The sequence below is a fragment of the Rhinolophus sinicus genome, linkage group LG09 (genome assembly GCF_036562045.2).
Source record: "Rhinolophus sinicus isolate RSC01 linkage group LG09, ASM3656204v1, whole genome shotgun sequence".
Classification (NCBI taxonomy): Eukaryota; Metazoa; Chordata; class Mammalia; order Chiroptera; family Rhinolophidae; genus Rhinolophus; species Rhinolophus sinicus.
In genome coordinates, this window is record NC_133758.1 from 73,975,202 (window position 1) to 74,119,380 (window position 144,179).

Here is a 144,179-nt window from a genome sequence, read left to right on the forward strand (position 1 = left end):
CATAAAATTTCACTTTTTTGTTTCCTAGTGACTCCCCACCCTTAGTCTTTTTAATTCTAATCTAACCTCTGATTTAGCTTCCAACTTCTGATATTCACATATACATTTATTTTTAATGTGACGTCCTCGTTTCCCTTCTATTCATCAAGGCCTTTTGGACTGAATATCTAAATGTGACTTTCTGTCCAAATGGCAAAAAATTGATAAACATAATCTGGGGGATGGTTATACATATAAGATCATTATATCTTTATTTCCACTTATGGAAAGTCCAAAATACAAAGTCAAAAGATAAAGAAAACCATAATAAAAGTGATTTTCAGATATTGTCTGTGGACAAGATGAGTACAAAGTTGACTTTCGATTGTACAGAAGACAGTTTATAGGAAGACTGGAAGGACTAACTGCTTCTTCTGTCCATTGAAAAACACAAACATGTTCTTTAAAAAACACAAGTGTTTCCTGCTTTATGAATTTTGAGTGCAATTAAGTCTTTATATGAAAAACTGCCAGTGTCTTATGGTTTTTAAGTTTCCTTGATGGGGTGATGTCATATAACTCTTGATCAAGAGTTAGGCCTTAATCAAAGACTTAAGCATAAGACCTGACCCAATAAACTGCATAGAAGAAAACATAGGTACTAAACTTATGGACCTTGGGTTCAAAGAGCATTTTATGAATTTGACTCCAAAGGCAATGAAAGTAAAACCTAAAATAAACGAATGGGACTATATGAAACTTAAAAGCTTCTGCTCAGCAAAAGAAACCATCGACAAAATAAAGAGGCCACCAATGGAATGGGAGAAGATTTTTGCAAACAGTACCTCCAATAAGGGGCTAGTATCCAGAATATACAAGGAACTCATGCAACTCAACAGCAAAAAAACAAACAACCCAATTGAAAAATGGGCAGAGGACTTCAAGAGACATTTCTCCAAAGAGGACATACAAATGGCAAATAGACATATGAAAAAATGCTCAACATCACTAATCATCAGAGAAATGCAAATCAAAACCACAATGAGATATCACCTCACCCCAGTCAGAATGGCTATCATCAACAAGACAAATAGTAACAAGTGTTGGAGAGGCTGTGGAGAAAAAGGAACCCTCATACACTGTTGGTGGGAATGCAGACTGGTGCAGCCGTTATGGAAGGCAGTGTGGAGGTTCCTCAAAAATTACGAATAGAATTGCCATATGACCCAGCAATCCCTCTCCTGAGTATCTACCCAAAAAATCTGAAAACATTTAGAGATAAAGACACGTGTGCTCCAATGTTCATTGCAGCTTTGTTTATGGTGACCAAGACATGGAAACAACCAAAATGTCCTTCGATAGATGAATGGATGAAGAAGTTGTGGTATATATACACAATGGAATACTATTTGGTGGTAAGAAAAGATGATATAGGAACATTTGTGACAACATGGATGGATCTTGAGAGTGTAATGCTGAGCGAAATAAGTCAGACAGAAAAAGCAGAGAACCATGTGATTTCACTGATATGTGGTATATAAACCAAAAGCAACAAAAGAACAAGACAAACAAATGAGAAACAGAAACTCATAGACACAGACAATGGTTTGGTGGTTGCCAGAGGGTAAGGGGGGTGGGGGGTGGGGGGTGGGAGATGAGGGTAAAGGGGGATCGAATATATGGTGATGGAAGGAGAACTGACTCTGGGTGATGAACACACAATGGGATTTATAGATGATGTAATACAGAATTGTACACCTGAAATCTATGTAATTTTACTAACAATTGTCACCCCAATAAATTTAATAGAATAAAATTTAAAAAAAAAATAAATAAAGAGTTAGGCCTTAAAATCTTAACTGCTAATTTCACCCATTTCTGTGTTGTGGTCATTGCTGTTAATTTTAAAATTCCATAGGTCTGTTTCTTTTTTTAACATATCACTAATGTTAGGGACCAGATGTTTCCTTGAAATCAAGTTAGGGCTTCTTAGTTGCTTCCCTTTTTCTTTTATAATACATATCTACTAATATCTTCCATGTGGTTGTTTAAAGGACATTACAATGTAGAGACCTTGAGCTGGAAGCTTGGAATAATGTCTCCGGGACAGGGAAGGAAGTGCTAAGTTAAAAATGTGGAAAGTGGGGGAGAAAAAAAGGAAACAAACACAGTGTATAGATATATCAGATGAGGTTAACAAAAAAATATAATTCTCCAACTTGTTTAACTCTGATCTTAATGCAGACAGAAAAAAGTCTTATAGGGAAATGTTCCAATTTGCATTGTCGGTTTACTTTAATATTCAGATAAACTCATAATTATTGTCTTATAGGATATGACTATTTCCATGTTTTAATATTCTCATTGTATCATTAAGTTTTCTATTATGTGTCACTTAACAGGAAAAACAAAAATACTGACAATAACTTTTGCTCCATATGACCAATTAGAAAATATGCACCATCAAAAGACATTCAGGATTGTACTAGTAGTTACTATAAAACTCAAGTTAATCAGATCCTATTAATTTGTCATCTTTCTGCTGCATTTTACAAATGATAAAATTAAAGTTTAGAGAAGTTAAATGACCTCTAATCACTAGGAGAATCACCACTACTACTTATAAGCACTCCCAGATCTCCCCATTCAAAATTGTTTAATTTTTAAGTCTTCCAATTACATGAAAAACATATATTTTCTTTGACAATAAAAGAAAAATAGAATTTAAAAATATGTTCTTGGTTTGTTTTTGTTTTTTTAAGCTTTTCAAAAGTCTTCTACACAGGATTTAAATGAATCACAACCAGGTTGTCACTTAATTTTCAAACATATTGAATTGTTGAGTTCGGTATTTCATCTAAATCTTACTGCAAGTGTTTACATAATGTTTTTGCCTACAAAACTACATTTCTTGAAATCTCAAAAATGACAAAGCAATACCTTATTTTTCTTTAAGCAAATGTTGTACTTTAGGGATAAAGGCCAACTCTTCAAAGTCTCATCAAAATTATGATAAGCAATCATATGTCTCTAGGAAAAAGCAGTCAGTATATTTTGTTTGCTTTGCATGCACGCCAATTAACAACCCAGAAAAAACTGATTGAGTTTATTTCACTATCAAGTAACTTTATCTATAGACATACACATAGTATATAAATAAATTCTTAAAATACCTTTAAATACTCAAATGTCTCTTTTAAAATGTATTTTAACAGGTTATAAATGAGTTAAAGAGGCCTAAATAAATTTTATTTTAAACCCCAAACTATCAAACACAGCCTAGTTATTTGGGACACCATCTGAGTACAAACTAAGGAAAAAGATTGATTTTTCCAAGGTCTGAGACCTCACTGAAAACTTCCCACTAAAAATACTAAGAAGCCCTACTTTTTGATGGCATAAACCATAAGATAAAGCTGAGATCCATATTCCAGGTAAACAACCTATGAAAACCAAGTCCAGTGATGAAGCTTAAGGTTAAAACCAGAGAAGTGTTCAGAGCTAGGTGAGAGTTAGAAATGTCATCAACACATATTAGAAATAAGCAAGCAAGTCTGAAATAAGCAGGCTGTCTGAGTTGAACAGCAGAGTTCAGATGCCAGCTATGCAGACTAATTTCTCATATATTCTGAATGGAAACCTATGTCAATAAATAAATAAAATGATTTAGGAAAATTCTTTCCTTTCTGTTGGGCTTTTCTCCATCAGTAATAATAACTTATTTCTCAATGAGCGTACCCCCTAACCTCTCTGCCTCCCTCTGCTACCAACCCTCCCCCGCCACCACCACCACACACACACACACACACACACACACACACACACACACACACCAGGCTATTAAAACTGGAAGTAAGAGGAAAGAAATTACATTATTGCATGTTCAACAATTTCTTGGGATCTGCCTGCTGGCAGGTTTGTGGCACTTATACCAGGCATATCACTTAATGTTTATAATTTCTGCTGTCTTCCTTCACTGAAAAATGCACAGTAGGCCCCACTTCGGGTACATTGCCACTCCCCTTAACAGCTGTGGAAATATTTGAGGAAACAATAAAGAAAAAAATATCCTCATGTTCCACAATTGTGATATGTGTCCGAACAGAAAGTCTCCCAAGGATAGTTTGCTGGGATCCAGGGTAAAAATCATACCAATGACCCATCAAATTCACTGCTGAACTAGCAGTCATAGAAATTAATACATTAACAAAACTGGTGGGATCAGTAAAAAAAGAAGTTTCACAATTCCCTGGCTTAGGGTGGATCCATACAGTTTTCAGACCTTTAACTTTTGCTTAAATTATGACCTAGCTGTTCATCTATGCCGTGGCCTATATATGTTATCTGAGTCTTTTGGACTAACAGACACATAGTAACTCTACAGCCTTTCCTTAAAATGTCCCATATACGTCTGCGCACTTTCCAATAGGATTTGGTGTAGTCTCCATCAAATCAGAGAGATCACTGCCTGTTACGCCATTTTAACTACCAGTAGCAATAGTAGACAACAATGCCCTTTGGATACTCTGCATTGTGTGTGTGTGTGTGTGTGTGTGTGTGTGTGTGTGTGTGTGTCCGAAAAGGCAAAAATAAAAGAAAACAAAACATAACTTCTAGAAAAGGAATGTAAAATGGAAGATCATTGAGAATAAGGGATTGCAAAAGTTTCAGGTAATAGTAACATCAGGGCAAAAAGGCAAAGGATAGCACAGGTATCTTGAATATCATTCTAATGTTATTTCTTACAACCTTGAGAAACTTATAATTTTCAAGGAAAATAAGGAGAGTTGAAAATAGCAAAGCAAAGGGAAAGTATGAGACAAGATAATGCTGAGAATAAATTCCATCTACGTTTTTTGTAAATCTCCAATGTCTCCCCACTCTCTACTGAATGGATACCATGGCCAAGCATTCAACTACTTTTGTTATATTTTTCCTGTTTTCTGTTACTTTTATTTTCCCATTTAAAAATTATTTTCTACTTTTTGAGCTGGCAGAACTTCAGGCAAATCGATTGTCTATTTCCTGTACATATTCCACACATTTAAGGGCTGACGAGTCTTTCTTTACATTACTCACTCTATCTGTAAGTCATTTTTTTGCTTTCTGCTTGTTCAAGTTCTGTTGTTTTCAAAGCTTTACATAATATCTTGCATTCTCTACATTTTCTCATCTTTGTCTGAGGTCTCAAAGCAAATTATTTATGAATATCTTATGGTTTTATAACTAGCTACCTCCTGTTATAACTAGTGACATATTTATTATTGTAAAGCTGTCTTCTCAACCCCTGATGTAAATACTCAGAGAGTACCAATGATAAAGGTAGTACATTTATCTGTTTTGATTTCTTTTAAAAATCTATTCAAAACATCACTGCTTAAAAATGAAAAAAAAAAACAGGTTGTGCTATTGTGTCATCAAATGAGGACAGGCTCAGGTTATGAAAACTGAACACTGCCGGCTATAAGGAGAGCTTTGAAAGCTCTATTCAATTTTAAACTATGATTATTTTTATTTTAAAAGCTATTTTATAAATCATTGGTTAAAGATATCAAGAAACCAAAGGATATTGAAAACCATAGGTGAAAGTAGAGGGGAATCAAAATACATATATCTGTAAATTTGTACAAACATCATTTTATCAGATTTGAAAATTGCATTTAGTTGATTCCCACTACAATACAGCAGAAAGAATTATCCTTAGGAATTGTCTCAAGATCAATAACCAAAGAGAACATGTATTGTCATGTATATTGAATTGAATCAAATTTGTTTTTCGTTAGGTATAAAAACAAATCACACCCAAATGGTGCTGTTGGTGGATAAGGATTTTCATAAAGCAGCCTACAACCTTTTTCATCCCCTAATTAAAAACTTAAACAGTAGAGACATTTAAAAAAAAATGACACATTTTAAAACTGTGAAATTACAAAACTTCAAGTGTCAGAGAAGTAGTTGTCTATATTTGACAGAAAAAGTAGTTAAATTTCAGCTGACATTTCACCATATTAGTATATTTGGTACCAAAACACAATACATTAAACTTTTCCATTTATGCATTAACAAAATATGCTCTTTATTACTTATTTAAAGACAAAATATTCTTCTTAGTAGGAAATATTCAAATTTATTTCTCTGTCACAACTATATTAAATAACACAATTCTTAATAATTTACTAGTATAACTGAAAAAAACTAATTCTTCATCCCATGTTATTGAAAATGAGTAATTTTTTAAGCACTAGAGGATTTACATGTAACTATAAAAATAGGCAATGGGTCAGAAAAGTTTTAGAAATGTTAGTTGAAAAATAAAAATAATTAAAACTGAATATAATTACTTGACATTCACTCAGAAATTTTATGTATAAATAAATCAGTAGATGAGTAAATATATAAATTGGAAGGAGAAAATAACAAGATTGGATGGGGAAGAGATTGACTGTAAAGCCAGACAAGACCCTGTTTGAATTCTAACACTGCCACTGATTAGCTATAGGTCCTTAGAAAAGACATTTAACTGCAAAAGCTTTAGTCTTAGAGCACAAGGTAATTAAAAAATAATAAATATTATAATATCTCTAATATACCTAACTATGAGTAGTCCCTATGCAAAGTTAGTGGCCACTCTCATGTTCTACTCTGAATGGAGCTTAAGCTTATATGGGCCCATTACACTGAAGATATAAACTTTATCAGCTTCAGGACAATCTGCAGGCTTTTCTGGAACATCTGAGAGGGAGAAGATGAGCTTTGATCCAGAAAATTCAAAACCCAGGTAGCACCATAAGGTTAAGGGAGTTGTTTGTTTGGGTAAGAAACATGTTGTCCGGAAGTTATTTTTGAAAAGATATGTCTTAATGTCAGATTGTAATATAACATTCTAGAGAATTATGGAAAATGGAATTGTTTGCATATATATACCCATCCATACATAGATACACATACATATATTACATATATATGTATATAGATATACATATATATGTATATCAATGTGCTTATAAAAATGTATATTGGAAAACAAGTGAGCTTTGAATATGTTTTTAAAATTACGGTATGAATATTTTTTGAGAAAATTAAAACAACAATGTTATATAAATAGTATCCAGAAATTTGTACTTATTGTATTTTAGAGTTAAATTTGCTTTTTATTTTATTTATTTATTTATTTATTTATTTATTTATTTATTTATTTATTTATTTATTTTTGGTTTTGGTTTGTAAGTTTCCTATTTTTTTAAAAAAAGATTTTTATTAAAATATAGCTAGCATACCATATTATAGTAGTTTCAAGTGTAGATCATAGTTATTCAAAAGTACCCACCTGGCAATATACAGAGTTATTACCACATTACTGATTTTCAAATACGCACCCCCCCCAATAAATAAAGAAAGAAAGATATCTTTGCTTTGTGATTGAAAGAAGAAATGGAATTGGCCCTGATGGCAGTCTCCAGGTGGAAACTGTAAAAGCTTTGTTTACAAAAGTGATGTGGCGTTATTAGGAAGAAAAGGAGGCTTAGAATAAACCCAGAAAAATCACAAACTATATCTCACCAAGTTATAAAATAGAAACAATAAAAGTTTTAGGTTTTAAAGAGGAAACTATGTTGGAATAATCATGGTGATTCACTCTTTTCGGAAAGTTTGGAAAAAGACCGATTTTGTCTAATGTGACAGCAGTAGTAATATCACAAATACCTGTTCCCAGGATAAATGGCAGAAGGACAGAGCTGAGCTACATACATTGACTGCTCAGAGTCCATTAGTATGGCATTTAGCTGCGAGTAACAAAACACCTGAGAGAACTTATATAAGTAAGGGTTTTATTTGCCACATTTATTTGTCACATATCACAAAGGGTCAGGGGGTAGGAAAAGAAAGAGAAAGAGAGAGGAGAGAGAGAGAGGGAGAGAGAGAGAGGGAGAGAGAGGAGGGAGGAGGGAGGGAGGAGGAGGAGGAGGAGGAGGAAGGAAGGAAGGAAGGAAGGAAGGAAGGAAGGCAGGAAGGAAGGCAGGAAGGAAGGAAGGAAAAGAAAGAAAGAAAGAAAGAAAGAAAGAAAGAAAGAAAGAAAGAAAGAAAGAAAGAAAGAAAGAAAGAAAGAAAGAAAGAAAGAAAGAAAGAAAGAAAGAAAGAAAGAAAGAAAGAAAGAAAGAAAGAAAGAAAGAAACAAAAGAAAGAAAGAAGTGAGGTAAGCCTTTGTTGGATTCTGGGATTTTAGGGCACTTTTATTCCCCACCTGGCACAGTGCCTCCATCCTTTAAGACACTTCATAAAAAAAGGCACATATGGGACTGGGAAGCAACAAACCACCTTTGAAAAGACAAAAATACTAGTGATGCAAATGAAACTTGGGCATCTTGCGAGCAGGGCTACCATTCGAGTGAGATGTGTCTGACTCCGGAAGGTATGGGTTAGGCACGTTGGCAAAGATAACAGAAGGAGATAGCGCCCCTAGGATTTTGGTCCCAGCTCTAGAAGGGGACCAAAACATGATATACCCCACAGAGCAACAATTCCTAGCAGTGTATACAATGTTCCTCCAGGTGAAGCCTCTCAGAAGGGGATGAACCTCAGCAACCAGTGGGCTGAACTCAGAGTGGTTTGATTGGTGACCACTCACGAGCCCTGGCCATTAACCCTTTGCACTGTAAATTGGGTTGCTCTGAAGAGATGAACCCTATGGCTTGGAAAATGGGAAACCTAGGGGCGAATGATTCATGAGTTGGCCCTTACAGAGTCAGGGTGTGCAGAGTGACATTATATTCACCTGCAAGAGTCTGAGACAATCCTCACTGTCTTCCACATCTCGGTTCATAGGCATTAGGCATTGACAGCCCCTGGCACTCAAGAAGCTGATGCCCTAGCTCAGGTACAAGCCCTAGCAACTAACCCCTTAATAGATATAACATATTGGTTGCATAGAAAAAGTGGCCACCACACTATCCACATAGAATGGCATATTGCCAAGGATGCAGTATTGCCCTTAAAACACAGTCACTTGGTTGATGCAGTAATAGCACGTCATGTGTGTTAGATACAAGGCCCATGGCAACTGCCAAAGGAGTATGAGGCTGCTCACCAGAGTTTGTAAGGGAGGGCAAGTTGATTATATTGGCTTCCTCCCTCTGAGTAAGGGTTCCAAATATGCCCTGGTTTGTGTGGACACAGCATATGGCCTAACCCAAGATTTCCCTTGTTACTGTACAAACCAGGCTGCCACTACTACAGGACTATAGAAGCTGAGTACTATGTATGGATACCTTCATCAAATAGTTAATGACTAGGGGGGTCATATTTTAAAGGTCATGATATGCAAGACAGAGCAAAACAACATGACATTAAATGGATGCTCCATCTCCCCTATAACATATAAGCACCACGGTTGATATTAAGGAACTATAGTATATTAATGCAGCATATAAATTACTAACAGCTAAATCCACCTTGGCCAGCGGTACTAAAGTACCGCCCCAGGCTTTCATACATTTGAATGATCAACCAGTAGGGCCCGTTTTCCCACATGTCAGACTGGGACCCCTGCTGAGGCACCTACTAGAGTGACAGTATGAAAGTCCTGGGAAACAGCCATTTTCGCTACGCTGTTGAACCATAGATCAACAGGATATCTGCTGAGGACACCAAGCCCCATTATTCCTGGGAAAGGAATCATCTACTAGAAACTGCCATGGTACCATGGGGATGGGTGAGTTACTGCACAACCCTGGGTGAGGGACAACTACTCAGTCTCTACTAAAATCCCATTGTCGGCTACAAGCTGCATCTGTTGAAATGTGCTATACTTGGAATGGATCACACACCATTCAAAGGGGAGAAAGTGGGGATCCTGGTCTGGCAGATTCCACCTCCACGCCATCTCCTCACACCTGTTAGTGCTGCCTCGCCCAGCCAACATGTATGGTATGTACAACCAGTTAAATTCCTAATCTGCCAACCAAGTTCTGTTTTCCACTCGTACCATCATTTGGCTGCCATCTTTGTTCCCTCCATTGACCTGGAGGACATTATAGCATACATAGAAGCCCTGACTAAATTCATCCAGAAAACCTTGAGTAATAGCCAACAAAATCTGTCCTTACTGAATACTGAAATGTCTCTAATGAGAAGAGATGTCCTCCAAAACAGAATGGCCTTGGAGATTACTGCTTGGCAAAGAGGCACATATGCCATTATCCAAACAGAACGTTGTGTCTCCATACCTAATGAGTCTGTTAATATATCTTTTTAAAATCACTCAGGGACACAAAGAATGCCCTGAGTGATCGGACCCCCCCACATCCTAACAGACTTAGAAAAATCAATGGTTTGGGTCATGGGGTCCTTGGTGGAAAAAGTTGTCACGGGTTTGGGGAATTATTGTCTTAACTTGTGTTTTCACTCACATGTGCCTGTATTGTTGCTGTGGCATCTGCCTTCAATGAAGCCAGATTGCTGCCAGATGAACCATTTCCATGCTACTGAAACCCTTTGCTGACTGCTCAGGGCACATTGCTTGTGAGATTTTAAGAGCCACCTATGAAGGGTGAAATATTAGGGGTGGTCATTAAGAAGATGTGACCATTGGTTGACCTGCCAACTGGACCTGGGCAACTTGAGGCTCTCCATCTTCGCCTTGACTGTGGAATGTGCATTCTGCTTGCCCTGGCCAGTCTCAGAAGCTTCCCTAAGGATGCAGCTTTGAGATAGAAATGTGGTATTATACTGTCTGGATAGTATCTGTTACTGGTGATCAACCCAAGTAAGGCCTATGAATAAACTTAAACTTTTAAGATTTAGTAGGTGGTGCAGAAAACTACTCATCTTTCAACTGACTAAGCCTCATACAGAAGTTCCCTTGCTCATTACAACTACCACCTACCAATCTGGAGTCACTTGCCTCTTTCTTTGGTTTTGCCCTGCCCTCAGCACATGAGGACTGGTTTAAGATTACACTGGTAAACTCCTGAGGAGGCTGCAAAACAACAGTCTTCCATCTCCTCTATCTTTTACAATACATTACACCAAATTAAAAAAAGAAATACATCTTTATAAAATTCAATCTAATGAATAATCAATACACATTAAAAATTTATTTAATTAATGGAGAAAATTATATATTATTCCCAGATGTTTTTCCAAAGCTCAGAAAAATCTTCCTAATTTTCTTATACCTAAATCCCCAAATCACTGGCATCTTTTTGGTTTCTTCTATTATATTTCGCTAGCTGGATTGGGCAAGAGATTGCAGAGGTCTCAGTTCATTGTGCGCTTCCCCTCTATTTCTCACAAATGTCCCTGAATGCTGTTATGAAAAGAAGAAACGTGCTGGAATTACTTTTAGATATTGACTCTTAAATAATAAAATATATCTATAGTGACAGTGGAATTTGAGGATCGAAATTTCTATTAGAATGAGAACATATGTTTTAAAGTTATGCAGATTTCCTGACAAGTAACAGAAATTTTCAGTGCATGATTCCTGCTTTAGAAGTCCCATATACAAGAATGCATGTGTTTCAAATATAAAGAATAACTCTAAAATAAATTGCTTTGTTGGATTAGTAACAAGTTAAGTTTCAATATCCATAGCTAGCAGTTTCTAAGTTCAAATCAAATAATCAATTTAAATGGAAAGAATTAGCACAATAATTTTTAATACATGATAGATATTGGAATTTAAATAACACTAGTATCCTGTCTAGAGACAGACCAGGAAGCTGCCATACCTGTGCCAGTTCCATAGAGGTAAGCAGCCATTTATCAATCTGTTCTTCTGAATATAATTAGTAACAAGTCCAACCTTGGACTTGATTTGGAATAGTAGCATGTTAGGGATGGTAGATAGAATTCCATGATGGCCCCTAACATTCCTGCTCCTGCTCTTGAGTGTAAGTGGGACTATCGAATGAATGATAATTTTCACTCCAGTAATTATGGTCTGTTATGTTGCAAGATTGAAGAAAGTCAATCAGTTGGGTGGCCTTAAATGGGGATGGAGATTTCAAGTTTGAAAGATTCTCCTGCTGGTTTTCGAGAACTAAGCTGTCATGTTGTGAGAAGGTCACCTATAGCTAGGATCTGACAGTAGCTTCTAGAAGCTCAAGACAATCCCTGGTCAAGAACGAGCAAGAAAGCAAGAAATTTAGTTTTACAACCACAAGGAACTCACTTTGTCCAAAACACATGTGCACTTCGAAGATAAGACATCTCAAATGAGAATGGAGCCCAGCAGAAACGTTGACTTCAGCTTTCTAAGGCCCTAAGAAGAGAATTCAGCAACTTCATGCCCGGACTTATGACATACAGAACTGTGAGAAAATAAATGGGTTTTGCATTAAGCAACTACGTTTGTGGTAATTAGTTACAAAGCAATAGAAAACTAGTATGTTAGTGGTGGCTTTTTGTTTTTGTTTCACTTCTTCTATCATTTCCTGTATAAAGACAAATCATCTGAAAGCTATTCCTTGGACTATAGATATTCCATTCCCCACAGAAATTGTTTCATGGAATTAAGGTTCAGCATTAAATCTTAAACATTTTAGTTATGGATTAACACAATAAATAAATATATGAAAGATAATTTATTCCACTGGTGAACAAATATTTCTGGTGTGTTCTCTATGTGCTGGGTAATCTTTTAAGTAGTGTGAAATACGGCAGTGAACAAGAGAGTGAAAATGCCCTGGCTTCAGGGAACTTACGTTTTCATATGGATGGTAGCTATTAAAGATTTAAAAAATACCAAATATGTGATAAAATCAGGAAGCATAATAAATGAATTAAAGTGGGGTTAGAGTAAGATGAGAGATTATTCCTTTAAACATGTTGGCCCATAGAGAGAAAACACTTGAGCAGACCAGCTGAATGAAGAGAGGGAGCCCAACCAGCACAGAAATAATCTGGGAGAAGGTTTGAGGTAGAAGGAATAGCCAGTAGGAGGTCCGGAGGTGAGATGTAGTTTGGCATATTCCATTAAAACTCCATTTTAATGTTTATCTCTTTAAGGACCTAGATAATGAAGTTATCTTAGAGTTTGGTGTCTGAGGAAAATTGTTGTCTTCTGAGCGACTGCTAAATTTTCTTTACTGATGAGAGCTACAAAATACATCACAGTTCCCTTGTGGTCCTGGATGCCAGGAAACTCCAAGCTTGGGTGTGAGCAAACTAACATTCTTCAGCTAAGCTTTTGGGGTCATCCATCTCTCCTTCACCATTATTTTCTTTGTTATTTGTTTCATGTCTCCATTGATTTTATGCTGTTGTTTAAATACCTTTTGGAAATAGGTATACTTTTTAAATATCAACGAAACCCCTAAAAAAATGAGAGATTTTTTTTCTAGAACTATGATTCATATGAAATGTATTTATGAAACAATTGTTTAGTATCTAGAGACTGGATTAAATTAAATGCATAAGCCCTCAATTTTATCAAAAAGGCTAAATATGTATGTGAAGTAGGATAAAACAAGATTTAAATGTAAAGGGAAGTAAGGCATCATATAAATAATATGGGAGGTCAATGCAGGAAAATATTTTTCTGGCTAAGCTAAAATAAAGAAGAAATAGAGAGGAGATGATTTCACTGAATCTTAAAGTAAGACTATTGTGGGCTTCTGGATGTTGTAACACTTGTACACTGAATGATATTAAAGAATGCCATTCACATTGTATATGTGGTACTACTATGTATGTGATATATATAATACTTATATGTATATATGCGTATATATATCATGGCAATTTTCTTGCAGACTACAGCAAAGAGTCTTGAAGAAGTGGTGTCATTCATATGCATAAATCACTAATGGGCTATTAGTAGCACTAACAGTAATTTCTAAACATGGAAGTATCCATTCATTTTGATTCAATTTATCTGGGATCGGGATTGAACATGTTATGGTTTTTAAAGTCTTCAGTGTACACACCATGCTAAGGATCACTGAATTTGGAAAGTAAGAGGAACGTTTAGATGGAGAATTGAAAATTTACTTTTAATTATATTTGACATACAATACTATATTAGTTTGAGGTGTACCACACACTGATTCAACATTTATATACCTTACAAAGTGATTATCACAGTAACTTTGTCACTATACATAGTTATTGTAATATCATTGATTCTATTCCCTGTGATGTACATTACATCGCCATGACTTATTTTAAAACTGGGAGTTAGTACTTCTTAATCCCTTTCCCCTTTTCGGCCAACTCCTACCCACTTCCCTTTGGTAAGGATCTGTTTATTTTCAACCATCAGTTTTGCTAATATTTTATTGAGGATTTTTGAATATATGTTCATCAGGGGTATTGACCTGTAATTTCCTCCCTTCCTTTCCTTCCTTCCTTCCTTCCCTTTTTTTTTTTTTTTTGTAGTGTCTTTGGTTTCAGTTTCAGGGTAATGCTAGCCTTGTAGAATTAATTTGGAGTCATTCTATCCTCTTCATTTTTTTTTAATAATTTGAGAAGAAAAGTTATTGATTTTTCTTTGACTGCTTGGCAGAATTCACCTGTAAAGCTGTGTGGTCCTATCTTTCATTTGTTGGAAATTCTTTGATTACTGACACAACTTTGTTTCTACTAATCAATATGTGCAGATTTTCTGTTTCTTCCTGATTCTGTCTTGAAGATTATGTTTCTAGGAATGTATCCATTTTTTCTGGGTTACCCAATTTGTTGGCATATAATTCAGAGTATTCTTTATAATCATTTGTATTTCTGTGGTGGTGGTGGTGATTTCTCTTTCATTTCTGATTTTATTTGTTTGTGTCCTTTCTCATTTTCTCTTGGTGAGTCTGGATAAAAAGATTTATCTTTACAAAAGAACCAGCTCTTAGTTTTGCTGATCTTTTCTATAGTTTTTATAGTCTCTATTTCATTTATTTCTGTTCTGATCTTTATCATTTCTTTCTTTTTTATGCACTTTGGGCTTTGTTTTTTTTTTCTTTTTCTTCCTTTTCTAGTTCGTTTAGGTATAACTTTAGATTATTTATTTGAGATTTTTCGTTTCTTGAGGTAAGCTTGAATTGCTACGAATTTCTCTCTTAGAACTTCTTTTGGTGTGACCAAGGATTTTGGATTGTGTGTTTCCATCTTCATTTGTCTCAAAATATTTTTTTTGATTTCTTTATTGATTTCATTAACACGTTAATAGCTTAGTAGCATGTTATTTAAAACACACTTTTTGTGGGTTTCTTTTTTCCAATTTTCTTCTTGTGATTGATTTCTACTTTTGTACTCTTGTGATCAGAGAAGATGCTTGATATGATTTCAATCATCTTAAATTTACTGAGACTTTGACCTTCATCAGTGAAATCCTTTTTTTCATATTTTCTTATTTTCAGTTTTGTATTTTTTTTCATACTTAAAGAAGCCCCATTAACATATATTTTAATACCAGTTTAGTGGTGATCAACTCCTTTAGCTCTTGCTCGTTTGGGAAACTATTTCTCCTTCAATTCTGAATGACGACACTGCTGGGTAGCATATTCTTTAGTTGTCAGTTTTACCTCTCATCACTTTGAGTTGATCATGCCATTCCCATCTGGCCTGCAAAAATCAGCCTGTAGTCTTAAAGAGGATTCTCTCTTTATTGCTGGCACTTTAATTGTGGTGTGAGCCTCTTTTGGTTCATCTGGGTGGGGCTCTCTGTGCTTCCTGGACTTGGATGCCTGTTTCCTTCACTAGTTTGGGGACGTTTTCAGTGATTATTTCTTTAAACAGGTTTTGGTCCCTTTCTCTCTCTTTTTTCCTTCTCAGAATCCTATAATTCAAATGTTGGTACTCTTGATGTTATCCTAGAGGTCCCTCAGGCTATCCTTATTTTTAAAATTCTTGTTTTTTTCTTTCTTGCCACTCCACTCAGGTGATTTCCACTACCCTGTCCTCCAGCTTGTCGATTCCCTCTTCTTTGTCATATAATCCATTGTTGATTCCCTCTAGTGTATTTTTCGTTTCAGTTACTGTATTTTTCAATTCTGATTAGTTCTTTTTTTATGTTTTGTGTCTCTTTGTTGATATTCTCACTGAATTCATCTATTCTTCTCCTGAGTTCACTGAGCATGCTTATAACCACTGTTTTGAACTCTTTATCTCGTAGATTGTCTCTATTTCATTGAGTTATTTTTCTGTTCTTTTGTTTGGAATATATTTCTCTGTCTGCTCATTTTGGCTGTCTCTCTGTGTTTGTCTCTATGGATCAAGCAGAGCAGCAACCTTTCCTGGTGTTGTAAGGAATGGTCTTCTGTAGGAGCTTCCCTTTAGCAGACTGTGTATGCCATCAGTCTTTTTCAGCCAGCTGGACCTGGAGCTGGAGTCTGCATGAGCTGAAAGGAATCCTGGAGGCCGTACAGCACCAGGGCCACCCTGGCAGGCCAGTTGGAGCTGGAGCTGAAGTGGGTGGGGTCTATGGGGAGTCCAAGGGACAAGCTGCACCAGGGCCCAGAGTTGGAGCTGGGACAGGTGCAAGCCACACAGTGTCCCAGGGGAAGACCTTTCTGGGACCACTCAGGCCAAGGGGCACTCCAGGGTCAGACCTCACTGGAGTCACCTTGGTAGGCTGGCTGGACCTATAGTTGGAGCAGGCTTGGGCTGCAGGGGGTCCTGGGGACAAGCTGTACTGAGGGTTGGAGCTGTACAGGGGGTAGGCAAGGGCCACAGGGAGTCCTTGGAGCAATGTGCACCAGGGCCACCTTGAGGCCAGTTGGACTGGTAGCTGAAATGAATAAGGTCTGTGAAAAGTCCCAGGGATAAGCCACACTGGGCACTGTGGTCTGGAGCCAAAGCTGGAATGAGACTTGGGGAGTCCCAGGGGTAAGCTGAGCAGTGACCTAGAGATGTAGTTGGACTGGGTGTGGGGACAGAGCCCCAGAGAGCAGTCTCCGGGCTCTCGGCCTCACGTGGAGGGGTTCTGGCTCGGGTAGTAGATGGCTGTCAGCTGTCAGCTGTAACCATTGAGCCATTAGCCACTAGTATAACTGCCGAGGCTACATTGGGGAGTTGAGGAGAGTCGAGGGAAGTCAAAGAGTTAGTCGGTTGGCAGAGAAGCAGACAGCAGGTCGCATGTCGTGTGAATCCAGCCTCCAGTGAGACTATAGTGGTATGACTCCCCTACCTATGGCTCTGTGGGTGTTCCTTTTAAGGCCTCACCATATGCTGTGTTCTTGTGTGGGGAGCAGGAGCTGAGACCCCGCAGGCCGCCCCGCACGACAAATGGCTCAGCGAGCAGCGTATGGTGCCGGCCAAAACTCATCGAAGGATATTGGAGCAGTTTATGTGTACAAAAGTTCAGCTTCGGGAGGCCTGTGAGGAGCAATGCCAGGAGTGGGAGGCACGGTCTGCCTGGGAGACTCGAGCCTCCAGATGGCACACCACCCTCTTGTCCATGGAAGACGTTGTCCTCCTTTTGTTGATCTGCTTCAGTGGTGTCCGGTGGCCACTGTTCTCAGGAGTTGGACCCCCAAGGAGGGGTGGGAGGACCTGGACGGCTCCCCAGCCAGCGTGGAGAGGGCCCTGCAGGCTCTGGCTGAGCGGTTGCCGGGGGAGAGGAAGGCTACAGCCAGCCGCGTGGGCTGGATGTTCCTCACGGCCTTGAGTCTCAACATGGAAAATGCGCCTAATGAAATGGTCCAGGTGCTGGACCAGGTGTCCCGGTTGGAGGCGCTGGAAGCTCAGGTCTGCCTGTTGGAAGTGGGGCCCCACAGTGGAGACTCTGAGGCAAGGCAGAGGAAGCGAGTGGAGACAATGTAGCTCCCAACCCCCAAGCCCGGCCAATCTTGAAGCAAAGGGTAAAACGTGAGCAACCTTTGGGCCCTGGGGGCATTGCTGCCAGCAACCCAGCTGTGACTGAGTTCACAGCCTACACCCCATACACTCCCACTGAGTTGCAGGAACTGGGGAGGCATTATTGACAGCGTCCTGGAGAGCCAGTCTCAGCTTGGCTACTACATTTATGGGATGAGGGAGTAGACAACATTCTTTGCTCCCAGGCGAGATGGAAAAGCTAGCCTTTGTGACAGTGCATCCGTCCCTGCGACAAAAGTTACAGAACTGCCATAGGTTGGCCCACGACCAGGGCAACCATTCTCTAATAAAGTGGCTCACTGCTGTGGTACGCACAGTATGGAGACAGGCTGGCGAGCTGCCAGACACTGTGAGTCAATGGCAGTCATATACGGAACTTACTCAAATCATCCGTGAAATGGGTATGAGACATGTGATTTTTAACCTTAACATGCAGGGGCCGGATGACGAGCTTTTTACAGCCAGCATGAGAGATCTGGTTTTGGATACTGCACCTGCGAGTGCTTTTGGATCTTTGGTTGTTGTTCTTACACCCTATGTGGGGCGACGGATCCATGAAGTTACAACTGCCATGGCCACCCTAGGGGATGTTGAAAGCCGGAGGTGAAGGAAGTTAAGACAGGAGGTCCGCACAGTTGAGACCTGGAGCCCAAACCAAAGGTAAAGGGACAAGGTCGCGGGCCTCAGAGAGTAACACATGCACAGATGTGGCGTGATCTCGTGGCAGCAGGGGTCGATTGGAAGCAAATAGACTGACAACTCAATGCACTCCTGCTGGAACTTTGGAAAGAGTTGCATCCAGAATAGCAATTCCGGAGAAGCCTAAAGGAGAAGTCTGGGAAAGCGCGACCGTGTCCCTCCAGGACTTCATGCAGCCGCTTGAGGCCGACTCCTTTCAGCTTGATTAGGGGTGGGGTCAAGGTACCCAGTCAGAGGGCACGAGCAGGGACTGGAGGCCCCACGTGGAACTGTCCATACATTGGTCCCCTTCGAATGTACAGAGGGTTTTGGCTTTAGTTGACACTGGTGCTGACTGCAGTCTTGTTTATGGGCACCCAGAACTGTTCCCCGGACCAGCATTGATGGCTACATGGGAAAGATTGTGACTGTGAAAGTTGTTTCCTTACCACTGGGTATAGGAAGGCTTCCCCCTCATACCTACAAGGTTTATGTCTCCCCCATTCCGGAGTATATTCTAGGGGTGGACGTGCTATATGGCCTCAGCTTACAGACGTTGGTAGGAGAGTTCCGTCTCCGGATCCGGGTGGTGAAAGCGGTGACACGCGGGCATGCTCACAACCCTCCTCAAGTGTTTCCACAGCCCTGGCACGTGGTTACAGTGCTATAGTACTGCCTGCCAGGGGGGCAGGAGGAGATTGGTCGTACAGTATTGGAATTGGAGAAGGTACATATTGTGAGGCCAACACACAGTCCCTTTAACTCCCCAGTATGGCCTGTCAAGAAGCCAGATAGGACCTGGTGAATGACTGGACTATAGGGAGTTAAATAACGTGATGCCACCTTTGCACGTGGCAGTACCTTCAATACACGATTTGATGGATCGTCTGACTGTCCGCCTGGGAACATATCACTATGTAGTGGACTTGGCCAACGCTTTTTTCTCCATTGACATTGCACCCGAGTGTCAAGAGCAGTTTGCTTTTACTTGGGACGGGCGGCAGTGGACTTTTCAAGTCCTTCTGCAAGGATACTTGCACAGCCCCACTATCTGCCATGGGCTTGTGGCCCAGGATTTGGCACAGTGGGATCGCCCATCCTCTGTGGCCTTGTTTCATTATGTCAATGATATTTTATTAACATCAGATTCTCTTTCTGATTTAGAGCAAGCAGCTGCCTCTCTTCTCTGCCACCTGGAGTCACGCAGCTGGGCAGTGAATGAGGAACAGGTCCAAGGCCCTGGCTTATCCGTCAAGTTTTTGGGTGTTGTGTGGTTGGATAAGACAAAGGTTATACCTGAGGCAATTATTGATAAGATACAAGCCTTTTCACAGCCGACCAAGGTCTCCCAACTGCAGACGTATTTGGGACTGCTAGGATATTGGCGGGAGTTTATACCCCATTTGGCGCAAATGGCAAGGCCCTTGTATAATATGATTAAAAAAAGGGGGCCTCATGGGATTGGACAGAGGCTTTAGAGCAAGGCTTTGTTGCCACAAAACGGGCAGTGCAGCAGGCACAGGCTCTGTAAGTAGTGGACCCTGGCCGCCCATTTGAACTTGATGTTCACGTAACCCAAGAAGGGTACGGATGGGGCCTCTGGCAACGGCAGGAGCGTCTCTGGTTGCCAATGGGATTTTGGTCCCAATAATGGAAAGGAGCAGAGGTCCGCTACTCTCTAATAGAGAAACAACTGGCAGCTGTGTATGCAGCCTTAGTGGCCACAGAAGCCATCACAGGAATGGCACGCGTGTTGGTTCGAACAACATATCCCATCCAGGGGTGGGTCCGTACGTGGACCCAGGGACCCAAAACGGGGGTGGCACAGACGACCACCCTCGCCATGTGAGGTGCCTACATGGAGCAGCATAGCACCCTTAGTTCAAGCCCTTTGAACACAGAGCTACAATAGGTCCTGGGGCCTGTGGAGCTTGTAGCCCAGGCTGAGCCAAGCGCTCTGCCTTGAGGGGAGGACTTGGAGCCCTCGCCCCACAAAGAAGGACAGTCCCCAGTACCTGAGGATGCCTGGTTTACTGATGGTTCTAGCCGAGGGGCTGCAGCTGTTTGGATGACTATTGGTGTGCAGCCCAAAACAGACAACATTTGGATTGATACTGGGATGGGCCAGAGTAGCCAGTGGGTTGAATTACGGGCTGTGTGGATGATAATCAGCCACGAGCCCAGGCCCCTAGTTATTTGTACTGACAGCTGGGTGGTGTTCCGGGGCCTAATGTTGTGGCTCCCCACGTGGAAATACCAAAACTGTTTGGTAGGACACCGTCCACTGTGGGGTCAAGCCATGTGGCAAGACCTCTGAGACCTAGGGCAGAGAAATGAGCTGACCCTAATGCATGTCTCAGGTCATTCCCCCTTAGTGTCCCCAGGTAATGATGAATCAGATGCCCTAGCACAGGTCCGATGGTTAGAACGGGCTCCTGCCACTGATGTGGCCCATTGGCTGCATAGGAAATTGCAGCACGCTGGAAGCCGAACCATGTGGCAGGTGAGCAGATGCTGCGGTCTGCCTTTGAAATGGCAGGAGATAGCAGATGCCCGCTATGATTGTGTCATCTGTGCCCCGGACAGCCCCCAAAGGCGGAGGCTCCCCTGGGAGACACAGCAAATTACATGAGGGAGAGTGCCCCTCACTCACTGGCAAGTGGATTATATTGGACCCCTGCCTATGGCCCGCAATGCAATATATGCATTTACAGCAGTGGACACTGCTATAGGGTTGATGTTTGCTTGGCCATGTCTGGCTTGGATCAGCGGCATACAGTGGTTGCTCTTACACAGCTGTGTGCCCTCTATGGTCGCCCCCAAGTCATTGAAAGTGACAGGGGTATCCATTTTATGGGGCAAGAAGTGCAGCGCTGGGCTGCCAGGATGGACGTGCAATGGTTGTTTCATGCTCTGTAAAACCCACAAGCAGCTGGCATGATTGAACGCTATAATGACCTTTTGAAGCCAGGTCTCCGGCTGTCAAAACACCCTCCCACGATGCGTGACTAGTCCTCGCATCTATGGGACGTCCTGAGAGTCCAGAATGAGAAACCACGGAATGGAGGGCCTGCACCAGTAGAAGCTCTGCTACATCGAACGGCCGCTCCCATTCAATTACAAGTTACTACCAGTGAGACTCTGTTAAAGCCAGGCTATGGCAGAAATGGAAACATTTTGCTGCCAGCACCCACATGCTTGAAAGCAGGGGAACGGCAGCAATGGACTTGGCCCTGGCAGGTCAAAAGCCCCCACTGTCGGTGGTTGGGCCTGATTGCCCCATGGGGGGCTCGTTTGACTCATGATTTGCAAGTGACGCCAGGGGTGGTGGCTGAGTGACCACTGCAAGTGACTGTAGTATATGGAGGTCCCGATACCGGGATGATTTTGTGGGGAACCTATGTGCTCTCACTATGGCCTATTATGGGGTCCCCTGTTTTGTTCCATATTGACACTATGCAAGGGACCCTAAGCACTGCCATAAATGTCTGGTAACACAAACCGGGAAAGGTGCCAGTGGCAGCGACCCTCCTTTCCCAGGACAAAAAGCTGGCATGTATCCTCCCAGATGGCAGGGATTTGCCATTGTCGGTTCCTAAGACTACTGTTTCTTTTCGTCCGTAGGTGCTGATAGGCTAATATGGCACAGGGACCCTCGCAGAAGACGCTTGTCGCATAGATTGTGAGGCGAGACTCTGTAGGGGTGGAGAGTGGGGACAGAGCCCCAGAGAGGAGTTTCCAGGCTCTCGGTTTTATGTGGAGGGGTGCTGGCTCGAGTAGTAGATGGCCATCAGCTGTGGCTAGTCGGCTGTCAGCTGTAACCATTGAGCCACTGGCCACTAATATAACTGCCGAGGCTATATTCGGGAGTCGAGGAGAGTCGAGGGAAGTCAGAGAGTCGGTCGGTTGGCAGAAAAGCAGACAGCAGGTCGCAGGTCATGTGAACCCAGCCTCCAGTGAGACTATAGTGGTATGACTCCCCTACCTATGGCTCCGTGGGTGTTCCTTTTTGGCCTCACCATATCCTGTGTTCTTATGTGGAGAGCGGGAGCAGAGACCCCGCAGGCCGCCCCGCATGACACTGGGTGTGGGTGGTGGGGAGTCCTGGGATCAAGTGGCAGAGCTGGTATGGGCCTGGGACCTGGTGCACACTCCGACAGCCTTGGCTGGATGTCTAGAGTGCCTGGGTGTTGTTCTTCCTGCCTGTGTGGTCTAAGGTGGCGGGGGAGGACAACAAATGGCACTCACTGGTTCCTCTGACACCAGAGAATATTCTTGTAGTTCCCCTGCTATTTGGCAGATGCTTTCGGATTAGTGAATGGATTTTCTTCCCTACAGTTTTGGTACTCTTTAAATCATTATTTTTTCACTGTGCTCCAGGGTGGGTGAGTCAGCTCCCAGGTGCTTCAGTGAGCACTGCCTACTGAAGGTCGGTGTATTGGGGGAGGGGTTTTCATGGTGCTGAGTCTCCCTCTCCCCTACCCATTTTTCTGTGGTCTCTCTTTCATTCGTTCTGCAAAAGTAGTTCAGTCAGCCCTCAGTTCTTTTTCAGGAAGAATTGCTCTGTCTATAGGTGTCGATTAGATATGTTTGTGAAAAGAGGTGAGTTCAGGATTTTCTTATGCTGCCATCTTGGACCAGAAGCCCTGAAAATTTTAGATACAAATAGCTGAAGCAGTGGAAAATGTGAGGTGAGAATGCAAGGACCGTTTCATTGAAAAACAGACTTTATGCAGAAATAGAAATGATAGTTGAGGACCTCAGTAACAGTCTAAGTCCACATTCTAGACAATGGGTACTATTACTGTTTTATTTTAACTAAATAACATACAATATAATTTGCATTTTAGGAAGATTCATCTGAAAGCAGTGGAAAGGATAAACAAAAGGGGAGTAATTCTGTGTGTAGGAAAATCAATTAGGAGACTATGGTAATGGTGAAGGAAGATGTGATTGAAACCTACTTAGGTAGAGTCAGTGAAAATGAAGCACAAGAGATAAATGGAAAATATATGATGAAGCAGAGTTGTTCGGCATTGGAAGATAATTGGGTGTGTGGGGAATAGTTTTAGGCTGCGTAATAGAAGTATGGTGATATAATTTTACAAAGGTTGAGAACATAGAGATAGGGAAGGGGAGATATGTGTTTAAGGCAGCTGGGTAGAGATGCCCACATTAAAGGTTGACATGCAATCATAGCACAATGGAGTCAATCACAACACTTTCTAAGAGCTCAGGACCTAGAGCCATGGCGATGTGGGTCCATGTCAGGCTACTGGGAGCATTGTAAAGTGAAGTAAGTTACTTAACTTTACTAAACCTCCATTTAAACTTGTAAATTGTAAATGTTTTCTCTCCAGAGTTTTTAAAACATTAAATGAGATAATACAGACACTAGTGTAAATGTGCTAGTGTATAAAGAATTTTCAGGAATGCTAGCTAAATTTAACATTAGGATAGAGTTTAGGGGTAAAAATAGTTTTGGAGATTAACTGTGCAGAAGTACTAAATTTAACACATAGAGTATCCACATTGCCATGAAAGAGAAGATATAGGAAGAGAAGAGAAATAATGGGACTAGACCTTAGTGAATACCTACGGGGGAAACCCAAAACTGCATAGGGAAAAGATAGCCAAAAAGGTAGAGGTCTGATCTTTACATGAAAAATATATGCTGAAACAGCGGAATCATATGTAAAGTATAATCTAAGGGCTGGAGGTCTTAATTCTAGAGCTTTGTTAGAAACTTGATTTACCTCAGATTTGTCCTATTCAGCTTTCTGATTTCTCTTGAGGAAATGAGCATCGAGCTACAGTGCACTGGACACCGGTTTATACAATTGCTTACCAACAAAGTACACAAGAATTGTCTGTTTATTAGCTGATTATTATGTGATAACATCAAAACAAAATTTTATAAACAGAAGGTGCTACAGCACAGAAGTAATAATTATAACAAACCAAATCTCTGTCTGATTTAAAAACCAGTGGGACATCTGCTTGGCTGCTACTATAATTGGCTACCAGCCTGTTGTTTTGTTATGTTGGAAGCAGGACTTTATGTCCTGTGGATATTATTTGCTCTTGGTCCAGCGGGACCCAAGTTTCCATTAGATTACAAATTCTGTACACATAGCCAGATTTATGCAAGACTCTTGCAGAATTTCTCTAAGTCCCTTAATATTTTTTTCTTTTAATATTGGATTCATTCAGTTTCCTGTGGTCCTTCCTCTATGAGAATTAACTACCTCCCTCGACATCCAGTCTCTAAGGTGTTCCTCAGTGTGTTGTAACTCTCTCTGCCATAGCCTTGTGAAAGCTACCTATGATAACCCAAAAAAAAGATATATTGACGTGGCAGTAGAACTGTTCACTCCTGTTCACATTGTGCACAATTCCACTCTTTCACTCATTCATTTACATTAATATAATCTTTCATTCAAGAAATGTTGTTTTAGCACCAGCTCTGTGCCAATCACTGAGCTAGATGCATTCTCATGTGTTATCTGAAGAATGCATGTTCATGTTAGGGTGTAGAATGATTTCTATAATAGCTTCAGTTTAAAAACTTCCTCTCTTATTCTTCTTCCTCCTTCCTCATACACCAAGACCACTACCACCAAAACCTGTTTATTTTGCCTTTTGAACATTTCCTAAATCAACGTATTTTATGTTCGCTTTTCCCTGCATCCATTTTAGGTCAAGTTATCATTAAAATTAAAGTCAGTAATAGTTGTCTTACTGGTTTCCCCACATCCATTGTTGCCTCTCTCTAGTTCATTAGCCAAAAGAAAGTTTGCTTTTCAAACGTAATTCAGATCTAATCATGTAGCTCTCTTGATTACAATTCTTCAATATCTTCCCATTGCTCATAAGATAAATCCCTAGAAATTCCTATGACACCTGGCTCTTCCCTGACCCTTCTGCATCATCTCATATATCCCTACCCCATCCTCTCTCATCCAGCCACATTGGTCGGCTGCTGGCTTTCAGTTACTTGAGTCTACAACGTTCCTTCCTCTCTATGGCGGGCTCCTTACAGTTTCTGTTTTCTTACCTTTGAATGCTTTCCGAATTCTTTGCCATTTAAAATGTATTCATTTTTAGATATTTGTGTGTGTGTATATGTATGTGTGTGTGTGTGTGTGTGTGTGTATATATATATGTATATATATATATATATATATATATATATATATATATATATATATATATATATAATGAACTAAATGGCAAATAAATAGCCAAAGAGATCAAATATCTTACTGTTTAGTGAAAAGAGATAGGCATTAGTTAAGAAATCATAATGTATTATTATAAGCTGGGATAGATTGTGAAGGAATGGTACACTATGATTAGGTAAGCCGATAGGTCAGAGAGGCTTTCCTAATATATGTTTCCTTCTATAATACTATATATGTATATACACATATAAACACGTACACAAAATATCTATATAGTACATATATACACATATGTACATATATAAACAAATGCATACTATATATACACACATATATGAACACAATCTATATTATATATACACATATATATGTATATATATGTGTGTGTATATATATGTCTATATATATGTGTATATATATATGGGAAACTTCTCTGATCTTTCAACTTAGCTTATCACAATGAAATTGTCCTTCATTATTTATCCCAGTTTATGTTAATACATTATGATTTGTTAAATAGTGCTTGTCTTCCTTCACTAAACAAAAAGATACTTGAGAGCATAAATTTACCTCTTAGCATTTTCCCCCAAAGGAGTAGCACGATAACCATATACACAAATCGAATTTCAGTATATCTTAATGTTGACTTAATAAATGATTACATAATCACCCATCCACCTTAAAAGGGAAGGATGCTGCTTTGGGGTTATAAAATTTTATGCAAATTCTTCATAAGCCTTTTATATCTGATGAGATGACATTGGAAGCAAAAAAAAAAGGATATGAAATTTAGCAATAATTTTAGGTTCAGAGACTTAAGAGCTCTACTCCATTAGATTATTTTCAATAGAATACATTTCCATCAAACCTCATTACTTTGAATAACAAACATTTAGCAGCACTCTTCCCTAAAGTCAATTTTGAAAAGAAATGGCAATAAAAGCTTTACCTTAAGCTGATGTAAGAATAAAGGCATTTCACATATGTGTAGATTTGAGAAGAGCAAGTTAAGCAAAGAGAAGAATTAAGCCTTTGTCATGCATGACTCTCCAGGAGGAAAATCCTCCTTAGGAAGAATGTTTTTGGGGGAACTTATTCATTCCATGCTTCCATGGAACAGTAAAAAGATAACAATCTGGTAAAGAGAGTGTGCTAATAGAATCAGTTACAAGTAAGCTCCAAAATGTCTTTCGGATCCTGAATGTACACTTTGTGCAAACTGATAATAATCCAAGGGCGTTTTCCAAATGTGTTTTTCCTAAAAACACGTTAGTAGGTTAATGTGTTTAAATATCTTGTTGAATATTTTCATTGTTTTCAAGTGTGTACAGGGGTTTATGCCAAATTTTCCTGACAAGGCCACACACTATTCCTTCCCTTGTTGTGTTATGTTACAGAGCCAGGGATTCAAGGATAATATTGTTAACTCTTACACAGTGGACAGGAATATAAAATAAGGGGCAAATCTTTGATTTAAAATTTGAATTTCTCTAAAGGGAATTTTTTTAAAGCATCATATTATTTAAAGTCTTAAACATATTCGGCATGACATACTTGATGAAGTCAATGCATTACTACTAGGTAAAGTACACTGTATGATGCTGACTGAACAGAGAAGAAAGATACCTGAAAGAGGTATCGCACTCTGGAAATATCAGAGAAATAGGATTTGGGGAGGTGTTGGGAAGGAGAGAAAATATGAGTCCTGCTATTGCAACTGTATCAATGATGCTTTGCATATGTAAATTTAATTGCTTATTCTGAGAAAACATTTTCACCCAGAAGTGGGAAATTCTACAATAATATTAGGGTGGTGCAAAAATAATTGAGGTTTTTGCAATTATTTTTAACCGTTTAAGCCACAATTATTTTTGCACCATCCTAATATCTTATAAGGAACATTCTATTGACAGCTGACAACAGCTGCTATTAACAGCAGAATTGTTGGTTTAACTAAAGTGCTTTAAAGTTATGCCACTCTTGTGCAACAAAACACAGATGTGGTTTAAATTTTGTCTCATTAAAAACTAGGTTTATAAACACTTGAAAGGGAACCAATTTGGAGGAAAAAAGTTCTGGGTTTAATTGACATTCTGTGCCGAAATGTTTACTTTTAAAGATAAATTAAGAAGAAAATTTCTGATTACTTCTGGATAAAGGGGGTCAGAGATCTTGTTCTAGCTATTTACTCCAGAGCCATAGATTTTTTTGTTTGTTTTTTTTAGCTCATTCCATCACTATTCTTCCTCCTCCCTCACCACCTATCCCTCATAAGTTGATGCCCAGCAGGGAATGAACAATTTAATGACAATGAATACATAATTTATGGAAAGAAAATACAGGATTTCCTATTCTTATTTATAGGACATAATCCATATTTGAAGATGATGGTATTTAGAATGTTGGAGGCATGCTATGATATTTATTATGATTCATAGAAAATATATGTGAGCCTGCGTTCACTGAATTTTTAGTTTGTCTTATCACTTTTTTGATCAGACATTGTGTTGGACAAGTTTCTAGTTCAAGTCATAGAAAACCTTTTTACATATATAAACAACACTTGTTTTCCATAATCAAAAGGGTCACATTGTGTGATAGTTGAGTATGTGGCTCTCCTTCTCATGCAAAGATCTCCCTGGTATTGACCACCTGACCTCACACACTGACTCCTTGCCCCATAGATGTCCCTCCCACATGCCAGTTGTCCAACCTCTGCCTGCCCACCATGGTGTTGTGGCTGATAGGTGGCCATCAGAACTGGCCCTCCAGGTTCTCGTAGCTGAAACTCTGCTTGTAGAAACAGAGAAACACAACTTGGAATGTGTGAAGGCAACAGATGAGAACTATCACTGGCTAGAATTCTACCTTACAGATATTCTATCTTTTCCTCATGTTAGGGACTTATTATTTCTGGGGATTTCCGGTGTCATAGCAATATTCCATAGGGACCGTTTCTACACTTTCAGTCAAAATTATATGGGTTAGACTTTCATATGAACCCTTTACTAGTCATGTGTCCATTATCAATATTTAACCTTCTGGTTTCAGTTTTATTTTCTGTAAAATGGGTCCTAAAAATATTAACTTGATTTGAATGGGTATTTTGGGATTAAGAAAAGAGAATAAGATTATATGATATCCATCTAGCAAAGTACCAAGCACATAGATAATGTTCAATACATGGTACTTATTATTAAAATATAAAAATAATAGTTTTGGTAATTTGAAAAAAAAAAGTCTTTCTGTTTTCTGAAATGGTAGTTACTAGTGGTTGTACATCAGTTTCATTTAGAAAACAGTAACTCCAAAATCGATCCATTCTGTAAAAGATAGTATTAATTGAATTGCATTCTTCAAAATATAATATTAATGGAAACTATTTAATACCTGAAAATCTTGGGAGAGCAGTATGATTTTTCTAGTTCCTCTGCTCACTTTGTTTTAATATATAATTAGAGATTCTTAATACATGAATCTCAGAAAGTGTTTTAGTTTTAGAAAACTTGCCATTATATTTTCAGAGTAATAACTTTAATCATAATGTCTATTCAAGCTGAGGACAGAGCCTCAGTCATATGTTTACCAATTATACCAAGCAAAACTCAACCTAAATCACGTACATTATACTACTATACCAAAAGATTAAATTGAACCCTAGCACCCTGGCAATGCATAACACTTTCTGCCACATTAATTGAGGGAAACAAAAAAAGCCATTAGAACGATTACCACTGAAACCATATTAGCAGAAAACACACCAGAAAGTTTATCAAATAGATATTCACATTTCAGGGATTTATCCGCGAAAGTTACTAAAACAAAAAGTTTGTTGAATAAGTGATACTCGATATTCACTACTATCTTTCCTTTATACCTAATCAAGAAAAACAATTTTGAACTTGTCTCAATATTATCACAACAAGTGGTAATCACAGAGAGAAGCAAATTGATTATTAATGACTGATTATTTGAATTCCCATGTTTCATAAACACAGCAGCTTCCTGTGAAGGGACATAACAGGTTTTAACAGGAAAAGGATTAGGGGTTTTCTTTTCCTCAACTGAGGCACAAAATGAGTGAGATTTTTTTAAGTTAACTTTACTTTCATCTGGCTCAGGTGTCAGGGATCTATATTTATCTTGTGTTAGGCATGCGTCCCAAGTGCTAGAAATCTCAGGATGTCAATGGCTTTCAGATGTCAGGATAACCTTCAAGACAGATGAACTGTCAGGACCCCTTGCCTCATTTCTAAGTTCTCAGCTGCTGTGCTGTGGAAATCATGTGTTTATTTTCTGCGTCTCTTCCTACAACAGTCTCTCTGAAGCCACTCTTAAAATCCTACATCTGGACAAGCAAGAGCCTCTAAAAATTGGTGAGCGAATTATTTTGGTGAAAGCATGTGACTATGACTGTAGTTGATGGACTGTAATCTACTAAACAATAGTAATTACTACTTTTAACTCGTTAGCAAGATGAATATTCTCTGGTATCATAATTAAGTCTTTTAACAGATTTGGAAGCTTTCAACTAAATGGATTAGAAATGACATTTAACACTTCAATTTTACATTTCCATCTAGTCTTTAAATTCATCCTATGAAATTTCCACTTGCACATTTTCATGCCTTTTATTTAGAAGTATCAGAAAGCTTAAATTTCTAATTATTTCAAGAAGTATAATTTTAGTGGCATTTTTTATTTCTTTAGGTTCTCTAACTTGGTCTGGTATGTACTAATCTAGACTGATTTCATCTTTTATTTAAATGTGTGCTTACCTTTTTAATAGGTTTTTTAAAAATTACTCTTTTAAAATTAATACTCTCAAAATCTGACCAATTCGATTTTTGTCTTCCGAATTGGAAAAACACTTTTTTAATGAGACTGGAAGTTGAATGACCTTTGTTCATGAGACTGTGAAAATGTTTTTTTTGGCATGTTGTCAAGATTGACAAGTATATTTAAGAAATAATTTAAAAAAACCCAGTCCTCTTAACAAATTGACTCCTAGAAGGAAAGGGGAAAGAAATCTTTCTATACATAAAGTTATTGATCATTACTGATCATAGAAATTGTATTGACTGTGGGCACCAGAAATCTTATTTTGTGGGGGAGGGGATTTAGTTGCATAAGAGAAGTTTTGTAACATGGTGTGTTTCATAATATGGCTATATAAGATCAGGAAACTTTGCACGATAAAGTAATGAATGAATTATGCAGAAAGGAAACAAAGATATACTTATTTAGAGGCAAAATTAAATGCTAATACAAAAAAGCAGCAGTTCCCTCTGACTTCTCGAGCTACTCTACAAAGCCTGGGAATAAATTGGATGGGTTTCTTCACCTTTAAAAAAGTCACTTCCGTTTATTCTTTGGAAAAATGGTTGCTTGGAGCTGTGCTGAATTCAGGGGAAAGCACACTGGGCTGATACTTACAAATGTGCCAACTTCTTGTTCAATTCCTGTGAGAAAAATTCAGAACTCAGGTGGGTTCCAAACCAGATGAAGGGAAATAGGCAAACCTGTCTTGTTCTTGGGTCTACTTGACTAAATAATTAAAGTGGGAGTTGTTGGGCAGTATATGAGACTCCTTTAATCCTGACAAGCAGAAAGGGGAAATATTTTCCAATGATGTATAACACAAACACTAATTACTTGGAATCAGATCCTTTTGTAAAGTACAAGGGCAACTCTACAGTGAACTGTTCTGAGAGTTTAGGAAAGAAAGCAAACACCTGAGGAGAATAAAACAATTTTCACCTGGGAAGAAAGGTAAGCTCCTGAACTCACAAAAATCATTGTTAGGCAAAGAAAAAGGCTTTAAAGTGCTAACAAATCAGTGGCAAAGACCATAGAAGATTGCCCAGTGGGCCAACAAAATGGAAGACTACGTTTTTCTTAGAGCGGAGAAATACATAATAATACATTGCTGTTGATGTGACTCTGGCTAATTTTGCTTTAATCACAAATGCCCGATTAAGATTACTAATTAAGGAATTTAATATTCTTAGTATTTATAAACTAAGCTTCATCATTAAATTCTTTGAAAAAAATTCACAAAATTGATAAGAAATGCTTTGAAATGAATAAAAAAGGGGAAATTGTTTTTTTTTTTTTAATCGGTTACTTGTTTATGTGATTTTGATTGTTTTCTGAATGAAAATTGTAAAAGCATGTCAGCTCTTTACTACAACCTAAAAGGAGTGATTTGGAATGAGGAGCAGGGAGGAACTAGAGGAGGAGTGACTGTTTCCATATCAGGTTACTGGATACCTAAAAAAAAAATGCCTAATCCAAAGTGATTTTCTCAACTCACAAACCATGAATAATTCATCAGAAAAAGGAATTAGTCTAAAACTAACATAAGTGCATAGAGAATGTAAAACGAAATAGCGTTTAGTAAATAATTAGTTTTACTGTTCAGTGTGTTGTATGTCAAAGTACAGAAACTGGCTAAGCCACTGGAAATTTATTGCTTTTCCAAAGGGCAATTAGTATGCTGTTGCTTCAACAGTGATTTTCTCATCATTTCTTTATGGAGAAGGGTGAAGTGAATTCTGCTTTGTGTCTTCTGAAAAACTTAGTTTTGTGGGGCGATAAATAACACTTTTAAATAGGTGCTTGGTGGTACAATGTTAGTTTAAGATGTTTTGAAATATACTCAGAGAACTTTGTCACACAAACCCTATCATCTGAAGGAGGAAATGACAGAAAATTGGCAAGCATTGCAGAGGGGGACATAGCAGACAGCTTGGCTGCGTTCACCAAGGACTCCAGAGTGTACTCAAATAGAAAAGCATTGTTTGCCCTTCAGTGTTTGTGAAGTTTAAAAGTGGAATAAGGACAGATATTTTTAAAACATTAGTTTCATCTCTTAATTAAAGCTGTTTTTTTCTCATTAAATCTTCCAAATGTAAATCTTAAATTTCTCTCATTTGAAGTTTTAGGAAATCATAAAGGATATTTATAATCATGTCATGGTTTTAAAAATTAAGAACACAGTCTAATAGAAATTAATTTGGAGGCTCATTTTGTTTTATTCTGGGACTTCATTATTACTCTATTCAAAATATAACAGATGCCCATGTAAGGTGTCCTTGTGTCTCATTCTAGGAAGTTTCAGAAATGAAGTAATAAAAGTTATTTCATTCAGTCCAGTGGTCCCATAGTATGGCCCCTAAACACAATATATTTTTAGAGCAGTCATCGATTTTTAATAAGTGGGATCTATTCTTTCTTTAAGACTCAACGCTAGAAGAGCAAAATCATGTTTTTTTGATTCCATACATGATGGAGCCACTATCTTTCAGATTCATGTATTCATTGACACATTTGTTAAAAAATATTTATGAGCACTTACTCTTTGTTAAACACTGTTCTATTATTAGAAACCATATGCTGAGCGTTTATAGGAATCCAGGATCTTTTCACAGGTGGTGGTTCTAAATTTTATTTATATGGAATGAAACATTCTGATGAAAGTTTAAAAAAAAAAAATCTGTTAACTTTGTAAATGATGAAGACGTAGGTTGCATTTTGTGAACATTTTCCCCACCCTGCACTGAAACAGACCCCTTAATGAACCATCAATCTCCTGAAGAAATTAGGCCAAATAAGTGACTATTGTATTTACAGAAGGAAGATACTGGACAGAGTTTCTTCCCTTGCCCACCGTTAGTTTCTTGCCATTGCCTTTCCAAATGCCTACTCTTAAAAGACTAAGTAACTAACACAGAGCCATTGGAACCCTCCCAGAATAATAACTGGACAGCAATGTATACTCTAAGTCTTAGGTTTGATAGCTTGCTAAATGCATTTCCTGTTGAACTGTTTTTTCTGAAGTGGGGGACAAATACTAATCTAAATTTTAGCTTGGTCTCTTAAGGGAAACACCTGTGGTTTCTATGGAAGCCTCTAGTTTCTCTGAGCCCTATTCTTTTAAGAGCTGCCTGGTCAAAAGTTACATTGAAGCTGACATCTAGATGGGCAATTACAATGCAGGAGGACACAAACAGATAAGGGCCATACGAAGTGATAAGGGCACTGCTTACAGACCTTTGCTATTAAGAGCTGGCACTTCCCACTGGGCTGATAACTGAAGGCAGGGGTCATCTGTAACTTGTTATCAGCAATGTCCAGAGCCTGACACATAGTAAGCATTCAAAAGATAGATTTTATTCATTTATTCAAAATATTATACCTAAATCTTTTCTAACCTAAAACATTCACCTTCCACTAAGGATTATGACTAACATTTTAAGAGGTTTAGATGATTTAAAGAATTTAAAAATCTATTTCTTCCACCTTTTATGCTTAGCAATCCTTTTTAATATCCAAATGCACATATCTCTCCCATAAAGTAATAGAGTTGACCTTTGGAAAACACAAAGGTTGGGGTACCCAGCCCCTGTACAGTTGAAAATTTTCATATATTTTTGACTCCCCAAAACTTAAGTTGTCCCTCAGTATCTAAGGGGCATTGGTTCTAGGACCCCCACAGTTACCAAAATCCCCAGATGCTCACATCCCCTATATAAAATGGCAAAGATCAATGCCTATAGTCAGCCCTCCATACCTGTAGATTCCCAACTGTGGATTGAAAACAGTACAGGTATTTATTGAAAAAAGTCCACGTATAAGTGGACCCATGCAGTTCAACCCTGTGTTGTTCAAGGGTCAATTATCCATATGTTTGTGCAGTTTTTTGCATGACAAATCTTCAGATAGGTAGTTTTGTGGACTGTTACCACCCCAGCACCACCACTGCCCTTCCCAGCATGTCTGCTTTTTTTTTTTTGTAATATAGAGCAGATTATCTAATTTATATTAATAATGAAATTTAATAGAGAAATAGTCTATAATTCAACTTACAGTAAGTATATAAACTCATAGACATTGACAATTTCTCAGTCAACCCATGAAGCTCAATCATTTCACCTCATTCCACTGAAATCTTAATCGTTTCCCTCAATTTGCAGGCAAAGCTTAGGTGTGTTTGCTTCTGTGTTCAGTCTCTTAGGTATCTTCACTGTGTACCAAGTTTTGGATAAAGCTAGAGAAACACTCAGCTCAGTAAGCTCCTTTCCGGGTCCAGTGCTCACCTTGAGATGTGCTAAACTTGCCTCTAGGTGTGGATCTTGGTTTCTCCACTTCTCACTTTACGGGAAACCGTAGCATGTATAGTAGTCCTTGTTTGTTAGCCTAGTAGCAAATGCCCCCCAAACCTTCTCTGGCGTCGAGAAGGTCTCCAGCTGGTGATAGAGGTGCAGTCATTATCTGTTTTCTGCCTCCATCCCTTGGTCAGAGCCCCCTTCTAACCTCATCAACAGACTCTTAAAAGTTTCTTACCTTTAGTTTTTCAAACCTCTGTATTGCATCTGTGGTCCTAGTATGATAGTTCAATAAAATTCTATGTTTTATCAGATTAAGTCAGGAAAAACAGGATTAGGCAAGGAAAAAAGTAAATTTTATTATTAAGAGGCTGACTCAAACGAAGCTTACTATAATTGTTCACACTCCCTTCTCTACTCCATTCATATTCTTCTTGAGTGTCAAATATGCCATTTTGTTTTCTCTCTCAAATCTCCCATGCAGGACTTCTGTATGTAACATAGTAACAGCAAGAGCATTACTTAAGCTGAAATCCTATAGGTAAATAAAAGCAATTGAAACAATCTGACAGGTCTTTTGTGAAAACAAAACAAACAAATGAAAAAAAACAAAACAAAAAAAACACTCCTTAGTAATTGTTTGCCATAGCATAGAAACAGCAATGAAGCTTGGCTTTTTTTTTTTTTTTTTTTTCGTGAGGTTTAAGTCTGAAAGTCTACTTTCAGTTGCTCTCCCAATGTTCACATTTGTTCAGAGCAAAAGCTGTAAACAATAGATGTGGGAATCATTCTTAAACCAAGATCTATGGATTTTTACAAGTGACGACTGAGGCGCTTAGAAATTAAGTGACATTTTATACCGATGCTTCGCCATCGCATTGTCATCCCCCAGTTTCCCTTTCTGAAGTTTATCTAGGCTTCCCTCCCCATCGATATCTACTAAGGGATCTTATTGATTTTTATGTCTTAACCCGTAATCTATATGCTGAACAGACCCAAATCTCTATCTCATCATCCTAATTTCTTCCCTGTGCTTCATACTCATATGTTTATGTTCTGCTGGTCAAGCTCCCAGAGTGGATACTCCACATCTTGAATTGAAATTAATCTAAATTCTTTCAACACATAATCTTGTCATTGTGTTCTGATTCATGATGTACCTTTAATGTTCAAAATTAAATTATAAACAACCCCATGATAGGTATATCTCTTGCTATGCTTGAATCTATCCTAGTGTTCAGTAAAATGTATGCACACACATGTACTCTGTAAAAACTTTTTTAAATAAATGGATGAGTTAAATAATTATAATAGCTATTACCTGCTGGGTGCCTTCAAGGCATGCTGATAATAATTATGCAAAATGCCTAGTATTTAATAAGAGACATTGTAAATTATTGGTTAAGGTACGTTTTCTGTTGCCAAACTAAATAGGTTTGAAACTTGGATCTGACACTTCCCAGATCTGTGACCTTGGGCAAATAAGTTAACCTCTCTGTGCCTCTGCTTTATCATCTGTAAAATGGGGATAATAAAAGTATATACTTCATAGAGTAATTGTTCAAAATATGCAGGTCACTATATGTAAAATACTTACACAAGTGCCTCCATGTGACAAGTGCTATGGAAGGGTTAACTATTATTATTTAATTCTCACAAAAATTTTAAAGTGGATAGTGTTATTCTTTTTAAAGAATGAATGAACCAACTCAGAGGTTAAAAAAACTGACCGAGAATCTTACAGCTAGTTAGTGAAAATGCCAGTTAGAACTAACCCCACCTCACCCCCAAGTCTAGCCATATTTCCCTCGCCGTTCTTTTCTATTATTATTATTATTTATTGAGGTGATTGGTTAGTAAAATTATATAGGTTTCAGGTGTACAATTCTGCAATACATCATCCATATATTGCATTGTGTGTTCACCACTCAGAGTCAGATCTCCTTCCATCATCATATATTTGACCCCCTTAACCCTCCTCTACCATCCTCCCTCCCCCCTTACCCTCTGGTAACCACTAAACTGTTGTCTGTACCTGAGTTTTTCTTTGTTTGTCTTGTTCATTTGTTGCTTTCAGTTTTATATCCTGCACATGAGTGAAATCATATGGTTCTCAACTATTTCTGTCTGACTTATTTTACTCAGCATAATATCTCAAGATCCATCCGTGTTGTCACTAATGGTAGTACTTCATATTATGGCTGAGTAATAATCCATTGTATATATATGTACCACATTGTCTTTTCTTTTATCCTGTTAACTCCAGCCTGAAACCTAGAACTCATTCTTGATTTGTTTTACCCTCTACCTAGCAAATCATTCACCAAGACTTAGCTATTCATGCTACCTTCTAAATATCTTCCCCTTTCTACTAAATATTTCAGAAATTTTTCCCAACTTTTTGCTCCCCAGCCACAGCCTCAATTCAAACCATATAATTTCCTGCCTAGATTATTTGAGAAAACTTCCTTTGGCTTTTCCTCCAATCTTTTCTCCATGTGCCAGAGGCATCTTCCCAAACCCAATTTTTATCATGCTCTCCTTCCTTAAAATCTTTGAGTAGCTCCACTTTGCTTTCAAGATGAATTCTTGAAAAGAATTCCTAGGTATTCAGGCACAAACCTCAGTCTGGTATGTTATGCATTATATTAGAGCTTTATTAGGTCATTTGTACCTACCTCTCCGGTGTCCTGTCTTGTGGTTTCAAAACTCATACATCATACCAAAGCCTTACCAAACTATTTGTATTTCCCCAGTTGTATGTTTTCTTATGGATCTATATTTTGAGGGAATGCCTTTATTCCCTTTACCCAGACCTATATTCTATAACTCTCGGGTAAGGTACTTCCTCCACCAGCTGTCCTTTAACAGCTTTTCCTAACAAAACATTCATTCTCCACACATGGCTGTAGGTGTCACCATATATTATAATTGTCTGTTTATTAATCTGTTTTCCTAGCCATGCTGTGAGCTACTTGAGAGAAAGTATCAGGTTTTTGTTTTGTTGATTCTCTCATTTTACCCCAGTTAAAAGGCAGACTAAAAAAGCTTAAGGAATTTATTTTGTTTTACGCTTGCAAAGGCTACAGACTAGCTTTGCTAGTGTTATTGAGGGAATAAAAACATAAATAAATGAAAAACAAAGTTAATAATTCAAACTATGATTTTTAAAAAATGGCTCAAAAGTAATCTGAGAATTTCAAGAATGAAAAGAGTTTGCTTGGGAATATGATCCTGTATTAGAACCAGTAGCGTTTCTTCTGGGTTGTGATCCGTAGTGAAGGGAGCCAGATGAGAGCTGGGATCAGGTTGCAGGCGTGACCGCCCTGCAGTGCCTGCTATGTAGGCAAAGGGTTGAGGGCAAGATAAGATCAGGGAAGGACATGCACTGTGATGGATGAACCAAACTTGGTTTTAAAGCTTACTTTCTTTTGCAAAATAAGAACTGGTGAATGATTTCTTAAACTGGGAAGCGGGAAGTATTATCTCAGAGCACTCAGTTCCGTTTCAACAACTGTTTAAGTCTGACTAGATTTATCACAGTTCTCAAAAAATTGGTGTGCATGAGACTAACCCAAAAAGCTTAACTCAGTACTCATGATGCTTGTTTTTAGGAAGTAGATCATCATATTGTTATAATTCCCTCCTCCACCTCCTCCTCTTCTTCCTCTTCCTCCTTCTTTATCACCATCACCACTCTTACTGTTTTTCCTAATCTACATTCCTCCCTGAACTGCCCACCTCACTGATAACCTGTTATTTTAATCTCTTCTAAATACAGTGCTTGTCTTAATCCCTCCTAAGAAGTTATTAAAAACTCACCTACTATTACCTTGCTGGAAGCATCATTAGTTTTCTAATCATGCTCTTCTTCTATCCTCTTTTGTAGCTGTAATGTAGTGGTTGAGACTTCTTCCCCTTAATGATGTTTTGATGACACAGACTTAATATTCTCCTATAGCTTCTTTGAAAGAAGATTATAAAGCTCTTCAGTTTTTGATGACCCTTCAGCTGATGATATGCTTCTCCTTTTTCCCTGGCCTAAGCTCCTCATCTTGGCATGCTCGTCTTTTCCATATTGACACCGCTGCTATATCCTCAAAATGTTTGTCCAATGTCATTTTGCACACCTACAATAATCCCTCCCATTCCTATCACCATGGCATCTTCTAATTTTCCTTCTTTGAAGTTCCGTTTCTTCTTCTCCAAAATTCTGGGGATTATACTACGAAATATGTCAGAGCCTCCTGATAACACTGTAGAGGAGCCAAGCTTTTTCGATGCCTTGTGACTGTAAATGTCCTTCACCAAAGACCATCAGGAACACACACTGTTGACCAAGTTTAGTTCATTATTTATTGCATACAGGGAGCCATGCGTGATGCAGATGTAGAAAGAATCTCTTATAGAACGTGGACTTTGGTTGGGTGATTTGGGGAGAAGGTTTAAGGAAGCAGAGCTTTGTTCTGAATGGGATTGTTGTCAGGAAACCAGGGCATTTTACAACGGGGTGTTTTAATAAGTCTTATCTATAAGGAGGCAAGATGAGACTGAAATTGATAAAGAAGCAATGTGACTCATTAGCTGGGAAAAGGGGCAGTGTGGTATCTGTGGCTCAGACAATGTTTGTAATTGGTCTGCGTTCAGACGGGATTACAGAGCATCTTGTTTTTGTCTTGATCCATCATCATCATGTTGCCTTGCCTAAAGGTGATGCTCTGTGAAATGATTGATGTGCAACCAGAGGATGTCAAGGCCTGACTATGAATGCCAGGCCAGTGTCCAGAAACAAGACCTAGCAGATAGCACCAGGCCAGGTCCTGAGTGGCAGGGACTGTTTTCTCTATCTGATGACAAAAATGCTTTGTTATTTCAGCAATTAAACACATTTCTGTGAAATCACTTCTAACTATTTTGGGATTAAGATTTTAATAGAGTTTCTTTGTAATTTCCTCCCTAAGCCCTCAACACATTGAGTATTTTAACACAAAATTTCATTCTTCTTATGCTAGCAATTTGATGATAAATAAAAACCACAAGAGGAGATGAATCTGTATATAATAACTATAAAGTGTATAAATTGCTTAGGAAATTAATTAGCTTTTTTTTTGCACTTATACCATAAAAAACAATTTGTTACATAAATTAAAAAAATGTATACCATTGGTAGATATGAAATACATGGAATGAAATTTAATTTTACTTAGTGAAAGTTACTTGTGAATTAAGAGCTTTTTCCAATTACTACATAGACAAAGACCTTAAAAATCAGAGATTATTAAGAATCTTTTAACTGAGAATTATCATAAATGAACATATTTTTGGAACTATGCATCTAAGTTGAACATATATAAATGTAGTTAAAAAATACATATGCCAAACTTTCTACTTAGATATTCTAGATGCCTCTAAAATGGGATAATCTTTTTCTTTTACATAATAGACTATCATTATAAGTTGTACTTAAAGAAAAGAACATCTAGTAAGTGATTCAAGTTCATGATTGAATAATATTCAATATTTACGTATTTTATGAGTTTAAAATGATTAGAAACACTGACAATTATCCTACATTTATAATTTGTTTTGTAACTTGTTATTATAAGTCTATAAGGCAGTGTTATGGTGTTGAGGGTAGATGAGATAAGGCTATAAATTAGACTTGATTCCATAAATCACACATGGAAAAAATATCTTTCTATAATGTAATTTTTAAGACATTTGGAATATTGTTAAGTATACCTGCTTTTTGATTTATACATATATGCTTTTTAAACATAATTTGCATAATAAACTGAAGGTTTCAGGTCCATATGTAAATAAGATTAAGTTTCTCTGTCTTTGAGTTTCTTTGATAGGTCTTAAAATATAATTAAGGCAATACAAAAGATAGAGTGATTGGTTTTCCACCTCTGCTTTATCACATTATCTTGTTAATAAAGAGAAGCTATTTGGATGAACTTTATAGTTTGCTCTTTAGTAACCCTTGAAGATATGATCTAAACAAAGAAAGATGCTAATTTTTCACTTTCTTCTTAAGGTTTACCCTTTTGCTGTTTTCAAATTTTCCTGTTTTCAAGTAAAACATGTAGTTCTGTTTTATGTGAGCCAGAAATAATTATTTACTGAACAGGAAACTGAAATCGAGAAGTTAAAATTTCAGATAAACATTTTAACTTTTAATTAAACAAAAAGGCTTAAATCTTTTTACATTACAGATGCCTGTCATTGGTCTATGTGATGTGGTTTTATTCAACTCTTTACAACCAATGGCAGCACTTTGGATCCTTAACTCTGAATGATTCAAAGTGAAATTACAATAGGATCCTGAAAACTGACTTAATTCCTTATTATCAATAATATAAGGGGAACAATACCAATAGTATCCATTAGTTACTTGGTGAATTAGTATTTTTGAGTCCATTCTACATTTTATGCAGATCAAATTTGTATAATGTACTTTTGGATATGATATGCATATTCTTTACTATTACTGTCCGGAAGTTTGCTACAGATGAACATTTATTACTGCTTTTTGTGATGGTCAAAATAAGTATTTTGTGTGTCCAGTATAGTAGCAGGTACCTATGTGAAATGGAAATAAAAGAGGATTAGTGTCAATCAGTATTTTTACCTGAAATACTTCTGCACTTCGTGTGTTTCTGAAAACTCGCTGAACATCACAAATATTTTTTAAATAGTTGTTGTATGGCTTATGCTAGAATAAAATGGTGACTATCTCTTTTGCTTACATCGAATCCTTGTTTCTCTAGAGCATATCAGCTATGGGGGCAAATAGTGGTAATTATTTTTAATTACAAAAAATATCCAGATTGCTGCTTGGAGAGTCTCCTTGTTTTCCACTGGCTTTAGAGTCTCTTTTTCTCTTTATCCTATACCTCTTTAAACTGTCACAATGTATTTACATTTTATATACTCGCTGGTCAAACAAGATAAATTATAAATATGTTTACAAAAAAGCAGGTTCACAAAATCATTTTATTCATTGCTTCTTCCTGAGATGGTCTGTCTTTAAGTGAGTCCTCACTGACTCTAGACTCAGTACATCTAATGATCCCTGTCTTCCGCCTATTGGTCTGTAGCCCTTTTCAGTGGGACCCTGTCCTTGTCCCCTCCTCCCCCCCAATCTCTTTCATCTTACCTCCAACCCTGTGACCCTGAAATGCTGCCCTGATTCTGTACTCCCTTGGGAGCCAAACCCCAGCCTGGACTGTGAAGTGAGGAAAAGGAGAAATCAGGAGGTTAAATACTTCCTGGTATCATCTGAAGTCTCTGAGTGCCCTTGCTATCTGCTCTGCTCTTTGTTGGCTTTATACTAGAGTTGTCACTTCAACCAAAGCCAATATAAAAGAAGTCCTAAGTCTCCCAGTTCCTGGGATGGATGTTTCAGTTCTTATCCAGTTTTCATTACTTCTCCTTATTTTCACCCCTACTGTTATGCTTCAGAGTGGCATCAAAAAGTTTAGCAAGAGTATTTCTCTCACTCATGATAATGACTCTCAGGATTTTCTTCTCAATTATACAGCCCTTGTTGCCAAGGCTGCCACCATAAACTGCAAATACTTTTTCACTAATCCACACTCTATCTAGAATGAGTCCACCTTCTCTTCAATTTTTATTTCAGAACCTATGTCTTCCCAGTATTATTTTATTAGTCTTCTATGTAGACTCTCATCCCAATTTACTGCTTTTAATATGACCCTTTAAAGGTGAAAACTCTTATCCCATCGTCACTTCCCCTACTTATAATTACTTAGTGATTCTATTGTGCTTCCAAAATAAAGTTCAAGCTGGTTAAAATAGCATGCAAGAGGCTTCAAAATCTAATCTCTATCCATTTTCCTCACTCTTTGCTACTTCCCTAAAAACAAATATTTGTGATTTTCCAACTATAGCATTTGCTCCTGCCTGGGATTTATGCATATGTTCTTTCTGCTTATATCTCCCTCTGTGTGATTAGAAAGTATCCATTGAAGCCCTGCCATTATTTTATAGTCTATCTCCTCTGAACAAAATCACACTCTGTTAGAGACTATATTTTATTCATCTTTGTATCCTAGTGTCAAACTCAAAGTCTGGATATAGTCAATGGTTAGTAAGTGTTTAAGGAATTAAATGAGTTCCTGACCACTTTCCTTCCCTTTTAACCTAAAGCTTGGAATTGTCTTTACTTTTACTCTTTATAATTTCTCCCCCAAAAAAATTTAGGGAGGAAGCTTCATGACAGCTCTTGGAAGTTTCCCTGATGGAAGTTCCCAAGTGTAAAAATTATAGGCTATATGGCATTGGATAGAATTGAGGTCAAGTGCTACATATCAATTTTGTGACTTTGAATAAATTATGTAACTTCTCAGTGTCTCAGTTTTCCTATCTATAAAATGGGTGCAAAATTATCTTATGGTTAAGATCTTAAAAGCAAGCTGTCAATGAAAGAGTGTTCAGCCTAAGAAAAAGTCTTATAAGAATTTATTTGAGCCAAGCTAACGACAATTGCAGGGAGCAACAGACTGAGAAAGTGCTCTGGAAAATGACAGTTTTGCTGCTGATTTTATACATTAGAATCAATGGAGGAGATGGAATTCGTTGGTGATAGATTAGGGAAATGGGAGAAAGCAAAGAGGGCAGAAATTGCTGAGACCAAATAAAAAGCCAGCCGTAGAGACACATACTTCTTTTACATTGGTGGGTTACATGATAGTTAACATTTACAGCACAGAGAGATGGTATGTGGGCAACAAGATAATAATGTGGTCTCCAGCTCTGGTGGTATCTGCGATTATGCCTTCCAGGGGTTTGGAGAAGATTACTCTGACACTTCAAAGTCATGTTATCTTAGATGCACAAAGACAATAGACAGTTTCAAAGTTAAAGATTGACCTTTGGTAAGGGAGATACAGGCCTAAGACGTGACTATCCAGCATGACCCACTTTTAGTGAGGAATTTTTCATTCAGACTCTATGTAGTTACTTTGGTCTCTGGGATTGTAAGCCCCATCATGTGGGCCTCCCTTGAGCTTGTCAGGTTTAGCAGGTGGCCCCTGCTTTGTCTGCAAAGCCAAATTGTATATGAACAACTTTTTCCATCACATGGATATTGGAACCATTCTAGAAGCCTAGTGGATATATTCTTCATCTGAAATATATTAGTTATTTAGATTACGTAATTCTTAATGTCCCTCTCAGATTTCAGAATCAGGGGATGTGAACATGGTTCCTGTTCTCTAACTATTTGTGACATTGAGAAAGTAACTTTTAATGTCATCTCTGCTTCTTAACTAAAATGAGGGTTGTACCAGATAATTTACAAAGACTTCCAATCTACGTTTACTTGATCATCTATTATCTGAATCTATGATTCTATTTCCTTTCTTCTGTATATATGATAACACTAAAGTTCCCCAATTATATTTAAAAATTATTGACAAAGATAATTTCAACAGGGGAATGTGTTTTAGACTTACAGGGGAGGTGATTGGGAGATGGTAAGCAGCCGGTATTTATATCTTGGTCAAATTCCCAACAAAGATGTAAATTTTTGTGTTGATTTTCTGATGTACAGAATTATAGCAAGTGTTTATAAAGAATTAGATAAAATTTTTAGACTAAACAGGAATCATCTCAGCAAAATGGTAGTTATAGAAATTTCTAGTACCCATCTCCTCTTGGAAACATCAATGTGAACAGCTGTCCATGCACAAAAATACTTTCACAAGAGTTAAGGATCCTAGGTGAGTGATTATAGTACCCGAGTGCAGCAAGCATTATATTTTTGTAGAGATGTTGAGATTATACAGTAGATGGCCTCGATTTTTTCAGTAAAGTAGAAAATAAAGCTGTATGCTGAGAAGACAGGATTCCAGGGAAGTTCTTAAGAAAATGAAGATGGTTCAGCAGAACCAAAAGTCAATGTAAGAGTCACAAGATGGGGGGAAGAAACTAAAGGACTGGTAAACAGTTATTGAGCCAGCTCAATACAAATGTAACCTCGTTTAAAAATGTATTTGGTATCACTTCATGAGGGGTTAAAATGTCTAACTGTTACGTTGCTTTGTATACCTGAAACTAATAAAAAAAAAATGTATTTGGACAATAAAAGACTGTTTTTGAAAAAGTTAAATAATATCTTAAAATTTATTGGGGGAAAAAAAGACATTTGCCGTATTTTCCCCTTCTCCCATTCCCATGTCTCTTTCCAGAAGAAAACACTGTGAACTATTTCTAGATAACATACTTATAGTGCTATTCCTTGACTTTGTAAAACTGTTTTATTTCACACATTAGCCTTTCATTTCCTCCTGTGGAAGAAAAGTATCTAGGTTTTATGGTACCAAATTCAATACCACTTTACCCCTTCACTCACCATCTCCACATACATATTTTCTTCTTTCAACCCGATCATCGTAGCTCCATTTTTTATATTATTGACTGGTTACATTATCATTGTTATAAATGTACTGGAAAACAGAGCCAAGAAGTATGAGTGCTTTCTTTCTGGTACAATTTATTTTTTCCTGGTGGTGATAATTGCCTCCTTAAATCCTCTATCCTCCTGATCCAATACTAAATTGTTTGTTTCCTAGGTCTGTGACATGCCTGTTACTGTGAAACTTCCTTTCAACTTCTTCCTGGAAATTCCCTTTGTCTCATTGTCAGATCAGCTATTTCCTGGATCCTCTGTCTTCTGATATCTTGGTTTACTTCCTTGTTTTTGTGGAGATCATATCTGGGAGTTGCTCGAGCGTCCTAAGAAACAGTGAAATAGAAATAAACCTTGGGACCTATGTGTACTAAAATGTCTTTATCCTCATTCTTAAAATTTTGTTTGCATAGAGGATAACAAGTGAAAGTAATTTTCCCTGAGATTTCTGAAGAGATTGCTCATTTGACTTCTAAATTCGCAATGTTTCTATGAAAGTCTGTTGTCTTTCTTATTTGTATGTGACATTACTCCCAAGCACACCAGAGGCTTTGAAGATCTGTTTATCCTCGATACTCTTAAGGCAGTTGAAAACAGGCAGGTAGGCCTCTTTAATCCATTGGGCTGTGTCTGGGTGCCATCTTGCACTCTGGAGACATATCCTTCAGTTCTGAAAATATTAATGTATTCTATTCTTGTTTTCCCATTTTGTTTCTGGTTTTGTTTTCTCTGGAAATTCCATCACATGGATATTGGATCCATTCCAGTAGCCTAGTGTTGCTGTAATGGCTCCTTTGTACCCTAATGCTAACTCTAACTCTGATAGTCCAACTGCTTTGCTGACAGTGTTATTTCTACAATCATTGTTTAATTTTTTAAAATAATTTCATGGTTTTCTATGTCCCTACTTTCATGATGTAATATCTTCTCTTAGTTGTCTTAAGTAATTAATCACAAAAATATTTAGTGGTTTTCATTCTCTTTCCTTATATTCAACCTTATTATTTGCTTATTTGTTTGTAAAATGTGTCTTGCATGTCAGAGGTGTTCCTCAATGTCTGGTGATTGTCCATATCTACTTAAAATTGTGGCCGTTAAATATGATCTCATTTCAGCACTGCATTGTTTAATATGGGAGTCACTGGCCACAGGTATTGAGAACTTGAAATGGACATGGTCCACATTGAGATATGCTATAAAATAAAAAGCAGACTTCTGTGACTTTGTACCAAAAAACACAAAATATCTCATTAATAATTGTATATTGATTGCAATTATAGTATTTATGATACTGGACTAAATAACATATACTATTAAATTTAATGTCACTATTTATATTTTTAATGTGGCTACTGGACCTTCCAAAAGTATATATAAAATGAGGCTCATGTTATACCTCTGTTGGACAGTGCAGCTCTAGAATGATCGGATAAGATCCTGACAAATTTCATTGTTTTCCCTCACCATTCCACCTCTCTGAAAAAGTGGCATCAAGTCTTTTCTCTAACTCCAGTCAGTTCCCCCAGAAAGGAATCTGGTAATCTCTTACTTGCTAGAGTTCTGGAAGTGGCAGTAGAAAAGGAATCTGTATGAGCAATTTCAGGTAAACTTATTTCATCATGGAACTATCTACCTCATGTCCCAGGCTATCTCCTATTTTTATGTGCAGAGTTGTCTGGCTCAGTGATTCCAAAGAGGAAAACCCCACCTTTTGGCAAGTGAGAAAGGACAATGGGCAGGTGCTGCAGACTATATGAGAAGATCTAAGGATTAGTATTTCTAAAGATATTGTACAATTTAGACCCTGATTTCCATGGCACCCCTGCTGCTAGTCCATGGCCCTGAAATTATACAACAGATTATTTTTGCTTTTTGTTGTCTTTCTGCTCTAGGCTTAGATGTTTAGAATCTGACACTTTAGGGATTGCTAAGCAATTATTTTAATTGCATTTGCTTTCTAAATATTGACTTGTTTTTTGCCCTCTCTCATTTAAATCTTTGGTGTGTTCATGGTTTTATAAATTCTGTCTCACTTCAATGAGATTTCAGGTGCAAGTAAAAATGTATTTAATCTGCCACATTTAAGCAGAGGTCTTAGTCATGATTTTAAACCTTCAAATTATCTTGTCATTCTCTTCTTTAATGCTTTTGGCCAGATTATGCTCAGACATTTAAGTCTCCTATAACCTGGTCTAGAAAGACTTCCCTCTACCTGTAGATAGGACCTTCATGTCAAACCAGACTTAGGTTGGTCACATGCCTTTTTTCAGCCATACCAATTACAGTGCTAAATGCTTCATGTAATTGCTTAATTTGTCAAGAATCCCACTTCCTTCTACTTATTTATATTCCACTAATCTACGGAAGTTTAAGGATCTAAGAGTTCTGTGAACATATTCTTAAGATTTCATTCCCCATTGATCTCTCTCTCAGCTAAACTTCTTTCATGTGTTTGTTTCGACAGTTTGCAGTTTTTATAATATGATAAACTAACAGTGTGAGGTATTAATTCATATGGTTTTGTCCCTCCCACCGTTTTCATTCTCTTTTCTGACTGCAAGATATGAAGTTGCAAATTGAGGAAGGACTTTTAGTAGAGACAAGAAACAGACATTATGTCACTATCCAGGTTAAGATTTGAAAAGCAGTGATGACCAACCTGAAATAGTTGTTCTCAACATAATCCCAAAATAAATCAAAGGGCCATACACTTGGATAGAAGCGGGAACACAGGAGCTTAAATGCAAATAAATCCTAGAGAGCTACTGAATCGGCTGGCCTCAGACTCATTCCTGAAGGGAAACTTTCTCTACTTCCACCCTATGGGCAAGTATGAGGGTCTCATAGCAGAGGTGCTGCTCAGAGAGAACAAGCCCCAGAAAACACTGCTTCAATCATGGCAGCAGAGCAGTGGAGTATCATGGGCTGTGTGCGGTATGTAGGCAGCTATGTTTATAAGCAGATTCATGGAGCCCCTTGGACCCTCACACTGTGCTCAAAACACCAGACGGTTGTGATAATAAACTGAGAAAAAGGGAGGCATCATCTGGAAAGTGATCATGGCTAGGACTAGGGAAAGCCATAGTTACAAGTTTAGCAAGAGTTTGTTCTGTGATCTTATCTCCTCCTCTGAATGTAACACCTGCTCAGAAGAATATAATTGAGTTTTAACCTGAAATGACTGATAAATGTGAAAAATGGGACATTTCTTAAAAGTGACTATATAAAATATGCTGGATCAGAAACAATGGACGCTCGAGGTAAAAATAAAATTTAGAAAAACAAACTTTCATTTTTGCATTTCTGAGTTTGTGACTGTGAAACTCATTTTCAGTAATATTCAGCCATTCCCAAAGTTTTCAACTGTGATAGTTCCTTCTTGCCAAAATGACTGGACAATGCTTTCCAGGTTGTTCTAGATTAGTTAATTTTATATTTCACATGCCCTTTGTTGGCATAGACGATTCTGTTTGCTGGAGGGATGGAAACTTGGACTTGATTTGTATTTTGAACTTTCATTTGATTTTAAAGCCTTAACATGTACCATTTTCTCCCTTTAAAGAAATATCCACTTCTAGGTGATAAGAGATCCTAGAGCATTTCTATGGTCTTTATTTTCAGTTGATTATATATACATGCACACGCATATGCAATTTGAGCAAATAATTGTGTTATGAAGATAGTCTGACCCCCCAGTAGTTTTAAATGTCTGTTTTGGAGAAAAGCTAGCATTTTTGAAGCTTATATTTCTTAATATTTATTATTTGACAAATACATACATTTCCCCCCATATACTGAGCTACTTTTATTGGAGTATTCTGTTACTTGCAGACAAAAGCATTCCAATCGACTCACCCATAGCTCAGCACTCTTTGAGCAAGTTACTTAATCTCTCAGTCCTTATACCTCTTAGTGCTTTGCGACATTTGCCATTTGAAATATTGGGAAAACTATATTTCCCCAATATTTCAAATGGTTGTTTGAAATAACAACCACCTCAGATGGTTGTTATGAAGATTAAATAATTCACATAAAGTTCTTGAAATGATGTGTGTCCTGTAGTAAACACTCTCAGTGTTAATCATGCGTACGACACAATTTGAGTTTTTCAAAAGATGTGCTTGTGATAATGTTATCATTTCACAAATTAAGTACAAAGAGATATATTACATGGAATAAAAATGGTGATGCGACTATTTTAAAAGTCAGTCAACACACAACAAGCCTTTGTTTCCTGCCCTCCAATCAGATTCTGGAGATAATCTCAGTACATTTTAAAAATACTCACCAGAAATAGCTTTGATTGTACATAGCCTAAAGAAGGAAAGGCCATACGATACTGTTTTGGTAGTATTTATAATTAGATTTAAATAACTATTTGCCCAGTAGCCATTCTAGGAGGTTGCCCATATATCTGAACACTTATGTGCGGTTCAAATGTTGAAGTTCCCTGGAGTTCAGGAGAAGAGGAGTCCATTCCCTGCCCCGGGAACTTTGGGAGTTACCTATTTGACAGAGAAGAGCAAGGATCTGTTCTTATTACCTAATCCAGTTGAGCAATAGGAAAAAGGGAGAGACTCCAGGACAAACTGCCCGACAGAGGCCAGTGGAAGGAAGACAACTGAGTCTGCTGTCCTCACGTTGTCTCTGCATCTGATAAGGTTAGTAGAGCCTGGAAATGAATATGACCAGAAATCATTATGCTTGGGTGCACCTGTAGAGTAGATTTTAAAATAAGTGATCAGTAGGACTATCTAAAGACTTTGAAAGTGAAAGAAAGAAAGGCGGTTAGAGGAAAATCAATACTTCCAAAAAGCCGACTCCCATGACACAGTGCTATGATATAGGTTATCCAGATTTTAAGAATATTTTATGGTGAAAAATAGAAGAACCAATAAATTTTTATATAAAAATATTTTTCATCTAGGCTTTCAGATGGAAATAAATTTCACCTTGCTTTTATTTTATTTAAATAAGAATGCATTACTTAAGTCTCTGTCTTATTGTGAATTTGTATTTGTACAACTTCAGGTTTCATATTTCCTTAGGCCTCAATATGAATGTTTGCTTTCTTTAACTCCTAACATTTCACAGTAAGATGATATGCTTTATGCATAGTAAGAGACATGCAAACCCACTAATATCTGCTTAAAATTTATATTACTTAATAAGCAAAGAACTCTGTAGCTGTCATAAATACTTACCTTTGGATATATTTAGTCTAACTAGTTTAGATTTAGAAATCATTAAAATACTTACAAAGTTATATATATACTTTTACTTTTAGTCTTCATGATTTTCAAATTGGTATGTTTTATAATAGTCAACATAAAACCTCATTTTCTAAGTTTAAATGAACCTTTCTTTATCTATAAAAATACCAAATAACAAAACAAAGATATTTATAAAACATATCCAGTATGTTTTTCTTTTTTTCAGCATTAAGTAAAATTTTGTGCTTTAAAGCCAAATTTTTAGTTCTTACTTGTGCTTCTTTTTATAAGCAAAGTTATAATTTTTGGCAGTTTAATGTGAATTGCCATTAAATTCTAAAATGAAACTGCATTGTCCCCCCTCGCCCCCCTCAACAGTGCCTGAACATAGCAGGCACTCAAATAATTTACAATGAATTCTCTCTAATCTTATTTATTTTGACATTGCTGCAACAACTTTTTGTTTTCTTCCTTGAAGTCACTAGTTTCTGGTAGAAATCACTATATCTTTCTAAAGATGGAGAAATATCCTCTGCTTTTACCCCTTCTTTGTGTTGGCTAATACAAGGTGATTGATCTCGGACTTACGCTTGAGGAAGGAGCTGGACTATCGGTGTGTCCCTCTGTGAAGCTTGTCATCTCTCTTTCTAAAACCTCCCCCCTCTGTAGGTCCTTCACTGCACCATAAACCTTCCAATATAACACCTGTTGTCCTATTTTATAACAATTTTTCTATACGTCTGTCTAACCATCACACCATGAAGTTAGGTTTTTATTTATTGTATTTATTTTCATAATCTCTGGATCCAGAAATATTTGGTACCAAAGAAGAATAGTTTATTAAATAATTGTGTGAATAAATTTGTTGTTTTAACTATAATTTGTATATAAAAGTAATGGAAATAATTCTAAAACATCAAAATAGTATAGCAAATTGTTTCTGCTGAGAGGTTTACGTTGACCAAAGGTAAGGATTTAGATATGAGCAAGAAAATGCTTGTACTTAACCATGTATCCTTATGTCCTCTTACCATTATTTGATATTACTTATCTCCTGGATTCATAAACTCAAGGTCACCTATTTCATACTAACTCTGGAAATCTTATCATTTATCTAATTTTCCCTCTGTCAGTTATATCCTCCATAATAATGTGGTTGACAACACCTCACTCTAGAATTTTTTGCTGACTTAAATAATGACCCATGGTATTATGTTAAGAAATATTTGTCCTCTTCTTTCTCCTTTCCTAGAACTTTTCAAGTTGTTCCACATGACGAGGAAGTAATAGAATATATTAATAAAATAGAAATATTTTACTTTTATATGTAGTAATTTAAATAATTTACAACATCGGTAATATTTAAAATAAAATAAAATTTGAAAAGTCAAAAGAGCACTGGAACCAGATAGTTTTTAACAAATAACTTTAGTAACAGTATATGGAATCAAAAAGAGGTATAACTTATTCCAGTTATCTAGGAAATTAATATTAAACTGACTGGCATTGTTGAAGAGGAACAGAAGGTTAATGACTTACACAAGAAATTAAAACAGTGCTTCAGCAAATATTAGTCCTGAACCTGGGAAAAGATATGTGAAAAGAGGCAAAAAGTGGAGAAAATACAAATATAATGAGAAAAAGAAAGAAGTATTCTAGTTGAGGATTATTTGTTTCTGTTTTTTTAATAGCCATTAGAGCAATGTAGAACAAGAATTTCTAGCTCCCTGGATCTCTAAAGCCTCATCAGTTAAATGATCAGGACTTGCTGATTCCTAAGATTCCTTCAATTTCTGCAATATAAAGGTCATGAACAAGAGAGGAAAAAATGTATCATACATAAAAGTGGGTGAAAGGTCTTTGAACTAAGAGTCACAGCTATTTATATCTGAATAAATGTGGATGTCTTATGAGCCCAACTGACTTTCTGGTTTTCTACCTGGAATCTTTATGTGGAATTGTCCTGTGTGTGTGAGAGCTACGTCTCTAGTGTGTGAGCTCCTCAAAAGTAAATGTCGCTACACTGTCCAAGCCAATGCGGGCTCATACTGTTATTGGGTTATCTTAGTAAATATTGGTAGCCTTAGTAACTAACAATAGGCGAGTTACAGATCTTCTCCCCAGCATAGTTACAGTGAAAGCCCCCTCTGATTGGCATCTGACTGAAGCAGCTGAGTAGCAAACAGGACCCTAACCTGTTCCCTGAGTCCATGAAGTTTGGCTTCCTGTCCTTTTAGGTGTTTCAGTAGTTCTTGCCTGGAAGATTCATCAGAGGCACACAGAGAATGTGCTCACTGTAGAATTCAGCTAACCACACAGGCATTGCTGGGCAACCAGGGGGGCCCTGAAATCCAGAGCTACACGATGGGCCATTTCTGAACTAAGCCTTAGGCAACTGGGTTTGGTGGGTTTTTATAGCCTGATGTCAGGGTAAGGAGTTAGCCAGTAGTAGTTCTAGCCAATTCATAAATCTTTGCAAGCATTAATTTCACCAATGAAAACCTCATTGTTACATTTATTATGCAAATTTCTAGATTTTAGGAAATAAAGAGAACTAAATTATAGACTTTGATTACATTCTAAGTAAATAGCTCTCGAATGAGTGTTCACAACTAGGGTAGCTGCCCACTTTGAGAAGGTAGATTAAAAGTACTCAGTACTCATATATTTTATATGGAATTATTTGAAGTACATTTCAGAAAATGTCACAGTAGGGGTCATGCTTTCTTCCTCTTTGTGGTAGTTCTGAGAGCACAGTGACCACATACTCATAAGAAATCTTCATTAAATATGTGCGTGTATGAGGATGTATGTCATTAACATTCATCCCAAAGAATTACCGCCTTAAATGATATGGGGGAAAAAAAAAAAATAAATATATATATATATATATATATATATATATATAATATATACACACACACACATATATATATATACGTGTGTGTGTATATATATATTTTTTGTCTGATTTAGCATATACTGTAATGGCTTGATTTGTTTTTAGTGTTGGCTTTATTTTTGTTTTAATGCTTTTTATTCTTATGAGTTGCATATATAATAGTACATCTACCAAATACTGCTATTTTCTCTTATATGGTAAAAGAATGCTGTAGCTATTGTAAATCTGAACTTGTTCATCTTGCAAGGCCCTGCCCAAAGTTGTTCTCATCTCCAGCTTTGCACAGAGAATATTCACTGATGCATTTTGTTCCTTATCCTAAACACGGGTGTGCATGCGGTTATGTGGTTCCTGCGAGGACTGTAAAGTCCTATAACTAAGACACAGGATGAAAAAGTCAAGGGAATTGCTATGAGAAAATAACTAGGGATATCCCTGGAGAGGGAGCTGCTTCTGTGTTCTTTTAAACGTCACAGAATAATTGTTTTTTTTTTTGTTGTTTTTTTTTAAAGAAAGAACCAGAGTGAAGAACAGCTCACTTACAAGCTGGAGAGCTTGGCAAACACCGGCTGCAGGGTTTACTTTGGTTTAGAAATCCCACTGCCTCACTGGAGTGTCAATCAAAATTCCACAGCCATTCTTGGCTACTTGGAAGTGGGACTGACTGATGTACAACAGTGATTTGACCCAGCACTTGGGGCAAACAACCAGAGTCATCAGTATTAACCCCATTGTCTTCCAACCAGCATTTTGAAAGTGCGTTAACATTGGTGGCTTTACAGTTTTTCATCGGACTTCTAACTGGTAATTACACGTATGTAATCATTGTAAAGTTATCTGGCCTAGCAATGTAGGACTCAAGACCGATGCCTGCAATGCTAGAATCTTTTACTTTGATCTGATTTTTGCTTTGTTTCTGTTCAGTTTAAGCTGTACTTGCATTTTTCTCTTCTCTCAGGAAGTAGAGTATATGAGATATTATAGACATTCAGACACCCTGTCCTAAGCTTTTGGATAAAAACTTGTATCTAAAAGAAAGTGGAAGGAGTTGTTGGTCTGGTGTAATAACTTTATTATGATCTTATCAGTAATAACTACAATAGTGTTAAGAATACATTAACAAATACTTGAAATTATCTAAACTCATACATGCATTTATATACATTCAACAATAGAGGTAGGTGTATCTTAATAGAACTACATACTGAAAGTATAAATTCATGTGCAGTTATCTTTCATTCTTAAGAATGTATTTGCTCAGGAAGACTGCTAATTTGTAGATGGCCACTTTTTACCTGAAGATGCAATTATAGTAAATATCATTATGTAATTTTGGGGCTTTCTTATATTCAGATTGTAAAGCAGAGTGATTTTCTTCCCAATCTTGGAGAAAGAAGAGTCTACCTCGCCCACTTCTTACAGACAACAATAACCAGTAGCAGTCACAGGCAGTTTCTACTGCTGGCATTCCTGGAATGGCTCTAGTCAACAGGTCAACAGGTGGCTACTGTGACCTGTTTGAGAGGTTACTTTGCAACTTTATATTACATCAGGTTAGAGAATTCCGTCATCATATTGTATAGCTACTTTGAGTTCCTGAATCTTTGGTGCAATAGCTAACAGGATATAGGAAGCAACATTAAAAAATTAACCATTAAGTGAAAGCCAGTTTTCAGTTTGCAAATCATTCCTTGGGTGGTTTTCTTGGTAAGAACTAGCTATATAAAATAACAGGAGCACAGAAAATCAGGGGCTAGAATTAGGTAAAATTTGACTGATTCCAGACACTCACTTTACTGGTCACATATGACTATTTCTAGTAATGACATTTTATTACTGGACTGTAATAAATTTTATTACTGCACTGTGATACAATATTCTGTAGGAATAAACACTATTTATATGCCTTAACTTTATTTCATTGTGATTATCTTACATAGTTGGAAACTGAGCCTTGTGAATTAAAAGAGTATATTGGAGGCAATGGTTTGCCTCCTTGGGTATTGTGTGAAGATAGGAAAACAAAGAAAAAAATGCTTTTAACACAGACAGAGGCACTTGGAAATGTTAACACAAACTTATTCAAGGAATACTTCATAACCTTGCTTACACTTCAGATCTATATAATTCTATTTAATATTTGGGTGGTTAATGTAGCTATTTAAGCCTCTAGATAAGTCATAATTAAATATTTCAATACCATATCACAAACAATTACTGATTTACAATTATACATTATCTAATTATAAATACTTAGAAAAAAATTGAAATGACATGCTGTGTAGTAATGCTACTAAACATATATATTTATATATTAAAGGCAAGGGCTTTATGAATGCCAAAATTATGTAAATGACTTTGTCTTTAGTGAGTTGGATTATGTGTCGCATCTTGTTTATTCATTCAACAAAAATTTGTCTGCCCAACACATAGTAGATACTGACCATTTCTGCACCTAATTCCATCCACTTAGCACTTTGAGTAGTCAATTATTTCCCCAGTACAAATATTATTTAACAAATTAAATGGGTATCAAAACAGGACATTTCATAGGGGTCACTGCTCTATTGGGTAATCAGTAAATCCTCCTTTGAGTTTAGTACCACAGATTTTCATATTTCTCACTTAAAGATGATGAAAGACCAGTGGACTCCTAAGTATCTGAAGTCTGTGGAGTCTTAGGTTGCTTAGAAACTCAGTTACTGTGACTTACTATGGCAACCCAATTTATGAGTGAATACAAAACTCACTTAGCTGGCATTGTGCCAGATCTCCATATTTTTCTGGTAAGAATAGTCAGACCAGCTTTTATATCATATTAGTATTTTTATTATTTACACAAACTAAATAATATTATAATTTACCAGATTTTGAAAATTGTAATTTATAGTTTATAATAGATAGCAACTACGTGACAATTAAGCTTAAATTCACAATGTTATTTTAGTTATTTCAAATTTATTATGTTTTCTGTTTACTATCCCATTGTCCAAACACACACACACACACACACACACACACATATATATATATGGAGATATAAATATATATACATATATATGTATATATATTGCATTAAATTAAAAGCATAAGAAACCAAGACTAGTATTATATATAAAATCTATGTGGTAATACAAAGGATCTGTAAATTTGACTTCTATAAATAGTTCTAAACAAATAATCCATCCATATATGTATATGTAGTACATTTTAATGATATTTTCATCCTATATTAACTCCTTATTCACATATAAATATATTTAAAGGTATTACCATATTATTTCTCCTTAAAATCTTATGCCTTAAGTAATATACATCTAATCTGACACACACATATATTAAAAATCAATTTATTTGAAAAACTCATGTTTACAATAACGGAAAAGACATAAGGGGGACCTACCCTCATCCTCAATTTGAGTATTTCCTCCCTAAAGTACATTTTCAACTAGTTACATATTCCTCTCTATATAAACTGTAATCTGTTTACCACTTCAGAGGTAGGCATTGTATTTCTCTTATCTCCCTACTGCTTCCCACTCTTGTGTATGTTGATCACAGTCAGGAGCAGAGGCAGAGCCAGCAGCCTCTCCTGAGACAGGAATGCGCCATGGTTCTGGTTACTGTCCTTTTCTCCTGGGTTTTGGCATTGATGCATTTTGTTTTGATATTAAGAGTGCATCATATTCAAGTGTCTCTTGGGAGAAATGAAGAATCAGTCTGACTGAGGTTTTCATGGCACAGGAATATATTTAGTGAGATTTTCCATTTTTCTTTATATTTCATTCATTTCTATGGAATTCTCCAATTTTACAATTTTTTTTAATCCTCTAATATGTCAATTCAACTGAGCAATGCCCATGTTAATGAGGGTGTGTCTCATCTCACAAATGGAAACAAGTACAAAGACAGACCCTAAACCGGTTCTCTTGAATTAACGGCCACCAGGACAGAAACGCCAGTTCCCAGAGTCCTTGTGTAAGATCACACTGGCTTCCTTAACAGAGGTACATGTTGTAGCCAGATAAAGGCCCACTGTTTGTTAACAAAATAAATGAGCAGTACGGAACAAATCCACTAAACAACCCAAAGGGATCAAATTATTAGCAAGGGAATCACACATTATTGTCTATAAAGAGAGTAGTAGATTGATATAAAAAAATTAGACGGTAGAGTATAACATTCAAGATACTTGGAAAGAATTTTTAATAGGCAAAATAATTTTTTTGATGTATTTTATCTGGTAAACAGGATATATTTATTCCTGGCAAAGGACACATAAACACAATTGGTACATTAGATCATTTTAAATTTTTGGGAAAACTTATTTGCAGGAGTAGGTCATTCATCCTTGTATTGGATTTATTCAATAAATGTCAGTGGAATGAAAAGAGTCCTAAAGCCCTTTAAAAGAATATTTTCTAATGCAGAAGAATCAGATTACCTGTTTAATACCTTAAGATTTTTGCTTAAAGTAGACTACATCTGTTCTTTATTCCATTATGTTCCTGATGTCTACTAAACACTAAAAAAACAATGCACATCTAGAAAATAGCCAGTCTTTTAAACTTGGTAACAGATAACTTGGAAAAGTCAAGTTACTTCCTCCCCTAGCAAAGTATTTAACATATCCATGTCTCTTTTTTTTATGTGATCATACCTACCGTATAGATTCTTTAGCATCAATTCAATGAATATTTGGACTCCTATTATGTTTCAGCACTACTTTAAAATCTGGGATATGATAGTAAACAGTACCAATGCAATTCACAGTGAATACATTATAGGATATGTCATTGTAACTTACTCCTTTGCAACTGCTGAATGAACAAGTAAATGATGAAATGAGCTTTTATGTAACACTTTCCATGAGTAGGACTCTAAAGTATTCTGGAAATACATAGGTGAATAAAATATAGTCACATGGTATTTTTTATATGTGCTTAATATTCTATTAGTATCTCTGTTGTATATAGTGTAGAAAACCATATTGCAGGGATACGTTTTTTTTCTTTCCTTTTTTTAAAGAAGCCTACTGGTTATGTTTCATGATCACACTTAATGAGCTAGAACTTGGTTAGATGTTTGAGTTGTTTAAAATATATGTGATTTAAAATCCACATTTCCATAATCTCTCAGGGTAATAGTTTGGGTGCTTTCAACTTTAACTAAGTGGATCAATCCAGGATGTTTTGGGCCCACATAATTGAAAACTCCAGAGTTAGTACTCTTCAGGTACATTTGGACCAAACTGCTGGCACTTTCTTCTTAACTTTCTCTGCTCTTCCCTTTATTTGGGTGTTGGCTTTGACCCAGGTTGACGTTCCTTGTGGTTTTATGATGGCTCCCAGCAGCATGAGCACAAGTGTCCTTATGGGAATGGGGAAGAGATGATAATAGAAAGACTGATTCCCACCAATATTGAACAAAGAAGTATCACTTTTGTGAGTCCTCAGGGAACATGCATGTTCTTATAATATCATTCAATTAAATAAAGGAATACATTAGATAGAACGTTGGTATTTTTAAGAGGCAATAGCATATTGATGCCGCATTAATATATGTTTTATTAATCAAAATATGGAGGCAGCTTTTGAATCTTTCCTTCTGAACTCAATATTAAAGGGCATCGCTGAAAGTGATGCTTGGCTTCCGGAACACATATGGCTTCCGGAATACAAACTTCTCCTCTCTACACAGGGTGCACTAAGGATCTGAGGGTGTTAAATTCTTGAGTAAACATTACTATCTTTTTTCCCTCTGGGAAATTCTTAAGCATATTGAAGTATCTCATAAGGGTTATGATTTAGTCAACTGAAATGGCTGAATTTTGTCAGATTCATTCATTATTTTTCACCTTTAACTAAAAATTGAAGCCAATGCTCCCAAACACATCTTAACACACAATAATTGAAATTTTTCAAAACACAGACATTGCAGATTCTCAGTCTTAATTTTATTCACATAGGATTGGATGAAGAGTGTCTGAAAGTGACATATTCAAAGGTAGAATATTTTATCATAGAAAGAAGAGGTTTTCTAAGTAATTAATTTGTACCAAAACAAACTTAAAAGGAAAATCACTGCAATGTGTTTTCCCTAACCTAAATGACATGGCAGATAAGCCAGAGAAAATTTAGTAAATAGTACAAATTTAACTGAATCTTCATTTTTTGTTTCAGAGTTTAAAGAATTTAAATATTTTGTACTGCATAAATGGTATATATGAGGTTAAAAGAATAAGTGGCAGAGTAAGTTTAGTTTTGACTAAAATATTTTCGGTAACATCTGGAAATCCATGATTCTGTATTGAACTGCTATTGGAAGTTGGATGCCTTTAAAGACAGAATATATGTGTAAACATCCGGTGATAGTACGAGTATATCCATAAAGGAGTGAAGAACCAAAGGAACTCAAGATTTCTGCTGATTTAGGGATGGCTGTGCTGTTGTAAATGCAATTGAAGAAAGTTAATTTGGATGCAATTCCAAATTTACATACCTGAAGCCATATATTATTTTGAAAGAATATTAGAAAGATAAAAATGAGTTGTCAAATAAATGTCAACTATGACAGATAAATGTATGGTAACCAAGGGAGAACAGAAGGAAAAATGAAAACAAAGAAGCTTGTGAAAGAGAAAAAGTCTATACTGAAACTGATTATAAAAACAATATTTTGGGACATGCTTCTTTGTAACATGGGAAATGATTAATTGTTTTTAATTTTGAGTTGCATGAGATGATGTGGTTTCCATGTTTTTATGGACTTATTTCACCTCCAAATTTTATTCACTGTAGCCCTCCTTCCTGCAACCTACTGTGATTACCTAGTTTTCCCTGAGGAGTTGTAGAAAATGAGAGGAAAAACAGGCATAGCAACAATCTTGGATTGTCTCCAGAAAATGTTTTCAGTCCTTGGAATATATGGAGGATGCTGCTTCAAGCCTTGTACATGCAGCTTGGGAAAACAATGATAATCTGTGTATTCTCTCAGAACAGGAAAGAACTGTATTGTTAACACAAAGATTACTCAGACAACATAAGCATCTCAATTTACATTTGTATCTTTACCCATGAACTGGAGGCATTGTGGAGTAGGATAGTTTGCTTACCCAAATACCACCACTGAGAGACCTTGGGCTCCAAAAGCCAAGAAAACAGTTGTGTCCTAGCAGTCTCTCAGGATAGATGTACTACTAATCAAACAGTGCAAAACTAACAGGACTGACAGAGTCATTTAAGGGTGATATTCCGTACGTAGCAAGACCTACTTTTGTTTACTTAGGTCACAACTTCAAAATAAAGAGAAGAGTGACATTCAGGTGTCTGAAAGGGGATGCTCACAATAGACATGTTTTGATTCCTTGGTGCTTGTTGAAGATCAATGAGGATGACAGATATTCCCATATAGACAGGGTTGATGCTACCTAAACCTACCTAGCAGCGTTAGAAGGATGGATGATTTCTTTCTACTCAGCCACAAGGTAGATACCTTTATTAAGTCCATTGTCAATGCTCAATAATGTGAAGCAAACTTTAATGCTGCTACTAAAGTGTCAGGGCTAAAATGAAGTTTAATAGGTAAGTCAAACTTCTCTACTACTCAGAATTTAAGTGTGGAGATTCCAGAGCGGAGGCTTCACTCTGCCTCTGACAGGTGCTAATTTGTTTTATTCCAGCAGATAGCCAGCTATCACAGAGACACACTCAGGACAGTTGCAAGGTTTTGACATTTTATAATTATTCTGAATTTACATGATATCTCTCTTATGCATCATAGAGTAGTAGTCTGTCACCATTTGTTTGGTCTGGATTCGAATGTTTACATTTCTAGAATATACTCATGGAAATATGTAAAGAAAGCAATTTAAATGACCCATTACATTTCTAGGAAACCATTTGCTTCTGGAAGATATACCGTGTTTCCCCAAAAATAAGACCTGGCCAGACAATCAGCTCTAATGCATCTTTTGAAGCAAAAATTAATATAAGACCCAGTCTATAAGAAAAATAAGACCAGGTCTTATATTAATTTTTGCTCCATAAGATGCATTAGAGCTGATTGTCTGGCTAATTCTTATTTTCGGGGAAACACGGTATATATAATCTGTGTGTGTGTGTGTGTGTGTGTGTGTGTGTGTGTGTGTGTGTGTGATACCAAGTGGTGGGGTTTTTGTTTTGTTTTAACAAATAAACTATTCTATGAGGCTTTGTTCAAATTGAAAAATACATTTAGAATAAGATGTTCCTATTTTGAATCCTATAGACCGTTGGAAATCTTAAGAATATAGTTCAATTTCTTCCAAGGGTTTCTGAGAAGTAGCACTCTAAACTTACTGGTCTCTAAGACGGAAAACTCAGGCTTTTCCTAGAGCAAATCTTTCTTTAAAGCCCACTGAGGACCAACTTGGAAAATGATGGTTTGATTTTACTATAGGGTTTGTTAGACTGTTTTATATTTCTTTAAAACTTCTAACAGAATCTGCTGTGTCACCAAAACGCAGGGTTTATGCCAAATGGTTCTTTGAAGTGTCAGGTAGAAGGATCAAACTTACCCACTTCAAACAAACACAAAACAAACAGAAAAATAAGTAATTAGAAATGTATTATTTCCTTTGTGGTGAGTTTTAAAATAAATTACTGTTATATAATGTGCTTCTTAGAAACTACTTTTTATACAGCTTTAAAAAGGAATCCAATTAGGTATGCTTCCATGTCCCCAGAAAAGTGTGAATGTGTGTGAGTTGGTGTGTGTGTGTATGTGTTTAATTCTTTCAGGAATCTGATGCCCAAGTATTGAGTATCTTTAAAATTAAGGTAACAGATTGTCAGATGGCATAAATGTCAATATAATTTAATTTTTCAAAGACAGACTTGCCAGTGTGGTATGTTTCTTTATTTATTAAGTGGGCCAAAATCACTTTGTCTCATTATCCACATGATTTCTTTATGTAAATTTTCTGTTTTTATACATTCATCATGTTCTTCAACTTTCTAAATGTTGTTTAAACAGAGTAACACCTGATATTACTTCAGTATTTTAAAGTCCATCATTTTGATCAAGCCAAGAGCAAATGAGAATGTAAATTGATTTCTCTAACCCTTCTTAAAAGTATTTTATTTCATTTTTAAGACCCCACTGCAGGGAGTATCTCTAATCTAGATTACATTTCTCAACATTAAAATTTTTTGTACCCTCAGTTCTGTGAATTTTTTATATTTCTGCCCTGTGAAGTTTCAAATTAATTGATTGCAAAATTTTTTTCTCAACCTTTTTTTTATTTTATTTGGCATTCATTAAGTAAATGCTTGTTTTTGTATTGATTTTGTTTCCTACTATTTCACCACACTATGTTGTGAAGCTTAGTTATTCTTTTACCTGAATGTTTCTGTTTTCCCCCTAATAATTTTCCATCTACTGTATGAGTAAAAATTACCCTGGCAACTATGCTGATTATAATATTTCCTTACATTTCTTAGTATCATTTAAATGTTGACTTTTCCCCCTCTCCTTAGAAAGTAAAATGAGTGCTGTAAACTTTTCAAGTTAAGATTAGATCAGCCTACATTTTTAGATGGCCAATGAAATTTACATATTGATCTTACCCCACCCACATAAAAATTATTCACAGAAGTGCTCTCTCTTTAATCTCTCTTGTACACACATCTTCTACTGTAGCTTCTGTTAAACATATGGGTAAGTTTATTTTATACTTTTAATGAAGTATGTTTACTTTAATCCTGTGTTTTGATTCATTAGACCACATGGTTTAAGTATAAACTTTAATTACCCTGATATTCTTTATTTTATCTTTAATAATGTCTTTGAAATATTCTTTTAAAGGTGATATTAGAAACCTCCATTTTAGACTTTCAACCTTTCACTGGCATTACTTTATACCATTGTCTTGTGAATTTAACATTCTCTTTTTAAATTATGTTCAGATATATTTATTTTTATTTCTACATGTAAAGCCCCTCTTCATACAAAGTAGGTAGAACATGCCTTTGGTTTAATACATCTATAAATAAACAATACAGCAATTGAAAAAATAGATACATATTCATATATATGCACTCCCACATATATAATCATGGGGGTATATACATGCGCCTAAATATGTCTGTCTGTATGTATAAATCTTCATGGTTAGTTATCCCCAAGAATTAAAGTGATAAAACAAATTTTACCTTATAGCATTACACTGGTAATTAATGTTTTGAGATGGTTTACAAGGTCTTTAGAATGGATTTTATTTGTTTTATTTAATCTCAAAATAATTCTGTCATTTGCCACTTACAGAGTATGTTCACTGTTCATTCCTTGTTTGTTGTGTTTAGATATGATTTTCCTCTCAATACAATATCCAGTTATTTAAAGCTGTTATTCAATTTGGATAAATGTGTTGAAAAGAATGTGTAAAATTAGGTATTGATCAAGAACTCATCTTTTTTTTTTTTACTTTCAGAAAAATGTATAGGTTTTTCTGTCAGTCTACGTGGGTTTTAATCCTTGTTTTGGCATATTTAGCCGTGTGACCTCAGCTAGTTATCTAAAGAGCCCAGAAAGGGGGTATGAAAGGTCAATGGGCTAATACATGTGAACTACTTAGTTTGAGAACTAGCAGGTCACAAGCCCCCTTATGTGTCAACTCTGTTATTGTATCATCATCATAATTTATAAGTCTTTGCTTACCTACACAATCTAGAATTGCAATGCGTGTTTTACTAAACTTCTTCATTTGTGGAATTATAAAAACAGAAATTAATCATTTAAAAATCTTTACTTCATAGAACATGCATACAGCTTTACATTTTTAAATTTAAATCTCCCATCTGATTCGATCTTCAACTTGAGTGTGTAGACAGATTCCATAGTTACTCTCTTTGACAAGAAAGGAAATCAGGGATGTGATTACTGTGCGTTGCCCAGTTCACAAACCTATTTTTGTTAATAAAGCTGTGATAGCACTTGCGCCATGTGATCCCTCTCCTAGAATCCTTGTAATACATCTAGCATCTGCTTCTCAAATATGTTGCAATATTTATATTACTCAACGTACTTTACTCTTCCTCTTTTACTTCACAAGTGTTAAATTCCATGAATCAGCTTATCTAAAAGCACTGTTACAAAGATTTTTACGAACCATACAAATGCTAGAAAAAAATTTTGTTTAGTTTTATATTCTTGAAGTGGAGAAAGTTTCTCAAGGCATGACACAATACTTAAAAGAAAATTACTATGAAAGTTAATGGCATAAAAATTTAAAAATACAGTAAAATAAAGTTGAAAATTGTTAAAACATTTTTTTAAAATTGTCAAATGTCAGAAGACTGGCTATGTCCCTGCTAATTAATAAGAAAAGGACAAACCCATAACAAAAAGATGAACAAGGACATTATCACAAATATTTTAAAATATAAATAGCTAATATACTTAAGAAAATAGGTTAAATTTCATTCAATTAAATAGTTACCAATAAAAAGGGTCTTGTTTACAAATTTAAAGTTCTGTATAAACCAACATCAGTGATGTACAGAGATAGGCATTCTCACACATTGTGTATGCGTATGAACAGATATTTGGTACAACTCTCTTACTAAAAAAAGTACACACTTTTGACCCAGAAATTACATTTTCTAGCGCCAGTAAACAAAACTATATGTACATAAGATAAGTTTTTAGCATGTTTTTTGTAAGATCAAGAATTAGAAACAACAAAAAATGTCCATTAAATAGGAGACTTGTCATTTAAAAGACAATACATCATTTATTATGAAATATTTTTTTTAATAATGGGAAAGAGTTAACTCTATCCATGATATGAGGGTACCTCCAAGGCACATAATATGCTGCAGAAAGTATGACTCAATATATGTATTATCCCAAATACATACATGTATGTATATAAGTTTAAAATTCATAAGATTCCTGGGGTGGAGAGAACATATCTACCATTGGTTACTTCTGATGAATAGCATCAGGGGTGAAAAGATACTTCTTATTTTATACCTTTCTATGATTTTCAACATTTCTTTTCCATATTACTTTAATAAATTTCGTAAAATAAAAATTCGTTTAATAAACAATAATCACCATAGCATTTATTTATTAAACCAATACTATATGTCAGGCTCTGCACAAAGTCCTTCATATCAGTACTCTCAATCTTTACAATAATTCTAAGATGAAGGTATTTTCACTATGACTAGGAGAGATAAATTAGTTCGCAAGAAGTCAGTAAACCTCAGGAAGTGGTGGATGCCAAATTCAAACTTAGATCCATTCACTTTTACATCAAAGGCTCTTCATCCCAATCAAACCATTGTATATTCGTGGTATGAATGAGCAGACTCATAACCTCAGATTTCTGGTCATTCTCACTCCCTTCAAAATACAATTTTTGTTATTATGATCATTGTGTGAGTTCAGTCGTTCCACCAACAATGAGCCTGGTCTATGTTCTGAGGTTCAGCAGTGAACTAAACAGGTAAGTATCCTCTTCTCGTGAAGCCAACGTTCCAGCAGATGCAGAGATAGGACAAGAAAATAAGTCAAGTGTATGTCTCAGGGTGCTATGTAATCTGCAGAAAACAAAGCAGAGAAGGGAGAACAAGGGTAGGCGCCCAATGGGAAGGGAAGCACATTTGAATACCAGGTAATCAGGCCCCAGATTTAGTTTTTATTATCACCTTATTTAGCTTCCTCTGTTTTTTTTTTTTTTTTTTTTTTTTGGTTGATAAATCAGAGTAAGTAGTTGTTTAACTCCTCATTCCCCAGTCATTGTAATAACAGGATTCACTATGTCTGTCTGATTCCAAACCCTATGTGGTTTTGCACAAAAGAAAAGAGTTCCCAAAGAACTTGCCTAAGCTGACTTCAGTATGTTGAAAATTTTATCCTTCATTCTACTTAATTTATCTAGTGCTATAGTAGATTTACATAAGCCAAGGACATATTTTCATATAAAACAAATCCTTTCAAAATATTGTGGGTATGTGATCTTTTAAAAATTAAAACCTCAATATTCTTTACTGTAAAATGGGTGCAGCACTTTTCTGCCTTGTTATTCAAGGTGTATATTTTGCTCAAAATCTATAAAGTTGCAGCTTTTACTCAGCTGTACGCTTTCTGATTCTTGTGTGCTAAGCCACTCAGGAGCTGTTGTCTTTGGGACTGAACACTTAACAGCTGCTTCTGGGAATGTAAATTTGATTCTTTGAATTGCTCATGGGAGTGGGTGACATTTACCTCTCCAGAGACAGAGAATTTCAATGGCATTAAGCTACTGATTAAATAGTGATCCAAGTAAGTTAAATATCAATTTAGGCATCTATTTTGCATGTATTTTTTTCTGAAATACATTTTTCTAATACTGTTCAGATTTTCATTATAATTTATCCTTTGAATATATTTAAAATATCCTCTTTAAAAAAGATCCTACCTGAACTTCTGTGTTGGTGAGCTATTTCTGAATTGTCATATTAAGGTGTGTGTCAAAGTGTGTGTGTGTGTGTGTGAATTATGGTTTAGAAGAAAATATATCAAAGCAAAGCAGTTTAAATACAATAAAATTGATATTCTTAATCAAAATATTTTTAAATTAGCTTTTATACTACCTGTTTACTATAACAAAGATAAAATGTCACCATTATAAGGAAATCATCTTATTAAGTTACCTGACATCTCTGTAAGTTATTTTTTTTAAATGAAAAACATAAATTATAATGAGATTGCGCAAGGCCACTTCTTCTTTATCCTAATTACGTGGTCTAAAGTTTGAAAAACACAAAACAAAACCCCAGTATACCTAAAGTATTATTACTTTTTAAATAAACGTGTCAGTGTAATACCCTGGTAAAAGAAAGCAGTGCTGAAAGAGAAAAAGAGTGCTTTGGAGTCCTTTCTCCAGTTGTATTGCACTGCTAACTAATGATAGGCTTCACGACATGCCCAGAAGGAATAGCAGAAACAAGCCAATGATAAGGACTGGCTAAATGTGATGTAATGAACTAAATATATATCTGCCTATTACTGTTGCGTTGCTGTATTTCAAGGTTGACTTGGAGGTATTTATTCAGATGGCTTAATAGGTGACAGTTTAACCTTCTGATTTTTATTTTGTTTGTAAGGTTGTGAGAATTTCTTTGTAAGACTGGATTCTTAATATTGAGGGTTTTTCTTTTCCCAAAGTACAAGGACTTCTAGTGATTAGATTTAAAAATAATGACTTTCTTTTAAAGTAACTTATGCATATACTTTTTAAATATATAATAAAAGGTTATACTAAATAATAATTCTATTTAAATAGTATTTTATAGTTGTATTTTGGCTGAAGAAATTTAAGAGAAACTTAATGTGTTTTGTTTTGTAGAGGGATTTTGCTGTCTTCATGAAACTTTTATAAACCAACAGAAAATGATAAACAGTTAAGAACTTCCAGTTAGAACAATAGGCTATTTCCCTTTTTTAAGTTTGTTTGTCATTGCTGCTGATTGACAGTCTCTCCAACTGTTTTCAAACTTATTAGACTCAACAAACTTCAGATTAAGGCTGTATAGAAAAGTGGGTTTTATTTAAACTTCATGAAATGAGTTTGGCAAGCTAAATCATGACAGGGAATTGAAACTCTGATTAATTTTGCCAGTTTATGATTTCCACAGAGAACGCTCCACAGATAGTTCATCATTTGGGGTAATGATTGTGAGGTTTAAAAAAGTATATTAGAGCCAGCTCAGTAAGTTAGTTCTTTTTGTCTCTCTGGCCTCTGACTTACTTGCCTGGGAAAATGGCCAAAAAACAAAACAAAAATGCTACTGAGTATCTCAGATATAGGTAATGGGTCCTCAGCAGTAGTGTGATGTGTGTGGGTTTCTTTATTATTTTAGTTTTTTCCAAATTCCTTTGGCAACAAACCACTCACTGGGATTTGACGTTGTGATCCTTTTTTTTTTTTTTTAAAGTGTACTTAAACTCACACACTTTATGTAATGAGGATTTCGGTGTAGGGCTTTTCTGCAGAATACCACTTGGTCCTACTAAGAATTGTCTATTCAATGTTGGAGCATTTGACTAAAAATCCTTCTTAGCCTTTTGAAGGTAAGTCATATGATTTTTTTTTTAAATAAAAAAAGATTTATATTTCACAAATGATAGGAGATGACATTACTATACAAACACTCTTAAGAAGTTATATAATAACAAAACAGTAACTGTTTTCTTAAAGTCACTAGGCTCTATTTAAAAATTAGATTTGTGTTATTTTCTGAGTTATCAATCTTCCTACATTTTATGCTTACAAATATTAAAACTTTGTCCAATGGACAATGACATTTAACTTCTTGATGTTTAAAATCTTATGATTTCTGTAAACATTTATTTGTTAATATTTAAAATGATTTACAATCCAATTTAATTATTGTAAAACTTTCATTGTATACTTAGGCTGTTTATACATAAGTTCTAATTTCAATTATGAATGAAAATCAATGCAGTAAGATTAACTATTGTGAATGACTTGCCACTCTTATGTCAATGTGCTCTCTAATATGCAATTAACTACTTATTACTTTACAGAGTCATTAGCTTATTTAATTTTCTATCTGAATTGCACAATTTTGGGTGAACTTGACTGTCTGCATGGTTAAATGCAATGTGTATTTTTGATATTTTCTTATTATTTTTTTAAATGAACAAAGATACTGTAATTGCTACTGGGAATGGTAAATTACATTAATTCCAAATAATTATTCTAGATTTTATCACTGGCCTAAGTGCAAATTAATATACAATTTGATAGTAGAATTAAATAAACCAAAATTAATGTTTTGGGCTATATAAGAAGCTTAATACAAATACCCTGTTTCCCCCAAAATAAGACCTAGCCAGACAATCAGCTCTAATGCATCTTTTGGAGCAAAAATTAAGACATGTTAGAGCTGATTGTCCGGCTAGGTCTTATTTTGGGGAAAACACAGTATCAGCAAATTATCTTATTGAGTGATGATACCAAGTATAAATAAAGGATAAATCATTCTGAAAAAAAGTTAAGTTTCAATTTAATTACAGGAAATTAATTCATATATAACTATAAATGGCATAAATTCTCTAGATCAAATCTCAAATAGTTACTGGAATTATCAAGAGATATATTGAAAGATTTTTAAAAATGTTTGCATGTACTATTCAGTCCAAGCTCATGTTGTTTTAATAACAATGTCTTGTAACTCTAAAAGAAGCATTGTTTTTAATATTGGTTCACAAAATAACCAAAATGAAGTCTTAAAGAAGTTTTGTTATACAGAGAGTCCAATGGTCCATTCAATTTTATGAGAGAAAAAATATGAAGACTCTTTTTCATTTATAAGAATCATTATTAAACCAGAACAAATCAAATCAAATACATAGTCATCATATAATAGGTTAACCTGGGGGGGATATCATAATTAGAATTAGTAATGTGCTTAGACAAATTGTACTGAAAATTTTGGAATTTACCTTGGAAGTTGTAGTTGCTACCCTTATTTTTTATGAAAATGTTTGGCCATGTTTACTCAAGCACATTTGACTCAGGATATTTTGTTCCTGAGGAATTAATTCTGTAATTATTTTCTGACTTAATTGCAACATGTTTTAGTTCACTGTCCCAAGTCATAGCTAAAAGTTTCAGGTAGCATTGTTCTTAGTGACTACCTTTCCATTTGCATGACATTCTGAGTTTCTGTATGTAAAAAGAATAAATCATCTCAGATTATATTGTAATCTAAGTGTTTTGCAAATAATCATTCCTATTTGTATAAACTAGATACATTTATTATGTTTTTTTATAATAATACTTGGTCAATCTGAAATAACATTATGGTTCAAAATAGTTCATAATAATGTTTCAAAATAACAATAACATTTGCTATGAAAGGAATTTTTATACATTATCTAATTTAATTTTGACATTTGCAAACTTATTTAATGTCCGATATACCCATTTTAGAGAAAATTGAGTCACAGAGAAACTATAAAATTAAGACCCCAAATTGAACCTAAATTACTTGATTTGAAAGCCCAGAATCTTAACCATTGGAAATCATATAATATCTTATTGTTGATAGTAGAATTTGGGGTGGAAAAAGCATTCCTGTCTAAGGTTCAAAGATTAAAACTGGCTCCGGATAATCCTATTCAAAATTAAACATATATTACTCTAAATCATTTGAAACCTATAGTAATCCCTGTAATCAAGTACTCTAAAAAGTATTCCGAAAGATAGGATAGTTTCTACACGGATCCTTAATAAAATATCTGAAATCCAATCTACTTACGTAGTGTTTAAAATTTTTAAGGCTACCACTAAAACAACTTTTAAATTGTAATATTTTAAAAGTGTAATTTTGTGAAGTATATTTTTGTTTTATATTATAGGTATCTACATTTTTTTTCTATTATATGTATTTACCTCCATATATCTGATAGGATGGAAATGCACATATAAGTTAAAAGGACTGTGTTAACTTCAATAAGAAAAGATGTTGGAGATCTCCTAATCTACTTATTTAAAAAATGTTCTGCAGAGCCCTTGGGTTCTGTGGGGATGTCTCTGAGCCCAAGTGAAGTGTAACCAGAAGGAGAGAGGGTCAAAGTTCCTGCCCACTTTTACCAGAATTGATTTCTTTTAACTGATCTTTACATATTGGGGTTATATGTAAAATTTAATTTGAAAGGATAAATCTAAACAGAAATGTATAAAGTATTTTTCTAAGGATGTTCTCTTTCCACATGAAGAAACATAACCAGATTTAAATGAGTGTTGTAAGTCAGTCATTTCAAGTCCATTTCAACAGGCTTGAATTCTAATCTGAATCTTACTTGTGTCTAAGCAATCATGCCTTTGTAAACACACCTAGAAGTGGTGTAGGGTGAGTGTGAAAAGGGATTTAATTAATTTTGCAAGCTAACTTTCATCATTTTATTCAACCTGTTGTTGAATTAATTCCTCCACCTCCCCCAAACTCCAAAAATAAGTTTTGTGGGCAGATAGTGTGTTTACTAGGTGGGGAAGACTTGAATCAAAAGAATGATAGTATGTGTATAGTGGAAAACAGAGGTGTGTGGTCTGGTTTTCTATTCTAAGGAAATTGGAAGAAAGGCTTAAGGATAGAATAGGAAATTTGAGATACTACTCCCTCATATGTCATAATGTAATGGCATTCATTGATACAACTACTGTTATAATATGAAACTTTGTCAAGTTATATAGTTCACATCCCAGGAAACTCTACCTCTGGGCCATGCCTTTCCTGGGTGGAGTTTCCCAGGGAACACAGATTTATCCCCACATGGGCATAATTAAAGATTCTCTGGGAATTTTCTGATCTATTTATTGGGGAGGCTTCTTATAGCTCAGTCTCTCAGTTTGTCCTACCAGATTTCCAACATAGTGGAAAGGCATAATAATCATAAATTCTTACTAGAAATACTGTTGATCTGACAGCCAAAAAAGAAAAACAAACAAACAAAAAAAACTATTCTTCCTTCTTTCAAAGATAGCCCAAGGGGATAATGTACACTCATGAATTCTGCGAAAGGAATTGGATTTACAACCTATAAACTGAGAGGATACAGCTGATTTTCTTATAGACTCAAAAAAGATATATGATTAGTGATATTTTAAAACGTGCGTTTTTATTTTTTCTTTACTGAAGTCTCAATAATTAGTTTCCTTTCCTAGACCTGTAATTATTTTTTGTTTTCTAAAGTTAGGTACTTTAAGCAAGAAGTAAATTCTTACAGATATCAATGTCTTGTCTATTTCTTGTGAAAGAAAAATAATAATAAAGGATACAGTTTAATCCAAACTAGCAAATGAAATAAATTAGCTGTTTTAATATGTTAGAAGATATGTTATTAAGGAAACCAAGTGTGCAAGACACAAATTTTACATGCTTTAAATAACCTAAATTTCAAAGAAGAGTGGGGACAAACCGCACTTTTTTTTTTCTGAAGATAAACATGAGTGTAAAGCTGTAGAATAGAATGTGCTGTGTAGCCTGAACTTTTATGCACTCAGTTCACCTCTTACATAACATGTTTGGCTCTCGTTTGCCTCAGGTGAATAAAACTGATTGTCATTTTGTATTATGAAACGGAAGGTTAAAGTATAGTTTTACTAGCAATACTTAATTACTCATGATGACGTCAAGGCACTGAAGGGTCATAAATGATGGGTATTTCACATATCTTGCCTATTTTTAGGGGGAAAACAGTTGGAAACTTACATCAATTTAACAAAAATGAATCAATCAGAAAATTTGAAAAAATATATATAACTTAGTCTCTCTCTCTCTCTCTCTCTCTCTCTCTCTCTCTCTCTCTCTCTCAAACCTATTAGTCCATGTCAATGTAATGTTAGATTAATATTTGTAGCCTTGCTTAAACGTCATGTAGATGGGTGTTAGACTAATAACTGTCTAATTGTATGATTTTACAGAATGAATTATCTGATACTTCTGTTTTCCGATGAACTTGATTCAGCAGTCGTGGGGAATGTACACTGTTTTACTACAGTTTTAAATTCAAAGAAGACAGAGCCTATAGTGTACCCAGGCCTGCCCATTACTTGACATGTCTGGGCTCAGAGTACTTAGAAGTTGTAATAATGAGTTTTCAGATTTGGAGATGTAGGCAGTGGAGAACATGTGCTGCCCTCTGGGTCCTCCAGTGGACATTTCTGGGACTGTTTTCTCCTTGTAGAAACTCTTCCCTATAGCACATGAGGCTACTGGAATAAAGGATAAAAACTCTAGATAAGTCAGATAGATTCATGACTACAGTGTGGCATAGAAATGAAAAAGAGCAAATATACGCACATGTATCTATTTTAGCAACAATACAATTGTAATTTTTACATCATTTTAGAATTTTCTGTCAGAGAGATTTGCCAATGATACTGATACTGGATAATTTTTAGTGAAGTTTATATAGGAAAGTTATAACTTTCCAAAAGAGATAACTTAATCTTTGAGTTGTATTTTTAAAAATAGATTCATGATTTTATATAAACAAGTCTGGAATTTGACACTGTACATTTCCTGCCCCAATTGTTAAATGGGTTTGCAAGCCATAGGTTTCTACAAAGATTCTCCTAGAGCTTCCTAAAGGTGGGAAGGAGAGGGTCAGGTGGGAGTGGAGAGACCAAGTTAGAAATCAGCATCTCTGGGTTCCCACCACTCCTGGTATAGTTACTGTCTATTGGTCTTCCGTGTAAGAATTTGAGTGAAGCACCAGTTCAGCTGCTTAAATTAAAAACTGCTGATCTCATGTTAGCATCTTATTTTACATATGAGGAAATCGAGGTATAGAGAGATTGAAAGGTCTGCCCCAGTCACCTGGCAAGAAAGTGGCAAATCAGTGTTAGGTTTAATCTCTAGCCTACTAATCTCACTTACACCAGAGTGGATCCCTGTATTTTGATTGCTACCTTAGGTCATAACTTGCAAATGAGAGTTGGGGGATGGTCTATGAAATGGTATTTAGTAAAATATTACTTAAAAAGCTACACTGAATATGATTATTTGTTCATAGTATACAGAACAGCAGGGTGATATTCTGGCAATTCTTGGCAATGACTATGGTTGATTAAAAGATTATATTTCAAGAAAACTGTAAGGTGCTTGTACAATTATACTTTCTAAGGAAATTCTTCTTGATAATATCCAGTCCTTATTATCAGCTTTAAATAACTTGTTTCATTGCATTACGACAACCCTGGCCAAAGCCATAGGAAGTAGCATGTTATATGATTTTTAGAAGGCAGGGAAAGCTATTCACACTCCATCCTCAAGCAATTAATAAAAAGCCAACCCCACTTGCTCAGTGAGACACAAGATTCCACAGGAAAAAGAAATAACCTGTTTAGGCTTATGTGTTTTCCTCTTACATTTGAAAAACATATGCGACACTCATGTCTATTTAAGCTTCTTCGCTACCAGGACCTCAGTGTGAATAGGTTTGTTGCACCCTGATTTACAGTGTAAGTATCCTAGGTATAAGGTATAGGTAGAGGAAATTCACAAAGGATAAGAAAGAATAAAAATACATAAAATTGCCATATGAAAAATTTGCAACATTTATCTTTCTGCATTTTGACAGAAAGTGTATTTTTTTCTTATATTTTTACCATTATTTTCTTAGCTATGCAAGTGATATTCTTGAAAAAAATAAATGTTTCCTGAAGTGCAAATAAATACTAGTAAGATCATAAGAGTGGTTCTTCTGTAGCAACAAAGCTGTGGAGGGAAAAATCTAAGACCATAACAAAATATAATTTTTACTATTACACGTATAGTGTTGACAAAAATATTCTGTGTGACTTTTTATTGTGTAGCTGCCATTTGTTGGCATTTATGTTTTCCTCAGCCATGGGTACTTTGAAGTAGAGAATATTTGTTTATAAGCTACGAAGCACATTCTTACTGTTCATGGATGTCAGGTCAACCCCATTAAAAAAATGCTGTTACAACCAAAATAGTTCAAATGAATGCAGTTTCTAATATTAGTCAGAAGTAATACATTCTTATTAACTTTGTTATAAGAGAATCTACTCCACAAATCGTTGTCTACCAATCTTTATGAAATAACTGCATTATAAAAAAATTTCCAATAAAGATTGACAATGTGAAATACATACTGGCACAAACTAGTTCATTTTGGCATGCATCAATTGTGCATGACAACATGAATAATATTGCAAATGAATATGTAAAAAAAAGTATTTGAGACTAGTAACAAAGTAATGCCTATCATTAAAACTAGGCATCCTCTACATTCTATATTTTCTTCAAATTTTTTCACCTTTAGTCTATCAAAAAGTCAATTATTAACAATAAAATTGAAAGTAAAGTACATTCCCTTAAAATATGTTAGCATTTTCAACACTGTTTATAGAAAACAATTCAGGCAAGAGCTCACTGTTCATGAAAATGGGATTATCTTTTAACAGTGATAATAATTTTCATGATATTAGAAAGTATTCTAGTATTAATTTTCTCAGAATGTACTTTCCCAATTTACCCATGCTCTTTTGTTTTCACAGATCACTGACAAATGATTAGAACTAATTCTTTTTGAAACATCAGATCTCTTCCTATAAAATCCAAATCTTGCTGTTTATTCGTGAATAAGGTATAGTAAAGAAAACATCTATTACCATACTTGCTTAGCACTCAGATGGAGAAGATGTCAGTTTACCCACAATCAGTTTGCAGAACTCCAGGCAGGGTGTTGATGGCTGTGTTTGGGTGGAAAAGCCAGATAGAGGGTGAGAATGCCACTATGTCCCAGGCTGAGGGAAGGTAGATAGATGAGCGTGAGAGTACTGTAAGCATGTTCTCCTTAGATAAGATTGCAATATGTTAATCATCCACAAGAAAAAAATTTAGAAGAGGAGAATTTAAAATACTCTATATGACAATATACATTTTTTTTATTTCTACCATGGGTAGGTTGTAAAAAACAGAAAGGGGAGGACATACTTTAGAAAGTCAGTTTCTTAAACAAAAAGAAAAGCATTTGTTTATTGATAACTCACAAAATGATCTGTTTCATTTGCATGTTTTCTTTGAACTTTGATCTGTTTGTATTGATATTTAAGCTTCTGTTTTATGATCTTTTTCTAATGATAGGACCAGACTTCTTGGAAACCATCTTAATTAGAACTGGGAGTCTGAAAGAAGCAGGTGCTGAACATTAATTTTCCCCTAAACAAGAAAAATGGGTTGTAATAGAAACTGTGGGCTCATCGCTGGTGCTGTGATTGGGGCAGTCCTGGCTCTGTTTGGAGGTATTCTAATGCCAGTTGGAGACATGATAATTGAGAAAACCATTAAAAAGGTACAAGTAACCTAAAGGCTTTATCTTGTAATTCTGATTTGTTCTGTCTTCTGTCCCTTATTTCCTTTGTGTATCTGTTTTATATTTCATGGTAACTGGCAACTTTGTGACCTCAATACAAAAGTGATTACGTTCATGCTAGAGCAAGTTAAAAGTATAATGTATATTTAACATGAATGCATTGCTATCTTAAGTATAAATATCCAAATGCTGATGAAAGCTATTTATAGTTATGCAGGTCAGTTGAAATAATTGTGTATGTCTAGAGAGTATGTTGATATGCTTTTGAATGAAAAATAGGTAAGTGTATTTTGTGAGGGTACATGCATAAAAGTAGTTGTACTTTGGTTAATACAGAGAAAGGTAAATATATATGTAATATATGTCATATATATATATATATATATATATATAGTTAGTTAGTTAGTTAGTTAGTTAGTTAGTTAGTTAGTTGAACCTGATTATGTTTAATAATGAAGTAGAAATTTTTGGTAAAAGTTGTAAACTATTTTTTATTTGGTAAACTGCTGCTTTTTATAATATGTACGTGTGTTGTATAATATATGATTGTCATAAATATTTCCTATTTTTAAAGCTTTAGATGTGACTCTTAGAAAGTTCTTTCAGAAATGTTATGTAGGACATATGCCAGTATATATGCAACAAGTTAACTGTAGTTTTAACTACAATTAGAGTGATTCAATTAGACAGGTTTGCACAACAGACTAGAATTCATCTCCCATCTTAGTTCCCCTAATCAGCTTCACACTCGCCAACTTTAATGATAAAGAGAAAGGGAAGACCAGAAGAAGAACAAATAGATCTGATGAAGTCCTAAACCAAAGATGGCACATTCAAATGTCTTCAGGAGTTTGGAGACAGGGTTTAAAAAACAAAAACAAACAAACAAACAAACAAGCAAACAAACGGTGAAGCTGTGAAGAACAAGACAAAATGAAGAACAGGGACTATTGTGAACTTGAGAGTGTGTGCCCCGCCTGAAGGCATGTGTTTTTCTCTCTTTTTTCTTAAAAAACATAATTCTGGCCAAATAAAACATATCTGAGTACTGGCCTCAGTTCTCAGATGGGTTCGTTATCAATGGCCTGGACAGAGGGTCAGTAAGTATAGTGCACAGTGGAGAACAACAAGAATTAAATTGTAACATGGGCTACACCTACAATTCTTACTGAAATTTCTGTCCCTGCCAAGACCTTTGTCTCTCTCATACATTTATCTATGTTTGACATCTTGCTCTTACAAGAAATATAAATAAATACCATTTTATTTCACTGAAATATTGACTTAGTTGACAAATTAACATGAATAATTAATTTTATATCTAGTTATTCATGACAAGAAATTTCCATTTTCTGATATTTCTTTCTTTCACTAAAAATGATAAAGGTTTTACACTTAAAATAAATCATCTCACTGTCCTATTAATGATAGTACCATAGTACATTTTTAAGATAATAGTTCCTATACTTGCATGCTATATTTGCTCAATAATAAAGTATTTCTATCTGTTCTATTGCTAAGAGATTGTAAATCTTCAGCCCCATGAATTTAACTGCAAAAAATATTATAAATTGAATGTCATCCTCTGCTGTGAATTCCATTTTCTTGTTATTATTGATATACTTTCATAGAGGCAGATAGATGATGGTGAGATGGGGCTTATCTAAGAGTGTGAGATGGAACTGCCATTGCTTAACATGCTGTAAACTGTGCTTGCCTTCTGGATCCTCTGTGTAGAAAGAACAGAAGCAGAGTCTGCGCTAACACACAGGCTATAACTCATCTTTTGGAAAAATCTTCAGAATAGAAAAGTCACAATAATCTCTCACTGCACAGCATTTTAGACTAATTTTTTCTACTAATATATAATTGATTCTCAGTAGGTGAATGTTAATCATCTGTTTTTTCCTCCCTATTCAACAATATTTGTAATATAGACTCTCTGTTAGGTGGTATGCAAAGTACTAGCATCTATTTTAACTGTTTAATATTTATCTCTATGTTCATGATAGCTAATCCTGAGAAAATAAGAGTTTGAGAATCAAAAATTTGCTTTTGTCTAGAGGGTAAGAAAATAAAATACATTTTCATCTCAACAAATTTAACATTTAACTGGGGAAAAGCATATTGTTAAAAAAAAAATAAGAGACCTGTGAGACTCAGAATTGAATTCTAAAGTGTATGATTTGGAAAAATAAATGCTATTTACAAAGAGATAGCTCAGAGTATTTAGTAACTGCAGGAAGAAGGTGAGATTTGAATTGGATTTTCAAGATGTATAGAATTTTAAAAGTCCAAAGAGGGCAGCAATAAAGGTGTGAGAGGACTGATTAATACTATGGAAAAGTTGTGAAAATGCAACTAAATGTTGTGAAGAAAAAAGAAAGAATATAGAGTATGTGCCAAAAATATAGGATTAACAACAAAAGGTGAACAACGTGGGGTAAGATTTAGGGAGCTTCCAAAATCAGGCAAAAGACTAATTAAAGATGTGACAGACAATAATAGTTGGTGTGTGTTTTCTGGTAAGTGTGTAAGATATAACAAAACCTGCAGTTAGAGATTTACATCAAATGGCATTTATTTCATGCTACTAAGAGTTTCATATATACTAATTTATTTAATCTTCACAAATGTCTATGAGATTATTTTACAGTCACAAGACCTTAAATCTCCTTGCCAACTCACTTTGCCGAAAGGAGGAGGAGGCTTTTGCCACACCTAGGCAATCTGAAGGCAGAAAGTAGATAATACACAGTCTGATGCTCTATCTACAATAGACAGTGTTGGAAAGTAAAAAGACCCAAAACAGGAAAAACTATGTAGGAAATGACCATTTTCAAGGAGAATTTATGACTGTCTTTTAAAAAGACCTTTTTACATAGTATAAAAGGCACGCTTGTCTAATGTCTTGGAGTGCGTAGAAAGAACTGATGGTGATGGGATGCAATGGCAGTTTGGATAGAGACTAGATTACGAGACAGAGGAGAATGAACTGCAAGGTGTCCTGTTGAGTTATTGATAAAAATGTGCACCTTAGGAAAACAAAACACAGAGGTTTTATAAATGGTTTGATATAAACATCAGTGTGTATTTCAAAGGTCAGAGTTCAGATAGATTTTATTGTTACCATCGATGACTGATAAAACTAAACAGTGGATTCGCGTTCCAGAGAGTTTGAATGTAGAGACAAAGGAGCAGAAATTACTATAGGACTTGTGCATAAATCAGAGGTAGGAAGACAAAACAGAAAAGGGAAAGAAAGGATTTCATATGAAGAAATAACAACAAAAGAGCGTAATTTTTTGCAAGTTAATAGGAGGCCAACACTCAAGGAAAGAGAATAAAATGTTCTCAGGGAGATGAAAATTCAGGAAACAATGTTTAAAATATGGTTGCTAATGATTTTGAAAGTATGATTTCAGTAGGGTAGGGTAATAAACAGGGAGGTGAAACAAAGAAATAAGAGTTTTCCCTTCTTGTTTTTGAAATGAGGGTTTTCTGTGCAATCCTTTAATAGACAAAAGGGAATAGTATGGATCTAGACTCTGGAAGAAGGAAGTGCTACAAGATTGAAAAGTAAAGAAAGAATGAGATTCGAAAAGTGAAGAATGAGTTTCAAAAACATATTAAATGATAACTTACATGGTATTTCAGCTACGTAGCCACAGACGAAGACATCATCAAAATCCCTTCAATGGTTAGGGTCTGTGGCACATTTACAGCTGAGCCTGATTTTACTCTCTGATTTCTATATAACCAGGTTGACCTTGAATTTTATTCATATAAAGATGCCAGGACTTTGTTTAAATAAGATTTTCTTTTTTCTTTAGTTTACAAAGCTCGTTTTAAAATGAGATTGGCATGTGTATCTGTTGGGCATATAATAGGAGTCAGATGTCTGAATTATGTAAACTAAGAGAGTGAAGTGTCTTACCCCATCCCCGGGAGCACTTCGGTTAATGCTGTTATTTTACACATATGTACAAGTTTTAGTACTGGTCAGGTTTTGTTTACCATTGAAACTCATGGAAGATTACTTTTTTCATTTAACTGACTAATAACAAATTAGAAAAGTTACCACCTGTACACAAGCACCATTACAAAAACTAAAGTGCTAAATTGAAAAAGATCAGAAATCATCTCATATTATGATCTCATTTATAAATATAGAGTCAGAACTCTATGGCAGCATCCAGTTCTAAAAGATGGCTCTCTGAAACTAGCATTTGAAATGGTCTAAAGTAGCCCAGAAATTTTAATTCAGAAATATGCACACACACACACACACACACACACACACACAGGGGGTGCCAAAAAATGTGTACAAGTGGCTACTTTGGTCAACATTGCTCAAGCAGTAGTTCATCAGAAGTGTCTGGACACTGATGGTAACCACTTTGAGCACCTCTTGTAATTGCTGAAGTCAAGTGTGACTTGTATTTATCATTTATTATCTATACAGAGTATTACAATTTTAATACAGTTTTCCTTTCTTAAAATATGTATACTTTTTTGGGGCATATATATGACGTTTCCAGGGGATGTATTCTAGGAACTTCATGCTTTACATGGATTTTAGTTGAAAACCTTTTTTTACCAGTATTTTAATTTTGGACTACGGTTCCTGACAGATTTGTAAGGAGTCAGCAAGCTTACATAATTTTGCTGGATACACTAAAAGTCAATGGCATAATCTGTCTCAAATGTGGAAACCACCAAAGCACTTTGGAAAAAGGTCAAAGTTCTGCCACCATTTACAAAAGATAATTTATCACTCAACTCTTTGTTAATATCACTTGATAAATGTTTACTGTACATTATATAACATAAGTAATTTTAAATAAATTTTAATTTCCCTATATTAACAGAATGCCAAGAAGGGAATTAAACATTCCTTTTCTTTTTTACCTATTAAAAGACTAATGTTCAATTATATCATCATTCAATTATACTATCCTTTTCTTCCCCCATTCTTGAAAAGCATTATCCTTTAGTAGCTTGTAAGAAATGTTTTCAGATAAAGTAAATTGAAATAATTGTTTATGTTTATTAAAATGACTGAATTTTGAATCAATAGCCCATATTTTAATGATATAAATTAATTTATATTAATTTCATAGCATATGCTTATAGTATTTCCAGATGTGATAAAATAGTTTGTACATTTTAGTTGTATCTAAAAAGCTCAAAAAGAAATGCCTGAAGTATTAGTTGTTAAAGGAGGTAGAATTTTTTAAAATTTATTGACAATATATGAGAACATGAAACAATCCAAAACAAACTTTAAAGTAACAGTAAAAAAATGGATTAAACACTAGAAATATTTGCACTTTAATCACAGTAATAAAATCACTTATAAACAATGTTTCAAGAAATAGAAGGTAAGCATATATAATTTTCTTCCTCCAGCCCAATTTAACAGCAATTTACCTTTCATGCCAAATATAAAATCTCCCATTTCAGGTTCTCTCATAAATGCTTGGAGGCTAATTTCCTGGGTTTCAGAAACATTATTAAGTCCAATCTGTTTCACCAAAGTTTATTCTGGGTTTTAATTAATGACTTGATAATCTGAGACTAGAGCCATTTTTTGACTCTTAGCATCACTGTCACTAATATTCTAATTTAATTCTCTTCTTCCCAGTACACATACACACACACACACACACAAACACACATGCATAATGCATACAAAAATTAGAAATATTTTTGAACATGTGGAAATTGCTTGTAACTGGTCCTAAGCAGAACAAATTGTCGTACTGAGTGAGGAGAATGGAGATTATTTTCAGTATGTTTCTGCTTTTTAAGGAAGTTTTGATTTCACTGGAGTGAGAATAAATATAAAAATGATTAAGTAGCAGAAAAATAAGTGTCACACGATATTACATAAGTTATAGCCACATGACTGGTTTAAATAGTAAATAAGATAAATTAAGCAGATAAAGCAGTCTGGAAGTAAATGGTATTAGAGTTCTCCCTCCAGAGAGTGGATAGAATTTGTATAGTAATAATAGCTAACATGTTTTTTGAATGCTTGTGATGTGCTAACACTGTTCTAATTGCTCATATTTATTAATCTTTATAACAAACTATAATGATAAATAATTTAACTGTATTCAACTATTTTGACTTTCAGAAATACTAATTTCATATGATTCAATCTGATGTTATTATCTTCCCCATTTTACAGATGAGGAAACTGAGGTACAAAGAAATTAAATACCCTGCCCCAATTTAAATGGTTACTATATGGCCAAACAGGAGATCAAACTCATATCATCTTAGATTCATTGTTAAACACTTCACACTATGCTTTGAGGAAAGAAGACACTATATTTGGTCAGGATGAGGGTAGAGAAGGGAATTTAACTCATAGATTAAAACGAATCTGCTATACATGATTCTGCCTCTTCATATTTCACAATGTCCTTAAGAAATGGGACAATATATTTTCTACATTTGTACCCTATATACTCCATACATAGGGGGATATCATGGGCATTTTAGGAGTTAAAGTCATGTAGATAAGTCATGTTTTCCTGCACTAACAGAAGTTTTAAGGTCAATGACTTTCAAACCCAGCTGGAGACCGTGCTATGTGACTGTCATCAGGTTGGAATCCAGCCATTACTGGGACTGGATCATGTGTATACTTAAAGTCAGGGACAGAGACTAATGCACACATCAGCCAAGTGAGAGAACCTTAAATTATATTACTTTTTCTGCACATAATTATCCGCTTTGTACTTCCAGTTTAGTGAAAGATTTGCAAAACAGGCTAGAAAGCCCAAATCCAATTTAAATTCAAGGCTTTTTTAATTCATGAAGGACATAAAATCTTTTGCTCCTTCTAAGAGGGACTTGTGACATATTTAGTTTTGGTACTCAAGGAGTGATTATACAATTTTCTAATATGTATAGTAGAGTTAGGATCAGAAGAAATCCATTGCTATTTTGACTGCTTCAATAGTCTTCTCTTTCTCTGAACAAATAATGATGATACAGAAACTATACAAAATTGTAGTGAAAATATCTGATTTCTACATTATCTGCTATGAAATTGTCATATATCATTGAATCAGACATCTGTTTTCTCTAGGATCCATTTCTGTCTCTGAAAAAATGTTTGGGGTTAGATGACTAACTGTAACAGTTAATAATTCAGTGTATTCATTTCAAATCTTTGTGTTTCAGTGTTCCCATTTTTAAGAACATCTCAATATCAACAAATAAGGCAAAGTGATCCGTGGCCTTTAGAAGAAAGGCATATTACAATGTCTTTTGATATTAAATGTAAATGCATTAGAGTTAGGGAGGTTTTCTGTACTGCCAAGTACAATCAATCACAGTCCCTTTTCAGTTCTTTGGTTAATTTTTCTTCATTAAGAACTAAAATGAAATATGTGCCTTGAGAAGTACATGATAAATAACTATATTGCATTAGTCCTTAAGATTCTTAGAGGGCAGGAATAAAAATGTGTATGTACATAGTAAGTCTGTGTGTGTTTTCCCCTCATAATGTCTCTTGAAATGGGTAAATTAATATAGCGTTCAGCTTCCATATAGATTTCAGCTTCAACACCCTCATTAAACACCACTACATTTAGAAGGATAGCTACCGTACTTTATCTATATGAAATTTTGTCTTGACAATATGTCTTATTAGTATGGAAATCAAACTTTTGGGGAACAAATAAAAAGTTCTTCAAGGGCAATTGGTTGTAAAAGTAACAGTGTCTACCATCACATTAGCAGTCCCTATGTACCCAGTAAATGGATTGCAATAACACAGGATTTTGTAACAGCATTTTAGATTGGTGTTTTGTTTTTCTCTAAGGAATTCCCCTATTCTCTGCTTTAAGCAATAAGTAAAGTTTCCTGAAGATATGAAATGCATTTTGACTTTTACCAACTAAGTGCAGAGGTGACAGAAAAAAAAAAAAAAAAAAGACAGCGTTAGTATGGTGTGAAAGAGGACTAGTCTAAGGGTCAGAGACTAGGATTGTCGTCGTGATTCTACCACGATTTGCCTTGGTTGCCCTTGGGACAGCCACCTGGTTTCTCAGAGACTCAGTGAGCTCTACTAGAAAATGTGGTAATGTTTATTGTCCTTTTCTGATCAATGGTTCCATGAATTGATACTTCCAAGTGAAAGAAACAAATAGGTCAGATTGTTCCTGTATTCATTAGGCTCATTTTCTAAATTAATTTCTTCCTCTTCCTCTAGCACATTAAGGTAAGTTAGAGTTTCCATCCTGGTTGGGCATTCTTCCCAAGGTATTTAATTGGAAATACTGCTTGCTACAAAACCTCTTTTGTTGGCACTAGTTATTATAGCTTCATAGACTCTGGCTCAGAGAGTGAAAGCCATGGAAGGAAAGTGGGAGATCATCTGTAACTCCCTTATTTTCCAGATAATAAAATTGGCCCTGAGAGGTCTGCTGACTTTCCACCCGGTCCCACAGCAACTAAAAAGGGGAAGAGATTTCTAATAAAAAGCTTTCTGATTCTGTTATTGATATTTTTTCCTACTTATTTTCACTACGAGGGGGCATCAATAACTTTTAATGTATTGCACAAAATACTAGGAAAAGTTCCTTATTTCATCCTTTTATTTAAAACACAGTAACCCGATAATGAATTAGACTGCTGTAGTTTTTGGAAACACGTACTATTGGGTTGCTGCAAATATATTGAGAGTTAGGGAAGCCATATTGAGCAGGATTTAGAAGGCGGGAGTCACATTTGTGTGTTTTTATCCATTTGTTTTCTTAATTTAATAAATGTTAAGTGAACATTCCCTGACATGTCCAACTTTTAAAGAAAAGGAAATATCTTCCAATACCACCAGATTTTTCCTCTGTTTTTCTGTTTTGCCTCATCAATTCAATTCACTGAGGACAGAAGAAATGTTAATGTTCTACCTGAGAATAACTTTTTAGAACAGCTTTAATAAATGTGCTTAATTGTGTTACTAACTGTTGCAATATTTTCATAGGGCCACTCTGAAGGCTTGCCAGTGGTTGGCCTTAAGATCAACAGACATGTGTGCAAGTATTACACACTGATTCTTTTTGTAAAAGGTTAACTAAAGAGGTTGCTATAATAATCTGTTGAAACATTTCTGTTGCAAGTGTGTGGCAAGGTTGCAAACATTCTCATGTTCAAGGTACTTGCTCATGCACTTTTCATTGGCTAAGTAAAGTTTATGAACTCCCAGAAGTGCCTGTATTTACTACAAAGAAATAACACAAACTTGTTTTCTTTTTTACAGGAAGTTGCCCTTGAAGAAGGTACAACTGCTTATAAAAACTGGGTTACAACAGGCACAGAAGTTTACAGACAGTTTTGGATCTTTGATGTGCAAAATCCAGATGAAGTGGCAATTAATAGCAGCAATATTAAGGTTAAGCAAAGAGGTCCTTACACGTACAGGTGAGTGAGTCTCCTCAAATAAGTGGCACTCTTTCCTTGACCATATGTATTTCTGAAAAGCTTTCCACTTGACAAATGCCATTGTACTGAAATGTACTTATATTATCTTGCCAATAATAAACATTGAACTATTTTGTTCCTGCCTATATAGAATCCTAACTTAAGGATTTAACGATTATAAAAAATACAGATTTTATTACAAATTAACAAGCATCAAATAACTGTCCAACATTTAAGAAGTTACAGGTATTTTACACTTGTGGAATATATTCTGAACAATGAAATAGGCATGCTGAATAGAAAATAACCTATCAGAATCTTAAAAACTAGAGAATTCAAAAATTCTAAAATTGAATGTATATGTTACATCAGTAGTTCTCATAGTATGGTCCCTGGTCTAACAGCATCAGCATCACCTGGGAACTTGGCAGAAACGCAAATTCTCAGACCCCACCCCACCAAATGAACCAGAGACCCTTGGGTTAGAGCCCAGCCAATAAGTTTTACAAATGCTCTGGATAATTCCAGTATACACTCAAATTTGAGAAACACAGCATTAAACAGATTTTGCACGACTACAATACCTGCTAAGGATTTCTAGTCAAACTAATTCCCACGTCAGATAGGTATTTTTCTATTATTCGTAGTTTCATTATTACATATTTTCCAGTACTGACACTGAATATACTATACCTTTATCCTACATTCCTTAATAGTTTAACACACTTTTGAATAGAATCTTAGACTGTTAGATCTAGAGGGAAATGATTAGCCAGAACTTTGTGTTTTTGTAATTAAAAAAACAGAAAACAATAAAAATTGACATCAGCGGATGTGATGTAATTTGTTCATATTCATACAGACCTAGGAACTGGTAACTCCTAGATTTTTGTATATATTTTTTCCTATTTAAGTTATAGACTATGTCTTTTTTCCAACTATCAAAGTAAAAAAAAAAAGTGGAGCTTGAGGTGCTAAAACACTAAGCCTAACCAAGGATTAGGCATATATTTATGATATCCATACAGGAACATAATAAAGTTCTGCTGTATCATTTGTTATACAGATGTGTGATTTTCCCTCCAGGATAATTACAACTAGTTATACACCATGATCAATTCTTACCACAAAAAAACACTTTCAATGATTTCTTATAATTCATACTTTTAGTATCTTGTTTTAGGTAGTCTATATATGTCTTTTCTTTCCACACATTCATATGTTTCTAGATTGATAACTCACACTCAAAATATAATGGAATATGGTAATTGTGAGGACAGTACCTGTTGCCATAGCAAGATATTTAAGCTGCAGAGGGCCTGGTGCCTGTTGTATCCTAGCAATTATCCCCAAGTCTCCTGTCTCTATACACATGTCTGTGACTATTCACAACTCTGTGGAAGAAGCTTGGTTTTCATTGTTACCCAAAATATCTTACCTTGGAAAACATTTATGTTTTTTCATGGTCTTGTTTTATGTTATTTTCAAAAGACTATATGAATATTTTCCCCAAAATATGTAGCTATGATGTATATCTCTGACAATTTGGAATTCACATGGGACCTAATGAGTAGCTAGGCTTAATTGTTGAAAAATCACAACCTGATGGAACTGAATATACTCATATGTGAGGAAAGAGAACAGTTGTTAGAATTTGAAAATTCCTCATGTTTTCTGTTTAATTTTTTATTTGTTTGTGGGGAGGTTATGTTTTTCCTTTAAAGATATTACATGAAATTTCCTGGATTGAGATCTTAATTACATATATTCTAATCCATACCATCTCTACCACCTTAATGAAGATTTGGTAATTCCTTCAGAATATTCTCAAATCCAATATAAATCTTTATTTATTTATTTATTTATTTATTTATTTATTTATTTATCTATTTATTTATTTATTTAATTTATTTATTTTTGTAAGTTACTTTGTTTTTGCAGGAGTGAAACAAAAGTAGTCTTGGGTAAAAATTTAAGGCAAATTTCTCCCTTTGAACTTATTAACCAACACTTTCCAAAATCGGTATACATTCTAATTTTTAAACAAAAAATATGAGTGATTATGTTCTCTTTTCAAAGTATATTCTAAAAACAGGTGTCAGTTTAAAGGATCTTTCTCAGTGAGTGCCATCTACTGGTATAATGTTACATGTACAATTTATGTGAACTCTAGAATTTAGGTCAATTTTTTGTTGTTGCTATATTTCAATTATATATATATATATATACATAAATGTTTCTGAAAATTAAAGTATTTCAACTTTAAATGCTAGTAATATATAATCTAATTTAAAATACAATTATCTAAGGAAAATAGTAATTAACTAGTGATAGACTGTTCTGAGTGCTGTTTGAGATTTTTGTATTCTTGATCTATCTTCAGGACTCCAAGAAGAATAAATAATAAAGCTTTGATGAAATGATATTAAAAATAAAATATTTTTCTAGCTGACTGGGAATTCTCTTTTGAAAGAATGAGAGCCATTAATTTATTCATTCATAAAATGTTTATCGAAAACTCACCATGCACCAGGCACTGTACTTGGGGTAGAAAATACTCATAATCCCTATCCTACAAAAATTTCCATTTTTATTATAACTGAGTGAAATGTGTTTCATTTTTCTTTTTACATTTCAGTCCCATGTTTTTACACTCTTTACCTGTTTTCTATTCACCTCACATAACAGACATTCAAATATACGATAGTGCAAAGATGATGTATACATTATTTCATCTCAGTAAATGCCTCGTACTGCAAAATATTTTTCTACATAATAATCACCCTTCACCACATTTCTAAAAAGTAGTTGGTACTTTGAAGCCTAGAGATATTAGAGGTTAGTATTCAATATACAGTGTGTGGGGTGGGGGAGGGGAATTGGTCCGTAAAAATGGAAATTACATTCTATTAATTATCTTTAATTCTCATTAAAGTACTGAAAAATATGAAAAAGCCAGGGCTGGAAAGACTATGTACTTTGAGCATGCCTTCTAAGAAAATGTGTTTTTAGTATTCCCCTGCTTAACTCTCTCTTGTCTCTTCCTAACCCTCATGATAAAGGCTAACCATTTGAATATGGGATGTAACACTTTTATGTTTGTAATCTTGCTTATTTCAGTTGCTTTACTTCCCACCACTTTCCTTATTCTCTCACTCTATAAGCGAACCAAATTCAACCATCTGCATTTCTAAAAATACACCATGTTCTTTCTTCGTATCTTATACATGCTACTTTCTACCCTATCTCACTGAACTAAACTTCTCTTTGTAACTCAAACCACTTATGTGGAACTGCTAAAAAGTGTGTCTTGATCCTTACCCCAACCTTGACCATCCCAAGCCTGGATTTGCATCTGTTCTGTTGTTTTTGCGTGGACTCCATGTAAACACTTGTAGTAACACATATTATTTCTCACCTGCTATGCAAATTTAAGATGCCCTTCTTTAATTTGCTAGAGACCCAGCAGAGGCTTCTTTATCATTTAAACCCATTTGTTTACCATAATTTCTGACATATTCTATGTACTCAAAATGTATTTATTGCCCAAATGAATGGTGTTTGAGACCTAATGTTCACTTGATACGATAATGTTGAATTTTATTTACTTCTATATTTCAGAGTTCGTTATCTAGCCAAGGACAATATAACCCATGACCCTCTGACGAACACAGTCTCTTTTGTACAGCCCAATGGTGCCATTTTTGAACCTTCACTATCAGTTGGATCAGAGAATGACACCTTCACCATTCTCAATCTAGCTGTAGCTGTAAGTACACTAACAAAATTACTTGTTTTGAAATACTCTGGAATCCACTGTAATTAATCTCGATTGGAACTAACATTAGATAGTATTTATTCTGTCATTTTTATAAAGATGTGTTCCCATGTCGTTAGTTTGAATGGAGTTCTGGTCATTAGAAAAGATGACAAAATCATATAATAATAACTGAATTAGAGGACCACTTAAAGTATCATTAAAAAAAACAGGACTTCACTTTGAATGTCTTTTTTTGGCTGACACTGAGGCAGAGATTAATAATCCCTCACCTAGGGATTAGTAAATTCCACTTTCAGTTCTGGTAAGATTTGGCAGTAATTTTATTTGTTTAGTTTTTTTTTTTTTTTAATTTCAATTACAGTTGATATGCAATATTACATTAGTTTCAGGTGTATAAGGCAGTGCTTAGACATTTATATAATTTATGAAGTGATTATTCTGATAAATTTAGTACCCATCTAACACCATACATAGTTATTACAATATTATTGACTATATTATCTATGCTGTACTTTACATTCCCGTGACTGTTTTTATAACTAGAAATTTGCACATCTTAATCCTTTCACCTTTTTCACCCATCCCTTTAACCCCCTCCCATTTGATAACCACCAAAATGTTCACTTTATCTATGAGATTGTTTCTAGTTTGTTTGTTCATTTGCTTTTCAGATTCCATCTATAAGTGAAATCATACTGTATTTGTCTTCCTCTGTCTGACTTATTTCACTTAGCATAATACCCTCTAAGTCCATCCATGATGTGGTAAATGGCCAGATTTCATTCTGTTTTATGGTTGAGTAATATTCCATTGTATATGAATATGTACCACCACTTCTTATGTACCACCACTTCTTATCTATTCATCTATTGATGGACATTTAGGTTACTTCCATATCTTGCTATTGTAAATAATGCCGCAATGAACATAGAGAAGCACGTATCTTTTCAAATTAGATTTCTGTTTTAAATTTCATTGGAGAAATACCCAGAGGTGGTATTGCTGGGTTCTTCTTTGCTCTTGTTACAGTTTTTGTTTTAAAATCTATTTTGATTTTGTCTGCTATAAATAGTGCTACCCAGCTTTTTCGTTTTCATTTCCATTTTCATGAAATATCATTTTCTATCCCTTTACTTTCAGTCTGTGTGTGTCTCAATCTGAAGTGTGTCTCTTGTAGGCAGCATATGTAAGGCTCTTGTTTCCTTATCCATTCAGCTACCTTATATCTTCGATTAGAGTATTTAATCCATTTACATTAAAAATAAGTATTGATTAGTATGTAGTTATTGCTATTTTATTATTTATAGTTTTATATTTTCTTTCTTCTTCTTCAAGAAATCCCCTTAACATTTCTTGTAATACTGGTTTGGTGGTGATGAACTCCTTTAGCTTTTTCTTGTCTGGGAAGCAGTAATTTTAAAGATAGAGTTTTAAAATTTTTACTAAATTTAATTCTAGTGTTTAATCAATTTATTTGTTAAATATCTGATACTGCAATTGGTATCTTAGCAGTGATTTTTCCTTCCTTCCTTCCTTCCTTCCTTCCTTCCTTCCTTCCTTCCTTCCTTCCTTCCTTCCTTCTCTTTCTTCCTTCCTTTCTTTCTTTTTTTTTTGCAGGCTGCACCACATCTCTATCCAAATGCATTTGTTCAAGTGATACTCAATTCACTTATCAAAAAGTCAAAATCATCTATGTTTCAAAGGAGAACTGTGAAAGAACTATTGTGGGGCTACAAGGATCCATTCTTGAGTTTGGTTCCATATCCTATTGCTACCACAATTGGTGTGTTTTTTCCTGTGAGTACCAAACGTGAATGTTGATATTGTTAGTTTAATTGGATAAATATAATGGCATTGAAAATTAATAATTTTATAATTTAGTATGTTAACCCTATTTCTGATAGGAATATATATTCTAATTTTTTTTTTAAAGTTTATGTCATATGGCTTCAGCTTCGTTCAGAAAATTCACTTATCTAAATTCAAAATTAAATTTAAAATCAAGAAGCTGAGGTTTAATCAGGTTTCCATTCCCTGATAAATATATAATTTCTCTAAAATAGGTTATAATCTGATAAAGCTTTGAACACTATTTTCGGTTTTGATTTCTCTTCTCAAAAAATTGAGTTTAATGCCATATTTTTAATTGTTAAATGTATTAATTCCATCATTCCTCCTTCTCTTAAATTGTTTTAATGTAAATTTAAAAGTCAGCCTAAATTCACAATGGGATTGATAAATTAACAATATCCTATATCAATGTAGTTTGTTCATAAGAACTTCTAGTGGTCTATAAATGTCATGAAATGGCAGTTTGGAGATTAAAGAAAATACGAACACAGTGATATACTTAGTTATAGCTTAATGTTTTGAAATATAAATAGGACAAGCTGACTCTAGAATTGGAATTTTGACTATGACTTGGCTATATATGTGATATAATAATAGTTACCTTCTCCAATCCATTGTGGTTATTTTACTTTTAGATAGTATTTACAATGACAAGCTTATCTATCAATTAACTCACATACTCATAACTTTTTCCTTGGGTAATTCTGGTTTTAATTTTGTATACCTGATTTTTGGTAATCACTATTAAAGATCAGGACATTTTGAATACATCTAGAAATCTGTCATTGTTCTCATAGGTTTTTTTCAATATCCTCTCAACTCAATATAATAGGAGTAGTAATTAAAATTGTCTTACTGGCTTAATTATGACAAAGAGTCCTAGAGTCTGGAATATGCCAACTTTTGATACTTATTTGCTTCCTTTGTCTTAGCACCAAGCACTGATTTCTAGGCACTTTTTATAGTCTATCTTTTTAACATGTTAAAGACTAATGCTTTAAAAACTTTATTACATGTACATTTGTTAAAATCATATAAGATAATTATGAATAACCATTGAGAAATACAAAAGTGAGTTAATCACATATTTTATAACTTGGAAAATATGGGTTGTGCTAGAAGTGTTTTTCCTTGTTCATATCTTTTCAGTACAACAACACTGCGGACGGACTTTATAAAGTTTTTAATGGAAAAGATGACATAAGCAAAGTTGGCATAATTGACACTTATAAAGGCTCAAAGTAAGTATCCAGGTAATGTGTGTGTGTGTGTGTGTGTGTGTGTGTGTGTGTGTGTGTGTGTGTGTGTGTGTTACTAGGGCAAGAGCGCATTCATTTAACAATTCGAAAAGCTCAGCCAACCTATAGAGCAGACCTGCCTATATCTCAGCCCTGGAAACTCCTGTTTTGCCAGGCATTGACCCTTTAGTTATGACAACTAGTTACAGTAGTGCCTACCTGCTAAAAATCAGCCCCACTTTAGTGCTTGGTTTACCTTTATGTATAGGTTCTCTTACATAAAGAAATCCAAAAGGACGATTTGATTTCCATTTCTGCTGCATAACCAGCATTACAGTGCCCATACAATTAGATAACCACACATGAAAAAGAAGAAAATCAATACATCCACTGATTATCTAGCAGGGAGAAGAACGTATTTCATTGGGTTTTTAAACATTTTTATTGAATATATCAAATAAAATTGTGCATTCCATTGACATTACCTAATGTGTCTGTAAAGATAAAAGCTTAATGAATCCATGCACTTTCATGACTATCCCCATTAAAAATTTCTTGAAATGATTTTCTATGTTGATAACTCAGTTTTTAAAATTTTTATCAACACAAAAATGGAATTAGCATTTCAAGTAGTTTTAAAATTTACATTTTAACTTGAAAATAAAGAGTATGCGTCTTTTGAAGTTGTAATAGAATGACATATGTTCATATAGCCATGATTTCCTTTCTTTTACTAGCTCCTCTCTATTCAACTGGAATATAGGCAATTTATCATATGTGTAAAATAGGAAGAATTCTAATACATATCAGAGGAGAAAGTCATTTTTTCTTCTTCTCTAAGTTAATAAATATGCTTTTAGATAACTTAGTGCCTGAAAAAGGACAAAGTAATCAAAATAGATGCAATGTTTTTGTTAATATAAGAAACCATTTCCTCACACTGAGTTCCTATCTAAAAATTGCATACAATTAAATATTGACTAGTGTAGTACTTTTTCTTCTGCATAGTCATTTGTCACATTTTTTTTTAATAGAAAAGTCTAGTGGAGAACAAATACTTCTAAATGTTCATTTTGGGGGAAATCACATCTCTATATACTGAGGAACATGAGCATTTCTTCCATTTCAATATGTGAGAGAGATTTTGAGGAGAATTTCTAAATGCTCCTAATTGGAGTAAGAATTTCACATCAGTTTAAGATTATGCTCAGGTTAATTTAACTGATCATAGCAACAATGAGCATAATTAATATTATTTTTTTAAAAAGAAGCATCAACTTGCATTGACATCTCAATGGATGATATGTTAGGAGTGAGAAAAATGTTTTTCCATCACTAAAAAGTGGCTGAGGATTCAGATAAACGATACTACTATGGTTATTATTGCATATAGATATGTATATATGTATGTGTGTGTGTATATATATATATATATATATATATATATATATATATATATATAGATATATATATATAGTGCCAAAAATGTATACACATTTTAAGAAAGGAAAAAACTGTATTAAAATCATAATACTCAATATATACCAATGACAAAAGATGACTACAAGTCTCGTTTGACATCTGCAATGATAAGAGGTGCTCAAAGTGGTTACCATCAGTGTATTTTTAATAGTTTTTTTCCTTTCTTAAAATGTGTATACATTTTTTTGGCATCCTCCGTATATACATATACAGCACTGGGGTGCCAAAAAAATTGTATACACATTTTAAGAGATGTTAACACTTTGGTCAACATTGCTCAAGCTAATCAGAAGTGTCTGGACGCTGATGGTAAACACTTTGAGCACCTCTTGTAATTGCAGAAATCAAACATGACTATGTATTATTACAATTTTAATACTGTTTTTTCCTTTCTTAAAATGTGTACACATTTTTTTGGCATCCTCCGTATATACATATACAGCACTGGGGTGCCAAAAAAATTGTATACACATTTTAAGAGATGTTAACACTTTGGTCAACATTGCTCAAGCTAATCAGAAGTGTCTGGACGCTGATGGTAAACACTTTGAGCACCTTTTGTAATTGCAGAAATCAAACATGACTATGTATTATTACAATTTTAATACTGTTTTTTCCTTTCTTAAAATGTGTACACATTTTTTGGCACCCCCCCCCACACACACACACACACACGAAAGGTTGGACAATTAAGTTCGCGTTTCTGTACGGTGGAAAGTTCATGAACTTAATTGTCCAACCTTTCTTTTGTGTGTGTGTGTGTGTGTGTGTGTGTGTGTGTGTGTGTGTGTATTCTAGATAGCAGAGTATAAATTAATAAACCGTGTCCTACTTTAATGCCAGCTCATGCAAGAGTTAAAAGGGGGGGGGAGTATAAATTGATTATCTACGTGTTTACAATCTCTATTGATCAAATATCTGCCTCTCTCTTTCCTCCTCCCCACTCCCCTTTTCTTCCTCACACTGACCTTACAACAGTTACTCACTTAATATTTTCCTCCTATTCAGTATGAACACAACATACTACCAAATAATTTTTTTCTCTCATTGGAAAAATAATCATCCCCTAAGTAGAGATCTAAATTTCTGGTAAATGTTTCTCAATTTTCTTTTTTTCAGAACTGTGTCTATTCCAATTTGTTTATATTTAACAACATTTGGAAGTTTTTATTTTATAATCTGATCACCTAATGGTATCAGGCACTTAATTTATCTCAACAAGGTGAAAGCGCCAAAGAAAATATGGACTTTTCTTAAACTTAGCATTTGTCATGTCTAATCTTTATTATAAGTGTTTAATAACAATAGACAAAGTAATATGAGGCAGGTGCTCTTAAAATGAGACCGTTTGCTCATTTTCTTTCTTTTTATTCCTAAGGACTCTCGGCTATTGGCCAGATTATTGTGACTTGATTAATGGTACAGGTAAGAGCATTTGTTTTGTGGCAATAATCACAATGAGCTCATTTCCCTCTCCCTACAAATCCACCTTTTTTTCTGCAGGATTCTGAAGGTGGCGAGTGTGCATTGACCTGTTTTTATATCCCCACAATATAATTCAGTCTCTATCCTCATATACACTTAGTAAATATCTGTTTAATGTAATAGGACTTCTAAAGATTAACCAATAATTAGTCTTTACTGCATTACTAGGAAAATATTTGCTTTGTAAAAACTTCATGAGCTGCCTTAATAATGGGTTAAAAAAACCTTAAGAGAAGTAGTTACTATTCACATCTTTTGTAAATACTGTATACATAATAATTTAAAATTAAGAAAATTAAAAACTCAAGATAATTTCAAAAAATAAATCATACTTCTAAGTGAGGTTTCAAGCTGAAGTAGAATCAGTGAAGTTATAAGACAGAGCCATCTATTTTGAATAAGGTGGTCAGAATAAGAGAGAAAAAAACACAAGGTTAGATGTCTGCTAACCATGAAAAAAATATATGCAAAAATGGACATCCTGAATTAGAACTGGGGAAAAAAAAGGTTCTCTGAACTTAGAGCGTGGCTAGGTCTGGCTTATTACATTGCTAATTACATTGCTTGAGGAAAAGCAAAGTACACATATGCCTATTAGTTTAAGAATTAAGATTTCAAAGAGCAATGACAATCAAATACCATGAGGTAATTTAAATCAGAAGTGAGCTTTCAACAACTAAGAAGCAGAGGCAGAAGAACGATATTTGCAAAGTTGGTGAGGCAATACTCTGTAGGAAAACAACATAATAAAGATAAAGAAAGTTTAATACAAAGTTATGCACAAATTAGAGAATATAAATCATGAGAAAATAGAAGTAAAGCAAACTAGGAGCAGAGGTAGATAGGACAGGGCAGGGGACTCCAATGCAGTCCTTGTGAGAGAGATTCTTGGTAACAATACTAGAGGGGACGAATGAAAAACAAAAATTCCAATATGTGTTCAGCACAACTTACAATTCCTTTTCTACCATCTTCAATAAGTTTGAAGAGACTTAAAATGAAAATACTGGTATACATTTGAATTAAAAAATAAATCCCTGCTACATCGGCTACATTTGGTATTCATGGTTGATGGTAATTGCTAGTATGATTCTGACATAATCTTCAGTGATATTTCAGATAATGATTTAAAACATTTTTAATGTATACTTTTCCTTCATGGTTAAGGCGTAGGGAAGGCAGTTGTAGGGAATACCCTTTGAGGGACCTATCTGGAGAGTTTAAGCTAATCTTTGATATCCAGTTCTCCCAATGCCAGGATGAAGTTCACTGTGGTCTTCTGTTATATTTCACTTATTACAAGAGTGTAAGTAAAGGCAATAAGAAAGGTTGGAGTATTTAACAGAAAAATAACATGGAATTCATAACTGAAGGATGGCTCTTACCATATTGCACAAAAACATTCAGTGGTGGCTCATTTTGGTGATACTCATTTAAGGAGCAAATGGAGGAGTTCTCTAGTTATTTCTTCACGTATCCAGTGTGTCCCATGGATCATAACCATGGCAGAAATTCAGTACACTCAAAAAATGTCCTTTTTAGTTTGATGGATATATTTTCAAACCATTTGCAAGAAACTGTTTAGTGAGAGAAATTTAATAAATGATTTTTAAAATACTAATCAGCCATTAGGGCAGATAAATGAATCACCATCAAAAGTAAAATAATGGTAAGGGGGGTGGGTGGTGGGGGGTGGGAGATGAGGGTAAGGGGGATCGAATATATGGTGATGGAAGGAGAACTGACTCTGGGTGATGAACACACAATGGGATTTATAGATGATGTAATACAGAATTGTTCACCTGAAATCTATGTAATTTTACTAACAATTGTCACCCCAATAAATTTAATAAAATAAAATTTAAAAAATAAGTAACATAATGCAAAACTAAAAGGAATTCTAAATGAACTTCATGGTAAGAAAAGTGCCACTCTGCTACATGTTTAAATGATAATATTTTGGATCTACCTGGTTAAATGAAACATACCTGTTTCTTTTTACTTTTTTCAAAATGTGGCTACTAGAGAATTTTAAAATTACATATACAATTTGCATTATTATTTGTATTGACTATGCTAGAATAGAAATTTCTAGATTTTTCTAGGACACACATTATATCTAATCCCTTGCCACTGGCTTAATTTTTAAACAGATGCAGCCACATTTCCCCCTTTTGTTGAGAAGACCCGGGTACTGCAGTTCTTTTCCTCTGACATTTGCAGGTAAGACAGACACCAATGAATTTCTGAGTCAGAATATTTTTTCCCCAAGTAACTAAACCAAGAAGCTCATACTTAATAATGTTACTTGAGAAAAATAAAATACACTTAGAGAAACTTTTCTTGATGAAGAATACAATATGCAATTCATGATGTGTTTAACTTTAAAAAATGGAAGGATATAGGATATTTTGCATAGTGCACATCATTTTCTTGTCCTTTCTAAGCAAGAACTATTTTTCTTTTCTTTTACTAAACTAGTAATATGTTTAATAACAGTCAAGTTATGCCCAATCTTTCTAAAGATGTCCAGAGAGGATGCTGTCACTGTCACAGAGCAATGTTAATTAATGTGCACTTCTGACACTATAGCATCTTTTCAAATTGATGGGGTCCAATAGATACCACACAAGCATTGCAGCCCACATCAATATGCTTGAATTCAAACCCTCTTCCTAAAGACTGTGTGGTTGTGAGCAAGTATTTCATATCTCTGAATCTTTTCCTTATCTGCAAAATTGAAGACAGCAGTATTGCTTCCTATAGAGTCATCTGGGGATTGGAAGAAATATGTACTGAGCCCTACCACATGGCCTAGAAAATGGTGGACACTTGGTAAATGAAAGAGGTATAGGATATATAACCTATATATATGGCCAAAAAGAGGTATACACATTTCAATTTTCCTTTCTTAAAATGTGTATACATTTATTTGGCATCCTCTGTATATCAAGCACTCACATGCACACACCCCAGAAAGTAAGTGGCCTTTCTCTGCATGACTAAGGTTTGAAAGATAGACATTTTTATTACATTTGAACTGGGCACAAATACAGGATTTGAGGGAGTCATATAGATTATTAAATCTGTAGAGGAAATAAACTATGAAAAATATCTTCAGTATCAGTACTCCATGGTACTTTACAACCAAAAATTATTCTTAGAAGCTTTTGAAAACAAAGGTAAGAATAGCTCATACTCAGGTATCAAGTTCTGGTACGTCTTAAAATTTCAAAGTAACTTTTTTTCCTGAAAAATTAAACAAGAATTCTAACGAGAGTATATTGGATTTTTCTCTGTTAAAGCAAAACTAAAAATCTAAAAATAAGAAAAAAAAACAGCTTTCCAGAATGAAGCTCTTTCTTCTCTTTGTTTAGGTCAATCTATGCTGTGTTCGCAGAGGAACTTAATCTGAAAGGAATTAATGTGTATAGATTTGTTCTTCCACCCAAAGCCTTTGCCTCTCCTGTTCAAAATCCAGACAACCACTGCTTCTGCACAGACAGGGAGGTCTCAAATAATTGTACATTTTTTGGTGTGCTAGACATTAGCAAGTGCAAAGAAGGTGAGTAAATGTTCTCAATATTACAGTTCATCATATGATTTACAGTATTCTTTGAAATGTAACTTTTACCCGGAATCCCTTTCCACCAGAGATTTAAAGTGAGAAAGCAAGAAGGGCAGAAAGTAAGGGTGATGAGAGAAAAATTTTGTTTTGATTTTGTGTTGTATTTGAGGTCCCAATTATTTCAGTGTTGCAAAACTTAATTATTAGATGAAATCATACTGATATCTCCCTGTGCTATTTTGGAAAATGTCTATTTAGGCCCTTTGCCCATTTTTCAATTGGGCTGTTTTTTAGCTTTTTATTTTTATTTTTTGAGTTGTATGGATTCCATGCATATTTTGAATATTAACTACTTATTGGATATGTGGTCTGCAAATATGTCCTCCCATTCCAGACAGCCTTTTTATTTTTGATAGTTTACTATGCAGAATCCATTTGCTCCTTTCAGATTTACGGTAAAATGAAAATAATTCCCGTAATACTTTGAGAATCCCAACTTACCCATCTGCCATTTTTCTAGCTTTTTCTTTCCTTGAATGGTAAATAAAATACAAACATATTTTCAGTATGTCTTTGTAACAAGAATTGACTTAAGCACAATTTTTAGTCTAATTTTGTTCACCTTCTTTATATTGGAGTGGGAATGAATAAAGAAAGAAAAACCTGTTAAATTAATTCTCAATCCTGAAACATGGACATATATGGCTGAAAATGAATTCAGCAGCTAAGCTTTACATATTAAAAATCAACACCCAAGAAATGAATAGACAATCAACTGACTGGTTAGTAGGATGATGCAGACTTTTATATTTCATTTTTGTACAGCAGTGAGCAGGTGTTATAATTGTCCCTCTCCCTCATCTTCCTGAATTACTGTGCAAACCCAACTATGCCTTTTTTTTTTTTTTAATGTGTAAAGCTTTATTTTCAAGGAATCTTTTCTGAGTGGTATGTGAAATGAGGACAATGATTTATCCCCAATTATCTTTTTAAAACTTGTTTTCAGGAAAACCCGTGATCCTTTCACTTCCTCATTTGCTACATGCAAGTCCTGAAATTGCAGAAACTGTTGAAGGCTTAAATGCAAATGAAGAAGAACATAAAACATACTTAGATGTTGAACCTGTAAGCACATATATTATTTATTTGACTTGTTTAATATTGTTTTTTTAAAAGAATGAAGTTAAAAGAAAAAATAAATTCTCTCTTTGTCAATTACATTTATTGAATGACAATAATGATAACTTTTATTTCCTTGAAAATTACATTATTTTTCCTATTGCTTATGAAATATCAAGGTAATTCAGTTTCAGTTTTTAAGTGTAGGAACTTTGTAAGCCTTTTTAATGATTCATAGGGTGGGAATATCAATGACAGAAATAATTCTAATTGGCTTAAAACAATTTGATATAAATTACTGACATATGCTTATTTTATACTTAACTCCAAGTACTGCTTATATCAAGAGACCCTGTATATTATGAGGGATCAAAAGAGATTTTGTGGGTATATGTGAATTTGGGGCAAGATCTATTATACTTAGTGTCAAGAAAAATCTATAAAAATTCCCCTAACACAACAGTTTTAATTTTTAAATTATTTTAATATTCTCATTTTCAAAAGTTAAATGAAATGACAGAATTTTAGTAGTCATGTTTCAATTTAAATAATTATAGAAGTAGTATTATTAAACTGATGGTACATAGATTCCGACTGAATATATATATTTGATCTTGAACAATTCAGGAATTAAATTAACTGCATGAGCTCTTATGTTTCAGTACTACTGTTCTTGTTGATTCCCCAAAACCGTTTCTGGTAAATATTATAAATCTAACTAAAATCTTGACATTAGGTTGGACAAAGAAATTATGTGTGTGTGTATACATGTATACATATGTATGTGTATGTATATATACCCATATGAATATACACATATAATGTAATTATACAGAGTTAGGTATATATTTAATATGTCCAATTATTTAATAAATTTCACAAACTTCAAGTAGAATAGTTTTACCTTAAGTTCTATATAACAGGAAAAATAAATTTTGGATATTATAAAAAATGTTTTTTAAAAAAGTTAGTAATTATTTTAGTTTGTTCTCTTTTTAGATAACTGGATTTACTTTACGATTTGCAAAACGGCTACAGGTCAACATATTGGTCAAGCAAGCGAAAAAAATTGAGTGAGTCTCTTGAACAAAGTTATCATTGCATGATTTTTAGTATTTTCTTGTAAGAATGTAAGTAAATTTATAAAAGTGAAAAGAATATAAAAATTGAACTTCTTATTGGCATAATAATTAGATGCTTATGAATTTCATTTGTAATTCAGAATTACACCTGGCATTCATTGAAATTATATTTACACATATTTTGGAATGTTTTCAAGTATATTGTGGTATCTCTTATTTTTCTAGCTCTCCAAATAGTTCTATGACAATAGTTTCTAGAATTCATATTTTCACTTTGCTAAGGAGAATTTGTTCAAAGGGAAAATTTGTGCTTAGAAAAAGTCAATCTAATTAGAAATCTGTGTTAGAAAGGTTTTTAGAATAAAAGATGTCTGAGAAACAGCTGTATTAAAATTTAAATGACTCATTACAAGGAACGGAAATCAAGGAACTTAACAAAGTTGCAAAAGCAACTGATTTCTGAATATTTATTTACACTAATAATTACTAAAATTTGTATTATATATGTAACATATATTAGTATATATTTTCATATTTTTTCAATATATATTACAGCGCATTGAAAGGTCTGAAGCGGAACTATATTGTGCCTATTCTTTGGCTTAATGAGGTTAGTATTTTTATTTATTAGTCTTTAAAAGCAGTAAACTTCTTTGTATACAAAAATGCTTTTGATGTTGCAAAATTAAATAGGTATAGTATTTGAAATTGTGCATTTCCATTGCCTATATGGATGAGTTATAAATTATTAATTATAGCTACTTGAGAGAACCAAACCGCACAGAAATACAACTTTGTGTAAGTTTCAGTGTTTTTCTTTTAGAAAGACAAACACCTCCTGTCATTTTGGATTCTTTTCAAACATGCATCTATTAAACATCTTTTCTTGTTGTAATGGAAGAGTCATGTTAGGCAAGAGTCATGTACACATTTAACTTAAAATAACTCAAGATTCACTGAATATTATAGTGTTAATAAGCGCCAACCAAGCTCATGAAAGCCAGGTTAGAGTGGACGTAGGCAGTCTATCCTACTGCCTGACAAGATATTTTTGGTGTAAAACACGGAACTGATTAGCCACAGAATTAGTAAGTGCATTGTATAAGCCTTTAAAGGATGTGAAACTGTTGACCCTTGCCATTTCCCTCTGTCACTGGGAAACACCTTTGGAAAACTGAAAATTTCAGTAAGACCATTCTAAAGACCAATGGAGTCTAGTATTATTGAAGAGTGCTAGATAACACATCTAAAAGGGGAAGGTTATATTTCATTCTGTATTCCATCTTGACATATTTCATTCTGTATCCCATCTTGACATTTAATGACTTCTTTAACCTGAAAACAGAATTCCATTGACTTTTCTTATAGGTACAGATGACTTACACCTATACAGGTGTTTGGAGAAAAGAGTGACACATTAGTGGAGCAAAACACTTAAAACTCTTCACTTATCTACTCAAATAATGCTATTATTAACTTGATTACAGACTGGTACCGTAGGAGATGAGAAGGCAGAAATGTTCAAAAGTCAAGTGACTGGAAAGATAAACCTCCTTGGCACAGTAGAAATGGTCTTACTCAGTGTTGGTGTGGTGATGTTTGTTGCTTTTATGATTTCATACTGTGCATGCAGATCAAAGACAGCAAAATAAGTAAGTATATACCAAATATGTATATATATATATATGATATATTTCTCCAGTGACATTAATTTATATATTACTTGTTTTCATTTTATCAAAGTGGGGTTATTGATTAGGCTTCAAATGTTTCTGGATATGTCTTGCCAACTACCATTTTTTAATACATCCTCGAAGTTTTGTGATGCTTAATGCAAATTAAAACATAAATGAAGACTGGATGAGTAAATAAGAACTATGAATATTGAGCAGATCACTACATTACAACTTTCATTTGGGGAGGAATGGGACAAAAAAAATAAAATTTTCACCTTTGAAAAGTTAATACATATATATGTATAGCTTTTTTGCAAAATTCTGACTTTTCATTTCTCAATTATTTCTAGTTAATTTTTAAAATAAAAAATAATCTGATAGTATCGAGTAGGACAGATTATGTAAAATTTTAAAAAAGTTAGATATTTGGGGAGATTAAAATTTACAAGAGAAAAGAAAATAACCAGAAATTAATAAAGAGAACTGAAAACTCAATAATAAATGATAGATAAAATATTCTATTAAAAATAAACACTGAAGCAAAAGAAAATTGAAAACGAAGATAACATTAATATAAAAAGAAGTTTGCTGCAGATAGATATGCTGGCCATGCTTTGTCCAAAGTCAAGGTATGAACCATAGATGTTTAATGTGGAAGCCCTATGGACAACTAAAATTCATGAGCTGAAATTTGAATATAACAATACAAGACAATAGGAGAAAATAGTGTTCGATACAGTGAAACCAAAATACTCAGAGTTTAGAAGAAAAACCAGGCAAATATGAACAACACTTAAGTTTTAGCAAAGATGGAAGGTGGTTCACGTCTCTGTGTTTTAGATATCAGTGCCGTACCCCCTTGTACAGAAACAGGAATGAACGCCTGTCTCCATCTCCCCTAAATGGAAGCCTTTCTTTATAATCACAGGCGCCATTGGTTTTGGACTATGGGGGAGAATTTTCTACTTCCCCCTTAGTACTCAACAGCTCTCCCTTCCCAGGTACCTAAAAAGAAAAAAACAATCTAAATAAAAGCAAGATAGTTACTTGAAAATTACCACTTCAAAAAAAGTCTTCTTACTTTACTTCCAATTAGACTGTGAACCCTAAGCTGTCTTATATGGAAATTCTGGAGCTGCCATTGCTAACTGTGCCAAGATCATGCTAAATATTTTACATAGACTATCACAACTAATCCCTAGTACAGTTTCATGAGTTTCCAACAGCCAGCGATTTATCAGCATCTATTCTATCTTTTGCAAACATTCCATTAAATTGTAAATTTTAACAGTGCAGAATTGTCCATTCTCAAAGCATGTATCAGTCAAATTGATCGTGTTTTTTTTTTTTTAAGTGGAATTTTCAGACTAGTATTGTGTGTGTGTGTGTGTGTGTGTGTGTGAGAGAGAGAGAGAGAGAGAGAGAGAGAGAGAGAGAGAGAGAAAGATTCAGCACTTGGGTGTAGGAAGGTAACCCAATCTTTTGTTTTGATCATTTCTGCCACTATTTATTTAATGAGAAGAAGGCTGAACAATTCTGCCTACAATCTATTTGAACAGAATGTATTTAAAATGCTAGCCTAATATATTCACGTCATAATAAAGGAAATATTGTCATTAGCCCAGTAACAAGTTATGATTAAACAAACATTCATATAGCCATTTATGTAATAGAGAGATAAAATAATCCATTGAAAAGCAAACAACAAAAAACTTGTTCTAGTGGGGAAAGCATGTTTTCAAAAGGAAGTATAGTAGTTACAATTTTTTTCCTGTAAGTATTCTCTATTAAAGTTACATGATAACTTTTATCGCTGTTTAGTGAGACCTGAACGTCAGATTCCTTAGATCTCTGCATGGCTAAAAAAGGATAAGGAGTTGAAAGCTTTCCAGAGTGGCTCTGTCAACAAAGATATTAGTTTTTCTTATGCATTTAACTATAATAAGGAAGTCACTGGCCTTTACAAAACTATGTTTTTTTCTTTACAAGTAGAGAAGAAAATGTGTCTTTGTAGAATCCTTGATTTACCAGATTTAGAAGAATTACAACATGTAGATTTCCTTAAACAAGCCTCAGTTTTGAATATTATAAAAATTATGCTTTGGGGAAGATTTGTAAACAATTGAAAAAAAAAGAGGAGATTGGTGTTCAAAAGGGAATAAAATATAAGATGGTGGAGCTGAAATGTGTTTTTATTCAATGGATAACAACAGAGAATAAGCCAACAGCCCTTTTGAATGTAGTATATAATATACACCTCTAAATGGAAGATGATCTGAAGGGAGAGCAAAGAGTAGGAATGTTTGTCCAGTTAGATTAATGAGCTACTACTCCTTCTCTGGCTATGTACAGGTCTCGAGAGTGGGGAAGCTTATCCTTCTTGAATGAGAACATGTATTGTTCCCATGAAGTTCATCAGAGAAATTTTCTCTGCAGCTTGGCAAATTGGGCTGAATAATGGAAAATATGATGTCTCGGATTATATAATTTGAGTATTACCTGTTTATTTTTCCACTGCTTTCTGATAAATAGTAACATTTCTTCTGCTTTCCAGGCACCAAATAAAACTTGACATCTATGTAACAGCAACATCAGGACATTTGTTAACACTGACCTAAAAATGAAGATTTAATATTAATATACTTTATTTTTACAAAACACACCTACTCTTACAGTTGAAGAAATGCTGGAACAATTTCATTTTTTTATTTTTTTGCATTAAGTAGCAGCACATTTCTAAAGGATTATTAAGATGTCATTAAAATCCAGACTTTGAACAAGAACCTGGCACCTTTTAAAATTCATCATGTACACAACTGAATTGATTTCAGTTTCTACAGACCTGACTCAAGCATGAACTGCTTATTTTTATTTGGTACTGAATCACGAATTGGTTCCCTGGTGACAAATTCAGAAAAGGAATGGACATTCTGAACAAATTCTGGACCCTGCACCTTTATCTTCAAGGGAAAACACTATTGGAGTGACCCTGTTCTGTTTCAACAGCCCCCAGACCTGTCAGCACATCACATTTAATGAGCATCACCTATTTTGAAGGACATCTAACAACGGAAAATAAATGATTAGCTGGGAGGCATTCATTATACATGTTTCTTTCTCTCTGGAATTCTTTGTACAGCCACAGCAGGCAATATAATTATGTTCTTTATAACAATATGGGCTTATATTTTTGTCACTGATTACGCAAATGGATGTCACTGTTAGCATATTTTGGCTCCCCATGTTTAAGGAATTTGTCATTTTCCACATTCTGCAGCTCTTCTGGAAATCTGAGTAGATTTTGATCGTTCCACTCAGATACCTACAACTTCTGCTTCACAACTTCAGCATATTGTGCTAGTATTAAAAGATACAAATGAGAATAAAGGAACTGTGTGAATGATTACAAAGAACTGGATGTGCATTAATAGTTACCTGTTGTAGTATCTCTTGCTTTAACAATCACCTCAGAAAAACTGGTTTCAACCATGAAAAGACGTTCTTCCTTGAATTCCTGCACTTGCCTGGTTTCTGTTGCATCACAAAACATTTGTCCTGATTTTCTGTCAGAAGTATTTCATCTGAATCCTTTATTTCTTCATGAATCCATAGTTCCTTCTGAAATATTCTAATTTAATCTTGTCCCATTGTCCTAGGCTAATTTTTTGAGCCAACTGGAGGCAAAGCAAACAGATATTTGGTTTCATTATTTATAGCAGCATGATGTAAGTTCTATGTGAAAGAGCTTGCCTTTTTATTAGGAGACATACTGTTAGGTAATCCTGCCTTTTTTTTTTTTTTTAAAGCAGGGGTTCACTTATTGCAGAGAGCACCAATCTTTCTAAACAACTCCTAATAGAAAGGGAAGATGGACAATATTCTGGCATGTTTTAAACAGAGAGGTTAATAGGACCATAGGAGTATTAATAACTGGTTTGCTTGGGTACTAAAATTAAGAATAACTTGATCTCCTCAAGTTAGCTGCTAGGGTAAATCCTGAAAACCCCAAACTACCAACTTGGAGGGATCTTTCGAAAATCTGAGGATACTCAAAGCATACTGATTTAGTGCCTTTTCATTTAACTGGGAGAGTAAAAAAAGTATTCCTCTAAGATATTGACATGTAAGAATAGATTCTGGAAATCCTCTTCAGATAATTAAAAGTTTATTCTCTTAGCATTAGGATATTTGTGGACATGTTGATCTAAGAGAAATGCAAAGCATATTTCTTTAATTCTTGAAGCAAGTAGGTCTGAACTATGTAAAATAGAAGCTGATAAACAGAAAAGGATGAGAATGTATGTCCTGTAAGGACCTGGCCCACAGGCAATGAGCTGGCTGGCAGTCAAGGTCTCCGGCTTCTTGGGACACTGTGTACATACAAGCAGGGCCTGCCAGATGGTTTCTCCAATGAACGCTCTTTGTTTTCTGTACCTGTATAACCTCACTTCTTCTCAGCCTATGTGAGGATCAGCCTGCATACTCCTTCCACCTGTCACCACCGGAGACTCTCCCCGGTTAGTAAGTCTCCATATACCTATGTCTTGCACTCAGCTACCTGGTGTGTTCTTGGGGCTTGTGTGTTCTCAGACACACATCTTGGAACCAGTCGGACTCAGTCCCTTCCTCAAGTAAGATCTGTATATCCAAACAATGACTCAGACTTTGAAATCTCCATACAGAAGTGCATGTCATAGTATTTATGTATCAGGGAAAATATTTTGACTTATGCCTCTTTATTATTATTTAACTAAATACATGTATATTCTAAACTTTATCATTCCTCACCATTTTTTCTCTAATTCTACAAATTATGTACATGAGGAAAGACAATCTATATAGTAAGGTAAGTGGATTATATCAAAAGTACCCAGTAGGAAAAACAGTTCTTTAAAAGATGGCACACATGTGCCCTGAGATAGAAGTAGGGCACTTTAGGGAATGTATTAAATATGTGACTTGTTGTTTTGCCCTAGAGACAGTGTATGGTGTTCAGAGAGGATAAATGCTTGAATGCTTATAATTATACACAAATGAATTGATATCATTTATTACATAGAAAAACTGCACCATTTGGTAGACATATTTTAATTTCAAACTATGTTTAACCACCACAAAAACTATAATTAAAAAAATTTCCTTTTTTTTTATTAGTTTCAGGTGTACAAAGCAACATTTAAACCCCTCATGAAGTGATAACCCACCTCCCAAGCTACTACCCCTCTGACATCTTATATAGCTGTTGCAATACCATCGACTATCCTCTCTATGTTGTATTCCACATCCTGTGACTATATACATATATGTCTATATATATTTAGTTATAGTTGATATTCAGTATTATTCTACTTCAGTTCTTCAGGTATATAGCGCATTGGTCAGGCACACAAAAACTATAATTTTTGTTCACAACTTAAATTTGAAAATCTATAGCACGCATTAGAGTATCTACAGCATCTGAAAATGGGTTAATGCTGATTGTTGCAGACAAATGCATGAAAAAAGAGAATCCACTATATAGCTTACAGTTTACACACACACACACACACACACACACACACACACACACAAAACAAAACAAAAGAGGGAAAGTGAGTATTCTTTCAGCAAAAAAAAAGGTGATCCTTGAAAATTCACTCCGAACATGCAGCATATTTGTGTTTGGATTTATATGCATGCAATAATCTGTCAATCTTTTAACTGTAACAAATGCCTGAGCTACACAATATCTTTCTCACTGGAGTTTGTTTTAGATGTGCTCTAACTGATAATTTAGTTTTTCTGGGTAAAGTCCAATGCATTTGCAACATTGTGACTACTCTCTCTTCTTTCACCTTTACCGGCTTATCTACCATTCTAAATGGATTTTGAACTCTGCCTAAATAATCACTGTTCATTATCTCTTTCTTCATATAACAACAGAATTACCTATGATTGGTTTTCCTGAGTTATTTGCCATGAGCTGAACTAGTAAACTAAAAATGATTTAGTGTTTTATATTTGTATCAAATACATCCAAGAATAGTCTGCTTTTTCCTTTTGTGGATCAGTGGTAGCTGCATTTTTAAGTTGGTGACATCACAGGCGTACCTCTTATTGCACTTCACAGATGTTGCATTTTTTTTTTTTTAATAAATTGAAGGCAAGACCCTCTACCAGCAAAAAGATTGAGTCACTTTTACTATAATAAACACTTTATTGTGGTGCTCTGGAATCATGCCCACGATCTCTCTGAAGTATGCCTGCAAATACTTTTGCTATGAGAAAAATGATTCTGCTTTTCATTTTTAATATTTGAATGTATTTGATTTCAATGTTGTTTGATTTTGTTACTATAATTTTATAAGTAGCTGTTATTGTCTATTCATGGGTTATCTATTACTCTCTTTTCCCAACTGTTCTCAGATGCTAGTAAGCTTATGTCTACATATTTCATAAATGTTCCATTCTATATACTCTTGAAGGGAAACTCGGACAGAGCTAGTGAAAACATAAATGTTTTAAGAGCTTTTTTCTTTAATTGTGCGAAAGCTGAGCCAGCAGCCCCAGAATCACTTGCAAGTTTGTTAAAAATGCAGAACCTCAGTTCTATCCCGTACCTACCAAATCAGAATCTGTAGTATAACAGGATCCTCGTGTAATTCATGACTAATCATTTAAAAATAATAACCCTATAAGTTTGTGAAAATGTTATGTGCATTGGCTACTAACTTAGTACTATTTCCCTTTACGCAGTCTCCTATCCCTTCTAACCCCAGCGCACGTGTAGCATTTTTAGTAAATGTGCAAGTGGAAACAGGGATATCACTGGAGTAACCAACTAAATAGAGTTAGGTCACCTGGATTCAGAAATTTCTCTTGCAAATAATTCTTTGCTGAAGCATGTTATTTTGCTGTATTGTTTATGTCCACTGTGTTATTTAGGAATATTCAGCTATGGTTCCAGTTGAACATGATGACAAAAGAACATCCGGGATGCAATTCCTACCACAGACAAAGTAGAACTATAGCTACATGTGGAACAATTTCCTCTGAAAGAAAACAAACAAACAAAAACCTGAAAACTAGCTGAGCAACTCTTACACATTGGGCAAACAAGAAAAAAACACATCGATGAGGGCAAGAGTCTGACACACAATCTTGCCATAAACCCTACCTCTGACATGGTGACTCACATTCAGGAGGAAACTCAAAAGTCTGGAGCTTCTCCCTGAGGAATGAAAGTTTTGAACCCTATATCAGACACCACAACTTTTAAGACCTGCACCTGAGAGAGGAGCCCCCGCAAACATCTAGCTTTAATAGTCAGCAGGTCTCTCACCCAGAAGACCTAAAAGGCTATAGCAAACTGAGAAAGCTTTAAAGGGCTTGCACACTTGGATTCACCTGCCCCACGGCCCCGTTCACAAGCAGCCAATGAGAGGCATCCAGACTTTAAGTGAAAGAGGCTCATTTGCTAATCTTAAAATGTAGGCCTGCATCTAATTTAACACACATCTAGGGGCCTGCTGGTATACTCTCCAGGGACAGAGGCTGGGCAGGCACTGCCTATGGATGTTCCCTCTGCCTTTCTCTAGCCAGAGGGCACTAATTTCATGTTCTTACTCTGTTGTGCCACAGGGGAGCTTTTATGTCTGGTGCCCAGTATTTGAAGCTGTTGCCAAATGCCCCCTGATCACCTGGCTCTAGAGACCAGAGGGCTTGTGTCCTGGGTCCCATAAGACTGTCACAATTAGAGAGACAGTTCTTGGCAGACTACCACCGCCAGGGCACTGCACAGACAGCAGACTGGAATATATCTCCAGTCTTTTTGTGAAGGAGGCCTATTTGTTTATCCTTGAGCTTTGGCCTAAGGGACAGGCTCAAGTTTGGCACACATATAGGGGATTATGGAGATACTCTCAGGGAACAAAGGCCTGGGAATGCCATCTTTGCTTTGTCCCTATGCCTCACTAGAGCTCGCTGGTATCTCCAAGAAAAGAGCTTATACACTTGTCTGGAGGCCCAACTTTTGCAACTAACACCAGGGAACATCTCCAGAGCACCTGGCTCTGGAGGCCAGTGAAGCTTACACTTGTGGTCCCACCAGACTGTATATATTTGCATACTTTAAAAGCTGCAGCCTAAGGTATGGCTTCCAGTTAACCTAAATCTAGGTGCTCACTTAGATCCTCCCCTTTGGGACACTAATATGTTTGTCATAACCTCAACTACTGGGAGCCATTTAAAAAAAAATGGACTGCTTGGTAATAATAAAGGTTTGAGAGGCACCCAAGAGCTAGGGTATGGTTGAATAATAAGGTTCCTATGCTCCACGAGGCCCTCCTTGAATACTGGGAGAGGTGTTTATTTCAACTAATGTATAGAAACCAACATAGGGAGTCAAGAAAAATGAAGAAATAAAGCAATGTGTTCCAAACAAAAGAACAAGGTAAAACCTCAGGAAAAAAACAACAACAAACAAATAAAACTTAACTAAATGGAGATAAATAATTTACCTGATAAAGAGCTCAACGTGATGATCATAAAGTTGCTCACCAAACTCAGGAGAAGATTAAATGAACACAGTGAGAACAGCAATAACAATACAGAAAATACAATAAAGTACCAAGTAAAAGCCAGATAATTAAGGAAAATAATAACTGAACTCAAAAATACACTAGAAGGATTCAGCATCAGATTAGAAAAAGCAGAAGACAGAATCAATGAACTTGAAGCCAGGATATTGGAACTGACCCAAACAGAACAGCAGAAAGAAAAAAGAACAAAAAATTGTGAAGCTAGCTAAAATGACTTATGAAACAACACCAAGCAGACTTATGTTTGGGATCCCAGAAGGAGAAGAGAGTGAAAGAGGGGCAGAAAACTTACTTGAAGAAATAATGGCTGAAAATTTCCCTAACCTGGGGAAGACACATCCAGATCCAGTAAACATAGAAAGTTCCAAAAAAGATACACCAAAAGACCCACACCATGACACATTATAATTAAAATGCCCAAGTTAAGGACAAGCAGAGGGTCTTAAAAGCAGCAAGAGAGAAAAACTTGCTACATACAAGGGAACCCCTATAGAAGTATCAGCAGAAATTTCACAAGATATTTTGTAGGCCAGAATGGAGCTGCGCAATATATTCAAACTGCTGGAAACAAAAACAAAAACAAACAACAACAAAACAAAACAAATAAGCAAACAAAAAACACTCCCAACCAAGAATACCTGGCAAAGTGATTCAGAATTGAAAGAGAGATGCAAGTTTTCCCAACAAGCAAAAGCTAAAGGAGACAATCACCACTAAACCAGCCTTACATGAAATGCTCAAAGGACTTCCTTAAATTGAAGAGAAAGGGTACTAATTAAGTAGTAACTGGAAAAACATATGAAAGTATAAATCTCACAGATAAAGGTAAGTATATAGCAAATGTAGTAGATTAATGACTTATAAAGCTAGTATGAAGGTTAAAAGACAAAAGTAGTAAAAATACCTAACTACAATAATTAGTTAAGGGATAGAAAAAGTAAAGAGATTTAAAAATGTGACATCAATAACATGAAAAGTAAGGGGGGCATGTAAATATGTAGAGTTTTAGAATACATTCACACTTAAGCAGTTATCAACTTAAAATAGACTGCTATAAATATAAGTGGTTGTATGTAAGCCTCATGGTACCCACAAAGCAAAAACCTATAGGGCGAGGGATCTAAGTATGCCATTAAATAAAGGCATAAAACCACAAAGGAAGAAGAAGAAAAGAAGAGAGAGGAACTACAAAAATAGCCAAACAATTTACAAAATGGCAATAAGTACCTATCTATCAATACTTTAAATGTAAATTCTCCAATAAAAATATATAGAGTGGGTAAATGTATATATTTTTTAAAAAGACGTTTACATCATTCCTACAAGAGACTCACTTTAAATGTAAGAACACATACAGACTGAAAGTAAATGGATGGAAAAAGATATTCTATGCAAATAGACACCAAAAGAAAGCTGGAGTAGCTATACATACATATATATGTGTGTGTGTATATATATATATATATATTTTAAAACAAAGACTGTAATAAGAGACCAAGAAGGGATTACATAATGATGAAGGGGTCAATCCAACAAAAGAAAATAACATTTATAAATACATATTTATGCACCCAACATACAAACATTTAAATGTATAAAGTAAATATTAGCAGACCTAGAGGGAGAACTAGTCAGCATTATAATAATAGTAGGAGACTTTAATTCTGCACTTACATCAATGGGTTGATCATCTAGATAGAAAATCAATAAGAAAACATTGGTCATAAATGACAAATTATTCCAGATGGATTTAACAGATATTCGTGTGTGTGTGGTGTGTGTACACATGCATACACACAATGGAATATTATTCAGTCATAAAAACGATGAAATCTTGCCATTTGCAACAATATGATGGACCTTGAGGGCAATATGCTATGTGAAGTAACTCAAAGAAAGACAAATACTGTATGATCTCATTTATATGTGGAATCAACAAAACAAGCTCATAGATACAGAGAACAGATTGGTGGTTGCCAGAGGAAGTGGGGGAGCATTAGCCAAATGGGTGAAGGGGGCCAAAAGGTACAAACTTCCAGTTATAAAATATATCAGGGGGATGCAATGTATCACATGGTGACTATAGTTTATAATACTTTATTGTATACTTGAAAGTTGCTAAGAGAGGAGATTTTCAAAGTTCTCATCACAAGAAAAAAATTTGTAATTATATAAAGTAATGTTAACTAGACTTATTTTAGTGATCATTTCATAATATATACAAATATAAATGTTTATGTGTTTTACCTAAAACTAATATAATGTTATATGTCAATTATACCTCAATTAGAAAAAAGTATTAAACTCTGCTAATAAGAGAAATAAATGACAAGGATGGAGGAAACAGTGTGGAAGGAAGTGGCTAGTGTGACATGCTAGATATAAAGTAAAACATTTGTTGAAAATAGGAAAGGATGGAATTACCAAGTACACATAAGTCATTAAATGTGTATAATATATTACATTTATGTGAAGCATAGAGGTGTTCCATTTGTCCCCTGTTGGTAACATGCAGAATAAAACCAAAACCAAAACCATGGCTGGCCATTAGTCACTGGTTTTCCACAGCTGTCGTCGTAATTGCCCTGTGTCTCTCCAATTCAACAAGGGTAGATTTTGACACCAGGAACCTTTGTATCTTGTACCGCCTTGCTCAAACCACAACTCTAGTCTTAATCTCCTCATAATCAGCAGGAAAGGCTGATGCAACAGAGAGACAGAGACAGGATATACGAATATTATGTACCTTAGGATTCAGGGACAGTGGAGCTTCCACCCTGTCCTAAGTTTGTAAACCTACCCCATCTCTTTCTGCTAACTTCTCATTGTGTATTTTAAATTGATTAATAAATTATGTTGTTTGATAATCTAAAGTTCTCTGAGATGTTCTGTTCCAAGACTCTGGGATAGCCCCGGTAGTACTCGGAGACCACGGCATCATGGTAATTTTCTACACAACACTGTACTTTCTATATTGGAATCAAAAACAAAAAGTTTCTTTGTTTAGAGTAACTCTGCATGAAAAACATGAAGAAAATATTCCACAGGCTTGCTAAATAAACAAATTATAAATAGCATATGTAGTATAAGGCCCAGATAGCAAATGTTTCTTTTAGTAACTGTTGGATAGTAGTTGCCTGAAATTATTTGATTGAGAAAGACTTGAACTGGTTGAGAAAGATATATAGACAGGTTCAAGATCTGTGCAGACCAAAGGCCATGAATAGTTACAAAGTTCTATTGTGAGAAATGCTGAGATAAAATTCCTGGCTCTCTAGTGGACAGGAAGGTTCCTAAAGGTGAACTATGAAATGGGTAAGTTGGTGTGTGGGTTTAACCACTGACGCCATTAAATGGGATAAACATTAATAATCAACTAGTACAATTCACTGTCATGTTTTAGAAATGTTTACAACCAAAATCTCTCAAAGTTCAATGTATATGAACAGCAGGGTTCACTAATGAACATGAAAGCTACATGTTTGACTCAGTTTTATACACATGCTGAATGAGATATTTACCATTGATTAAAATGTGCTTAAGCTATTGATACAGGAATCAGCAAACTTTAACTGTAAAAGACCCGATACAAATATTTCAGGCTTTGCAGCTCATATGGGCTCTGTGGAAGTTGCCACTACTCAGCTCTGTCACTGTATCACAAAAGCACTTATAGACAATACCCTACTGATGGGTGTGACTGTGTTCCAATAAAACTTGAGATAGGAACATGCATTTATTAAAAGAATGTGCCAAGAATTGCCAAGAATGAAATATGTTATGCAATATTTCTCAAATATATTTTTTTCAGAGCAACTTGCAGAACTAGTGTTTTGTAAAACAGGTGTGGGAAATGGTCAGGTAGATAAATTATAATCCATATACGAGGTGTGATCAAACAATACAGTGAAAGTTTAAATTAAAAAAATATAGTAAAAGACACATTGCTATTAATCCCCCTCAAAATACTACCCCTTGCTTCGAACCCACTTATCCCATCATTCTTGCCACTTTCGGAAGCAGTTCTGGAAGCCCTGTTTCGTGAGTGTCTTTAGTTGCACTGTCATAGCTGCCTCGATGTCCTGAATCATTTTGACTTTGGGGAAGAGTCAGAAGTCGCATGGTGCAGATCTGGTGAATAAGGTGGATGAGGATACCCGTAATATTTTTATTTGACAGAAATTGCCGTACCAGAAGTGATGTGTGACATGGAGTGTTGTCATGATGGAGGATGATTTATGGCACACTTTAAAACATACCTTCTCTCAACTGTAGCTCACGCCCAATTGCACCAAACATGTTGAAACTTGTCACACACTGTTACTAACGTTCAACGCACTGTTTCACATATTGAAGATCCCTGCCTTTTTGTTGGATTGCACTCAGCAGCAGCATTCCCTCTCTTTTGTGATCACAGCAGAAAGGCTTCGTGTCACACATCACTTTTGCTACAGCAATTTCTATCAAATAAAAAGTGTACGATGTGTCCTCATCCACCTTATTCACGGGATCTGGCACTGTGCATCTTCTGGCTTGTTCCCAAAGTCAAAATGACCGTGAAAGTTAAACCTTTTGAATCTATTCAGGACATCGAGGCAGCTACAACAGCACAACTGAAGACACTCATGAAAGAAGACTTCTAGAACTGCTTCAGAAAGTGGCAAGAACAATGGGATAAGTGTTTTCAAAGGGAGGGAGAGTATTTTGAGGGGGATTAATGATGACGAGTCTTTTACTGTAATAAATGTTTTTATTAAAACATTCACTGTATTTTTTAATCACACCTTACATGTGAAGGGGAAAGTGTATTGGTTTAAGAACAGTAGGCCAGCAGACAGCAGCTACAACTCTAGTCCTAACTGCCAATAGCATTCTTAACACTTCATTTGCCACATTTATAAATTGAAGGAATTGAGCTAACCGACATGTTTTATATCTTGAAAATTCTAGACTTTTAAAAAAGGATTTGCTAGTTATAATATGCTGTTAAAGAAATGCATTAAGCAAGAATAACGGTATCGTTACTCTAGAACAAAACACTGATTATATTTGCAAAACAATCTGATTGAAAGTATTGAAAACATTTAAATATTTTAAATAAACAAGGTTTGACAATTAAGTTCCCGAATTCATCCTAGAAAAAGTGTTACATACCTCAGTGCTGAATATCACTATAGTTACCTTCGAAGTACTCCCCTTGGGAAGCTATGCACTGATGCCAGCACCTAGTCCACCCTTCTAAACAATTTTGGAACTCTTTCTGGAATGGGTATCAGAGCTGTCGTCACATTACCCTTTATGTCCTGAATGTCATCAAAATGTCTTCCTTTCAATACTTCCTTTATCTTTGGGTAAAGAAGGAAGTCATTGGGGGCCAGATCAGGTGAGTAGGGAGTTGTGTTCCAATACAGTTATTTGTTTACTGGCTAAAACCTCCCTCACAGACAGTGCCATGTGAGCTGGGACATTGTCGTGATACAAGAGCAATGAATTGTTGGCGAAAATTTCAGGACATCTAACTTTTTCACGCAGCCTTTTCAGCACTCCCAAATAATAAACTTGGTTAACTGTTTGTCCAGTTGGTATAAATTCATAATGAATAATCCCTCTGATATCAAAAAAGGTTAGCAACATTGTTGCAACAAGTTCACGAACTTCATTGTCAGACCTCCTATAATCTTTGATTATTTTGAAATTTGCCCTCTCACTTGAGACAATATTTCCTCATATTTAAGCTTTTGTTCAGATTTAAACTGATTCAAACACTCCTTAAACATTACACGATTAGCTTAACTACCCTGGAAAGAGACGTTGGTCTGATAACTGGTTCTTAGGCTAGATTGGTGCTTCTCAAAATTTAGTGGGCATGGAATCACCTGGAGATCTTGTTAGAATGCTAGAATGGGACCCAAGAGTCTGCATTTCTCACAGGCTCCCAGGTGGTCCGAATGCTGCCACTCTGGAGGCAGTAGGACTGGTTTGCATTCTATTGATTTTCTACAACTGCCTGCCTTTGTGAAATTGATCAACTAAGTATTCCTCTGTTTGCTCACTGGTGAACAGTGATCGCGACACTTGCTTTACAGGCTTCACAGAGATCGTATGCATAGAAAATTAAATTTTATGTGATGATTCCGACTTAAAAATATACTCTATAAATTATTATTATTATTTTTTAATGTAGATTCAATGGTTCTCTCCTTGGGTATTTTTTTAATCCTCTTTCTCATGACATAGGTGACATACATTAACCACCTTTTAAAACATCATTTGACTTTTCACATAATACTGTTTTTCTAATAACTCATTGATCCACAGGTATGATCTGTGTAAGGGTAGGGAAGAGTTAGGTATGAAACTAGAGAAAGAGTATCAATAAAAAAAATTGTAGTGATTTTTACTGTTATTAAGGTGTTATAGTGCCATAGTATTTTGTAGCTAAAACAGATGTTAACCTCATTTGGTGTAAAAGTAAATGGAAAGTCAGGAGGGTAAAAAAAAAAGGAAACAGATTAATTGTCCTAGGTCACATAACATGTTAGTCAAGAAGTAAATTGTATGAAATTCAAGAGGACAGAACACTGACTAAATTTTGAGATAAAAATAATCTACACATGAAAGTGCATTAAAAGTGTAGGGTAAAGATAAAGACAGATTACATTTCAGAAACAAGTAGACTGGATAACCTATTACAGGGAATTCCTTTAGTTTCCAATGTAATTTGCCAAAAGTCCATTAGATGGCAGACAAAACCCAATGTTAAATACAGTGGTTGTGAAGAAGGAGCAAAATGGACAAGCAAATTTTTTTGTCAGATTGGGCCTCTGCATAGAGGTTAGATCTTTATATAATTTTTGGAATGATCCTTCCTGATTAGTCTAGTACCCACTATACACAGTTACTACTGTATTATTGGCAATATTCCCTATGCTGTACTTTACATACCCATGACTAGTTTGTAACTACCAATTTGTATTTCTTAATCCCTTCACCTTTTGCACCCAGTTCCATCTCCTTTCCCACCCGGCAATCATCAGTTTGTTCTGTTTCTATGAGGTGTTTGTTTGTTAATTTTGTTCTTAAGATTTCACATATAAGTGAGATCATATGATTTGTGTCTTTGTCTGACTTACTTCACTTAGCATAATATCCTCCAGGTCCATCCATATTGTTGCAAATGGTAATATTTCATTCTTTTTTATGGCTGGATGGGTAATATTCCATGGTATATATGTCTCACATTTTCTTTATCGAATCTTCTACCGATGGACCTTAGGTTGCTTCTATATCTTGGCTATTGTAAATAATGCTACAATGAACATAGGGAAGCACATGTCCCTTCAAAGTAGTGTTTTGGTTTTCTTTGGATAAATACTCAGAAGTGGAATTGCTGGGTCATAAGGTAGTTCTATTTTTAAGTTTTTGAGGAATCTCCATACTGTTTTCCATAGTGGTTGCACCAATTTGCAAACCCACCAACAGTGCCTGAGGGTTCCCTTTTCTCCACATCCTTGCCAACACTTGTTATTTTTTGATTTATTGATGCTAGCCATTCTGACAGGTGTGAAGTGATATCTATTACACGTTTGATTTTCATTTCTCTGATGATTAGGGAAATTGAGCATCTTTTCCTATGTCTATTGGCCATCTATCTGTATGTCCTCTTGGAGAAATAAATATCTAAGCACTATGCTATACCTTGAAACTAATATAAAATAATACTGAATGTCAACAGTAATTGAATAATTTTTAAAAATGTTTAAAAGGGGGGGAAGGTGAAGGGGAATAAGAGGTTCAAATTTTCAGTTATAAAATAATTCATGGGGATTTAATGTACAGCATAAGGAATATAGTCAATAATATTGTAATAACAATCTATGTTGTCAGATGGTTATTAGACTTATCATGGTGATCGCTTCTTTAGGTATATATGTTAAATAATTATAGTGTACATCTGAAACTAATATAATATTGTATGTTAGATATATTTTAATACAATTGTTTAAAAGAAAAAAAGACCGAGTCTCTGACTTTGACATGTTTACTCAATTTATTAATGTAATTCCTATCACTAATATACAGAGATATACTTCATAGGAAACTAGTGTTAAGCAAACTCATTAGTTTGTTTAACATTGAACCAATGTCATGGCTATAAGACAAAGGTTTGTTGGTATAGTGGAAAGAGCATAAAAAGAGCCTTGGGTCCTAGTCATACTTTTGACACTAAATAAAGGAATTATATTGAGTAAGTTATCAAACCTCTTTGAAGCTCATATTTTTACACATAAATTGTGATAACAAACAAAAAAGTACTACCTGAATTGGAGGATTGTGGGTTATATGGAAAATTGTTTTGCAAATTGTAAAGCATGACACAAGTGTTGGTTACTGTTATTATTCCAAAGTCTACCCCCTCTCCCATATTTTGGTTGAGATCGTGGGACTGGGCCCTCAAGTCAGGTAGGCCCCTTAACTACTCCCCCATCCCCCGGCCCACTCTGGTGATCACCCTGAGAGCCGTCAAGCTGCAAGAATCATCCATTTTCACTGATTCTGGCCAGTGTACATATTTGACTCCCAGATTCCTTTGGACATTTGCAAGTTTCTCTACTCCAGGTAAAACATTCTACTGGTTTTACTGTGTACAACAAGGATTTTTGCTCCCTCTGTGAGCTAAAGCCCTCACTTGGCTCTCATGAGTAAAAAATAGGAAACTTCTTTAGTCACATTGCTGGAGTCCCTTAATTTTTAAATCTATGGGACATAAGCCAGACAGTGTCATACTTGTCCCCTCATACTTTCCTCTGCCTTTCTAGAATGCTGTCTATAGAGGTCTTGCTTCCCTCTTGCTACTGTCTAAACTCCAGTAATTCACACTCAGCAATAGCCCCAACTCTCTCTGTATCCCCAAGAAGGGCATAGATTCACACTCTCAAACCACATCCCAACAATAAAGCTTAGTTTAAGGTTAAAAGTAATTACTACAGTCTGAAGTTACATTAAATATGACTCAAAGCTCTGACTACAGCAGCAGCACGTGAAGACAATTTTGCTATTCCATCTGTGAGACGGGAATCAAATGTGTCTTGTCAGAGCTCCCGCTCGTTAGCACAATAGGCTGTAAAATATTCCCCAACAAGATTGTGGCCAAGTCTTATTGGAGAGTGCCGTCCAAGTGCATCCATCATAGGGTGATCTAACCATTCCATGCAGATATAGTGGGAGTCTTTGAATAATTATTCTGAGTAAACATTCTCAGTGATAAATTCTACATTCCAAATAACCAAGCATTTATCAGCCATGTACAGACAGGTGTGTTCTATCATAAAAACTTTTCCTCTGTCCTTTTCGTTAATTTTTCACAAAACTTAAACTCCTCAGCTGTTAACGTTATTATCAAGATATGCTTGCCTCATTTGTGCAGGAGTTGACCTTGTTCACTGTGATTTCTCTCTGGTAACACACCACTCCCAATTTCCAGGAGTGCCCCTACATTCAAGGTTTTCTTTTTCTCCTACCCATCAAATCCCACCATCTAGACTTGCATGTACACTGAATGATAAACACCTGATAAATTCAGAATGAATGAAATACTGCTTCCAAAGCTTTTCACATTTCAAAGAAAGCAAAACACGATAAAGCAGGAAGAATGGTTGAGATTTTAACTGGTTTCTAGGTCCCTAAACAGACCCTTGTAGTCTCCCAGCATCTTTTAATGGTCTGTCTAAATACATTACATTTCTGTTCTTTGTTACTAAATAAGAGACAAATGACTAGAAAGAGTTGCAACAACTGAAAGATTATGTTTGAAATTATTTGAATTGAAACTGACTAAGTGAGTATGTAACATTGACTTTAAGTCACCCCAGAGCACATCACAAAGATTTAAGTGGGCAGTCTCCAGAGCAGAGGAGAGTGAGGTGCAAATAAAGGCACATGTGACTTTCCACTGGACATACAAATTAGGGCATTCCATACAGAGAAAGCACACTACTTTTACGTGAAAATGACGAAGTTGAGAGTGACAAGGACAGATCATCCAAAATACAGGTGTTAATATGTTACTAAACAGCTGTTCATTTGAGCAACTGCAGAATGATTGGAATTCTTTACACAGACTGAGTAATATGAAGCAGGAAAAGTAGTAACTATGTATAAATATGTATTAATAACCTTGTCTAATACAATGCTAAAATCAAGCTCAAGTTAGGAAAATACTTATGGCATATTAGTGACTATCTATAGCAGAGTCTAAAGCAGTGTAGAATAATTTCTGGTCAGTTGCCAACCTTGGCATATTCTAATCATATCCCTTAAAGGTGTTGGGTGGAGACCTAGGCACCCCTCTCATCCTACCATTTCTTGCTTAGGCAGCTCATGATTTCACCTGCCAACTCACACAGCTAACAGGCCACTGTGTCAGAAGTTTCTCAGATGGTTTTTTTTACCCACAACCATGATTATTTTCATGTATTGCCATCCAAATCCTTCATTGCCATCTCAGTGCAGAAGTAGTCTCTTTTCTTGTCTAAAGTTAATTCTTCCACCTGAGCATATAAATTGGCTAAAATATTTCCTATCTTGAAACTGAAACAAACAAAAGCCTCTTTGCTATTGCAACATTCTAAGCAAGTGGTCAAAGCCACCATTGTCTTTCCTAACTAGAAAGTATGCTTCCATTTGTGCCACTCTCCCCACCCCCACCCCCCAGTCTATTCTCAACCCTAATCAGAGTGTCCCTGCTAAAATGCTGATCCAAGTCACTTCTCTGCCTCAAACCATCACTCAGAGTATGAGCCGAAGTTCATGAAATATCCTTCAAGATCCCAGGTGAACAGGCCACCGTCCACCTTTGACTCTCTGGCCTCACCTTCTATTCCTCTGTCCCCACATCACTCAGTTCTAGACTCCCTGACCAGCGTGTTCATCCTTGCACTTGCCAGGCACACGCCCACACGTGACCTTTGTGTTTGCTGTTCCCTTGACCTGGCGGAATACCTACATTCCCAAATATTCACATGGTTTATTCTCTCATCCATTCAATGTTTTTGTTTCAAAATAACCTTCCCATGAGGTCTTCCCTAATCAACCTGTTTAAATTTGCATTTTACCGCTTGTCCCTTCATTCTTGCTCAGGAACTATATGTTGAATAAAAGGTCAACATATAGTTGAATGGTCATTTATGTGTGAACTAAGACTGTTGGTAGTTAGGGTGAAGAAGGGTGGACAGATTTGAGCAACGTGTAGGAAATAGGAACGCCAAAATAGGTGAGTGACTGCATAGGGCATGTTAGAAGAGAATTAGTGTCAAAGAAGATTGAGAAGGGGCAAACAAACATGCCAGGAGAGTAGGGACAAATGGGAGACAAAGAAAGAACTCTCCCTGGGGGTTGAAGGAATAGTCAAGAGTATCAAAGAAGCACTAAAACATGTTCTGTTTGATATGGTGGCATGAGGAACTCTGTGAGAATATATTTGATGTAATTCTACAAACTTTCTATGATTACTCTTCCATGGTGCTGTTTCTCACCAAACAAGCCTCCTTTTCTGTCCTCCCTTCTGACCTGCACACAAACATATAAATCCATGCCTCATACATACAAATGCACACAGGTGCTTCTTCACTGGGTGTGGTGGCTTTAAAGCATATGCACAAATTCTTTGATATTTTTTCAATCAAGAGGTGGAGTAAAATTCCCCTCTCCCTGAATACGGATTGATTTTTGTGACTACCTAATAGAAGGTATCAAAAGTGATGCTGCCAGACTGCTGAGGATGAGTCATGAAAAGTGGTGCAGCTTCTGCCTGGCTTTGACTCTACTGAGACATATCCCTCTGGAACATTGGGTTCCCATGTAATAAGGCTGGCTGCTCTGAAATCACCATGCTGGAGAGACCAGATGGAGAAAGCACACAGAGACAAAGAGATACCTGTGGGGTGCCAACATTTTCAGTTTCCTGCTATTTGAGTCTTCTTAGACCACTCCAAAATGGGAGTGAGGACACTCCAGCCTCAAATGCCATCTAATTATAACTACAGTCGAGACCTTTTTAAAAATAGTATGCTAAGATAAAATTCATTAAATTAAAACAATTAATTTTATATTAATATTAATCAGCTCAGTTACCATTGCAAAATACCATTGAGGGGTTTAAACAACAGACATTTCTTTTCTCACAGTCTGGAGATTAGAAGCCTGAGACGAGGCTGCCCGCATGGTCAGGTTCTGACGAGAGCTCTCCTCCTGGTGTGTAGACGGCTGCCTTCTCACTGTGTGCGCACATGGGGTGGGGAGCAAGCACCCACAAGCCCTCTAGTATCTCTTCCTCAGGGCACTAATCCCATTATTAGTGCCCCACCCTCATGACCTCATCTAATTCTAATTACATTCCAAAGGCCCCTTCTCCAAATACCATCACAATGAGGGCTAGGGCTTCAATCTACACATTGTGAAGGGACACAAACATTCAGTCCAAAGCAGAGATCATGATTTGGAATGCCTACCTGAGGCTGGTCCACACCAGAACCATGAGGAATGATAATAATGATGATAATAAATGATTATGGTTGTTTTATGCTACTACATTAGGGATAATTTGACATCCAGTGATAGACAACTAGACGCTGGATGACTCCTATTTATCTCTGAAACTTCTGCAAGTTATTTCCACAGAGAAGAATCTTCTGTACTGTCGTTCCCCATTTCTCCCACCCAAATATAAGAGAGCAAGCTATTCCTCCTAGATGCTCCCCCAAAATCCTTGATTTCACTTTAATATGGCATTTATCACAAATGAGTATGATTGTCCCCTATGAGAGTCTCTGAAGGCAGACAATAGAGATGTTATTTAAAAAAAATATATATTGTTGAAAAGATAAACATTTAAAACCCAAGCACACATGGTATCTCTGAGGAGTACACTTGTGGGTAGAGAGGAATTAGGCACAGTACCAGATGAGGAAGGAGTAATATATTACTCCTAAAAAAAATTGGTTTTATTCTCCATTTTCAACCCCCATAACTGTGTATGCGTGTGTGTGTGTGTGTGTGTGTGTGCGTGTGTTTGTGTGTGTGTGTGTGTGTACAAGGGTGTCTTACCTAAACTTACTTACAAGTCTGAATGAAAAGAAGGCACAGATCTAGAATAGAGCGTCAGCAGAGGTGGTATGCCTGTTTTTGACATAATTATATACAAATAATAAAATGGGGCTACAGATGGTGATTAACATTATAAACATTAAACAGATGAAAGATCCAAATATACTCAATCAAAGCATATTTATTGAATATCTGCTATGTGTCTGGAACTATCTTATTTGCTATGGGAGAAATGATAGAATTATAAGGAAGCCTTCAAGGAAGTAATTACCTAATTAGTGAAATGCAATATAAACATAAAAGAAATTTAATAAGAGAGGAGGTAAATGGCTTATTTGAGCATATTAAGCTCTAATACAACCAGAGGATAATAATTCATGTAAATAAGTGATCAACACTGTGCTGAAAAATATTTTCTCCATGTTGGGTCTTTTAAGATTTAGGAATATCAGCTATACCAAACTGAAATGCAAGAGGAATTGCTTATATTTATATGTACATTTTATTAATACAACAATTATAAAAAACGAAGATATCCTAAATTAAGAATTCTCTGTTGAATTTTTGAATTAAGAAAAACACAAGTGATCTCCTATGGGATCTAGCCACAAGCACGTTTACTTACTGATTTTCATCTTTCAACTTTATATTTCAAGGATATTTATAGATTTCTCCCTGCTGCTCTTAAGGCTTCAACATCAAAAGTTTTCTTGTGACCCACGGGAAAATGCTATATTAAATTTGATTCAGGCCATCAAGTAATATCTGAACATTTCTTACTATTCTGATATTCATAAATCCCATTCCAAACAACTATCACTTATTCTTTTGCAAGCTTTGAGGCTCAAGTTGATCATTTCTTCAACAAAAATTGCACTGTTTTTAGTTTTATATATAATGAGAAGTCAATATAAAATAAAAATCATTGACATGAAAATGCACCAGACACATAACAGAGAGATCAGAGAAAGCAGAAATGCATTAAACCAGTTACCTTTTCCTTTAATCTCTGTATTAGCAAATGGCTCCATCACTTACCCAGCTATAAAGAAGATCAACTTAAGTAGCTCTCAAATTTGTCGGGATACAAATTAGTAAATAGGAAATTGTAACACATCATTCACTGCTATAATCAGGGCAGGAGAGAAAGCTATGGAAGAATCAGACTGAGAGAAATGAAAAAAAAAAAAAAAACAGGAAGGATGAAAAAAACTAATTGTTAAGGAAATCAAAACAGAGAGCGTTCTAAGCATAATTAATGTCATAGGGAAAGATTGAAAGAGAAAGGAGATTCATCTGCAGGAGCAAACACAAGTTTCATATGGCTATAGTTTCAAGAGAAAGGGATTGGCAAGAGGGGCTGAAGAGATGAACAGGGAAGATTCTATAAGGTGGGCTACGGTATACTGGACTTATTGAGGGCAAGGTGGCAACATTGAGGGTTTTAGGTAAGGGAATGACATTTACTTACTGATTTTCCTCTTCCTACAGTGTAGAAAATCAGTTGAAGTTTGTTAGAACTAGCTCAGTGCAAGTCATTAGTGATCTGAACTAAGGCAGTTGAAGTTTGCAATGAACATGGAAAGGATTCAAGAAACATTGAGGGGATTAAATTGCCAGGATCTATTGGTTAATTTATGGGATGGAAGAGGGTTTTATTTAAGGGGGATGGGCAATTTAATACATGGACTTGCTCATCACTGACACAGGCAACACAAAAGCCAATATGGTTTTGGTTAGGTGAAGTGATGTGCTTGGCCTTGGATGTGCAGATGGCTTAGGTGCATATAGAATTTGTCAGTGGAACTCAAGAGACGGAGCTGGTAAGAGCGATAATTAAAGCCATGAAAGTAAATGGATTTATCTAGGTGAGGTATATAAAATAAAGAGAAGCTTAAACAGAGTTCTGAGAAGCACTACCTTTAAGGAATCAGCTGGGAGAGTAAGCATTTTCAAAGAAACCAACAGGAATAGTAGGAGAAGAACTACCATCAAAGCCAAGAAAAGGTGTGCTTTTGGAAGGAAGCACAGGTGAATAGCAGCCTTCATCTTTATGTTAGACCTTAGAGAAGAGCAGGGGTAAAAACATGGTGGTGATGGAAACCATGGTGCCCAAGAATGAGTGAGTGAAGTGTTAGGAAGTGCGAAAAATCTATATCTATATCTATATCTATACATATCTCATCTGGCTGAGCAAAAGTGATCACCGATTAAATCTCATAATATAAATTAATTTAAAAATAAAAAGGTACCCAGAATGTTGTGACATGTAGCAAACCTCCTACCTGCAACCTGAGTGAGTACCTTGTCTTCTCTGCGGACAGGTTGTCTTGATGAACTCTAGAAAGCCTATAAAAGTCAAGTCAGCAGTAATGTACAGATGCATGCTCCTGCATGTGTTCCTCTCACCCTCACCCAACTGAGGTTGCAGTTCCTAAACCCTTTGTCTCTTCCCTTCAACCCATAATTGAAGACTGGATCCTCCAGTGTGACTGGGGTGGGGTGGTATGTGAAAGAAGTCACTCCAGCTGGGAATTGGTGAGAGCCTCTCCTCTTCTGTCTTGTGGCACCATTTAAGAAGAACCGGGACTCTGAAGAACTTCACCTTGACACTTCAGGGGTAAGAGAAATAGATCCTAAGCTGACCAGCCCTTTAGCCCTTTGTGGCATTTCAGAACTATGAAAGCTGGAGTCTAAACCTGAGGAGGTACTTTCTTGAGGTGTCTCAAGACTCTCCTTCCAATTTGTATAATTTCAGTACAACCTCTTTTTACAGTCTTGGAAGGGATGAATGCAGCTACCTCCCTGTCAAGAGCTTCCCTAATTTAGTATTGTACTTACTTCTTCTGGATGTAATGAAGGCAAAGTTAGTTGGCAATCATAATGGGTCTCAATATCATAATCACTCAGGATAACCTGTCACCAAGATAAACCTGACCAGCAACCTGTCTATTTCTGTGGATATGTTTAACTTAATTATTGTGATTGAAATGGCTACTTACAGCAGCATTTCAACAGCACATGAAAAAGTCATGTCAAAATGATCAATCTGCTTGCAGATAGTACAAAGATTTTTGGTACTTCATGGAAATAGAAAATTAGTCTAATTTGAGGTTGAGTCACAGTATTTCAATTTCTGCAAAAACCTGACAAGTTTCAGCTACTTTTGGTGGACACCTTGTGTTATCAGATATCCAGCTACGCCTGTAAGACTGTCACTCCCCACTTAAAAACTTTTCTGATACGGCTTAGGCCATTAGCATAAAGGAATTTACCAGAATTAACACATATTTCATATTTTTAAAGAAGCATTAAAACACTGTGATGTAGAGCATGGAGTCTTGAGCCAGAATGCCTGGGTTCAAATCCCATCTCTATCTAGTATAAGCTATGTGATGTTAGCCAAATTAGTTATCCTTTCTGTATGAAGATTAAATAAGTTAATATTGTAAAGGACTTAGAATGGTGCACAGTACATAATACAATGCATAGTGCATAATAAGTGGTAAATAAGTATTTATTAAACAAAATGAAGCATTTTAGAATCTAGACAGGCTTAAGTCACATCCGGATTGAAGTTTACTGAGGATAAACCCCTAGAGAGAAGAGTTCTTTCCATATCATTATCTCCCTTCTTTTGTCTGGCATGTTTGTCTACACACGGGACTTTCTCAATAAGTGTTTATTGATTCTAATTTTCTTCATAAGAACAAAAGCCTAAATAACTTTGGAAAATTAGAACCAGGAAGCTTTGTAACTGTATGTCAAAGAGACAATAAAATGGGAAGTATTACAAAAGAGTACAAGTTTAATAACTGTACCATATGCAAATAGTGATAATTTCTGGTCAGTGTTACAATTTTCATGCTAACAGCAAGCATTTGCAAATGTTCAAAGTGTGATCAACACTGCTGTCATATTTGTTATAAATTTTTATTTATTACCAAGCTGCTTTAGCCTACCATTGAATTCTCTCTGTGCCCGAACTGTCCTCTTGTGTACATAATAGACTTGGCTTGGCTTCTAAGAGTCCCTGAGGCACCCTTTGGCTCTCTGCTCACACATAGTCCCTCCGTGGTGTATTCAGTTCATCGCTAATCTCATTGTCAGGCACACCCACCTGGGTCATTTCTCCGTCTGACTTACATGTAATACTTCCAACCTCTTCATCATCTTCTTGAGTCACTACTCCCCCGTGGTCTTGCATCTGGCTCAGGGACTTAGAGAACCAGGAGTCAAGCCCAGAATTCCTGGATAGCTCTTACTGTCAATTGGGATTAACATTTGGGTTAGACTCACCATGTTTTCAGCTTCTATGAACTGAAGAATGCAGTGGACCAAAGTGGGTCCAGCATGACAGCTGACCAAGTCTTAAATCCCCAAGCAAAATTAAACCTTCTTCAGCACACAGCCAGGATTCAGAATTCCTAATTTTTATCCATCATTCTATCATACTAGGACACTCCCATTTTCTCCTTATTCTAACTACTGCACAATCAGGTTAATAATACTTAACGTAACTTGAAGAACTTTATCTTGTCTGTGGATTAAAATGCCAAGGTAAAATAATTTTAAAGCAATATAGACACATTCTAACTTGACAAGGCCTACTTTACTTTGGACATGACTAACTTTTAAATGGTGAATAGCAGTGTTTTTCAAAACATGATCTTGGTATACTCCAAAGAATGTTAGTGATATTTACTCAAAGGAATACAAAAAAGGGGGGGGGGAGAGCGACTGTGAGAATAACTGAGCAAAGCAGGATGGATACAAAATTAAACAGGTTGCTTTATTGCAGAATTCTGCAGCTGTTAGTAAATAATAGTGCAGTATGAACTCTTAGAAGACAGAAATGCAGTGTGCAGAATTTCTTTCTTTTATTTTTAACAGTTATGCTAAGCGAAATAAGTCAGACAGAAAAAGTAGAGAAATCAGTGATTTCACTGATATGTGGTATATAAAACTGAAAACAACAGAGGAACAAGACTAACAAATGAAGAAACAAAACTCATAGATGCAGAAAATAGTGTGCAGCATTTCTTGCTGGAGATTTTTGGGTGGTTGGTGCTCCACAAAACATGGGAAAAATGGTCCTCTAAGGTCACCACTACTGACAGACTTACACAGGTCATGCATGTGCATGAGCTATCAAATTGCTAATGGTTTTGAATCTGCTTTAGCCCAAAATTGGGGAGACCCTGCATTACTCTCTGATGTTCTCGTGGATTCTGGAAGAATGAATAACTAAGTACAGCAGGACCTCAAACTATGTCATTTCATTTGCTATCTTTTGCTGTAGTGTTGATGAGATGCCTTAGGAACTGAACTAGTTTATATCAATTAGCCTATGGTAAAATTGGTTTCATCATATGCTGTTTTTCTTAAAGTTCCAGAAACTATCAAATACATTAAGCGGGGACTTTCTGTAGTTGACTGACCACATTAGGTCATGGGTACCAAAAGCATCAATCAGCTAATCATGCTAACATCCAATTCTAGTTGCAGTTTTTATCCAGATTGAAAGTTGAGCAAAGTTAATCATCTCTAAGGCCCTACACAGCACGTTAGCTAGCTAGCATTATCCCTCATGGGTCCCTACAAATAGGAAATTTAAAAAAGAAATTAAGTCCAAGCAGCTGTAGTATCCTTTAAAAAATAAAAATAAAAAGCTTGTATTCCTCGCCTAGTGACCAGATTTTCCATATGCATTTCCAGAATCAACAGATATATCAAGGAATGTTGAAGGCACAAAATGAGATCCTGATAAACTATCTCCTTTCAGTGAGATAGCTGAGAATGATTCATCTTTTTCTTTCTTTTTTTTTTAAGTTTATTGGGGTGACAATTGTAGGTAAAGTTACACAGGTTTCAGGTGTATAATTCTACAATATATCATCTATATATCACATTGTGTGTTCACCACCCAGAATCAGTTCTCTTTCTAGCACCATATGTTTGACCCCTTTAACCTTCATCTATCACAGCCCTCTGGTGGTACAACCACCCATACTCTCCGGTAACCACTAAGCTATTGTCTGTGTCTATGAGTTTTTGTTTCTTCATTTGTTTGTCTTTTTCTTTTGTTGCTTTCAGTTTTAAAGGAACCAACATACACTGTTGGTGGGAACGCAGATTGGTGCAGCCGCTATGGAAGGCAGTGTGGAGGTTCCTCAAAAATTTAAGAATATAATTAACATATGACCCAGTAATCCCTCTCCTGGGTATCTACCCACAAAATCTGAAAACATTTACCGTAAAGACGTATGTGCTCCGATGTTCAATAGACGATTGGATAAAGAAGATGTGGAATATATACACAATGGAATACTATTCTGCCATAAGAAAAGATGAAATAGTGCCATTTGCCACAACATGGATGAATCTTGAGATTATTATGCTAAGCAAAATAAGTCAGAAAAAGAGAATGATTCGTCTTACAGTCACAAAAGGTGAAAAGTTTTTACTGTCATTCTTGTGATAAGGGAAGAAACTGAAAGCAGAATCTGCCCTTCCTGTCCCCCACTGCTGTATTGTGTCCTAAAACAGAATGTCAGGTTCTCTCACCCACATGTGAAAAGGTTTTGAATTCTTAGAAAAAAGGATATCACATTAGCCTACGGTTATTAAAGATGATTTTGAGAGTGTTCTGCTCATCTGATATGCTTAAGGAACAGTGTTAATCTCAGGTCCTATAGGTATCACTATTTCAGGATCTGGTATCCTGGTACTAATAAGTTGCCACTCTGAGCAATGGTGTTCTTTAACAGTGTGCCTCAACACAGCATTGACTGCTACAAATCAACAAGAACATTAACAGTTCCTTGAAGCCCAGCAAGCGTGGGGTTCTATTTTCTCCTTCCAATTTGAGAGGGTATAATATCAAAGACATGAGAACTCAAAGCTCTGGGACTCAGCAATCACTGATGGTGTTTTCCTTGTCCAGACAATTGACGGAAGAATGTGAATACTACCAGCTACAGTAATATACTAAATATTAATCTATTTTGACAGAATATTTTATATAATGTACATCCAATAAATTAATATATCTATGTCACATATTTAATATATCTATGTCACATAGTACATATAATTTTAATATATTTATTGTATAAAATATTCATAAGAGAAAAACATTAAATACAAATGTAAATGAGGAGTGATGTCACCAAAATGGCGACATAGGTAATTTCTGACTTCTTTCTCCCTCACAAGGAAAACAGCTGACAACTATTCACATACAAAACACCACTGAGAGAAACTCAGAACACAGGCTGAGGCTGAATCATACCCGTGTACCACAGATACCAACACAGGCCGCATTAGAAGGGCAAGAGGAGAGGGTACACCCTGATCACCTTGCCCTTCCCTTTGGCCAGTGCAGCATCATGCTGCAAGACCTCCCCTGAGCCTGTGGTTCCTCCAGTAAGGAAAGACAGTCTACACCAAAAAACTCCCAGTATTGTGTACCTTCTTGGAGACCCCACTAAGTCTCACCACATGGGGATTGCAGGGATATCTGCAAGGCTTGACACCTGGGAATCTGATTGTGAGGAAGAAGCGACAACAAACAGCATCCAGATACTGCAGACCAAGTTCCTACCTGCAGTGCCTAAGTTGTAGCCCCAACCAGCAGTTTTCCTCATCTCTAGAGCCAAGATGGTGGTACAATCTGACCAGAAATCTTGGTGGGGTGTAGATCTGCCTGATTTGGGTTTCAGATGAAGAGCTCTTTGCCAAACCTCCAGCCTGATCTGCCACTGTCCAAGCAGGGGAGCTGAGTCATCGCCCAACACGCTGCTGAGTGTCGCTCCTGGTACTTCCCAATCAGAAAGCCTAATTAGATGCACCTGGAAGCTGACTAACCCAACAATGCTGGAACACGGAATCTGGCAGACAGAGCAGAGCCAATGTACCATGCAGCCGGGGAACTGGGAGGTTTGGGGGAAAGGGGCTATGCATGTTGGTTTGAGTCAAGACTACAAACAAAGAATCTTAAAGAGCTTGAAGCTGGTTCTTCCACTCTGCCCAGGCAAGGAAAATAATATGTACCCCGCCTATTGCTGAATACAAACTTCAGCCCACACAATCAGGGAACCTTACAGAGGCACTTGAACAGAGCATAGCCTGTGGCTTTCCCATCTGCAGAGCAAAATCTGTGACCTGTCTGGACAGGGAATTCAGTGTATAGTTTTGCCTGATTCAGGTACCCAAACAAGAAGCCATGCAAACCCTGGAGCCTGTTCTGATGCATTGCTAAGGCAGGGAAGCTAATTAATAACCCCAATTATGGCTGAGGATATTACCAAGTCTGATCATCTAGTAAGCCTGACCAGAGAATCCATGTAACTGCAGAGCTTATCCTATAGCCTCACTTGGACAGGGAACCAAGTCAGTCATCCTATCCTACTGTTCTTAGCCAGCGGCAACTCCATACCTGACCTCAGAGCTTGGATAGTGTCTTTACCCAAATATATAACCCTAATAGTAAGCCCTACCTGCTCAGGAATATCACCAGCAGAGATGTCGAGAAAACCAAACTGTAAAATCTGCAGGCGAAGTCTGCTTACTAAAATGTACAGATATGAATGCAAGGCATCAAAGATTATAAAAAATCCGGTAAACGTGACCCTATCAAAGGAAACTGATAAAGTTCCAGTAACTTACCCTAAAGAAATGGCAATCTATGAACTATCAGAGAAAGAATTCAGAATAATTCTCTTAAAGAAGTTTAGTGAACTACAAGAACACACAGACACACAACTAAAATAAACTAGGAAAGCAATGTGTGAACAAAATGAGATGTTCAACAAAGAAACAAACCATAAGAGAGGCAACCAGAAATCCTAAACCTGAAAAAGACAATGACTGGACTGAATAATTCAATAGATAGATGCAAAAGCAGATTCACCATGCAGAAAGAAAAAAAAAATCAGTGACCTTGAAGACAAGACATTTGATATTATGTAGTCAGTAAAACAAAAGGAAAAAGAGAATGAGAAAGAGTGAAGAAAGCCCATGGGACTTATGGAGCACAATCAAAAGAAACATATCCACATTATAGGAAATGGAGAAGGGAAAGAAAAAGAAGAGTATTTAAAGCAGTAAGGGCTGAAATTTTCCTAAACTGGGGGAGAGAAATGGATATCCTGATCCAGGAAGCCCACAGAATGTCAAATAGATTGAACCTAATAGGGCTTCACCAAGACACATTATAATGAAATTGTCAAATATCAAAGACAAATAATTAATTTTGAAAGCCTCAAGAGGAAAGTTACATAGAAGGAAACTCCAATAAGACTACAGGAGGAGTTCTCAATGGAAACTTTTCAGGCCAGAAGAGAATGCGATAACATATTTAAAATAATGAAAAATACAATGTCAATGAAGAATTCTATTCTATATTCAGAAAGCTGTCCTTCATAAATTGAGAAAGATTTTTTGAACAAACAAAAGCTGAGGGAGATCATTACCACTAGACATGCCCTACAAGAAATGCTAAAGGGAGTCTTCTCTACATGGAAGTAAAAGAATGGTAATTAACACCATAAAAAACATAATAAGAGAGCATAAAACTCATTGGTAATGGTAAATATACAGCCAACGTTAGATACTGTAGAATGGTAATGGTGGTGCATAAATCACTTACTATTTTTGTTTAAAAGTTAAAAAACAAACATAGTAAAAATAACCCTTACTATAATAACCTGTTATTGGCTACACAATATGAAAATAAAATGTAAACTGTAACATCAATAACCTAAATTGTGAGAAGAAGAAAAAGTAAAAGTGTAAAATTTGAGAATGTTATTGAAGTTCAGTTGTTATCAGTTTACAATAACGTGGTATCATTTTAATATATTTATGTAAGCCTCATGGCAACCAAAAAGGAAAAACCTGTAGTGATCACACTCAAGAACACAACAAAGAAATCAAAGCATATTGATAAGAAAAACATCAAAACACAAAGATAGCAGGATAAGAAACAAGGAATACTGGATGTACAAAACAGCCAGAAAACTATTAACAAAATGGTAATAATAAGCCTTCACCTATCAATAATTATTCTAAATATCAATGGATTAAATTCTCCTATCAAAAGATACAGAATGGCTGGATGGACGATAAAAACAAGATCCAACAATATTCTGAATACCAAGAGACCCATTTTAGCCTGAAAGACACACACAGACTGAGAGTGAAGGAATGGAAAAAGATATTTAAAGCAAGGTAATCGGAAGAAAAAGCATAGGTAGCTATCCTTATAGCAGACAAAATAGGCTCTAAACTAAAAATGGTGGAAATAGACAAAGAATGCTATTTTATAATGATAAATGGGTCAATCCATCAAGAAGATATAACAATTGTAAATAGTTATGCACCCAACATAAGAACACCTAAATGTATAGAGCAAAAACTAACAGAGCAAGAAAGAAATAAACAACAATACAATAATAGCTGGGGACTTTAATACCCCACTCTCAATAATGAACTGATCATCCAGACAAATAATAAGGAAACAGTGGATTTGAACATCACTGTAGATCAAATGAACCTAACAGACAATATATAGAACATTCTATCCCACAACAGCAGAATACACATTCTTGTCAAGAGCACAAGATAAATTTTGTAGGATAGACCATAAGTTAGGCCACAAAACAATTATTAGCAAAATTCAAGAAGACTGAAATCATTTCAAGTATCTTCTCATACCACAATGGTATGAAACTAGAAATCAGTAATTGGAAGGAAGCTGGAAAACTCATGAATACATGGAATTAAATAACACTTTTCTGAACAACCAATGGATCAAAGAAGAAATTAAACTATCTTGAGACAAATGGAAATAGCAACACAGTACACCAAAACTTATGGGATACAGAAAAAAACAAACAAACCTGTTTTAAGAAGGAAGTTCATAGCAATAGATGATTACATTAACAAAGCAGAAAGATCTCAAATAAACAACCTAACTTTATGCCTCAAGAAACTAGAAAAAGAACAACAAACTGAACCAAAAAGTTAACAGAAGGGAGAGCAGAATATTAGATAATATTAGAGCAGAAATAAATGAAATCTGGAGCAGGAAAACAACAAAGATTACTAAATCTAAGAATTGGTTCTTTGAAAAGATAAACAAAATTGACAAACCGTTAGCTAGGCTATGCAAAGAAAACAGAGGACCAAAATCAAAAAAATTACAAATGAAAAAGGAGACATTACAACTGATACCACAGATACATAAAGCATCATAACAGATACTATGAACAACTATATGTCAACAAGGTGGACAACGTAGAAGTTTGGAAATATTCTTAGAATAAAACCTACCCAGACTGAATCAGAAAGAAACAGAAAATCTGAACATGCCAATGACTATTGAAGGGATTGAATCAGTAATTTAAAAATCTCCCAACAAAGAAAAGCCCAGGATCAGATGGTTTCATTGGTGAATTTTACCAAATATTTAAAGAATAATTAATGCCAATCCTTCTCAAACTCTTACAAAAACTCAAAGATAGGGAACACTCCCTAACTCATTTAATGAGGCGAGCATTACTCTGTTACCAAAACCAGAAAAGATACAAGAAAACAAAACTACAGGCCAATATCCCTGATGAATATAGATGCAAAAAATCTTAATAAAACACTAGCAAACTGAATTCAATAGCACATTAAAAAGATCATTCACCATGCTCAAGTGAGATTTAGCAATGTGATACATCAGAACATCAGATAAAGCTCCTTGACATGGATTGTGGCAACAATTTTTTGGACATGAAAGCTAAAGCACAAGCAACAAAATAAATTAGTGGGATGACATCAAACTAAAAAACTTCTGCACAACAAAAGAAACCATCCACAAAGGGAAAAGAAAACCAATAGATTAGGAAAAAAATATTTGCAAACCATATATCTGATAAGGGGTTAATATTTATAATATATAAATAACATAATTCAATAGTAAAAAAGGAATCAAATTTAAAAATAACCAAAGGACCTGAATAGACATTTTTTTCCCCAAAGAAGATATATATATCTTGATATACATATATACACACACAAATTGCCAACAGGTACATGAAAAGGTACTCAACATCATTAATTATCAGGGAAATGCAAATCAAAACCATAATGAGACAGACCCTCCTGCATGTAAAAATGGCCATAATAAAAAAGACAAGAGATAACAATTGCTGGTGAGGCTGTGAAGAAAAAAAATCCCTTGTACACCGTTTGTGAGATTGACTGTAAATTCATACAGACACTATGGAACACAGTATGGAATTTCCTTAAAAAATTAAAAATAGAACTACCATATGGCCCAGGAATTCCACTCTGGAAATATATCCAAAGGAAACAAAAACACTATGTTGACAAGATATCTTCACCCCCATGTTCACAGCAGTCTTGTTTACAATGGACAAGACATAGAAACAACGTAAGTTTTATAGATGGATAAATGAATAAAGAAGATGGATACACACAGAGAGAGAGAGAGAGAGAGAGAGAGAGAGAGAGAGAGAGAGAGAGAGAGAGAGAAATATTATTTAGCCATAAAAAAGGAAATCCTGCTATTATGACAATGTGGATGGACTTTGAGGGCATTATGCTAAGCTAAATAAGTCAACAGAGAAAGATAAATACTGTATGATCTCACTTACATGTGGAATCTAGAAACAAACTTACAGAAATAGAGATCAGAATTGTGGTTACCAAGATTCCTGGTTACCAAGATTTGTGGTTACCAGAGATAAGGAGATAAGGGTGAGGGGAGGGGCAATTGGATGAAGATGGTCAAAAGATACAAATTTTCAGTTATAAGATAAATAGTTATTAAGTATGTAATGTAAACCATGATTATTACAGTTAACACTGTTATATGGTATATTTGAGAGTTGTTAAGAGAGTAGATCCTAAGAGTTCTCACCACAAGGAAGAAAATACTTTTTTTGTATTAATATGAGATAATGGATATTAACTAAACTATTATGGTAATATTTTCACAATATATGTCAGTCAAATCATTACATTGTACACCTTAAACTTATCAAGTGCTCTGTGTTAATTATATCTCAAAAAAATGAAAAATAAATAAAAATGCATGTGTTCCATCTAATAACCCTTATTTCCCCAAATCAGTTCTAGCAATTTTAAGTTTCAAAAGACCAAAAACATTTTTGTGTGAATAGCTGTTTTGGTTTTGTTTTCTGTTTGTTTGTGTGTAGGGTGGGTTGTGGGGGGTCCCCCGTAGAGTTTTAGATAGAATACAAATTGTTATATTGAAATTGAAATTGTTTATTTCCTAAATGCTTTTTTTCTCATTAATATTTAGAAGTATGGGTTTAAACGTTTGAACCTAAGTGTCCTTGACTTTTCAAACGGCTACTTACACCTTCTCTATAAAATTCCTATTTGGGGAGGCAATAATGACAAAGAAGCTGACTGATGAAAACTGAATCATGGACCTGTCATTTCCCATTGTGTGCCATGAAGCAGGTTACGCAGCCTGTAATTAATTTCTCTATAAAATGAGAACATTAGTGCCATCCTCCTATAGTTGCTGCATGGATTCATTATTACACATAATGTGCCCGCAGTGCCTGACATACAGTATGATGGAAGCTTTAGCTATTATAATATCATGGGAGCGATGGTAGTGATGGTGATGATGGTGATGATGATGATGATGATGAGCATACTATGGAGAATAAAGACAAAGTGGACTATCTCTTACGTCTGGCAAAGGAGGGAGAAGATACGGGAGACACCATGTCAGTATTTAATTGTAATTCGAAGGCAAAATCAAATGAGCACAGCAGTGGAAATATAAATAGGGTGGCCACCTGTCCCAGCACAGTTCCACTTTATCTCTGTTTTCCCAGCATAATTATAAATTTCATCCCACTGCACCTTCAGAATTGACCTATGGTCACTGCAGATAAAAGCAACCTGATCTGAGAGGCCAGGGGTTGTGGCCTTCAGACCTCACAGAGGAAAAGACTTTTGAACTGACCCATAAAAGGAATGGTTAGAAAAGGTAAGCCATATCTTTGCTTCTTGCCAAGCTCCTTCTAAAAGGGAACTGGACAGGGGAATGCAAAATTTTCCTTGAATTTTCCACAGAAGAGAAAACATAAAAATTCCAAAAGAGACTGTATTGGTTTCCTCCTGCTGCTGTAGCAAATTACCACAAAGTCAGTGGCTTAAAGCAATACTAATATATTCTCTTACAGTTCTAGAGGTCATAAATCTAAAAGGGGTCTCAGGACTGCATGTCATCTGGAGGCTCTAGGGATGAATCTGTTTCCTCGCCTTTTTCAGCTTCTGGAGGCTGCCTACATTCCTTGTCCCATGGCGCCTTGCTCCATCTTCAAAACCTGCAGCCTAATTTCTTCTCTCTGACCTCGGGTTTCATCCTTACATTTTCTATAAATGTTCTGAACCCCCTGCCTTCCTCTTATAAGGACCCTTGTGATACATTGGGCCCAACTGGGTAACCCAGGTGTTTTAAGACCCTTAATGTAATCATAACTGCAAAATTCCTTACTTCATGTAAACGATTGCATCCATGGGTTCCAGGGATTGGGACATAGATATCTTTGGGAGCCATTATTCAGCCTACCACAGAGACTTACTGTTTGCATTGCTCTGGTGTCAAGGGCATAGGCTTGGAGCCAGATACTATCCCATTAATGATGAAACATTCAGTGTTTTAACAATCTCAGGCACATGGATAAATCAGCAAACTACAATCTCTAAAACTAAAATCAGAAATTCATTTACTGAGAAACTAGGGCTCCAAACTTCAATGTGCCTTTTAGATGTATGTTTAAATTAGGGGAATACAAGTGTAGGAAATCTTTGTTACCTGAGAATAATTGACAATGGAAAAGGGTTTTAAAGTAAATCCCTTTAAAATAGGGAGATAAATCCATAATGAATAATAATAAACAAGTTTAATTGGATGTTTTCTTGACAAAGGAAATTTAAAATTCTAATCATACATATGTATGTTAAACAAAATTTAGATTACATTTCAAAAGTGCTCTAATTTGTTGAACACACAGCAAAGCAAGTTGACTCTTGATATAGTATTTTTCACACAAAAAATGTGAGTTATGACTGCCTTTATATTAAGCTTTTATGGAATGATCTTAAAGAGGTATTTCTGAAAACCATATATTTGAGGGCTTATCAAATTTCTCAAGCACTTGCATTAATGATTCACCTCTGAATAATCTATTTTTATCACTCATAATTATTTTTCTTTATTTGTTAACCATTCTTCTTAGGCCAGATCTTCAATTACTAATGGGATTGGATTGTAGCATTTTTCCAACATTATTTTCATCAGCCGCATTAAATCTTATATTCTCAATAAGATGGTAATGTTACTTCATAGTTGATGTGAATCATGTTTGCATAGAACATCAGGTCATAGCAAGCACATACAATAATTCGCAGCCTGGATGAGCAAAAATATTGCTGTCATGGGTGATGCAATGCACTCCTAGTAACAAGAAGGATGTTTCAGCACAAACTGAATTCAGTGACTGATTCAGTGACTAACTGAATCAAAAGCTCTAAATAAATTTTTCAACACATGATATCTTTTTCTCTCCTATGCAGTATTTTTTTTTTTTTTTTTTTTTTTACTCTGGGGAACTCAAATAATGAGTACCCAGGTAACAAATTTAGGCCGTTAGTCGAACAGAGTTGCAATAATTTGGAAAAATATATATTTGGAACTAAAAATAACATTAATGTTGCCTTAAAATATTGTTCCTTGTTTTACTATTATATTAAGAACATTTAATAGAGATGATTAATTTTTAATGATAATTTTCTTACATGAAAGCTCTATAAGGGCAGTAATTTTATGTCTATATTGTTCACTACTGTGACCCAAACATTGAGATACTATCTAATATAGAGGAGACTCTCATTCAGTATTAGGGGAGAAAGCACTATGTATCATTTTTTTAAAAGTGATTATGTTGAAAGAGCATTCACTAAATTGTAATATTTACCACAATAATTTGTTATATTTATATTAACAAAGAATCCATTGTAGAAAGGAGAATTAAATTAAAATATTTTATTACCAATATTTAATGTACAAAGTGTATAATATTTACTCCTTTTATTATGACAACATTCTTGGTCATAGTCAATCTCAGTATTTCCCATAATTTTACCATGTAACATATTATACAAGATAGATTTTTGGAAAACAAATTTTTTACCAGACAAATTTGGAGATAAACCGCATATTATATCCTCCCTTAGAGCTTTAAAGATAGATAAGTCTGGTTACAAAACATTTTTTACATTTGTTATACTTATCTAGTAAGGGAGGATTCATCCCCCACCACTACCTACAAGGACATAATCAGTATATTTAAAACAATTTGGGGAAGTACTTCTCTTTTTCTCTTCTTCCCATCCCATCTGCTCTCTATTACTTTGACCTTTAAGAATCTGGCAAGTAGAGAATGAAAGTTAAAAAATTATAAGTAAGTAGGTGAAGAAAGGAAGAAAGAAAGAGAATAGACGTTGGAAGAGTAGAAATGTTCAACACATGTAGAGTAGGTGGGGAAACAAGAGGCTGTACTCTGGAGTCCTGGTTGTCTGGAGAAGAGAGACTTGGAGGTAAAACAACTGGAAGAAGAGACGTATTATCATCACGCAAGGAAGCCTTCCGCATGAGGAAGCTCTCCCAAAGTATTAATATAACGACATGGTCACAAAGGTCTGTGGTTGTTTGCTGAGAACAGCCAGGAAGAAGTTGGTATTTTGGTCTTTCCTCTCTCAGAAAGCCCCTGAGATTCTTATGCAAATGATTCTTCACCTCCCTAGAGTTTGGCAAGCCAGGGAGCCAAGAGAGAACCACTCAGGTCTACTGACTGAACTTGCACTTATGAGATCTGACAATTAAGTTGGCGAACTCACCCTAGAAAAAGTGCTACGTATCTCATTGCTGAATATCACTACGGTCACCTTCGAAGTACTCCCCATGGAAAGCTATGCACCTATGCCAGCACCTACTCCTTCTTTCAAAGCAATTTTGGAACTCTTTTTCTGGAATGGCCATCAGAACTATCGTATTACCCTTGATGTCCTGAATGTCACCAAAATGTCTTCCTTTAAATATTTCCTTTATCTTCAGGTAAAGAAAGAAGTCGTTGGGGGCCAGATCAGGTGAGTAGGGAGGGTGTTTCAATAGAGTTATTTATTTACTGGCTAAAAACTCCCTCACAGACAGTGTCATGTGAGCTGGTGCATTGTCGTGATGCAAGAGCCATGAATTGTTGGTGAAAAGTTCAGGTTGTTTTTGTCTAACTTTTTCATGCAGCCTTTTTAGCACTTCCGAATAGTAAACTTGGTTAACTCTTTGTCCAGTTGGTACAAATTCACAATGATATCAAAAAAGGTTAGCAACATCATTGCAACAAGTTTGCGAACTTAATTGTCTGACCTCCTGTATATAACTACAGAGCACACTTAAATGATTCTTTAAAATTGTTTAATTATATGTGTTTGTATGTAGATCAGTGTGCACAAAACATAACGTATATGAATGATTTAAACAATACAATAAGCACTTGTGTTCTCTGTAACATATAAAATTAACTATCCTCGGAACCCCTCATGTGCCTGTTTCTGATCATAGCTGAACTCCACTTTAGGGCTAACTAGGATCCTAAAGTTCATGTTTATGATTCCCTTGTGTTTCTTTGTTAATTGACCACATGTGTACCAATCCTTTAGTTATATATTTAGTTTTTCATATTTTTGAAATGATACATGACTTTACACTGCATGTGTTTTTCTATGACTGGCTTTCGTTGCTGCTATTCAACATTGTGAGATTTATCCATGTTGACACGTGTAGCTCTTGTTCATTAATTTTTACTGCTAAATCCATTGCATAAACATATCATAATTTCTGTAGTCATTCTCCATCACTGGACATTGCAATCATTTCCCTTTCTTTTGCCAATACTGCCATGAACATGCTCATCTTGAGCAGATCTTAGGGAGTGGAATTACTGAGTACAAACATATTCACATCTTGATGTGAAATTCTTCTTCAAGGTGGGTGTAGCAATTTGTACTCCTAACAGCATTTTATAAAATTGCAATTTATTCACATACACAAGACACTTGTATTGCTAAACTTGTAGCCAATTTGCCACAGAGCAGCAGAGTTTACTCATGATCAGCTGCTAGGAAGCAGAACTTGTGGAATTTTGAGTTTACCCTCCAAGAACATCTCTGTGCTCTTGCTTCCTTGTGAGTCAGCGTGAGTTCACAGCCAGCCACTGTGGTATGGTGTCCTGTTCTGGAAAACAATGTCTGAGAAAATATTTACCTAAGATCTGTACCCTTCAAGCTGAAGGTAATAACCACCCCATCCTATATAGGTATCTGGACCAGCGAGAGCCCCTCTGCAGGAAGGGAAAAGCATCCTCTGTATGAGATGCCTGTGACCAAACCCGTGGAGGATGTGGGCCAATCTGATTTTATAGTCCTCCCTTCCTGTCTGGGGTTTGGAAGCAAAGCTAATCTTCTTTGTATCGAGTAAAAACCCTGGTTCTGGGACAATCCAGTGTGGGGTTAGGGATGGAATGTAGGGACACACCTTAGAAAAAGAAATAGAGGACCTTAGGTTGTACAAGAAAACTTGAAAACCCAACTAACTGGAAAATAAGAAATGTGATTGTATTTGTACTGCAAGCAAGTTAAATGATGATGCTAAATTTACATTACTATATGGTAATATACAAATGTCCTTTTCATACTAAACCCTATTTGAATTTCTCTGACAATCGGCACCCTAACCCAGCCTTCCTATAGCTACTCAGCATTATTTCTCACAATCCCCTCCAAAATTTCACCTTGTCTTGTCAGTCTGGCTTTCTCAAAGCCTTATAAATATGTCAAAGTTTCATTGTCAATATTTCCCTTTCTCTGAAATGACTGCTCCTCACTTCTTTCTTAATATATGTAGTCTGAGGCTATACTTAAAACTGTACCTTAAATCACAATAGCTATAAGCCTCCACCAATCTTGCTTAGAGAGATTCCAGTATTTGTAAGGACTTCTCCTTTTTAACAATTTCCAACATTTGCATGTGATGAACTATGAAATCTTTGTCAGAATCCAAGGAAGCAATACCTCAGAAAAAGCTCCTAGAGGTCAAACTCCATTTTCCAACCCCTTTCCTTCATCACTTGACCATGGCCCACGTGGCACTGCCAGTGATTTATTACTGTTCTTCCCAGTGGTACAACTGGACCTCGACTATCACTGCTAACTTTGCTGGAAGCATCAGCGAGTCTTCAAGTCTGTGGCTCACTAACCATCAGTCACTTCCTCCCCATCCCTAGTGCCATCCTCCCCAAGGTCCTGATGAAAACTTCTGACAGTGCCCTCATCCATCCCTTGCTCCTTTCTTGTGAAACAAGGGATGATCTATCCATTAGTAAAAGCCTCTCTCTAAAAAAAACCAAAGCAAATTCAAACTGTCTTAAGTAAGCAAATAA

General features: G+C 35.5%; 1 protein-coding gene across 10 annotated transcripts; it reads left to right on the plus strand.

Moving 5' to 3' along the window:
* Window positions 1–29,836: 29,836 nt before the first annotated feature.
* CD36 (CD36 molecule (CD36 blood group)) lies at window positions 29,837–106,350 on the plus strand. 10 transcript variants are annotated; one of them, XM_074340656.1, is made up of 17 exons: window positions 49,500–49,855; window positions 53,822–54,123; window positions 68,276–68,411; window positions 75,397–75,485; window positions 75,986–76,193; window positions 85,495–85,655; window positions 89,277–89,424; window positions 91,054–91,233; window positions 92,437–92,528; window positions 95,386–95,432; window positions 97,646–97,715; window positions 98,870–99,057; window positions 100,067–100,185; window positions 101,179–101,252; window positions 101,817–101,871; window positions 102,749–102,913; window positions 105,492–106,350. In XM_074340656.1, the coding sequence occupies exons 5-16, from the start codon at window positions 76,074–76,076 to the stop codon at window positions 102,911–102,913; spliced, it is 1,419 nt and encodes a 472-aa protein (XP_074196757.1). In that variant the 5' UTR covers window positions 49,500–49,855; window positions 53,822–54,123; window positions 68,276–68,411; window positions 75,397–75,485; window positions 75,986–76,073; the 3' UTR covers window positions 105,492–106,350. The 10 variants fall into 10 exon arrangements, with proteins under 10 accessions (XP_019602450.1, XP_074196758.1, XP_074196760.1 ...); XM_074340657.1 differs by lacking the exons at window positions 49,500–49,855; window positions 53,822–54,123 and adding an exon at window positions 29,838–30,022; XM_074340659.1 differs by lacking the exons at window positions 49,500–49,855; window positions 68,276–68,411 and adding an exon at window positions 29,863–30,022 and having other exon boundaries at window positions 53,822–54,113.
* Window positions 106,351–144,179: the final 37,829 nt, after the last annotated feature.

Excerpts from the sequence above, each read along its gene's own strand:
- CD36 (XM_019746891.2), top strand. The coding sequence starts at position 76,074 with ATGGGTTGTAATAGAAACTGTGGGCTCATCGCTGGTGCTGTGATTGGG. Across the intron at positions 100,186-101,178 it reads CATACTTAGATGTTGAACCT|ATAACTGGATTTACTTTACG; the intron begins GTAAGCACATAT and ends TTCTCTTTTTAG. Across the intron at positions 101,872-102,748 it reads CTATTCTTTGGCTTAATGAG|ACTGGTACCGTAGGAGATGA; the intron begins GTTAGTATTTTT and ends ACTTGATTACAG.